Source organism: Musa acuminata, chromosome BXJ1-1 (assembly GCF_036884655.1).
Source record: "Musa acuminata AAA Group cultivar baxijiao chromosome BXJ1-1, Cavendish_Baxijiao_AAA, whole genome shotgun sequence".
In the NCBI taxonomy this organism is placed as follows: Eukaryota; Viridiplantae; Streptophyta; class Magnoliopsida; order Zingiberales; family Musaceae; genus Musa; species Musa acuminata.
In genome coordinates, this window is record NC_088327.1 from 8,567,532 (window position 1) to 8,709,680 (window position 142,149).

At 41.4% G+C, this 142,149-nt stretch overlaps 14 protein-coding genes across 30 annotated transcripts; 11 read left to right on the top strand and 3 right to left on the bottom strand.

Annotated features, from left to right (window-relative positions):
* The first annotated feature begins 2,368 nt into the window (after nt 1-2,368).
* LOC135652709 (uncharacterized) lies at nt 2,369-6,410 on the top strand. The gene is made up of 2 exons (XM_065173906.1): nt 2,369-4,000; nt 6,175-6,410. Exon 1 carries the CDS (start codon nt 2,694-2,696, stop codon nt 3,561-3,563), a length of 870 nt encoding a protein of 289 aa, XP_065029978.1. The 5' UTR covers nt 2,369-2,693; the 3' UTR covers nt 3,564-4,000; nt 6,175-6,410.
* A 5,303-nt stretch (nt 6,411-11,713) lies between these two features.
* Nucleotides 11,714-14,476, bottom strand: LOC135652753 (WUSCHEL-related homeobox 8-like). Its single transcript, XM_065173998.1, has 3 exons — nt 13,858-14,476; nt 12,057-12,572; nt 11,714-11,981 (listed from the first exon to the last, which is right to left on the bottom strand). Exons 1-3 carry the CDS (start codon nt 14,141-14,143, stop codon nt 11,899-11,901), a joined length of 885 nt encoding a protein of 294 aa, XP_065030070.1. The 5' UTR covers nt 14,144-14,476; the 3' UTR covers nt 11,714-11,898.
* A 2,198-nt stretch (nt 14,477-16,674) lies between these two features.
* On the bottom strand, nt 16,675-22,010 carry LOC135652804 (uncharacterized). The gene is made up of 6 exons (XM_065174076.1): nt 21,794-22,010; nt 20,725-20,808; nt 20,435-20,514; nt 18,025-19,731; nt 17,782-17,941; nt 16,675-17,615 (listed from the first exon to the last, which is right to left on the bottom strand). Exons 2-6 carry the CDS (start codon nt 20,801-20,803, stop codon nt 16,918-16,920), a joined length of 2,724 nt encoding a protein of 907 aa, XP_065030148.1. The 5' UTR covers nt 20,804-20,808; nt 21,794-22,010; the 3' UTR covers nt 16,675-16,917.
* Nucleotides 22,011-23,750: 1,740 nt separating this feature from the next.
* On the top strand, nt 23,751-28,173 carry LOC135653098 (uncharacterized). 2 transcript variants are annotated; one of them, XM_065174610.1, is made up of 2 exons: nt 23,751-23,891; nt 27,137-28,173. In XM_065174610.1, exons 1-2 carry the CDS (start codon nt 23,875-23,877, stop codon nt 27,999-28,001), a joined length of 882 nt encoding a protein of 293 aa, XP_065030682.1. In that variant the 5' UTR covers nt 23,751-23,874; the 3' UTR covers nt 28,002-28,173. The 2 variants fall into 2 exon arrangements, with proteins under 2 accessions (XP_065030682.1, XP_065030743.1); XM_065174671.1 differs by having other exon boundaries at nt 23,753-23,891; nt 27,223-28,173.
* Nucleotides 28,174-28,284: 111 nt separating this feature from the next.
* Nucleotides 28,285-32,982, top strand: LOC135652841 (pentatricopeptide repeat-containing protein At2g01860-like). Of its 9 annotated transcripts, none has more exons than XR_010502222.1 (3): nt 28,301-30,012; nt 32,566-32,623; nt 32,766-32,982. XR_010502222.1 is itself a non-coding variant. In XM_065174345.1 (2 exons), the coding sequence occupies exon 1, from the start codon at nt 28,446-28,448 to the stop codon at nt 30,009-30,011; it is 1,566 nt and encodes a 521-aa protein (XP_065030417.1). In that variant the 5' UTR covers nt 28,285-28,445; the 3' UTR covers nt 30,012; nt 32,566-32,761. The 9 variants fall into 9 exon arrangements, 4 of the variants coding, with proteins under 4 accessions (XP_065030417.1, XP_065030254.1, XP_065030361.1 ...); XR_010502276.1 differs by lacking the exon at nt 32,766-32,982 and having other exon boundaries at nt 28,301-29,765; nt 29,893-30,012; nt 32,566-32,761; XR_010502277.1 differs by lacking the exons at nt 32,566-32,623; nt 32,766-32,982 and adding an exon at nt 31,945-32,329 and having other exon boundaries at nt 28,301-29,765; nt 29,893-30,012.
* A 564-nt stretch (nt 32,983-33,546) lies between these two features.
* LOC135653054 (probable serine/threonine-protein kinase PIX13) lies at nt 33,547-37,075 on the top strand. Its single transcript, XM_065174521.1, has 6 exons — nt 33,547-33,835; nt 34,238-34,587; nt 35,596-35,731; nt 35,916-36,058; nt 36,147-36,270; nt 36,401-37,075. Exons 1-6 carry the CDS (start codon nt 33,775-33,777, stop codon nt 36,865-36,867), a joined length of 1,281 nt encoding a protein of 426 aa, XP_065030593.1. The 5' UTR covers nt 33,547-33,774; the 3' UTR covers nt 36,868-37,075.
* Nucleotides 37,076-38,029: 954 nt separating this feature from the next.
* LOC103982607 (protein LAZ1) lies at nt 38,030-45,528 on the bottom strand. 5 transcript variants are annotated; one of them, XM_065174896.1, is made up of 9 exons: nt 45,383-45,528; nt 44,686-44,924; nt 44,532-44,588; nt 44,128-44,236; nt 42,322-42,506; nt 42,152-42,240; nt 40,967-41,228; nt 39,943-40,194; nt 38,030-38,872 (listed from the first exon to the last, which is right to left on the bottom strand). In XM_065174896.1, the coding sequence occupies exons 2-9, from the start codon at nt 44,833-44,835 to the stop codon at nt 38,525-38,527; spliced, it is 1,452 nt and encodes a 483-aa protein (XP_065030968.1). In that variant the 5' UTR covers nt 44,836-44,924; nt 45,383-45,528; the 3' UTR covers nt 38,030-38,524. The 5 variants fall into 5 exon arrangements, with proteins under 5 accessions (XP_065030968.1, XP_009397880.2, XP_009397872.2 ...); XM_009399605.3 differs by having other exon boundaries at nt 44,686-45,037; XM_009399597.3 differs by lacking the exon at nt 45,383-45,528 and adding an exon at nt 45,160-45,376 and having other exon boundaries at nt 44,686-45,037.
* Nucleotides 45,529-53,047: 7,519 nt separating this feature from the next.
* On the top strand, nt 53,048-53,875 carry LOC135611742 (zinc finger protein ZAT2-like). Its single transcript, XM_065107644.1, has one exon. It carries the CDS (start codon nt 53,048-53,050, stop codon nt 53,873-53,875), a length of 828 nt encoding a protein of 275 aa, XP_064963716.1.
* A 3,319-nt stretch (nt 53,876-57,194) lies between these two features.
* On the top strand, nt 57,195-58,022 carry LOC135612191 (zinc finger protein ZAT2-like). The gene has a single exon (XM_065108332.1). The coding sequence runs from the start codon at nt 57,195-57,197 to the stop codon at nt 58,020-58,022; it is 828 nt and encodes a 275-aa protein (XP_064964404.1).
* Nucleotides 58,023-70,264: 12,242 nt separating this feature from the next.
* Nucleotides 70,265-71,065, top strand: LOC135612477 (zinc finger protein ZAT2-like). The gene has a single exon (XM_065109097.1). The coding sequence runs from the start codon at nt 70,265-70,267 to the stop codon at nt 71,063-71,065; it is 801 nt and encodes a 266-aa protein (XP_064965169.1).
* Nucleotides 71,066-75,488: 4,423 nt separating this feature from the next.
* LOC135584191 (probable rhamnogalacturonate lyase B) lies at nt 75,489-102,461 on the top strand. 3 transcript variants are annotated; one of them, XM_009399561.3, is made up of 14 exons: nt 75,489-75,622; nt 75,684-75,737; nt 99,631-99,750; nt 99,831-99,950; nt 100,053-100,194; nt 100,288-100,458; nt 100,585-100,740; nt 100,989-101,108; nt 101,200-101,277; nt 101,355-101,496; nt 101,578-101,734; nt 101,818-101,934; nt 102,019-102,145; nt 102,225-102,461. In XM_009399561.3, exons 1-14 carry the CDS (start codon nt 75,489-75,491, stop codon nt 102,459-102,461), a joined length of 1,875 nt encoding a protein of 624 aa, XP_009397836.2. The 3 variants fall into 3 exon arrangements, with proteins under 3 accessions (XP_009397836.2, XP_065050387.1, XP_065050392.1); XM_065194315.1 differs by having other exon boundaries at nt 75,489-75,604; XM_065194320.1 differs by lacking the exons at nt 75,489-75,622; nt 75,684-75,737 and adding an exon at nt 98,782-98,796.
* Nucleotides 102,462-106,566: 4,105 nt separating this feature from the next.
* On the top strand, nt 106,567-109,661 carry LOC135680448 (probable rhamnogalacturonate lyase B). 2 transcript variants are annotated; one of them, XM_065194334.1, is made up of 14 exons: nt 106,567-106,700; nt 106,780-106,833; nt 106,909-107,028; nt 107,109-107,228; nt 107,335-107,476; nt 107,570-107,740; nt 107,868-108,023; nt 108,181-108,300; nt 108,389-108,469; nt 108,547-108,688; nt 108,770-108,926; nt 109,022-109,138; nt 109,222-109,348; nt 109,425-109,661. In XM_065194334.1, exons 1-14 carry the CDS (start codon nt 106,567-106,569, stop codon nt 109,659-109,661), a joined length of 1,878 nt encoding a protein of 625 aa, XP_065050406.1. The 2 variants fall into 2 exon arrangements, with proteins under 2 accessions (XP_065050406.1, XP_065050416.1); XM_065194344.1 differs by having other exon boundaries at nt 106,780-106,808; nt 106,890-107,028.
* A 2,593-nt stretch (nt 109,662-112,254) lies between these two features.
* On the top strand, nt 112,255-121,375 carry LOC135612876 (uncharacterized). Its single transcript, XM_065109921.1, has 15 exons — nt 112,255-112,403; nt 112,485-112,538; nt 112,704-113,342; nt 118,632-118,751; nt 118,832-118,951; nt 119,078-119,219; nt 119,308-119,484; nt 119,569-119,724; nt 119,861-119,967; nt 120,060-120,150; nt 120,229-120,370; nt 120,452-120,608; nt 120,704-120,820; nt 120,900-121,026; nt 121,109-121,375. The coding sequence occupies exons 1-15, from the start codon at nt 112,255-112,257 to the stop codon at nt 121,373-121,375; spliced, it is 2,565 nt and encodes an 854-aa protein (XP_064965993.1).
* Nucleotides 121,376-131,904: 10,529 nt separating this feature from the next.
* LOC103989051 (probable rhamnogalacturonate lyase B) lies at nt 131,905-134,902 on the top strand. Its single transcript, XM_018825033.2, has 14 exons — nt 131,905-131,951; nt 132,033-132,086; nt 132,162-132,281; nt 132,362-132,481; nt 132,608-132,749; nt 132,838-133,008; nt 133,099-133,254; nt 133,391-133,497; nt 133,590-133,680; nt 133,758-133,899; nt 133,981-134,137; nt 134,230-134,346; nt 134,427-134,553; nt 134,639-134,902. Exons 1-14 carry the CDS (start codon nt 131,920-131,922, stop codon nt 134,900-134,902), a joined length of 1,800 nt encoding a protein of 599 aa, XP_018680578.2. The 5' UTR covers nt 131,905-131,919.
* Nucleotides 134,903-142,149: the final 7,247 nt, after the last annotated feature.

Genomic DNA, 142,149 nt, shown 5'->3' on the forward strand with positions numbered 1-142,149 from the left:
TATCCATCTATATGATGGAGATAGCTACTCTCATAGCTACTTGTGTGGGGATATTAGGGATATAATGTAGATGCTCATTGAAGAATAAGTTCACTAAATGATTCGCTTACGGAATGATGGTTGGTAATGATATCTTATCGTTAGATAGCAATTCGATAGTCTCAATTATATATCTGGTCCTTATACTTGAGACACCAAGAATGTCGTATATGAGTATTCCACTCTTTAATATCAGACTTATAGGTTTATAAATTTCAAACCTAACATAGTCGATCATCGGGAGTGATAGCCAAACTTACGAGGATAATTTGGTGTTAATAGAGAATTATCCACTCTCAATATCATGAGAAGAATATCTCATGCGCTCTCACTCAAGAACATCTATAAATAGGAGAGACCAAAATGTGGCATAGGTTAGTCTCCTCTTGGTCACCCCTCCTATTTTCCTCCCTCTTCTCTCTCCCTTAACGGACAACCCCTGTTTGGGGCGTGTGGATAACAAGAAGGGTCAACCCCTTCTTGATCACGGTGCAGCCTTGTGATGCGCGTGGAGACGATAATCATACTACGATTTGAGGAGTGTCATCATCTCATCTACCATGTGGATCATCGCTAGAGAGGAGGATAGTTGACCTCCTTCATCATCATGTGATGTGTGATTGCTTATATACCTACTAAATACGTATATATGTATATATATGTATATATATATATGTATATATTTACATGTGATGTAAATGTATATTAAATATGTATGTGTATGACATATCATATTTGGAGATCGAGTCAAAATCTCCTCTAACGATAATATTAAGTCGATAAGCGTGAAATAATTAGATTGATCCACATGACCTTCTATTGTTGTAGGGAGAAATTGATTCCCAACATACGATGAGTTGGTCAAGTTTCTCGAGGCTCACCCATATTACGATTCGAGATCTTGCCTATGATATAGAGATGTCACCGGTGACCTGAAGATATAGTATGCTTGGTCGAGTCCCTCAATGACATATCATTGAATCAGACTCATTTTGTAACGATGGTGATAACTTAATCGAACATCATGGTCAGTTGAGTCCCTCGAGGCCGTGATGGTTCGGAGGCCGAATAAGACGGGAATCACAAGGAATTGTGATCGACAAAAGTTGCCCACTTTTTCGGGCTTAGTGTGATTGGTCGAGTTCCTCGAAGTTACACTAAGACATTGATTGTATCTCAATCCTCACTAAAGATCTGTTAGGAGTCTTCGATTCATATACCGGAGGGAGTTGTGTGTATCGTAAGAAAATAGTAGAAATAGATTAAGATTGAAGTCCTTATCTTGGTTGTTTACCTTTATGTAAAATCTGTACTCCTGAGTTACAGAGGCAGTATGAAAAAGATGGATTTCAGATCCATTCTCCTGTGTCTCTATAAATTATTTGAAAAATAAGAAAGAACTCAGCAATATAAGATATCCAAGAGTCTCTTCAGCGCTAGGATGACTGAAGATATATCGACTCAGAACCATGTCTTTAAGATGATTGAGTGGACAGATAAAAAGCCTAATGGGTCTAAGAATGGTCCTAGATGATAACATGTATGTGGATCTTATATTTCAATCCATCCTAGATTCCTTTTCATAGTTTATTATGAATTTTAACATAAATAAGCTTGAGGTAACTCTGAGCTCCTCAATATATTAAAGGGAGGCTAAGAACACAATAAAAAAAAGATAAGTCAGTTCTCTATGCTGGTGAGACTAGAAAGAAAAGGAAGGCAGAGAAGTCCCGTAAGAATGACAAGGGTAAGGGCAAACCAGACAAAGCAAATGTTGCTAAGAAGGACCTGACAAAAGAAGAGACTCGACTAACCATGATGTTCTCCTCTTCGCTAATTTAACCATCGGAAGGGCCGCGTCGAGCAACCCCCAACATCGGCCTATCATGTAGGATTGCTGGTCGCTTAAAGACACCCGGATGACCCAATCCCTAATGAGGAGCTTTAAACCAGAAAGATCTCAATCTGCCTACCTAGGTATCCCGAACTGGGTCCTCACTAATAGAATGACATCCGACTAAGAAGCATATGTGGTCTCACCTCACCAAGTCTCCCATGTCAACCAGGAAGAGACACCTAGATGAGCTTGCATCTTCGGTAGTTGTAATATCCCTCGCTTTTAAAAATTATTAATAAAGATTTATTTATAAATCGGAGGACCTATATGTAAATATAGAAATTTCAAAGACTAAACTGTTAAGTTGTAAAAAGAAGTAAATAAAGAAAAACCGAAAATTTCGGTTTTATCCCACCGCCTCCCACGCACTCTCTGTTTCTTCGAGAAACAGAGAGGAGTGGTGGGGCATGAGGAGTGAAGAAAAGAAGAAGAAGAGGGAAAAGAAGAGAGTAGGAAGGAGGAAGAAGAGGGAGAAGAGAAGAAGAAGAAGAAGAGGAGGTGGCTGCAGCGAGGAGCTGTGGGGCGTGGGGAGAAGAAGAGAGGAAGAAGAGGGAGAAGAGAAGAAGAAGAAGAAGAAGAAGAAGAAGAAGAAGAGAGGAGGATAGCTGCGGCAAGGCTGCAGCGAGGAGGTGTGTGGCTTTGGGGAGGAAAAGGGAAGAGGAGAAGAAGAGAAGGAGAAGAAGAGGGAAAAGAGAGGCAGCTGCAGCAGCCAGGGCTGCAGCACCTCTGTTTCCCGCAGGTGGAAACAGAGGAGAGGATGTGTGGGGCGTTGAGGATGAAAAGGGAAGAAGAAGAAGAAGAAGATAGCTGCGGCAAGGCTGCAGCGAGGAGATGTGTGGCCTTGGGGAGGAAAAGGGAAGAGGGGAAGAGGAGAAGAAGAAGAAGAGGAAGAGAAAGAGGTGTGATACCTCTGTTTCCTGCAGAGGAAACAGAGGAGAGGGTGTGTGTGACGCCGGGGAAGAAGGGGCTGCAGCTGCGGCGATGGCAGCTGCAGCTGGAAGAGAAGAAGAAGAGGAAGATGAGCAGGGGAGGAGGGAGAGGTTGCGGCCGTGGCTGCGGCCGCGACTGCAGCAGTTGCAGCGGGGAGAGAAGAAGAAGAAAGGAAGGAGAAGGAAGAGGAGAAGGGAAAGAAGTAGCTGCGGCTGCGGTTGTGGCAGCTGCAGCTATGGCAGGGAAAGAGGAAGAGAAAAAGGAAAGGAAGAAGAAGAGAAAGGGAAGGAGAGGAAGAAGAGAGGAAGAGGAGAAGGGGCTGCGACTGCGGCGATGGCAGCTGCAGCTGTGGCAGGGAAAGAGAAAAAGGAAAGGAAGAAGAAGAGAAAGGGAAGGAGAGGAAGAAGAGAGGAAGAGGAGAAGGGGCTGCGGCTGCGGCGATGACAGCTGCAGCTGTGGCAGGGAAAGAGAAAAAGGAAAGGAAGAAGAAGAGAAAGGGAAGGAGAGGAAGAAGAGAGGAAGAGGAGAAGGGGCTGCGGCTGCGGTGATGGCAGCTGCAGCTGTGGCTGGGAAAGAAGAGGGAAAGGAAGAAGAAGAGAAAGGGAAGGAGAGGAAGAAGAGAGGAAGAGGAGAAGGGGTGGCAGCTGCGACAGTGGCAACTGCAGTTGGAAGAGAAGTAGGAGAGGAAATAGAGTAGCAGAGGAAGAAGAGGCTGCGGTTGTGGTGGCTACGGCCATGGCTGCGACTGCGACTGCGGCAGTTGCAGCTGGGAAAGAAAGGAAAGGAAAGGGGGAAAAAGGGGCTGCGGACGGGATTGCGGTCGCAGCGGCAGCGACTGCGTATGCAGCAGTTATGTCTGCGAGAGAAGGGAGGAAGGAAGGTAGTGCGGTGGAAGGGGCTGCGATTGTGGCAGCGGCAGCGGCGGCGGTTGTGGCAGCTGCGTTTGGGAAAGAAAAAGAAGGAATGAGAGTAAGAGAAAGCAGGTGACTGTGCCTCGATGTTCGACACGTGGTGTAGTTGCGAAGAAAGGAAGAAAACGGGAGCACAAAACGAAACAGAGAGAGGACACGGAGGAAAAGTAGAAGGATTTGGGCTAGCACCTTCTTTGGATCTTCGGATCGAAATCCTTGAAAGGCAAGTTCCCTGACCGTTTCTCCTATAATTGCTCTGATATTTCTTATTGCAAGTTCCCTGATCGTTTCTCCTATAATTGCTCTGATATTTCTTATTGCAAGTTCCCTGATCGTTTCTCCTATAATTGCTCTGATATTTCTTATTGCAAGTTCCCTGATCGTTCCTCCTATAATTGCTCTAATCTTTCCTATTGCAAGTATCCTGATCGTTCCTCACTGTCATTTTTATCTCTACATTTGCTTTGAATATGAGGAACTTTGAATTGTTCTAGCCTTGCATTTGATATATCTCTTGTTTAGACGTAACGATTCGAATCTGTGCAACTTCTGATATTATGACCTTTTGATACCGAGCTGCCTATAAGTCTTTGTTGGAAACTCTGATTTGTTCAAAATTGATTTCATTGGAAACTAGACTCGTAGACCTTTCTTTGATATATGGATTGAAAGATTTGGAATCCAAACACCTATCCAATTATCTGTTGAATCTGACATTATGAATTCTGCCAACAGAGATTTTGTTCTACGACACTTGCTTACTAAATTATTTGTAACTCTCTCTGTTAGACAGTTCAATTCATATGAAGCCTATCTTATCTGAAAGTATTATCCAATGATTATTTCTAAGTAAATTGGAGCACGATTGATAGTTTGAATCATTTGTTCAATGTGCCTTCTGTATTCTGCCAGAAATCGAGCTTTGGTCGATTTCTCATATTCTGGTTTCATTCCTTTGGAAATTGATATCCTTTAGCCTTCTTATTCAATTGAACTTTATATTACTGCTTTGAAATCTTGTATGCTCTTGTCCTTAAAATTATTTGCATTCTTGAAAACTGTTGTGTAACGTTTATGCTATATCGTATTGACTCATATAGGCACATGTATATCCTATTGTTCCGCATTTGCTTTCGATATGTGCCTATTCCAGTTTCATTCCTTTGGACATTGAATTCATCAAATCTTCTTATTGAATTGAGTTATATGTGATTGCTTGGATTCCATATGTGCCCTTGCTTTCAATTCCTTTCAAATCTGAATATACTTGTGAAAGATTATTGTTTACTTCGGATTGACTCGTAAAGGCACATGTACGCTTTGTTGTTCCGCGTGTGCTTCCGATATATGCTGCTTATTGTTAAAACTGCCCTTTTGTACTCTGGTGTGTGGGATTGTCTAGACCTTTGCCATAAATGGTAAAGGGTATGCGCTATTTGCCCGCTATGTGGGGTCCCGCTATAAGGGATATTCTGTTTGCGCTTGTTGCCCGCTACGTGGGTATGTGATTAGAGCCTGCGATGCTCTGCCGGCCCCCTTTGACTTCACCTAGACGTGGGTGGATGGAGCTCCCAGACGTGGGAGACTTTTGTCAGGTGGTCATTCAGAAATGGATGAATCACATTCTGACTGAGATCCCACTACACCCTCTATATGTTTGATATGACATCCAGAGTTTTGGTGAGTTTGTTTCTGTTCATACTCTGGATAAGATTGATATGATTGCAACGTCAAGGATGACGTTTGAGCTCTTGTACGATATGTGTACCGATATGCTCTGAAAGGCTTCATTCCCTAATGATTTTGTTTCGAAATGTTCCATATGCCGTTGATATGCTTCGAAACATTTTATATGCCATTGATAAGCTTTGATATGTTTCCTTTGTTTCTGATATGCTCCAATTACGCTGTGCTCCATTTGCTATGAACTGATATGTTCTTATATGTCCTATCTGCCATTGATATGCTCCGATTACTCTGTGATCCATTTGTTATGAACTGATATGTTCTTATATGTCCTATCTGCCATTGATATGCTCCGATTACTCTGTGATCCATTTGCTATGAACTGATATGTTCTGAATTGTCCTATCTGCCATTGATATGCTCCAAATTACTCTATGCTCCATTTGCTATGAGCTGATATATTCTGAAATGTCCTATCTGCCATTGATATGTTCCAATTACTCTATGCTCCTTTCGTTATGGATCAAATATGTTATGAATGACATGATACGAATGATTTGGTATCTATTGAGATGGTATCCTTGAGAATTCTGGTATTCTGCTTTGCATTACGATACCTTACTCGCTTCAAACTGTTCCTTTTGTTCTGAATATGCTTTGTCACTTGCTGAGCCGTTTTTGGCTCACTCCGTTGTTATATAAACCTTTCAGGTCAGCTTGTCACTCTTCGAGATGTTTGATTTGGGCTGAGGCAGTGGATAGCTATTCAGAATTATGGGCAAGTCTTGTTGGTTGTTATGCTATTGTTGTATAAGTATGTTTTGTATGTAATGAAATGTTGTCGATGAACCGAAATGGATATACTGTGTCAAAGTGTTAGGAGATCTCTCTTATTTGGAATTTCTGAATGTTAAGCCTAATTTATAATGATATGAACTTGTGGTGAATAGTTGGAGTTCTGATTGTATAAATTATTTAGCTTGTGGATTTATAAATGTTGTTCATGTTTGTCAAGTTGGCTTGGGTTGCCATAAATGTGAATTATCGAGTGATGTGATATATGATTATAAACTGCACAGGTTTTATGGATGTGAATATGAATAGAATGTTTTCAGTGTCCTCAAACGTTAGTTTGGATCCTGGATTGGTCTATGACGAAAATTTTAAAAATCATGGATATTTTGAGGGGCGTGACAGTAGTGAACTAACCATGCCAACTTAATAGTCAATGGTACTCATGACACCATCATTTTGGTGCTAGAAGGAGGGTCGAATATCGTAGGCACATCCTTCTGTTACTCCTCCCAATGAACGTTCAAGTGAAGAGATGTTATCTTTGGTCCCAAGCCCCCTTGGAAAAGAAGGCACGTACCCCATTTCAGTAGAACGATGCCTCCGCCTTAGCCCAAGCACTAGGGCCCTATTGGCACATACTCAATGATCCAGAGCTCTCTCTCCCCCAGGACCAGAGACAAGCCCCTTGATCATCCCATCAGAAGCATTCCTAAGCCTCACTCAACGAGTCTAGACTCTTACCAGCATGATGTAAACTATCACCCCACTTCTCTCTCAATTGACTCAGTCGATAACCCTAGTGCAACGGCTCACCCTTGGATTGCCAACTACATCTCTTCTTCCTAAAGTCCAACCGAGGAGTCCACACCTCTTCAAGGATCTCTTTAGACAAAAGGGACAAGTGGCCCCGTGCCACACCTTCCGATGGCGGAGTGTAGCATATCGCTAAGACGCGTTATACCCCTGCTAGAGTCTAGGGCCCAGTCTAATGACTCTTGCAAACTCTCGGTGAAAGCTCAACTTCGCCTCTGCCTCATCCTTGCGGCGCTAGGGAAAGCGCAGGGACCCAGGCTGTAATAGCTCTATGCCTCCATCTCATCGTTGGCAACGCCAATGATAGCCCAAGGAACCAAGCCTCAACAGCCTAGTGCCTCCACCTCATCCTCGGCAATGCCAATGACAACCCAATGGACCATGCCTTAGCAGCTTAGCGCCTCCGCCTCATCCTCGGCAGCGCTATGGACAACCCAAGAACTAAGCCTCAACAGCATAGCACCTCAGCCCCGTCCTCGACAATGCCAAGGATAGCCCAAGAACTAGGCTTCAGTAACTCAGGACCTCCGCCTCATCCTTGGCAGCACTAAAATAACCTAAGGAACCAAGCCTCAATAGTCTAGTGCCTTTGCCCCGTCCTTGGCAATGCCAAGGAAAATCGAAGAACCAGCCTCAACAGCCCAATGCCTTTGCCTCATCCTCGACAACATCAAGAACATACCAAGGAACCAGGCCTTAATAGCTCAGTGCCTCCGCCTCGTCCTTGGTAGCACTAAAGATAGCATAGGGAACTAGGGTTCAGCAGCCCTACACCTTTGCCACATCCTTGACAATGCCCATCGGGCCTCTTAGAGCCTCTGCTCAGCCTCCTTTGCTAGACCTCAGCAGCCTTGTGCCTTAGCCTCATCCTCGATAGCTTCCTTTGGGCCTCTGCAAGCTTCTACTTAGCTTCCTTTGCTCGTAGCTTTAGGAGCAACTCAACGGCCCAAACCTCAGTAGCGTTCCACCCTAGCGTCCATCGTTGGCAAAATGCTACAACAGAAGTCGTTAAGGCAGATCGGCAGATCTATTCCTCAGTCCATGGTGACTAAATTCAGACCCGCCATGGAAGTCGCGCCTCTAATCATCACACCAACAAAACCTAAAGAGGAACACAACCCCCTAAGTGCATCAAACATTCAGATAGAAGAAAGCTTCGCTTGTAAATAAGCACCGGAGGTAATACAAATACTAAGGGCAAGGTGACGCATCACATCTTGGAAGTGCCTTAGTAGTGACAAATGCCACCCATCGTAGCATCATCCACCGTCACTGGTTAGGTATTATAGTAGGTCCAATCTATTACTTCAACGTGATCAAACCCCTTGGCAGGTCCAATCTATCGCCTCAACGTGGTCAAACCCCTTGGTGGATCTAACATATCGCTTCAACATGGTCAAACCCCTTAGTGGGTCTAGTCTACCGCTTTAACATGGTCAAACCCCTTGGCCGATCCAATATAACGCTTCAACGTGATCAAACCTCTTGGTAGATCTAACATATTGCTTTAACGTGGTCAAACCCCTTAGCGGGTCTAACCTACCGCTTCAACGTGGTCAAACCCCTTGGCGGATTTAGTCTCGCACCTTAAATGTGGTTGAGTCGAACCTCTGGATGGGTCTGGCCCCCCGCTCCAACGCGGTTGAGTTTGACCTCGGATGGGCCCAATCCTCTGCCACAATGCGGCCAAGCCTAGCTTCCCGAGGGCTGCACTTAGGTTGAGCCTACGCGCTCCCTAGCCATGCACCTCGACATGAATACCCAAGGGATGCACCTAGGCCGAGCTTTCATGCTCCTTAGTCATGCACTCGGCGTGAAGCCCAAGGGTTGCACCTAGGCCGAGCCTATATGCTCCCTAGCTATACACTCAACGTGAAGCCCCGATGCCTGCACCTCGGATGAGTAAAAGTTAAAAAGGGCTCGCTCCTAAGCTATGCACCTCGGCATGAAGACCTGAGGGTTGCACCTATGTAGAGCTTACATGCTCCCTAGTCATGCGCTCGACATGAAGACTCGAGGGTTACACCTAGGTCGAGCTTATGTACTCCCTAACCGTGCACTCGGTTTGAAGACCCGAGGCCTGCACCTTGGATGAGTAAGAGTTAAAAATGACTCACTTTCGAGCCATGCACCTCGGCGTGAAGCCCCAAGGGTTGCACCTAGGTCGAGCTTACATGCTCCCTAGCCGTGCACTCAGTGTGAAGGCCTTGCACCTCGGTCGAGCCTACGTGCTCTCGAGCCGTGCACCTCGGCATGAAGACCCGAGAGTTGCACTTAGGTCGAGCTTACATGCTCCATAACCGTGCACTCAATATGAAGATCTAAGACCTCCACCTCGATTGAGCTTATGCACTTCCGAGCCATGCACCTTGGCATGAAGACCCGAGGGCTACACTTAGGCTGAGCTTACATGCTCTTTAGTCGTGCACTCGGTATAAAGACCTTAGGGTTACACCTAGGCCGAGTCTGTGTGCTCCCTAGTCATGCACTCGGTGTGAAGTCCCAAGGCCTACACCTTGGATGAGTAAAAGTTAAAAACGACTCGCTCCTAAGCCATGCACCTCGGCATGAAGCCTTGAGGGTTGCACCTCAACCGAGCCTACGTGCTCCCGAGCCATGCACCTTGGCATGAATATCCGAGGGTTGCACCTAGGTTGAGCCTATGCACTCCCTAGTCATGTACCTCGACATGAAGACCCAAGTGATGCACCTAGGCCGAGTCTATGTGCTCCCTAGCTAGGCACTCAACGTAAAGACCCAAGAGTTACACCTAGGCCGAGCTTACACACTCCCTAGTGGTGCACTCGACATGAAGACCTGAGGGTTGCACCTAGATCGAGCCTGCATGCTCCCTAGTCGTGCACTCGACTTGAAGACCCAAGGCATATATTTCGGAGGAGTAAAAGTTAAAAAGGACTCGCTCTTGAGCCATGCACCTCAATGTGAAACTTAGAGGGCTGCACCTTGTGCTAGTTATAGGTGCCCTACAAGCCAATTACATGAGTGATAGCACGTGTGACTTGACACATGGTCTTTTTGCTTATTATTATTATTTAGCATTTTATCACTTTATATTACTTGTTGCTTGAGTATATTGTGATGTCAATGGATCTGTGCAATGAGAATTGGATTGTGATGAGATCATGATAACAAGACTGATTCGTCTTTAAACACAAATCCTAAATAATCCCGATTATATGTTACTCGAGAGGGATAACGAGATAACTGGACAAACTTATGTACTATATACCCGTTCATATGATGGATGCAGTTGGTTTCATAACTATTCTTGTGGGGACACTAGGGATACAATATAGGTGCTCATTGGGGAATGGGTTCACTGATTGATCTACTTACGGAATGTTAAATAGTTGATGATGCCTTATTGTCAGATAGTGATTCTGTAGTCTCAGTGGTGTATATAATCCTTAGACTTAAGACACCAAGGATGTTATGTATGAGTACTACATTTTTTTATACTAGACTTATAGGTCTAGAGGTTTTAGATCTAGTATAGTTGGTTATCGGGAGTGGTAGCTAACCTTACGATGACTATTGAGTGTCGATAGAGGATCATCCACTCTCAGTGTCATGAGAGAAATATCTCATGCGTTCTTGCTTAGGCAAATCCCTGGTCAGTATCATTCAGATTGAAAGAGAAAGAGTTCTCTGGGAGAATCTTATTAGAGCGAGACTCGAGCAAAAACCGTATGGGTATGACAATATCATACCCGGTATATGATCTCTGAGATATTAGATGGATGAGGGACTATAAGTGTATGCTAATTGAGGACAGACATGTCTAATGGATTGGATTCCCCTGTATCGTTTGGGGAGTACGACGTAGTGGCCTAGTACGTCCGTGGTCGATAAGTCGAGTGAATTATTATAGAGATAATAATTCACTGAGCCAGAAGGAGTTCTGATACGTATGACTCACGACCAACTCGATATTGGGCCTAGAGGGTCACACACATATGATAGGCATTGCGATAAGTAGATGTTCGGATATGAGATATCTGTCGGAGCCCTTATCTTATTGGATATCCAATAAGCTCATGAATTATTGGATCATATGAACGAGATCTAATAAGAACTAATGAGATATTATTGGATAGAGATCCATTGATCTAAGAGATTTGGATAGTTAGATAAAGATCCAATACCTAATAGGACAAGATTCATTAGGGTTATATTGACAGGAGATCTCTATAAACAGAAGGGAATCAATGATTAATAGGCTAAATAATATTAAAGAAGTATATTCCATATCTTGTTTATGTCTTGAAAGAATAATCAATAAAATTGAATGAAAATTTTACTTAGGAGAAACGACTAGTACATATTCTTAATACAAGCGAAAAAGAATTTTGTAATAAAAAGTTCACTTTAGTCAAAGTGTCATGGAGGAAGTAACCCGGGAACAAGAACCATATATATATATATATATATATATATAAACCATACCTTGTTCTTCGGGTTCTAACTGTGAATGAAGGTTGAAATCTATCGAGTCAGGGAGCTCAATTGCATCTTAATTGCTGCATTGGAAGAAGTACAAGTTTCTGAGTCTGTCAATCTTGTAGTAATAATCCAAAGGAGACCGAGAAGCACTTAAACTGCACTGTAAGACGATCAAACATGACAAATGTTTGCTGTAAGAAGAAACCAGAGAACTGTATATCACAATCAAAGATGACCAAGACATGTCTATTAGAACCCAACTAAGACCCATCTCATGCGGAGAAGGCACTCTTGTGTTCTTAAAAATACAACTTAATAGTCATTCTCAAGTGAATGATTAGTTCAAGCTCATGCATTTAAATGTCAACCCATGATGTCATAGCTTTCTCCTGGATGGTAAGGGTTAAAACTCGGAATGTCAAACTTCTCCATCGAGTTGTCGAATCCTGAAATCATCGATCGAGTAAAAGAAATGTATGTCAATATTTCTACCAGAAGGAAAAAGGAGAATCGAGACGTACTTGGTGTCGATAGAACATATTCATTCAAGGACATCTGGCCAGAACCACTAGAAGACTTTGAACTCTCACTTGATCGGTGTATGCCTTGTGCTTGGCTTAGCTCCAGCTCGAACGAATGGAGTTGTGCATCGTACATGGGAAGATTATTAACACCGGCTGGCATGCCTTCATGATGGCTGTCGTCGGGCTTGGGTTTCTTTTCGTTCATGCATTCCTCATCTGCCTCTACTTCAGACTCCGTATTACTAGGAAATGAAGCCATCTGCTTTCGCTTTGATCGTGCTCTCCTATTCTGGAACCAGTTGTAGACATTAGATTCAGAGATCTGACCATGTTGTGATAGCTCAATGGTTATCTCCTTTATCTTCTGCTTGCTCGGAGTCCCATTGCCTTGATTAAACATACTCTCAAGAATTTGTAGCTGCATGGTTGTTGGAGTCCACCGCTGCCTAGCAGTGATTTTGTGACCACCAGACGCCATCAGGGGATCACCGTAGAGGCCTCCCAGCCTCATTCCTAAAGTGACCGATCAGTGTAGGGTAAGTAAACAAAAGAGAAATATATTCCATTGTTCTGCTCAATCCAAAACTACAACACATCAAGTATGGCTCCTCCTGTACTAGTAAAGAAACTTCATGTTGGAGTTTTAGCTATCAAATGCATGCAACTTTTGCAGGCAACAAGATAGGATATATATAAGTGAGATCTGTTTTCAGCATATAAGCAAGAAACTGAGATTTCGAGAATAAGGCGCATGAGTAGTTTCAGAAATGGATTACGTATCGCCGCGGATTATCTTTGTAAAGTTGTCTTCATAATCAAGTCGGAGTCAGTAAACGAGAAAAGTGCGCATTTACGATTTATTAGTTTCGTGATGTAAAAACAAACTCATGCCCGAGAATGCGTTTTGCGACAATTTTTAAGACAACATGAAATGTGGATGTGGTTGTAGGCAGAAGATCGAAACCCACTGCTTAATGTAGATATTGGAGTAAACAAATACTAATATCCTCCCCATTACTTCAGATGCAGGATTCTTCTTCTTCAAGGTTCTATTTCTGTATCTTGACTCAATACAACTATAATGTCCAGTGATTTATGACATCAATACAACTATTAAAAGTCCCTTCCTCTTCCTCAAGTCACTGTATCACAATCTAAAAGTACATGTCTTGTAGGTTGTTCCCCCTCAACAATCACAGGGTGTATTCTGCTGCTTCTCCGAGCGTCTAAATGTAGTACTAAACCTATTTTAGTGAGACAAACCGCAAGAAATCTTCCTTAATCAGACACGCAAAGTTTCTGCTTCCTACTCTAGCACTAGAACAAAACAATTATTCCTTTGAATAAGCCAAATTGCAATTGTGATAAGTTTCATACAATCCATACAGTTGCTTTATCCTTGTGATAAAAAGGAGTGCCTAACAAATGAGTGCCTGATCTAATGTGGCTATGCCGGACAACCACCATTAATTTGCATGCCATTACTGAATTGAGCAGTAACTTTATAGCAAACAGGGAAGAACAGATATTAATCTCAGCTTCATTAGATTTAGCATTTTCCCAAAAAGAAACAGGGCAAGGGGTTAATACTAGGAAGAACAGTTGGTCCAACCTACAAGTCAAATGTGTTAGAACACTTAGCATATGAAATTCAAGTGACGAAGGTAGATCATGACTTGCCAACAATAGTAGATCCCTCTTGTAACATTCATTCCTTAGCGACCATGACGATGAAGAAACAAGATATCTTTTTGGCATCAAGATCGGGAGGAGGAGGAAAAGAGGAAGAAACGCTGACCTGCGAGGGAGTCGTGGTGAGCAGTGATGGCCTTGTGCATCTCGACAAGTTGCTCACATATGGTGGCATAGACCGCGATCTGACGGCGGAGGACCTCCAGCTGCTCGTCCGTCATCACCTTCACGTAGAGGAGCCCTTCGCCCACCCCTTCCCCTTCCACGCCCGCTCCTCGTCCTCTCCCTTCCCCTACTTCATACTTCCTCTCACCACCACCACCACCACCACCGGAAGCCTTCTCACATCCCATTCTTCGCGTCTCCTCCGTCAAAATCCCGCCTTTCTGCATCCAATATCTCTTCCCGTCCGGCCTCTCCACCCCTTCGCTCTATACTCTCCGTCAAGATCCCACCTTTCTTGGTTCCGACGCTTAGCCCCACGTTGTTCGCTTGTGACTCCGCGAAAGAGGCAAGAAGCGGCGGCTTGGAGTAGCGGCAAAGACAGAGCACGAGCGAAACGAAGCAATTCCAAGGGGCCTCGGTCGAGCGCAGCCTCGCCAGGATTCGTGCCCGCTTTACTGAATCGCCGACGCCTCCCCTCCGCTAGCAGTACTCAGAGCTGCGGATACAGATGGGAAGAAGCGGAGAGAGAGAGAGAGAGGAGAGCGAGAGAGAGATGTGTGTGTGTGTGTGTGTGTGTGGAAACGACGTTAAAGGCAAAAGGAAAGAAAGGAAAGATGTGGTGCTGTGGGTGGCGACAACGCTGATATGTAATGATGTTGGACGGAGTGCTCTGCTCACACTTGCACAGAATTGTGGGGGCTCAAAAGACTTCAATTGTTGGGACTCCTTTGGCCTCGCTATATATATATATATATATATATATTCTTTTTCTTAGTAACCGATCCATAAATTGATATTTTTATTCTATATTACAGTATTTTCAGTAATATTAAAAAAAATATAATATTTATTATTATTATTAAACTAAATATTATTTTACAGTATTTATTTTTAAGATACCGTTATACTACTTTCCTAATATTATTGAAAATACTATAACATAATGTAAAATATTATAAATAAAATATTTTTATAAATATATATATATATATATATATAATATTATATTATAGTATTTTTATAGGTATTACTTAAAAACATTGTAGTACAGTGTAAAAATATTATAATTCAATTCATTTTTCCTAAATTCATCAAAAAATAGATGGCATACAAGATATAATGAATTAAATTTGATAAGTCGAATTTTCCTAAGACTATATTTCTCTATTATGTATCTAATATTATTCTTCCACATCGGGCATTTATCGAGGAGTCAGCACGTCTTCAACATTAGTCTTACGATAGAACCTCACATGTGAAGTCAACCATGTCGAGATAGAAGCAAGCAACTCCTAATTCAAGTCGAGAAAGGTTTGTGTCCTGATTAAACTTGATTTAAGAGCGATTCCTCTTTACAAAGTGAGCTACATCGATTAAAACTCGTCGTAATAGTCGGTAGATCTTATGTTGGAATCAGTAAATATATTATATATGGTTTAATATAATGAAGAGATTTATTATCATTTTTTCTGCGATATGAGTCACGATAGAAGAGTGGGATCGACAGCAACCTCCTTTCGCTGGAAGACGAGAGGCTGAGCACGCAAATACAATGGAATTGATGGAGATGGCAGCAAGAAGACATCGTCGAGGCAGGGAATGAGGAAGGTTGTTTGCTCGAGGAAGTCCGACATGCCATGTGCGGCGGCGCCGTCGCCACTTGCGGAAGTTGATAGACACATGGCATTAGTTTCATCTCAGATGGATAAGCTCTCCATTCTTCTTCTTCTTCTTCTTCTTCTTCTTCTGCAATCCTACTCCCAAGAATGGTTCTTGCGCTGTTCTGTCGAAGACCTGAAGCCTGTGAGCATCTTACCTTCTCAGCGTGTTGAAGCTAAGAGAGTGAGGATTCAAGAAACACTCTAATAATACCATGGGAAAAAACTGTGTTTGTTTAGATGATTTATGTGTTATTATCATAGAATGATCGTATAGAGTATACAGTGAAATTGACTCATTGATCCAATATTAACACATCCATCCCTTGAGACTATTCAATCTAATTTCTCCTCCCTTCCTTGATCATAGACTCCTCGATCGAAAGGTATGGGGGCATTGCCTATCGCTCCTCCGACGTATAAATAGGAAAGAGTTTAAAGATGAGAGTCAAGTTTAGAGAATTTAGAGATGAAAAATATATACATGTAAAGATGAGAGTCTAGTTTAGATGAATATATACTAGATATCAATCAAGAATATTCTCTTTTAGATATCATATTGACTATATAGATTTGCATACGCCACATCATCATCAATCTAATTAGGTGGTGCCACATCATCTCCTGGCTAAGTAGACCAAATCGATCGGGCACCATTTGTTGAATCCTAATTGTTTGCTTATGGTTTCATTTAGTACGAGGACTTTCGATTGGTTGTCAAGCCTTGTCACACTATTATGGTATATAAATGAATGCTACACTGATTGTATTAATTTAGATGTTCCTATTGATTGAATCAGAACAAGCAGAGTGGCAAAAGGTTCAACTCTTAGTTCAAGAGTTGTGTAGCATTAACATCTGATGGTAACATATATGAATATGAAATTGTGTCAAATTCAGAAGTACAATGTTCAGGATCAAATGGAGATGTAGCAAGCAATTCAATAATCCCTCAACATGGAAGGAAAAAGGTCATCTGATAGATGATAATACAATGAGATCTCAACATGAGAGCCTAAAATAATGAGATTCCAACATCTAATAGATCATTTGGGACTCAGACAATGGCAAAGCATGACTCACAAAAAGGCCAGTGCATATTTGAACAAATAACTCACATGTCAGAATGAAATTTATCAGCATGTTGGAAAAGAAAAGAACAAATAAACTCATATTCAGTAACACACTATTGCTATCAACATCTTGATCAGCCTCAACCATTCTAACTTTACATGAAGGTATCAACATTTTGACCCCTGAGGCAACACTACTTGTCATTTATATTGAGCCTTTCCTCTTGGCCAAACATCTTAATGCGTCAGTTAGGTAAAAGCACACTGACATTACTTGCAAAGGCACATATCATGCGCAATGTCGAAGATTATATCGCGTAGAACGACCCTCTCAATCTGTCTTGCTACAACATCAATGTCCTCGTACAATATGGTTGGCCAAGTTGTCATCTTCAGATCCTGAACCACCATGCTATTTAGAGTGTCAGACTCGTCCATAGGGGAGTTCAAGTATGACTGAATCTGATTCCACAAGTCATCCAACAAGCTTCTTCCTTGTGATGATGATGCAGCTGGACCCAAAATCCATCTCTTGAACATGGAGCAATTTATTTTAGGTCCCAAGACACTTTGCAAAGCCTCATTCACCAAGTCGAACAATAATTTGTGTCCTATAGCTGGGTCATCGTTATGGATGATAGTAGACTCGGTTTCCAGCTTCCCGTATTTGCTGCAAGCTTCCTCTACTTGTTCAAAAACCTGGAGTGAGATTGGCCGTGTCAATGCATCCAACTTCGTTGCTTGATCAGTGGATCTATCCTCATAAAATCCGGCAGTCACAAGGATATCTTGTAAATAAGCTGCATCCCCAGTTTCCTTCTCGATTGTCTCTTTCTTGTGAGGCTGCTCTTCAACTTCCATTTCAGATCCATCCTCACTTTCCTTCTCAGTTGTCTCTTGCTTGTGAGGCTGGTTTTCAACTGCCATTTCAGATCCAAAATACTCGACATGTTCTAACAAATGTGGTTCTGGCAAAGAGTGTATCATTATTAGTATGTGGCAAAGAGATGTACAACTAAAATACTCAAAATTCTTGAAGTTGCATTTGTGACCAAATGCAGACTCAGAATCAAATCTACGGCCATACAACAAGCATAAAGTAGATACTAAAAGTGTGAATGCTATCTGTTCTACCTGGAGCATTGGAACTTAGCTCTTCAGAGACACAAGGTGAAGTGTGATGGTCCATGACCTCAAGTGGTGATATTGGACTTGGGTTATCTTGCTTGCAAAACTCATCGGGAGTACTGCTCGACACCGATGCAGGACTTGGTGGCACCTCGGTAGAGTTCTCCTGAGGCACAATAGTACATGTCAAAACAAGGATACACTTGTCCTGCACTTGTACAAGTTTTAATGAATTTAATCGTTCCTTACCTGTGTGATGCCAGAATTGATGATAATAGAGGGTGCAGTTGGTATTTCCTTAGCTGAATTGAATCCACTTGCAGTTGGTTCCTTAATCAGCCGGGCTGTTTTCCCAAACAGCTTACCCTTAAGATTGAAGTTATGTTTCAGACTGGAAACTCTTCCTTTCAAGCTAAAACTATCCTTTCTTTGTTTTCCGAATTCTGAGAACCCATGTTGAGATGCTTCCTGCTTCCTGCAGATCTGAGTTCCAGTTATATGCTGGTCCTCTAAGAGGAGCTTCCCAAAAACTGTTCCAGACACAGGTGCAGAAAATGATCTGACAAGGTTCCACTGTGATACTGACTCTGCATCAAGTGCCACAATTTTCTCTTTCTGTCTTGGAATTGATTCAGTCACAGCTTTCTTGTCTTTCCAGAGGTTCATGTTTTTCCCTTTATTTGCAAAATCAGACATCAATTTTGGCATTGCCTTTTCTTTGTTTATGGTGGAAGCATCTGAACATTCATGGTTTATTCGAGACTTCCCCAGAACTATTTCATTCTTCAGGACATTCTTTGATTTCTCTGATACATACTTTCTTGTGTCTCTTCTAATGAACTCTGGTGAATCAGGTGAGTTGACTTGTAAGTCACTCCTAATTGATCTTGTTGACTCAGATCGGATGAGAGTTGATCCAATGTCCTTGGTCACACTTTCTCTTATGTGTTTTGCTATGTCACGAGCAATTTGTTTTGGATCAATTGTCCTTTCACCAAATGAAGTCCCTATGCTGGTTCCTCTACCTCTAGCATTGCTTCTGTTCTTCCCCTGGATTTCATTCTTGAGCCTTTCCTTCACTTCTTCAAGAAAGTCTTCCATAGCACATTCCTTACCTAAGTTATCGGTTGAGGCAGCTATTAACTCTTCATTGGCATCAATTCTATCAAAATTAGGTTTCAGAATCACTATCCGTGTCGGTGAACAAGATCGCTCCTGTTTCTTGTCAGTCCTAGTAACTGTCAAGAATTCAGAATCATTAGCCCTGGTACCAAGTTTCATAGCCATGTTGTTCTTTGAGATAATTTGGCACTGTCTGTTCAAATGTCCATGATCCTGCAGGCTGGATCCTTGTTGTGTATCTACATTTTGCTTAGCTGTTGAGACAACATCTTTGGCTTCTGTGGGCTTCTTTTCAGCCAAAATTTTCTTGGTATCTAGATACTTTGCCATTTTCTCTTTGTTAAGAATTTCTTGTGCAATGATTTGATGATCCTTCACATCTCCAAGAATGTGATTCTTCTGAGACCCTGGATGCTCCCGTAACTTTGAAGCTTGCCATGTCTCAAATTCCTTCTTGAACTTCTGCAGCAGCTCTTCTTGCGGATGTTTGCGTGGTTTTCTTGTCTTCTCGGCTTTGGGATCTCGTTGATTACCATTTAGAAGTGTGTTTTGCTTCGTTTGTCTAGAGGAAGTGGATCTGCGTGAAGTTTCAAGACCCAAACTACTCTCCATGATCTTATTTACTTCCATAGCTTTTCTCAATCTATCTGCTTCGAGTTCCTTGGCATGAATTTTCCTGCCTTCTTCTGATGGCATCGAGTCCATTCCCATCAAACGGGCAACAACACTTGGTGCAACCTTACTTTCAGTTGTTCGTTTGGAAATCTCTCCATCGATCAACTTCTTCATAGGGGTTCCATTGGGAGAATAATACATTTTGGAGGGATGTTTCACCTGAAAAGAATACTGAAACTGAAAAGTTTTTAGGCTAACCAGATTGAATTCATAAGATGCAGAAGTTTCCAAGTTCAGCTATGTAACTAAGATATTGTCTACCATACAGCAACCTAACAAGTAGAACACTCAAACAACTTGCCCAGAAAGAACCTATCAATGTCATTTTAGTGTGCTGCAAGAGGAGTGACTGAGAAATAGATTGCTGAACAGTGTAGTCCATCAATAACATCACATTATCGATCCAGAAATTTCTAAGAAATCAATAAAGAAACTTCACTACAGATAAATCCTTAATAGTTCGACTGATGTCAAAGGAAAGCACACTGAATTTTAACCTTAACATCATCAGGAAGACCCACAGAAAGATTTTTCTTAAATTCTGCCTAAAGTTCAGTAAAATTACCAACAATTGGCTTGCTTTATATTCTTCATATCATTCAATTAGAAAGAACAAGCATGCATAAGGAGGACAATGTTTATAATTTTTCGAGTCCAAGATTACTGTTGAATCTTCAGAGTTGGTAGGACACAGGAAAGTGACATTGGACTCTTCCAAGTCAAAAGAGTCATCTGTCACCTTAAATGTATCTCACCAGTGTTTAGAATTTTTGTGCCATATGATTGTTTAGAAAAATCAAAAGATGCCACAATCTAATAATTCTCACTCAATTTGATAGGATAAATAGAACTAAAAGCTTACCAGATTGTCTTCAGGGACATAGTAATACCCTATAGAAGTGTCAATAGATACATCCAAGCTATTCCGAGGAGCTTCAAAACCTTCCACATTTTCAACACAAGTAATTCACTTAGAAGAAAGAGCACCAACAAAGATAGTAATGTCAAAAATAGACTTTAAAAGGCAAGACCATTTTTGCTTCTTGTTTTTACTCTTATTCTATCTCTACTATCTTAGAATGAATTGCAATGCTTATCGACACTGAGATCTTAAATCAAACTAGCAGCAGCAATGCAGAGTGCAGTCCTTACCATCACCATGCTTCTTATGCGCCCACTTCTGAGATTTACCAGCTTTGCTAGAATCAAATATGTGTGATATTCCTCCCATGGGACCTGGCATGCTCCCAGATAGGTGATCTTTTAGTTTAATAAAGTTCTCATATACATACATAAATACATATATATATATATATATATATATATATATATATATATATATATATATATATATATATAATCAGAAATTGCCAGGCCACAGCAGAGTCAAAAACCAAGTTTCTTCCATGCTAATCATCTATGATTGTCAAATCAGTGCGGACTAAGGCCAAGAAGTAAACATTAGGAAAAAAATAACTTGACTGCAGAAAATATGAAAGAAATTAAGAAGAAATAAATTTTTCAGAATAGACTTGAATCCGGGAAAGCCATTCCTTCAGGTGATTTATGAACATGCATGATACCTTTGCAAAATTTCCTTTTTATACAACAGAGTAGGATGCAGATCATACAGAAGGAGATGGTCGTTTCGGAAAACAACCAAGATCCAAAATCCTTCTCACAGAGAAGAGAAAGAGAAAGGGGCAATTTTGTAGTGGTGCCATTAAATCCTATGAAAACAGCTGACAGCTGAGAGAAGTTCCTTCTTCTATTACATAAGGACAAAGACCAATTTGAGTCAGAGAGGAAGCTCCGATTCCATCGCTTAACTCGTCATACATGACGTTGATGGAGATCAAGAAAACATAGGATGAAAATCTCAATCAATTATATGCTAGAGAAAAATGGTTGTCTTTTCAGAAAAGAAATAATTAGCCTAAATAAGAATTTCAATCATACAATTGATGCTTCATTTAGCAGACACTCTTGAAACAAAAGTGCAAGCCAAACCCTTTCTTACATTTTTGAGCTGAAAAGATGCATGCTAGCACAATAAATCATGTACTGTATGACTCCAAAGAGAAGGAAGAACCGAATCAAACTCAAACCAAGCATGAAACTTGTGATGCTTAACAGAAATAAAAACAAAAATCTTCCTTGTTCGTCAGAGCACGAAGAAGAACTAAAAATCAAGTTGTTGCATTTCATGGAAAGGTCAAACCTTTAGGGCTGGAACGGCGACCGGGATCGCTTGGTGATCTCCGCACCGGCCTACGCGAGGGTCGAAGTGGAGAAGCACATCGGGAGCGGAGGAGAGACGACCTTCTACCAGTTGGAAACCGTGGAGAAGTGGTGGAAAGGTCGTGCTTTTTAGAACAGGGATGCACGAAAGTAAAAGCGCTGGAAAAGAGAACCGCAGTAGAAAGCCATTTCTTTTCCCCCTTCTCCTCCTCTTACTTAAATGGCTTCTTCGGAGCAACTCGACCATGGCCGTAAAATCCGTTTCCCCAAGTCATTTCTGCTGCGGACCATGTGCCGGCATTTCGTAGTTTCTCTCGCTTTTCTCGTTTCCCTTCAAGTCGTTTCACACCATGTTTATGTTGCTTTGATCCGTTTCGATCCAAACCATTCGTTTCGGTATATATATATATATATATATATATATATATATATATATATATATATATATATATATATATATATATATATATATATATATAGTGGTATAAATATGAGGGTACAGCTCACGCGGGAAGGGAGGTTAGTTGGTCGTTGCTTTTGCGCGCTCCATTTGGCGCCACTTTAACAGAACGGTTTCGTCATGAAAACTTCAATGCGCTTAAGGACGCGCGTTGCCGTCCCTCGCGGAGCAGACCATCTCGATAACCGAGTCCTTATCCATACTGTTCTTTGGTGTGCGATGGAAGGCTTGAAACCCCAATCCTTACTGCCTTAAATCTTAAATGGGCATGCCATGTGAAGGGGTCACTCAATCTTGATTAGGTTAAGAGAGACTGAGGTGCCGGCCACTTTGTGGGCCTAAAGGATGGCTTTACTTACGTGAAGCCATGATGATGGCATGTGTAATGTTCATGATGCTCCACGTTCTCTGGCATCGGCCTTTCTTTTCCTGTGATCGTAAATTACCAGGTGGAAATGGCATGATATAAGATTCCAATGATCAGCATGCATCGAGGCATCACCTGCGTACAGCGTAATCATCTTCGTTTTGATCTGCTTTAATCGACTACTTCTGATAGCGTCGCTGGGAACACTGCAAGTTTTTTCTTCCATTAGTTTTTGTTGGTGTAAACAACCCGGAGCCGTGGCTCGGTTCGGGTCCGGACGACGGGGATCTCCTCGGGGCGTCCCTCGAGCCCACGGGGTCAATCTTGTGCGATGGTCCGATCGGGACGGGGTCGTCGTCTCCTCCGGGCAGGGACTCCTCGTCCATGTGTCCGGCGGGGACCCTCGGCTTCGCACCTGCACAAAGGTCAGGTCAGGAAGCTCGACCCGACCCCTCCGACGATCAAGTTAGCAGATGTGAAGGGGGTTTCAGATGAAGAAGTGTTTTATGTGTCTTCCCTCCCTTCCGTTCAGAATGTGAGGGTATTTATAGGGAAACTTACTATTGTTTGATGTGCCCGCCTGCAGGAGGCAGGCTTGTAGCGTCTGACATGGGCATTGGCGTGACATGAAGAACCGAGCCTGAGTAGGCGTTAATGCGCCTCGGCCGGTGTTCCGGTTCGACTGACGTCAGCCGAGTCTTTATCATAATTACTATCCTCATCAGTTTTGTATCAGGATTTAATAATGCCAAGAAATACGATGTGATCAATGTAAACCCAGAAATCGCTTGATGCAAATCCTTGTCTTTAATAATCAGCAACGTGAACTTCGTCCACCCGCTGGGTCACCAAGGTCGGGTGAGCCTGGTACGCACACGTCAGACCCAAGATGACGGGGCCCACTCCAGCTAAAAACAAGGGCAAGTCGATTAAGATGTTCCGCGGACTTCTATTACCAACCGCACAACCACGTTGTTCTCGTCCAATCCACGGATTCGATTGCTTCATGCTGCACCTACCACGATACTGCTGCGGCGTAGCAGAACGCACCTTGCGATTTTGCATATAAATATTTCCAACAAGAGCTGGATTAGATAAACAGGACTTTTTTTTCTTTCCTCGAGGGTCGTCGTCTTCGCGCTTCTCTCCTCTTCGCGGCGATCTCGTGGAGCGAATTCGATCCTTGCTTCGTCTCGGCCAACGTCACCCGAATCGAATTCCAATCGGATCGATCATGTACGGGTCGAGAGGGTAAGATCGCCACAAACCCCAACCCTAGTTCTTCCCCCTTTTGACTTCCTTTCTTGAGGGCTAGATTACATCTCTAGTTGTTTTGTATCATCTACGTTTTTTTGTTCTTGTGTTGGTGGTGACGTGAAAAGTTGGTTGCTCGAGCCTGTTACTATTCTTGTGGTGGCCATCTAGGGTTACCGTTCTTCATCTAACGGGCGTGGGGCGCTTTTCGTTGCTTAAAGTCGCTGATCCGGCAGCTCATAGAGTTTTAGTTGGGATGTACAGATGCTTACGAACCACTCGCGTAAAAGAAATCAGTAGCCAACGGATCTTCTTTTGGAACTGGAGTCCTGGCTACCGACACTAGGAGAACGTTAATTCTTTTAGACACTGCTCTTTGGTCGGGGAGAGAGTTGTCTATTAGCTAACCTTCTCGAGTTTTCCATAGTCCTATGTGCAACGTATAAGAAATTCTGTGGTATTTGAACTGCTTTAAGGTTGAACTGCTTATGAAAGAATCTTCTCTACTCTTGCGGTTGTTATCTACTGATAGACTAGCTAAGCTCCAAAGGAATGCTTAGGTGGTGAATTATGTGGCATCTCCTATTGGGCTGAAACCACAATTTTTTGCATCTACTCATAACTCAATAGATGAATAAGGAAAGAAGGAATCTGCGCTAATGCCATTAATTTTTTGTGGGTATGTATGATGCTTTATTTTTCCACATTAGAGTTGATGGTGGATTGTGGTGGGACATATGGCTTGATGGTACTACATCTAGTTCCTTGGATGTAAACGTTTTTGGTCAAGTGTTAAATTACTGATCCTCTGAGGATGAGAAAGATTGAGGAGGAAGGTGTTGACTATCACTCGAGGAGAGTGATAAAGTCTCTATTTTCTTAATTTAAGTTCAAATACTCGGTTTATATTTTTGTTGAAAAAATTGGTTATAATTTTTTATATTATTTAATGGTGTTTTTTTTTTAAATTGAGATGCATGATGTACATTTTAGAATATACAATGTTTTTAAATTATGTTGAATTTTTATTCATGATTATTAAATTATAATTAATATATTTGATAAAAACAGTTATGTTTTTTTTATTAATAGGTTATTTTTAATATGGATTTAACTATTTTGAAGCATGTGAAATATTTTTAATGTTCATGTTTTATCAGATTAAATTTAATTTTTTATCACTGTTAATTTAATTGTTTTATGACACATTATGGAGTTTCATGCTTTTATATAATAAATTAGATTAATTATGTCATATTAAAAAAACAGGATTTCACCTTGTTGGGTCAGAGTTGACTCGAGTTGGGTCTGATGTGCATTGGAGTTGCTAGCCTGGACTTGACCTGATTGGGTCTGACCCAACTTAAGTTGGGTGCGGTCCAACCCAGACTTGAGCCCAAATCAAGCCAGGGTCGAGTTATACCAATGGGTCAAGTTGTGACAAATAATATCATGGTCGACTTAGTAGTGGATGTGGTGAGGGGATCGAGCAGCCATGGATGGGATGAGGCTAGAGGGCATGTCACAGACCACTAGGTAGGACCTCATATATATTGTGCTATGGCTTAATTTTGAGCTATGTTTGTCATTGATGAGGACACCATATTCTTAAGTGGGGGAAATTGGAATAAGTTGGTCTTGTTCCACATTGGAAGTAGGAGAAGATATGAACGAACTTATAAGGGCTATATGAGACTACTGCCATTAACTTGGGTTTAAGGGGTTTGGTCCATGTGGTTCCAGGCCTATCAAATTAAATGGGTCAATTATCCCATTGGGTTGGGTCGTGATTTTTACACACATGTTACATACTCTAAGAAAATGATTATAAGTTTCAGCCTGTAGTTACACCAAACATCATGAGAAAGATGAAACTAACTAAACTTCCTTCAATGTCATCATACACCAATTGTTAGTTGCAAAATGTTAGCTCCACTACATTATAATCCACTCTATTTATATTTGCCAAACTTTAAGAAAATTTTTACAATGCCTTCCTTCCAATGAAAGTCCATTTTGTTCGCTTGATATTACTCTTCCTTTTTCACTTTTATAATTTTCTGTTGTTTTCTACGACCACTGTACCTCTGTGCTGCTGCATTCCCTTTTCTCTTCTGCTACTATCTAATAGCTTGAGATTACTTTATGGGGCTGCACATACCCTTGTTTAGCTCCACTTCAGGTTATTATTTGTAGTACCATTGACTTTGTGTTAGTTTGTAGTATTTATATGAGATATGAATCTGAATGAGTTTATATTTGAGGGCCTTATGGAAACATCAATTAGGATAGGTGGATCCATGGATATATGCATAATTGGTGGATGATGGATACATTTAGTGTCTTTATGGAGAGAAAATGTAGGGACCGAGGAAATGATAGACGAAGAAAGACAGAGCAACAGGTCTAGGCAACTTTGGTAATGATTTGGAGGATGAAAGAATTTGGCTATATCTTAGGTTCCATATTTCTGGTTTTCGAAGACATAACAGTGTTGTTATGTGCAGTGCTGTAACTTTTCACTAATTTATATATCCTACTGTGGTGATTCCCTAGTCATTAACATTGTCTTGTATGTTTTGCCTTTGAAAAATTGGTGCATAGCCCTCTTGGAGTTACAAGATTGATGAATTGGAATCAAATTGTGGGTATTGAGACTTCGATTCTCATTCCTTGATCTTCTCTATGATGTAAATATTTTTTTCATGCAACTGGAGAGTGTTGAATGAATCCTGATTCGTATAAGTCAATTTTTTATTATACCTTCATGAGATATCCGAGGAAGACTTGAATTTTATATCCTAAATCGTCTCCTCAAGATCCATTTCTTACCAATGCACCAGCAGAGTCTATATTTCTGTTGTTTGTTTTGTGTTCATTTAACGTGCTTTCTGATTGTCAAGGTGATGATTATTTTCAGTCCTCGTTTTATCTAGGTTAAGAATTGATGTTTTGTGTAAAATCTATTCATGCTCGCAGACTTGTGCTGCATGATTGTTTTGCTTTGTTCTGGATTTTGAACACCCTCACCTTCTTTGCATGATAGTCGATTATTTATCTAAGATTTTACATATAGTTCATGCTACATTTAGGTTGTTGGATTATGCTGTTCTTTTCTTGGTTGGTTGTAAAATATATTTTTCAATAGAATTAATTGTTCAATGTGGGTTGGGTTTCTCTGTGACCTGGGAACTGAGTGTTGGGGGGTGTTATCTACTTCTTCTTGGGATTTACAATTGAAGGGCAATGATGGGAAGCGGGGGGGGTTCGGACGGGTACGAGGGCACAAAGAGGCAACGAATGATGGACTCCAATCCCTACTTCGCAGTGAGCAGCGGGAGTGCTTCAGATGGCTTCGGTGCCGGCTCGAAGAGACCAAGGACGATGGATCCAAATCCCTACTATGCCGGTATTGGTGCCAGCAGCTTCTACCAGCCATACAGCAGCAGCTACAATGGTGGAAGCAGCAGCATCTATAACTTTCCCGTGGTTCGCCTGAGAGGCCTGCCCTTCAACTGTGATGATCTCGATATATGCAAGTTCTTTGGCGGTCTGGACATTGTGGACTGTCTGTTGGTGAACAAGAATGGGCGCTTCTCAGGTGAGGCTTTTGTTGTTTTTCCATCACCCATGCAGGCCGAGTTTGCTCTCCAGAGGGACAGACAGAACATGGGCCGCCGGTACGTTGAAGTCTTCCGGTGCAAGAAGCTAGATTACTACAATGCTATTGCTGTCGAGGTCAATGATGGATCCTTTGAGAATGAATACCGCCATAGCTCACCTCCCTCTCATCCGAAGAGACCAGCCGAGGACAAAGACCAGATGGAGTGCACCGAGGTCCTGAAACTTCGGGGGCTCCCATACTCTGCAACCCAGGCAGATATCGTGGACTTCTTTGGGGAGTTTGATCTGAGTGAAGAGAAAGTGCACATTGTCTGCCGCCCCGACGGCAGGGCAACCGGGGAGGCATATGCTGAGTTCCCATCAGCAGAGATGGCCAAAAAGGCTATGCGCAAGGATAAGATGATGATCGGGTCAAGGTACGTGGAGCTGTTTCCTTCATCCCCTGAGGAGGCAAGGAGAGCCAAATCCAGATCCAGGCAATGATTTGTGTTTAATAGAGGGAAGGTGTAGGTTGCTTCTAGTGCTGCTGCCTCCTTTTTCTTTTAGTTCTTTGGTTCTGCTAGATATAAACTGATTGTTATTATTGAACCGTGACAAATGTTTGATGGTTTACGATACAATCATGTAGTGATTTTTGTTCTTGCATTAAGATCAAGACATAAGAGGATAAATTAGCCGCTACAAGTTTTCAGTTGAAGAACATACGCGTATACAATCGTTCTAAATCGACGGTGTTTTATTTAGGGGTTCGGTTGTTGTGCGTTAAGATTGGTCGCAGTTGGCTCGGCGCTTATGCGTTGCGAGGTGGTGTTATGCGCTGAAGTCTCCCCAAATACAAAGTGGTGTCGTCTTTTGGTGGCCGGTCGAGTACGTGTTGCCGACAGTTTTGTGTGATCGCCCCGATTGGGTGGGGTTTGTGCCCGATTGATGGTATCACTTGCGCACAAATTGCTCGGAGAAATCCCTCTCCGAGATCCCTCATTGGGTGAGATGGAATGCTTGGTTGCAGCTTCCTCCCGTGTTCGTTCGACAACGCTGGATATCCACGGGCATAAGCTCCGACCGAGCCATGGAATTATCCCTTTCCGTCTTCTTGCTCAGTTCCGTCCGAGCGCATCTCCTTCCCGGCGGAAGCTGCACGGGACCCCCCGCTACCCACGCCGCGCCAAGCTGCCGCCTGACCCAGGAACCTCCCGGTTGCCATCCGAGATGGTCGATGGCGGTGCTCGGCCACTCGACGACGTTCGGGATGGGAACGAGAAACACACGGCAGAATTGTCCGTGGACAATGCGGAGTGGAGCCCCGAAGAGCTTGAGGCAATCTCCGCCCTCTTCGAACGGCCGATGCTGCAGAAGGCCCCGAAGCCCGTGAAAGAGCGGCCGCTGCCGCTCCCCTCGCCTTACGAGATCCGTCCCTCGAGGGTTCCAACGCTAAAGCGTCACGTCCGGTCAGCCTCCCGCTCCGTGCTGGCGCCGCGGTCATCTTTCGCCGATCGGGTGCACAAGAATCCGGAAGCTCTCATCGGCATCGCTAGGGAGATCGCGGCTCTTCCCGCCGACAGCGACGCCTGCGAGGTGCTCGACCGGTGGACTAGGTTCCTTCGGAAGGGCTCTCTTTCGATGACGATTCGAGAACTGGGTCACATGGGCCTCCCCGAGCGAGCCCTGCAGACCCTGTGCTGGGCGCAGAAGCAGCCTTCGCTGTTCCCCGACGATCGAATCCTTGCTTCGACGGTCGAAGTCTTGGCCAGATGCGGCCAGCTGCGAATGGAGTCGGAGATGGGCAAATATCTCAACTCCGCCAGTCGCACCGTGATCGAAGCCATGGCCAGGGGTTTCCTGAGAGCGGGACGCCTGCACCGCGCGCGCAAGATCCTGCTATTCGCCAAGGACAACAAACGAACACTCGACCCGAGCATCTACGCGAAGCTGATCGCGGAGGCTGGCAAGACTCCGGATGGCTACAGGCTCGCGTCGGCAGTGCTGGACGAGCTCGGCGAGAGAGACGACTTTGATCTGGAGCCGCAGGACTGCACAGCCATAATGAAGGTCTGCATCAAGCTTGGGAGGTTCGAAGCCGTGGAGAATCTGTTCAGCTGGTACAAGCAGAGCGGAAGGAATCCCACTGTGGTGATGTACACGACGGTCATACACAGCAGATACTGTGAGAAGAAGCACCGGGAAGCTCTGGCTTTGGTGTGGGAGATGGAGAGCTCAGGCTGCCTCCTGGATCTCCCAGCTTACAGGGTAATGATCCGGCTACTGGTTGCTATGAATGATCTAGCGAGAGCCGCTCGGTACTTTTCAAAGTTGAAGGATGCTGGCTTCTCTCCCACCTGCGACATCTACCATGACATGATCAAGGTTTATGCAGCTTCAGGGAGGTTGGCTAAGTGCAGGCAGGTGCGTAAAGAAGCAGAGATGACTGGATTGAGGTTGGATGAGAGGACATTGTCTCTGCTTTCGGAGATGGAATCAGATGCTTCTGCATGAGGTTAGAGAATTTCTTGTTGGTTCCTCTCAGTCTTAAGTTGCTTTCATGTTCTCCTCAGATCACAAATTTGAAGATGTTCTCTTCTCAATGTGATTAGGCTAGCCATGTATACTCTAACTTAGCATCTCGTTTATATCATAATTATGATTATATAACTTTAACATTCTAGTACAAACCATGTTCTGCTCGTCAGAACACAGAAAAGAGTGCTAATTGAAGGTCATTCATCCCTCCAAATCCTATTATTTTAGCAAATGTTGCTAACCAGTGAGCTCTTCTGTTCATTTCTCTACAAACATGAGAAATTTATTTATCATTCGCGAAACTTCTCAAGAAAATTTTAAAAAATTCCTGATGCTATTAATAAGAAACTATGGAGGGTTTTCACTTTGTTTAAGATTTTAGAAGTATTTCAGCATAAAATTCAGTCATAAGGTTCTGCATGCCTTTGTGCAGAGCATATACGATCCTTTCTTTGACGATCATGATTTATACAAGGAACTTATCTTGAATATGTATTTGCATCATGCCAAAATGCATTTCCCATTGTTTGATCTTAGTACAAATTTGGATTCTCTATCTTTGCTTCACTTGTTGAATGCCCTGTCCAAGTTGAGTTTGCACCATCTATCCTTTGGCTTCTTCCATCAAAGTGAATTATGACATATCTTTTCCTAAATACTTTCAAATCCTTGCATTAATATGCTGTTCATAATGTAAGACACAGCTTTATACTCTGTGGAGGACGAACTTGTCCTACTTCCATTGAAAGCTTGATCATTTTTGACCTTTCATATCAACCATATGCTATAGCCAATGAGAGATTTCACGATCATACTACTAATTTTTGTTAATCATATTCCTCCTTGAGCCACTCCAAATTTGTACTGTTCGTAGAGATAATTTCTATCTTTACATCATATTATAGTATCAGGTGGAGGTGAATGCAAATTTCTTTCAGATGGCATGCAAAACTTAATCCAGATAGTCCACTACTGATCACTATGTATTATTCCACAAAAGCAAATGCTAGCATTCAGATCCCAGGTTGACCCCCCTTGATTACCTCCCTATTTAGTTCAAGGCACCTCATCTCCCCATCAGTGATTGTTGAATATGAATTTTTGACATCACACTTACTGGAAGGACCTTTAATCTCTCTCCTGGCACATCTGATGGACAGAATTACTTGCTTTCTAAGTTCTAAAAGATTATTGACTTTGCTTGTGTAACAATCGCCTTGGTGCATGAAGATCTATGTTCATTTTTTTTTTTAGGTGGTGGCTTCTGAGCTGTATTTGAACAGAGATTAGCTTGATTCAGTGAAAATCTGGTCGTTGGTATTCTGTAACTAAAAAATTAGATCATGTGTAATTAGGCATGATTCTTAGAGTTATTATTAGCTCCCTTTCTAGGTGATGATTGCAACAAGTGACATGCATGAGATGAAGCAATACTTTGAAGTATAGCTATTGCAAGAAACGTACACACTTATATAGCCTTTAAGACAAGACACCTTGATGTTAGCAGAATTTGATTCAAAGATGCAAGAAAAAGAACATCCAGCCATTCTGGTTGCTGTCAGTTAAATGATTTTGTAGCTATGCTCATCCCAAATAGCAAAAGAAAGATGATTGTGGAAGACATCAACTACATGACATACCAAAGCTACGGCAATTAATTGGTTTTTGACTTCGATGAAGTCATGTTCTACAAAGGTAGACTTGTTGCCATGTGAAGCATATGGATCCATGTATTACAACAGGCTTGAATGCTAATCTATGGAGTATCCATTAAGATGATATTGTCTTCATATTTAGATTCTCTAAAGATAGTTTATTTTTATGACTTATAGAAGGGGGTTTCGTGGTCCATTAAATCTACATGTCCTTCACATTGTTGACCTCATGGGACCATTAAATTGATGAACAGATTGAGACAGATCTACAGGCTGTGCATTTGCATCCTCTATTTTCAACGAAGAAAAAAATTCCATCAATGAAGACTCAATGTTGTGAAGCTGTGGATCCGTAAATTGAAGTCCCTTGTGGAAGATAGTCGAAGAGATCACTGCAGATAGTCAAACCTACACTTAACAGCTAGTATGTTGATATGTCTTGGGATCCTTAATCCTTTTGTCTTAGTTTGAGAGTTTGAAGGCTCACAATGATATCTTGTGCATCTATTATACTTTCATCTTTGTGATGATCCACTTCTTTAGGTGGTGTCTGATGTAAAACAGGAAAAAAAACAGAAATCAACATCTATTATTTTTCCCAATTTGCAAGCATGAAATTGCTTGGAAGAGATTGCTACAGGGATGATTTAAATTAGACACATGGATTATAAAGTATGATGTTATTAAGTTATGTAGCTCTTTTACATGGATCATTGTTATCACTCGCTCTTCTAGTCATTATATTTTGAAAGAACATCGATGCTTATTTTTTTGCAAAGGCAAAGGCACTAATTTCTTGATTAAGTCGATTGTATGGCATACATTTAGTCAAAGTTCGATATTGACTTCTTGTTTGTCCATATCTGTGATGACAGAATTGGAGACTAGATGGCAAAGGAACAGTGACAGAGACTACCAAAGGGAGCCCAATAGGTACCATCTACCTAACATTTTTAATTTAATTTGGCAACATCATATGCTTATTACGTATGTGTATATTGAAAATTAACTTTATTATGTGCCTATGAGTATGGTGTATCGAAATTTATTATGTATATATGCTTTCCATGAGCAGTCGTTTTGGTGAACTCATCGCAGAAAGGTAGTAAGAAATCATGAATGCGACATTAAGATGCTCTCTGACATTGACGACAATTTTTATAGGCTATTGTAAGCATGCGTTGTAAAACGCACTCTGAGCTTAATTTGGACTCATATGTTAGTCTAAATAGTCGATTCATAAGTGTATTGACAGTATTTAATGAGTCATAATTTGAACATGCTTATTTGTATATTGTTAATCCGCCACTGTCAGACCAACTCTTATAACCATAGTCTATGTTGCGACTAACTAAGAAATTAGAGTCTTAACTTTTTCCCTGCATACTAAGCAATTGGAGCCGATACCACATGAAGCAACATGTCTTATACTATTCCAAGTTGAAGGAAATGTACCCAATTATCCATGATATATATAGTAAATCACCTCCATCATCATAGTAGACATCCAAGTAAGTCCATGGAGGCCAGTTTGGATCAGTTTTAATACATTACATTGATTCAAATTTGACATTAACAACTATATTTTATTATTAATTTGATTTTTCCATATATATATATATACACATATATACACACACACACACACACATATATATATATATATATATATATATATATATATATATATAGACGTGTCAACTTTATGTTGACGTTCAATTTGATGCTAAATGGATGGCATGAGGACAGCAAACTTTGGTCATTAAAATCCATCATATGAATGCCAAGTACATTTGGCGTCAACCAAATGCGCCTCTCTTCTAAGCTGATGGCATTGGAAAAAGCTGAGGGGAATCCGTGGCTGTTTTGCACGCCATTGGTGGCTTAGACTTGTTGACTTTTGCGGCGACTGGTCAAACGAAGACTCCAAACTCCGGACAGCTGAGCAAATAAATCATCCGCCTTCGGCTTCCTTCTTCGCCTCTCTCTCTCTCTCCTCACATCGCCCCTCGATCCTTTGCAGCCAAGTCATTGGAGAGGAAGAAACATAGAGAGACGAAGGAAGGGGGAGGTGAACATAGGGCATGGGGAACTGCATCGGGTCTTCTTCTACAAGATCTCCGAGCCCTGCAGATACCAGTCCAGGTATTATAGCTCAAGATCAAACAGCAAAGATCCCTTCTTTATGTACTTGTATCATCAATCAAGATTGTACCTGTTCTTATCTCGCCAAGATTGCTTGAGGTTTCGATCTTTATGCGTGTTTCGGATAGGGTTTGTAGGCTGGTCTAATCCCATGTCATCAAAATCCCTTCTCGCTCTCTTCAATTTACTTGCTTTTGATGCAATTGCGATCGATCTTCATTGCCTCTTTCAAGGTCTTCTGCTACGGTTTGAACGATTCCGTGTTCATCGGTCCAAACCGGCGCTCGAGAATTTCTAGTCAAATCTTTTGATTTTGACCAAGCAGATCTCTTTTGATTCCGTCAAAATTTACCCGTCTGCTTCAATTCCCCCAATTTTGTTCTTCGTCCTGTGGAGTTGCAGTACGGTTGGCATCGAAGACGAGCAGCAGCACGGGGACGACCGGGAAGCTGTCAAGCCTCAGCAGCAGCACCTTTGGGCAGTCCACGGGCAGCGGCGTGAGCGTCGACGATGTGTTTCCCGAGGGCCGGATCCTGGAAGCGCCGAACCTTCGCATCTTTACCTTCGCGGAGCTGAGGAGCGCGACGAGGGGGTTCAAGCCGGAGACTGTTCTCGGAGAAGGTGGGTTCGGGCGGGTGTACAAGGGATGGGTGGAGGAGAAGACGCTGAACCCTGCTAAAAGCGGGCTGGGGATCGTGGTCGCCGTGAAGAAGCTGAACCCCGAAAGCATGCAAGGGTTGGAGGAATGGCAGGTGATCTCCCTGTGCTCAACTCTTTTGTGCCTTTCCCTTACGTTTTTTGTTCTCCCCTCTTTCTCTTTCGAGTAGCTGCTCGTTCTCCTCTTTCTAAAGCCATTTCCTTCTCAGGATTTTACATGATAATAGAGATAATAGACTTTAATTTGCTTTCTATGTTTTACCTGATCAATAGATCTCAAGAGTAAAAAAAACCAACCTTGCAATCCTCTCACTGTTACTGAATGTACAGCTCATCAGATTGTTTGTTATTGCTCTGAATCATATAGCTGACATATGAAAAGCACAAGTTTGAGATGCTAATGCTAGTGATTTATAATTAATGCTAAAGCTAACCGAGGGCTCAAAATATTTAAGTTAAAGTTAGGTTTGATATCGTTATCAAAGCCTAATTTGACTCAGATCAAATCTTAGTATGGTGCATGTGAGACTCCAGTAATAGTTTCACACAATGATATCCCGGATCCATCTCACATCAAACATCGATATCCCCTCCCTTTTTTTTCGGATCCATCTCAACATCAATAAGCCTATAGGTAGTTTTAGAGAAATATCTCACATTATACGACAGATTATTAGATGTCTTAATTTAACTACTAAAATATCATCTTTTATGCAAAATAAATAAGCTTTTAGATGTGGTATTTTCTCAATAATTCTTTTATGCTGATGAGATAATTGATCTATTAAGTTGAAACTAATAATAATATATTCGTTAGATCAAAGATTAAGTGTTAGCCTACTTTCCATGTGGAACTAAACTGAAATGTTACACTTTATAAGGGTTTGGGGTTGATGGGTATATTTAGATTTTCAAAACAAAATTAGTTTGGAAGATAAAAAATCGAAGTATATTTTAACCATGTAAATCTTATAATAATAATAATAATAATTCTCTACATTATACTTAATTTCTTTCCCCTGCAAAGAGAAAATGGAGGTCATTTGTTGTCATTCTGCTATGTGACCTAATTGGCGCGCACTCGTCGTTGGTTGTGGTTGCAGTCTGAAGTCAATTTCCTGGGGAGGCTGTCACATCCAAACCTAGTGAAGCTAATGGGATATTGCTGGGAGGATAAGGAGCTCCTCCTCGTCTACGAGTACATGTCAAAGGGCAGCTTGGAGAACCACCTCTTCAGAAGTGAGTCCTCCCTACTGATGCTGTCACCTGTGGCCACCTTTCTTGCACCAATCACTGCAATGAGAGATCAATGGCTGTATCGCCAATGACATGACACTAAAGTGCTCTGCTTTTTCTGTGCACTCACTCCTCTTCGAGGTGGTCTGCTCCCTTTTACTATTCGCTGGTTCTTGTGGCACCGCAGGGGGGGCAGCGTTCGAGCCACTGTCTTGGAGCATACGGCTGAAGATAGCCATCGGAGCAGCTCGAGGCCTCGCCTTCTTGCATTCTTCGGATAAGCAAGTCATCTACCGAGACTTCAAGGCCTCCAACATCCTCCTCGACGCCGTAAGCTTCTGTCATTACTTACACCTCCATGTCTCCCCCCTCGAGACGCGGTGAGCTAATCCTGCACTACTCTCTGTCTTGTTCCCAGAACTACATTGCCAAGCTCTCTGACTTCGGCCTGGCGAAGCACGGGCCGACCGGCGGCGACTCGCACGTCACCACCCGAGTCATGGGCACCTACGGCTATGCTGCTCCAGAGTATGTTGCGACAGGTATGTGTCGAGTTGTCCTCTGATCTACCCGTTGTGGATTGACGCGATCATGACTGTGCATTTCTACACATTATGGCCTGCAAAGTGTTTGTCGTCGGTCTTCGGTGAATTGATTTGTTGCGTTGAGCAGGACATCTGTACGTGAAGAGCGACGTGTATGGGTTCGGGGTTGTGCTGCTGGAGATGCTCTCCGGGCAGCGGGCGCTGGACGCCAACCGCCCGAGCGGGCAGCACAACCTGGTGGATTGGGCGAGGCCGATGTTGGCTGACAGGAGGAAGCTGGCGCGGCTGATGGACCCGCGGCTGGAGGGGCAGTACTCCTCAAAGGGGGCGCTCCAGGCGGCTCAGCTCACCCTGAGCTGCCTCGCTGGCGAACCCAAGAGCCGGCCGTCCATGAAAGTGGTGGTGGAGACGCTCGAGCGCATCGAAGCAATAAAGGGAAGGTCAAGGGAGGCGCGCGATGCCTCCTCGCAGCAGGCGGTGGCTCGCAGCCGCGGCCACACTCCGGTGCACGGTCGCTCGCCGCTGCACCCGTGGCACGAGAATGGCGGGCCGGGCATCGCTGTCGCCACTCACCAACCACACCGAGCAAGTTGATGATGATGATGATGATGATGATGATGCGTGGATGGCACTGCGCTTGTAAAGAGTGGTCACGTTTTTGTATGTTGTAATTTTGATTGTTTGGGGGGCGTTCATCATCAAATCAAAAAGTGTTGTGCTCTCTGACGCATTCATAGTAACGAATATGTGGGATTGTGGAACCAGCGCGCACCGAATTGGTGGTGTTCCTATTCCTTTTGGATGTCGATGGTTCAACATTTGCTTGTTTAGTCTTGGAAGGTCTCCACACTGTCTCACGTGTAACTATCAATATCTACAGCGATTGCTGGAAGTAGAATTTCAATTTTAATCTATTTTGGAAGTAAAGAGATAAGAAGCACCAGGATTCGATCAAATGATCTTACAATAATAATCTATAATCTGACTAAATGTTTACGCCATCATGCTAAACTTGTATTTTAGATAGATATAAAGTTGTATAAAATGAATGATATTTCAAACTTTCAACCCAAAATACATCGTCATTTTCGGTGATGAAAATTTTAAATTTATCAAATGAGATTTTAAACTCTCAATCCGAGATGAGTTTGTTAGGTAGACAACGTGTTCGGATACACTACCATACTAAACTTGTATATAAAGTTTCATAAAATGATTTGATGTTTCGCACTTTCAACGACACATCTAATTAATATATTCTTAAAATGATTAAGAATATATTAATTAACAACTGGCTTAAGAAAAAGGAAATATCTAATTTGTTGGGTTTTGTAGAAAGCTGATGTCTTAATGATATATAGCAGGAAGTTGGTATCTAACAAAATGCCAGATATAGCAGGGTGTCATGAAGATGATTCAAACCTAGGAAAGGAATCTAACAGGCACAGTGATTCCTTACGTAGATAGTGGAATTTTGGGATCTTTCGACAAACATAATCATCACTTCGAGTGTTAGTGGAAAGAGTATTATTTCCACTAAATTATCTATTGACTTTCCAAGTTCAGTTGTCATCTGGGCATAAAAAGTTCCAAATTGCTATGACTTTGTATAAATCATTGATACTGATGATTCCTGAGAAGCATGATTTAAAGGCCATGAAAGACGTGGCTAAAAGGCGAGAGAAGCCGTAAAGGCAAAAGGGGGATTTTGTACCTTTACGACTTTTAGGCCGAATGGAAATACTGCACACCAACCTACTATGACACCCAGATTTATATACACATGGAATCTTTTACATGAATATAACAATAACAATAATAATCATTCACATCAAATGATTTTTATAAATGACAACCAAACCAAAGATTTAGTTCGCTTGATCTTATTTAGAGGATGAAAATGCCCATGAAAAAGCTTCTTTTGTTGGGGTGGGGGGGGGGGGAAAAGAGATTTGTAATAGAAAAGCAGCTCTCAAATCTGGATGATTTGGCTATTGACGATACATGAAGATAACAAATTTGACGGACAGGTATTGTCAAATACCAATATTTCCTGCTTCATCATAAGTAGAATATATCCAAGAGTGCAGATGGGCTTTTTACCGCTGCAATGCAAACTGCCTGACTTCTTCCATACAAGGCCAAGAAAAATGCATAGGTTTGCCGCTGAAACCAACATTGTACATCTCTGCAAGCACATAATGATGTCGGTGGCCAAATACAGTAGTGCTTTACTGGTAAAAGGATGTCCTCAGTCCCGAGTGATCCACCTGTGTCCATGGATCTCATGCCGGCCATGACCATGATCACTAATCTCTCCCCCGCTTTCTGCACTTGTATATCCTGATTTCCAACGACGTCTTCTTCCTCTTTTAGAGCCACTGTCGCTAATACTTCCATCCAATAATGGGTCATCAATTCCATGAACTCGCCTAGTAGGAGAAGATGAGCCTATGCAACCATCATCTTTGGTTCTTAGCTTCTTATCATGCTTTCTTATGTTCTGAGATATCTTGTGAAGCTTCTGGTTGAATCGTGTCAAACCCTTCTCCATGGGCTCGACTGCGTGGGTGACCGTAAACTTCAAATCATTCACGATCTGCAAAAGACAACACAAGCTTCATTAAGAAGACCAATTTGTGGTGGGTACAATGTTTTCTGCATCAAAAGTAGGACACACTAATATAAGCAGTTAAATTCTCCATCTGTGCTTACACTTTCTAAATATGTATACCTCTTTTCTGGTTAATACTTGAACCATAGATTCAGGTAATTGTGATGCCAACCAAGTTAAAAGGCAACTTTACCTAAATCAAATTTGGTAGTAGCAGCATTAATACCATAATTATGATGCTGTCTTACCCGATCATATTGTTTCAACTCTAATCAAAGATAAGGATAGCCAAACTATCCTGAGGATTTTTTCTGCGATGAGGATTATTAAAATTTATCTGAAACATGTTTGGATTCACAACTAATCAGGATTCTCCTCACAGGCTAAAAAAGACTTGTCAATACACTTTGTAATCTGATTGATTAACCAATTGACAAGTTACAGTAGTAAATGATATAAAAACAAGAGTGTGTAACTTCAGCTCTGACTAAAGAAATCATGTGATTTAATGTATGGTGTATGTGATGGCACAGAAATTAGGATTATCAACAATGTTAAAACACAAAGAATCATGTCACTAAAGATGTTTGTGTTTTCCCTCCCAACATGATGGCAGTGGACTACTTCAAATCAACGATGTAAAAACATGGAAATGGGGGCTAAATTCACACAATTTCCTGCTTCATCAGGCGTGAAAAAGAAAGAGAAACTTGCACAAAAGGAATGGCATAATCAACATTTAAGTAACTACTTGGCAATAAAAAGGGGATATGTAATAAAAAAAATCAGTATTATGTTTCATCATAGAAAGCCCACATTTTACATCGTTATAATGAAAAGATATCAGACGTGTAACACCCATTACCACCAATTCTCAAGTATAGATGCAGACTACAAGAGGACAATCTACACACTGATGTGTTTGACATAGATTCTCTATTAGTAGATCATAGCACTTGGATAAAAGTTTTCTGAAATGAGTCCAATCTGGAATTGTAAACCTTGACAGGAAAAATGTTGGTGAGATGCAATAGTGAGAGAGAACTACAACGTACATATTCTCCTCCGCCAAGAACAACGTCACGAACGCTTTCTCTAATAGGTGTTACATTCTTGGCACCAACACCAGGTTGGGGAAGTCTAAGTTTTGTAGGTCGTTCACAGTCCTTGACCTCATCAGGGTCTAAAGGGCAGTCCAAAGATGCATAGTCCCCGAGAACTGATACACCTCCAGCAAAGAAGTCGCCCATTAGCTTGTATGGCTTGGCAGGGAAAACATAGAGATGCACAATGGAAGCAACACACATCTGTGCTGGAAGAACAAAAGCATCTGTTAGAGATTCAGTATTTGATTCAGGCTTCCAAAATATGGATAAAAAAGAGAAATATTTTACAAGTTGATTGTACTGAAATTTCACAGGACTTTGTCAGAAAAATAAAGTATGAGTGCAATCATAAAGGTATCTGATTCCTTGAAAGAACAAGACATCTTCAGAAAAGAAAACACAAAACATTCACATAGCAACTTCACGTTTTCATCAACAATCAACTTCTTTCCATTTCTTAAACGACTAATTCAAATAAAAAATAAAAGCACAACTATAAAAATTTTCTCTCTAACATACTCAAAAGGGCTAATTACAGATTACCCCTTGTAATTAGCTACCCTTAGCATCCCGATCCTTATACCTTCAAAAGTTACATTGAGATCTCTATACTTACGAAAGTGAAACATTCAAATCCCCATACAGAGTTAAAAAGATAATTTTACAGAGTTAAAAATCAAGAAAGAGAAAAATTTTGTTGGAGCAACGGGATTAAATGTTTCACTTTTGTAAGCATAAATATCTCAATATAACTTTTGAACCGAGATGTTAAAAGTAGCTAATTACAAGAGGCAATATATAATTAGCTTTACCCAAAATAGAAGGTGATTCAATGTCATCGACAATGCACATTATTATATAAGCCGAATGTAATTTCAAGGATATCCACAAAGATTATACTGTTAAAAAAATCTATAATAGCAAAGCCCATATGTTATATGCATATTTAAGTTCAAGGAAATGACCAAATTACCTCTATACAAATAATGAAGTCCTGCATACTTGATTTGAAATGTAAACTTTGAGCTATGGGGCTCTTGAACAAACCCCAACTATAAAGTAGTGCGATTGCCACATCTTGCCACCATGTTAGAAAGACAATTGATTTAAACATCAGGAATTTTGCGAGTGGTTTCATATGTGCTAATTCATCCTTTGTAGCTGCATAAAATTGGACTAAACAGTATAATGCCCATGATTGACTAAAATTGAGAACAACAGCCATGTAAGGGTACCTACATAATCAAGTAAAACCCAAAATTTGTCACGTTGCATCGAAAAAAATGAGACAAGTGGCATGTAACACACATGATGGATTTTGTGACAGTATAAAAACTGTTTTGATTGGTGAAGGCTATAAAAAAATTTCATATTGAGGATCAGACATTTTCTCATAGTCAAAAAAAGCAACATGAAAAATCTACTGTTATTGGTTAAAGGTGCCATCTCAGGATATACTCTTTTAAACACAAAAATGACAAGACAAAATAACTATTGTTCTACAGTGCTGCTAATATTAGCTTTATGAATCATTCCAGCAATACTGAGAGTCACAGGCATCCATCTCTAAACAAGTTTGCCATTTAGTAGTACCAATTTTATTAAAACAAAGGCCCTTTCTATCTCATTCCTGGCAGAGGTTGTTAGTTTGGAAGTTATCCAAGAAATTCTGATAAAAGAAGTTCAGGATGCCTGAAAGTTTGACATGAATGTAGTTTTCTATCCTCCTAGTTTTCTTAGTTTATATTTCACAAGACAATAAAATTGTCTGTTATGACTAAACACATATGCTGTGCATGCTCCTATATGCTTCACATCTGATACCTGCAATAGAAGGCATCGATTAAAATTTTAGAAGAAAACTCAAAGCAGTCTATGGACAGGAAACACAGTAATAGCTTATTGGGGGAAAATAGCACATAAGGAATATCGTATTTAAGTTATACAATGCTTAAACTCCAATCAACATTATTAATTAACAACTTTGGTGCATGTGAACTTTAAGTCTATGTCAACCAGATTATGAAGACTAAGCATTTTTAACACAGAGATGCCACTTGATTTTAAAAGAAACGTTACTTCAGTTTTCTCAAACACATAACAGTTAACACTGCACTTGTTTTAATTTTTCACAACATATCAACTCAGTTTCACTTACCCACAACTCCATTTAAACTGTCCATCACAGTATACTCCAAAAGCTTCAAGAAATACAGCTAAAATGGCAGTTGTAGTCTTTATTATCATCTGTACACGAAGGACAACATTAGATTCTATTAATTTGCCCATTATACAGAAAGATCTAACATTCTTCAGGTAAAAGCTCACGTATTGCACAATTCCAATCTTGATAATTTGGTAAAACCACTCTCCCAATTTCCATGGCTTCAAAATGTAATTCATTGGAAAAGGATGCTTTATTACTCCCTTCTCAAAAGCATCCTTTGATAGGGGTGTGTTGGAACTTGCAGCACCCTGTCTCTTCAAAAATTCAATTGTTCTCTCTTCCCCACCTACAGAAGGAGGAGTGCAATCAGAAATTGTACCTAACTCTATCAGGCAAATACAGTACATGCTCATATCAGAACAACTAAACGTCTCTCATCATGCTATTAGGATTAGGCAAGTCCTACATGTTTCCACTATTTCACATATGTAACAACGCTATAGCTACTTGAACTTGAGTGTTAATCTCCACATATAAGCACCCGCTTTGTACTTGCAAATAGTGGTAACCGACTAATATGGCCATCTTAATGCATAAAGCTGACCACAAAAAAATTTTGTCACCTGAATAACCATGTGACCAGTTGCCAATTGTTCTAGTCATCCACAAAACTGAATCTAGAGATGTACAAACTTATAATTCTTTATCATTTGTTATAAATGATGTTCTCAACATGTGACTCCATAACAAAATTTCTGCCAGTATAGAAAAACTATCCTAAGGCCAATCATATCCTGGTGTGCTAGTATCTCTTGGATAAAACTGAAAACAAGATTTGTACTCATCCAAAATTAGGGCAGCCTCAAAAACCTTGCATACGTTAGTTGAGGATGTCATGAAGATACATGACAGTACATAGACTGCATACAAGAACAGAAAGTATATCAAAGGTAACACACGGACTCGATCCATGCATATGACTAAAAGCCCCCTATTGTAAAGTATTAGGTGCAAAAGAATGCTGGATGATGGACTAACTGCTTCACAAGATAAAATGCACCACCATAGACTATGAAAAAACCAGAAAAATTATTGAAACATGGAAACAGAACTACATAGGTTAAAGCTTCAATTTTCAAATTCAATAATTGATTTTTTCTTGAGATCCATCATACATGTATCAACTGCAATATTATGACACACAAAAGATTCATACATGAAAGAACAACAAAAAAGAATTGAAACCTAATAATAATAGGAGGAATATGTCTACTAGAAGCCAGCTCAGTGCACAAAGCACATGCTAATGCATGATCTGGGGAGAGTCATTGTACATAGCCTCACCCTTGCAAGAAAAGAAAATTTTTCCATGAACCTGGACTCTTAGTAAAATTGCATAGGAGGAACCTTAAAGTGGTGCAAATGTTTGCACTAATATAGAAATCTAAAATAAATGGAACAGATATATGTTGAAATGACAAACACCACCCTACAACATTAGCAAGCATAATATTTTTTTTCAGACTATTTGTGAGCTAAACACCACTCTAACTTTTGAAAGGAAAAAACACCAAGAGAAAAAAAGATCAAAAGTTATATTACAAGTCATAAGTTGTCAACATGGTTTAAAGATCTCTTAGCAAAGTAATAATTCTTGTTCCATTCAAAGCATGAGTACAAAGTGATCAGCAATGTTGCAAAGTAATAGCACTATCACAAAGCATATTGTTGATGCCTTATTAAGAGAACAAATAAGAAACCATCAGGCAACATGGGAAAATGCTACCTTCTAGCCACATAAGCCCCAAAAAGTCATTGTGAACATAAGGAAACGGATACAATAGCTACCAAGAAAGAGAACAACCAAAACATAGATTGAAGAGAAGTCACCCATCAATAATCTTCCTCAGAAAATAAGAATTACAGTCAGATCATCTACTAGGGTTTCCTGTAGGTGAAAGGCATACCCAGGCAAGCCACAAGATATCTTCCAAAGCAATACATGGCAAAGGCCTCATAACAATCACGCAGAATCTCACAATCGACGCTGATGGATGGATTCACCAGTGACACATACTACATTAAGAACAACAAAAAAAATCAGCAGTGTTCCAAATACACACTATTGAAACATCACCATTACGAAAAGGCACTATGTAGAACTCAAAAGAAAACGCCATTTCTTTACTTTTGTGGTTTGTCTTGGTCTGAAATATTAAACCTTACTTCCTAATTGGTTGTATGTAAAGTTGAAAGATACAGATACAAGTCAAAAACTCATATCATTCAGGTAATCGCTAAAATTACCAAGTCAATGGCATAGAATAAGATCACCACATTACACCTATCTTCCAGTGATAAAAGAACTTACGGATTCAATGGCATAGCAAGGGACCATTAAGATCACACCAACAAGAAACTTCTGCTCCTGCAAGAAGGTAGTCCAAACAACAGTAAGATTACAAGTGAACAAGCACTCCAAGCACATTATTAATCAAACCAAGAAAGAGAAGAACTGGAACCACCTCCGGGTTATTGTATGCAGAAAGGTGTTGAAACAGAAGGAACATGGAAAGGAAGAGTGTGATAAGCATCGAGACACCACCAATGGCCGTGGCCCAAATGGGCAGGGAGTAAGATAAGAGACTCCAGTACAGCTGCTCAGTTATCTTCATCAGGAAGAACGACTTGAGCTCTCACCGATTCGGAGCATAATTCAAGCCAAAATTAGACCAGCAAACACATCTCTTATCCAATCAATGGGCTGCTAGCAAATCCAACGAGTGTTCTCATCAGATTAAAAGAAGACCAGATTTGGCGACAAAACCACTCATCAATTCCGACTTCAACCTTCAAGATCACAAGATCGACGCGACTCTGCAGCAAAGGGGTAAAACAAAGATGGGAAACAAAACATGCTAAAGTTTCCGACTACATAATCTAAACCCTAATCCAAGAGAAAGAGAACCAAAAGCAACGATTCTGGCGATGTTGCGAACCCGTGGAACCCTAGATTCGCGTGGCGAACAGCCTCGCGGAAACCAGCAGACGTCACATGGGAATCAAGAATCATAAAATAACAACAGAATCGCTTCGCCGAGCTCGAAATCGAACAGAAAGAAAGAAGGAAAGAGGAGATGGCTCAAAGCCGAGAAGGCGATTAGCGTCCGCCTATTTGAGCGATAGGGGGAGTTCGAGTTCGAGTTCGAAATCGTCACTTACGAGAGGAGCGAGAGCGAGAGAGAGAGAGAGAGGGCGGAGGCCAATTGACCGGTTGATGGGAGGCGAACGAACGTTGGACCGCCGAGACACAGCGTAAACGAGGCGGTGCGTCCCTCTGGTCGTGATGGATGGTGAGGACCGACCGGATGACAGTTTGTCTTTGGTGATATAATAATTATCTATAGTTAAAATAGAGTTGATAGCAGAGCCGAATTATAATCCGTACCCAAATACACATGTATATACATATGTATATTATATGTATATACAATGTATATACATGTATATACATATATGTATATTATATGTATTATATGTATATTATATGTATATACAATGTATATACATGTATATACATATATATGTATATTATATGTATTATATGTATATATAATATACATATGTATATACATGTGTCTTTGGGTACGGATTATAATTCGGCTCTGCTATCAACTCTATTTTAACTATAGATAATTATTATATCACCAAAGACAAATTGTCATCCGGTCGATCCTCACCATCCATCACGATCAGAGGGACGCATATATATATATATATATATTTGTATTTGGTTACGAATTATAATCCGTAACCAAATACATATATACATATATATATATATATATATATATATATATATATATTTGGTTACGGATTATAATTCCGCTCTGCTATCAACTCTGATTTAATGTATATGTATATGTATATATATAAAATAAACATACCATATCAATATGACATTTAAACAGTGCAGTCCCTCAATAAACTTTTTCTGCTCGTAACGAACGGACTAACTTCAAAGTGTAGAGCTAATTGTATCATAGTATTAAAAATAGCTTATCAAAGATTAGATAAGGTTTATCTAATCCAACACATTTAACTCACATCCGTATCATATCTGATGAAGCTAAAATCCATTATTAGAAATGGTTTGATATGAAAGCTGATAAACCAAGAAAAGAATAATAAATGGGTTCAAGAAATAAATGGCTGAGAGGGAACCAAGTTGCGGAGTGAGCCCATGGAGACAAATTTCTGCAACGCTTTCGTGCCTTTTGCTTCCGAATCGATCATTTTTTAAAACACTTTTCTTCCTCGGAAGCGTTTCTGCCTCCTTCCGCCGGTCCCTCTCTCTATAAATCTCAAGAGAGCGAGGAGCGCGAAGGAGAGAGAATAGGGGTCGGTCGACAGATCTGGAGAGGGAAGGATTCTTCCGGTGGAGTTTCTCGTTGCGCAATGGGGGTGAAGCCCACCCTCACCTTCCGCTGCAGCAGCGGCCGGCCCCTCTGTCGGTGCAGGCGGTGGCTACTCGATCTGAGAGCTTCCGCAGCCGCCAGGCCGGACGCCGCAGTGAGGAATTCCGTGTCGGTGAGGCAGTGATTGGTTATCGAGCTGCCTCTTGAGGCATTTTTTAGATACAATTATCATTGCTAATTTTATGATACTATTAGTTTACCGATCTCAATTAAAGTATTTAGTTACACCCAACTGCCTCAAGCAAATATATTGTTCATGTAAGTAATTAGATTGTTGATCTTAGTACTTTCTATCATATCACTTCTAGCCTACAGAATTTATCCATCTACATTGATTATTGAAATAATAAATACATTATCATTAGTGATGATAATGAAATCTTTATATGAATACTTAATTCATATATGAATACTTTTATGCTCAATGATATTTTATATTTACCTGTCTCTCAATTCTATAAACAAAATAATACTTCTATTAATTTTTTTTCTTAACTTAGATGGGAGCATTTCTAGTCGGAGACTAGAATAAAGATATTTACAGGTGATCGTCAACTTTATGATCAACTGTTTCGGTTGTTGCTTCAATCAATGTGTGACATCATCATCTTGGTCATCTGTTATCTTCTATTCAAAAATAATTATTTTTTTGTTACTCTTTTCTAACTTTCAAATTAAGTAAAATTATTACTCATTGTGATACTTGTCTTAGTAATAAATGTCATAGACTATCTTTTCGAGTATCTTCCATGTTCTAAACTACTTGAAATTATTTATTTTAAACTACTAGAATAAAGATATTTATAAGTGATCGTCAAACTTCACAAATAACCCAACTGTTCCAGTTGTTGCTTCAATCGATGTGTGAAATTATCGCCTTGGTCATATGTTATCTTCTATTCAACAACAACTAATTTTTTGTTACTCTCATCTAACTTTTAAATTAAGTAAAATTATTACTCACTGTGATGCTTGTCTTAGTAATAAAAGTTATATAGACTATCTTTCAGAGTATCTTCCATATTCTGTTTTAAACTACTTGAAATTATTTATACTAATGTTTGAAGCATTGTCCTAGTCACTTCTTTTAATAATTTCATATTTTATCTTTTTTTAGATTACTTTACTAAATATATTCTCTTAAACATAAATATAAAGTTACAATTGTTTTTACTCGTTTTAGAAAGGTGATCAAAAACTTCTTTTAGTCTACCAACTAAATAGTTTACTATAATAAAAAATGTGAATACCAAGCTCTAACAACTTACCTCTCATCATGTGATATATAATATCTCAAGATACCATTGCATACATCTTAACTAGTTAGCTCTATCCAATGAAGACATCAATACATAGTTGAAACTAGCCTCATCATCTTATACCAAGCCTCCATCACACTAACTTTTTGGTCAATAACCTTTTAAACTATGATCTACCTCATTAACTACATACTTATCCAGATCCTATAATACTAGTTATCATTTGAAATACTATTTTATAATAATCCAAATTTATAAAAAATTAAAATATTTGATTGTTTATGTTGTCCCTAACTATTTCCCTATGTTTCAGACAAGTTAACACCGAGATCTAAGCTTTGCATTGTTATTGAGTACTCTCTTAAACGTAATATTTTTCAATGCTATGATTATTAAACTCAAAAGGTCTTTGTATCATGTTATGTTATGTTATGTTATGTTATTTTTTGTTAACTTCATCTATCTTTTTCAAAATCTTGCTTCTTTAACAATACAAGCTACTACAATAATAATTCATCACTAGGTACAGGGAGTATATTCAAACCTCTTCAAGCACACCTCTCGCTATATCAACTAGCCGTTCTTCTCTAGATTTATATTTCCTTATTATTCTAGGTCAACTATACCTCAACCCCTTTATAACTTTTTCATCTATCTCTCCATCAACTACTCTATGATACTCGATAAAGTGACACTCTCGATACCACAAATGATGTTTTTATTTTCTTCTTGACCAAGTAATATCAAAGTGCATCAGCTTGATATGTTACTAACACTTCACCAATTCTCATACCTTTAATATAACCCAATAATACTACAAAGCCTAAACATCATATGAAAACATGCTCAAAAAATGGTATCTTCAAACTAATCAAATCTTTGATCTTCATGCTACCATAAGCTCTCTACTTGACCTACTGAACCTACAAGCATCACGCAAGCCCAAAAATCTCTACCGGTGCAATGCTAGGTGTGAGGATTATGAAGACCTACTTCATAATATCACATAGACCTTTATATCATCTCACATCATATAAAATGTCATCGGATATAAGTATAAGTAAATCATTCAAATTAAATGAAACCCAGATAGATCCAGATATAAAACATATCTAGTGGCAAATGATTTCATCAATTATCATGCATTGATTTTACATAAATATTCAATTCAGTTATTAAACCAACGATACCTTAACTTCAAGGTCATACCACGTGCATGCGCCAAGTTGACTCCAGGTGCCAGGTCGGTTGCCGCTGTTGGGGTGGTAGCAGAATATTCCCTATCATGACGGATCCCATTGTGTTCTGAAAGAGACCTCAACCTGGTTTGCAACTTGATGCACTACTTCAAATTCTGTTCCGTGTACACTGTAAGTTAGTTGAAATGGTAAGCAAAGGCCGAAAGGTTAGAGGAGGAAGAGAGTGATGAGCAGCTACACTCACATATCAAAAATGCCTGAATCTGGATCTGATCGATTCCAAACAACATCCCAATACCTGCATCACCAGTGGGTGATAAGATCGATATGTGTTTGAGGGTTCAAAACAGATTAATTGCAAGTATATATTAGCATACCCTCTACCGTCTTCTCTGTTCTTAACTTCCAGGAGATTACCAACTCCATGGTGTTTGACTCCCGTAATGGAACCTCGGGGCTTCGACAACGTGAGTTGGACGATGCCATTGTCCATCACAACCTGCAAATCCACTTCCGTCAATACACATCGCTCATCAGACTACTACTAGTATTACTGCATACCATTTAAAGAAAGAAAAAAGATAGATTACATGTTGCCCTTCGACGTGCACCATCACAGCGGCGGCCACGGCCGGATGCGGGTCACTGCCTGAACAAGCGAAACTGGTAAGGATATCACTGCATGCAGTGATGACGGATTAAGAAAGAGGGTATAAGGAAACAGCTGATGCAAGTATGGTGTATCTCTGTTAGCTTCTACTCACATGAAGATGATGCCATGCAAGGCCGTGCGAGCGAGAGGCATTTGTGAACTTGTATTGCCACGAGCTGCTGCTGCTATCTAAGTGAAGACTCCAACGGGCTTTGCATAGGTAGCAGCACCGAGTTGGTTGGGTTTGTTTCGGCTCTTGGTCGAAGCATTATGCGCGTCCTGCAAATATGAAGACGGAGGTGGGTGCTATATGAATCACGTAGCTTTCGTGTGACAATTCGGCGCACTTATCATATAATGCAACAGATGAATCAATTTTCTAACCAGTACGTTATAACATCCCAATTTTCTCTCTTTCGATTTTATCTTTTTCACCTTTTTTTTTATTTTTATATACCATACTACTGCCAATATTTTTTAGAAAAACTTTCTTTTATTATATTAGTGTCAACTTTGATCTTTCCCTCGATGATGTGGTGGAGTTGATTTGACCTAAGCCGTCTTTTTCTAACAATATGATACTTGAAAACTTTAACTTAAGGAAGAAGTCGGAATCCGATTGGTTGTAAATAAGTATCGTATTGATATCAATATATCAATTGCCTAACAATTCTTATGCTCTGGATGGATGCATCGGAAGATATATTAGGCAGGATATTTATGGCTTAGGCAGTATCATATATGAGTAAATTCTTTGATCAAATAAAATGCATCAAATGCTTTAATACTTTCGATCTGATTCGAGATATCATTCACGGTAAAAATGCTTTGTCTGATTATGGCATATCGAATGCTTTTAATTCTTATTTCTTTTAGTTCTTATTTCCTAACGTGTAGGTAGATGATTTGTCTAAGATGCATCGAGCATTTTGATGCTGTTGCGTTGGGGGATGTATACTATGATACATCGAGCATTTTGATGCTTTTGTGTTGGGGGATGTATACTATGATACATCGAGCATTTTGATGCTTTTGTGTTGGGGGGATGTATCTTAGGGAGATGCTTTGCTCAGTGAGAGTGCATCAAGCACCTTGATATTTATGTTCTAGGCAATTACACTACATGCAAGGGGATGTTTTGCTCACTCAAGGTGCATTAGACGCTTTAATATTTATGTCCTGGAGAACACATCATGCATCGATCAACATTTTTCTTTCCAAAGAGAGTGGGTTGGGCATTTTTTTTGTCTCACGAGAGTAGTTTTCTATTTTCCCATATAAGATTAGATTGAGCATTTTTTTTCCAACAAAAATGGGCCATACACCCATTGGAGTAGGTTAAAGAATTAAGCAAAGAAGGATGGGGGCCTATAACTTCATCAGCTTCATGTCGAACATTTTCATGCAGCCGCAAGTAATGGCTCGTATATGACTTTTGATGAACTAAAGTTCAAACTTTTTTTTTTGCTACCTATCCCAAAGGATGGATGATATGGAGGAAGATAGGAGTACCATTTCCGTCACCTATCGTCATCTACGTTAACTTCAAGTAAATCATCAACTCCATCGTATTTGACTCCCCTAGCGAAACCTCTAGGCTTCGACAACGTGAGTTGGACGATGCTATCGTCCGTCACAACCGACAAATCCACTTCCGACGTACTCAAGAAAGAAAACAAAAGAATAGATTGCACGTTGACCTTCGACGTGCACCGTCACACTGGCATGCAGGTCGCCTGAGGATGTGCTGCATCGTCGGCGCTTGTGCTTTACAAGAAGAAGATGCCAAGCACGGCACCGCGAGCAAGAGGCATTTGTGTGCTTTAGATTGCCACGAGCTGCTGCTATCTGAGTGAAGACTCTTCTTCCCTCGGGTTTTGCGTAGGAAGCAGCACCGAGTTGGTTGTGTTTGTTTTGTCTCTCGGTCTAAGTATTTAACAGCATTATGGGCGTCATACAAAGATGAAGATGGAGCTGCGTCATCAACCTCGTAGCTTTTGGGTGACAGTTGGGCACACTTACTGTATGCTGCGACGGACGATCAATATTATAACAGCCCAACTCTCTCTCTCTCTCTCTCTCTTTTCTTCCTTCTCTACTTAACTGCTGTAAATATCAATTTTGATCTAATTCATTTTTATGAATATTATTGCGTTTGAAGTTGGATAAGAATTATAAACGTTATATCATTTGCTCCTATTTATGCTTCGAGTTAAGGATTTCCCAATGTCTATGTGCAATGTTCATTTTGGAAACTCGATGGCACCAAATGTCTTTGTTTAAGATAGATGCATGAGGTATTAGGGAGTTGTTGTTTGCTCAGGGTATATAAGATACATTGATGCTTATATGCCACTAGATGCTACATGCTTTACCCAAGTAAATACATCAAATGTTTTGATCCTTATATCTTAAGCAAACATATTAAGCGTCGAGAGATACATTGCCCAATTAGGATATATCAAATAATGTAATGCTTATAACCTAAGCGGATGTATCTTATGCGAAGAAGATACACACCAAGTACTTTAATGCTTATCTCTTGGGTGAATGCGAAGATAGTTTGTCCAATTAGGATGCGTCGCTACTGCCTCAATTGGCTTGCCCTCCGATGACTCTGTTTCCTTTTTCTTTCTCGTCCCCGTCATCTTCTTGTCGGCTCTAGAATCATACTCTGTTGCTTCTTTGGCCCTCTCGGAACAGCCCTTTTGGTCCGTGTGGTTGGTGCGATGGCCGCCGAGCGCCTGCCTGGTGGGGAACTCCTTGTTGCACCAACTGTAGATGTACCTATTCTCCTGCGACGCCTCCTCCGCCGCAGTTGCCTCAATAGGCTTGGCCTCCTCCGACATCTCCATAGTTTCCTTTATCATTCTCTTCCTTGTTCTACACCCATCGGCTGTAGGACCGGACTCTCTTGCATCTTGCTGGTGGTGGTGCTGCAGCTGCAGCTGCATCAACTGGGTCGGCCTCACACGGTCCGATCCGGCTTCCTCCCTCCCTCGCTTCCTTCTTCTCTTCTTGCCGTCATTACGACCGTACTCTCTTGTATCTCTGGCCCTCTCGTAACAGCCCTTTTGGCTGGCGCGGTGGCCGCCAAGCGACTGCCAAGTACGGAACTCCCTCTTGCACATGTTGCAGATGAACCTTCTCTTTTGCCGTACCTCGACAGCATCATCAAAGTTTCCGTAAGAGACGTGACTGGTCAAACGGCACACAACCGCTAAGAGACGCGACCGTTCACCTCCTTTTGCTCACCCGAGTCGCCTTCATGCCGAGCGGAGTAACTGCAGTCGCAAACCATGAGTGCCGCGCATGCCCCCACTGCTCCCGTCCACCCCGGCAGCTTCGCGGCTGACGGTGGTAGCAACGGCGACGACAACGGCGACGATCCGTCCCGCGATAAGCCCCTCAAGCCTGCCCACACAGTCGACGCGGAGCCCATCTTCTCCGGGGACGATGACGAGGAGGAACAGGCGGCGGACGACGACGCCGGTGCCCCTAGTCCTGGGGGGCGGCCGAAGCAGGCCGAGCCGTCCGGGCTGCAGCAGTGCAATGTCTGCAACAAGGCCTTCGGTTCAGTGAAAGCCTTGCATGGGCACATGCGGAGCCACCCCTTGAGGAAGTGGCGTGGGATACTCCCGCCGTCCATGCGCCCGGGGGCGGAGCAGGAGGTGGCGGACTCCTTGCTCCTGTTGTCGGGGCAAGAGGAGGCGTCGCGGAAGAGGAGGTTCGTCTGCAGCGGGTGCAACCGGGAGTTCCCCACCCGGCAGGCGCTCGGTGGCCACCGCGCCAGCCACAAGAGCCAGAAGGGCTGTTACGAGAGGGCCAAAGAAGCACGAGAGTATGGTCCCAGAGCCGGCAGGAGGAGAGCCAGGAAGCGAGGGAGCAAGGAACCAGGGCCGTCGGAGGTCAAGCCGACTCCTACACTGGCGACGACTGTGGTGGGGGCATCGACATCGACAATGGCAGCGGAAGGGACTACAAGGACGAGGAGGAGAGGGCTGGACCTGAACCTACTTCCGGCATCCTCAGATGATACTACCGGAGGCAATGGCAACGGGAGTTCGACTTCCAGTGCGTTGGCCGGACAAAGCCACAGGGATTCTTCCCACAAAGACTCAAAGTAAGATCCTGTGGGGTGTTACCAATTCATTCATTACTTCTAATACTATTATTATTATTATTATTATTATTATTATTTGATTCCATTATATATTATTGGTCGAGTAGAATATTAGAATTTTTTTTTTGTTTTATGTGAGGTATTTCATTAGCTATTTCTTAAATCGTGTGGATGCAGACATTCTTTTATGGCCAATAAGTTGTGCAGGCGAATTGTATTTATATTTTTATTACATGATTATAGTGGATTTCTCATGAAACATAATATGTTATGTACTGAAATTGCTCTTAATTTTGTTTTCTGTTCATGTATAAAAGTTTTGTTGTGGCATACTGATGAGTTTTAATGGATTTGTATGCAAATGCACAAATCTCTACAGAATGTGCTACGATCAATATAATTGATTCTATTTATATATTTACGTATAAATAGTTTAGTAATCTCATGTAACCATTCCGAAGAAACGGATGAGAACTCGCATGCAAATCATCAAATGTTATGCTCAAGAATAGATCATATTTAAACATGAACACATCTTGTATATTTAGATATAAACATGTTATAAATGATATAAGAGAGAGATCAATAGAATTGTCAATTTCTCAAATGTCTTCCACATTGCATCTACACCTCTGTTGGTTATACTCACTTAGATATAGACAAACCCTGCATTGATGGTGAAGTATTTATTATATGGTCAGACCAACAGAGTTGTGGAGGAATGCTCCAAAGAAAAAGATATAGACAAACTAACAGTGATGGTGAAGTATTTTGTGGGAAGATCATATTTAAAGTTTTTCAAAATATATAAAACATAATTTTGAGGCTAAGCGAGAAAAAAAAAAATAAAAGTATACCAAAATCTTCTTAATTTCCATCAAACCACTCAAATTATCATACACAGCACTTTTATAAAATACTAAAACTTATATAGGATTACTAATCAAAATTTGTATGGATTTGAGCTAATTAAACTCAATTATAATGTTTTGAAACAAAACTATGATATTTTGGTTCAGTAATCAAGAATATTATAAGTCCATTCAAATCATCATAACTGGGTAATGTCTTATCCTTATTTATTATCATTCTCTCATAATCAATGAACACCCTCATATGTTTAAGCAATTTCCTCATACCACTACTAAAACACCCTCTACAGGAATCGATTGAACCAACATATGTTTCTCATGCCATCAAGGGATCATTTTGGCATAATGATAATGAATTTATTGCTCTGCTAAAAAAAAAAGAACTAGGGAGCTTGCTCGCAAGAACATAAGAAAGCATTATAAGAAGCTAAGAACCAAAGATGATGGTTGCATAGGCTCATCTTCTCCTACTAGGCGAGTTCATGGAATTGATGACCCATTATTGGATGGAAGTATTAGCGACAGTGGCTCTAAAAGAGGAAGAAGACGTCGTTGGAAATCAGGATATACAAGCGCAGAAAGCGGGGGAGAGATTAGTGATCATGGTCATGGCCGGCATGAGATCCATGGACACAGGTGGATCACTCGGGACTGAGGACATCCTTTTACCAGTAAAGCACTACTGGATTTGGCCACCGACATCATTATGTGCTTGCAGAGATGTACAATGTTGGTTTCAGCGGCAAACCTATGCATTTTTCTTGGCCTTGTATGGAAGAAGTCAGGCAGTTTGCATTGCAGCGGTAAAAAGCCCATCTGCACTCTTGGATATATTCTACTTATGATGAAGCAGGAAATATTGGTATTTGACAATACCTGTCCGTCAAATTTGTTATCTTCATGTATCGTCAATAGCCAAATCATCAAGATTTGAGAGCTGCTTTTCTATTACAAATCTCTTTTCCCCCCCCCCCACCCCAACAAAAGAAGCTTTTTCATGGGCATTTTCATCCTCTAAATAAGATCAAGCGAACTAAATCTTTGGTTTGGTTGTCATTAATAAAAATCATTTGATGTGAATGATTATTATTGTTATTGTTATATTCATGTAAAAGATTCCATGTGTATATAAATCTGGGTGTGCAGTATCTCCATTCGGCCTAAAAGTCGTAAAGGTACAAAATCTCCCTTTTGCCTTTACGGCTTCTCGGCTTTTAGCCACGTCTTTCTTGGCCTTTAAATCATGCTTCTTAGGAATCATCAGTATCAATGATTTATACAAGTCATAGCAATTTGGAACTTTTTATGCCCAGATGACAACTGAACTTGGAAAGTCAATAGATAATTTAGTGGAAATAATACTCTTTCCACTAACACTCGAAGTGATGATTATGCTTGTTGAAAGATCCCAAAATTCCACTATCTACGTAAGGAATCATCACTGTGCCTGTTAGATTCCTTTCCTAGGTTTGAATCATCTTCATGACACCCTGCTATATCTGGCATTTTGTTAGATACCAACTTCCTGCTATATATCATTAAGACATCAGCTTTCTACAAAACCCAACAAATTAGATATTTCCGTTTTTCTTAAGCCAGTTGTTAATTAATATATTCTTAATCGTTTTAAGAATATATTAATTAGATGTGTCGTTGAAAGTGCGAAACATCAAATCATTTTATGAAACTTTATATACAAGTTTAGTATAGTATGGTAGTGTATCCGAACACATTGCCTACCTAACTAACTCATCTCGGATTGAGAGTTTAAAATCTCATTTGATAAATTTAAAATTTTCATCACCGAAAATGATGATGTATTTTGGGTTGAAAGTTTGAAATATCATTCATTTTATACAACTTTATATCTATCTAAAAAACAAGTTTAGCATGATGGCGTGTTTATCTTAAAAGTAAAAGTGATGGCGTAAACATTTAGTCAGATTATAGATTATTGTTGGAAGATCATTTGATCGAATCCTGGTGCTTCTTATCTCTTTACTTCCAAAATAGATTAAAATTGAAATTCTACTTCCAGCAATCGCTGTAGATATTGATAGTCACACGTGAGACAGTGTGGAGACATTCCAAGACTAAACAAGCAAATGTTGAACCATCGGACATCCAACAGGAAAAGGAACACCACCAATTCGGTGCGCGCTGGTTCCACAATCCCACGTATTCGTTACTATGAATGCGTCAGAGAGCACAACACTTTTTGATTTGATGACGAACGCCCCCCGAACAATCAAAATTACAACATACAAAAACGTGACCACTCTTTACAAGCGCAGTGCCATCCACGCATCAACATCAACTTACTCGGTGTGGTTGGTGAGTGGCGACAGCGATGCCCGGCCCGCCATTCTCGTGACTGGTCAAACGGCACACAACCGCTTTTGCTCACCCGAGTCGCCTTCATGCCGAGCGGAGTAACTGCACTCGCAAACCATGAGTGCCGCGCATGCCCCCACTGCTCCCGTCCACCCCGGCAGCTTCGCGGCTGACGGTGGTAGCAACGGCGACGACAACGGCGACGATCCGTCCCGCGATAAGCCCCTCAAGCCTGCCCACACAGTCGACGCGGAGCCCATCTTCTCCGGGGACGATGACGAGGAGGAACAGGCGGCGGACGACGACGCCGGTGCCCCTAGTCCTGGGGGGCGGCCGAAGCAGGCCGAGCCGTCCGGGCTGCAGCAGTGCAATGTCTGCAACAAGGCCTTCGGTTCAGTGAAAGCCTTGCATGGGCACATGCGGAGCCACCCCTTGAGGAAGTGGCGTGGGATACTCCCGCCGTCCATGCGCCCGGGGGCGGAGCAGGAGGTGGCGGACTCCTTGCTCCTGTTGTCGGGGCAAGAGGAGGCGTCGCGGAAGAGGAGGTTCGTCTGCAGCGGGTGCAACCGGGAGTTCCCCACCCGGCAGGCCCTCGGTGGCCACCGCGCTAGCCACAAGAGCCAGAAGGGCTGTTACGAGAGGGCCAAAGAAGCACGAGAGTATGGTCCCAGAGCCGGCAGGAGGAGAGCCAGGAAGCGAGGGAGCAAGGAACCAGGGCCGTCGGAGGTCAAGCCGACTCCTACACTGGCGACGACTGTGGTGGGGGCATCGACATCGACAATGGCAGCGGAAGGGACTACAAGGACGAGGAGGAGAGGGCTGGACCTGAACCTACTTCCGGCATCCTCAGATGATACTACCGGAGGCAATGGCAACGGGAGTTCGACTTCCAGTGCGTTGGCCGGACAAAGCCACAGGGATTCTTCCCACAAAGACTCGAAGTAAGATCCTGTGGGGTGTTACCAATTCATTCATTACTTCTAATACTATTATTATTATTATTATTATTATTATTTGATTCCATTATATATTATTGGTCGAGTAGAATATTAGAATTTTTTTTTTGTTTTATGTGAGGTATTTCATTAGCTATTTCTTAAATCGTGTGAACGCAGTTTACGTCTAAACGTAGTTTGCGTCTAAGCGCAGTTTACGTCTAAACGCAGTTTGCGTCTAAGCGCAGTTTGCGTTTAAGCGCAATTTACGTCTAAACGCAGTTTTACGTCTAAACGTAGTTTGCGTCTAAATGCAGTTTTATGTCTGAACGTAGTTTACGTCTAAACGCAGTTTTACGTCTAAACGCAGTTTGCGTCTGAACGTAGTTTACGTCTAAACGCAGTTTTACGTCTAAACGCAGTTTGCGTCTAAACGCGAATTCTGAAGATACTGAACTTTGAGATGCGTTTTATAAATGCGCAGAAGGCAGTTTGCAGTTATAAATGTAGCCAAAACGTAAACGTAAACTGCAATGTAATGAACGTACGAAAACGCCGATTTACATCTAAACGCAAATTCGGAAAGATCTAAACTTAGAAACTCGTTCGTAAAAGCACAGAAGGCAGTTTGCAGTTATAAATGGAATCAAAACGTAAACGTAAACTGCAATGTAATGATTGTACGAAAACGCCGATTTACGTCTAAACGCAGATTCGGAAAGATCCGAACTTAGAAACTCGTTCGTAAAAGCGCAGAAGCCAGTAGTTATTTAGGAGGTTTGCAGTAATGATAAAATGCTCAAAGTAAATGCAAACCGAGATTTAGAGTGGTTCGGTCAGTCTTGACCTACTCCACTTTTGGCTTCCTCCTCCGACGAGGTCACCGACGTCAACTATTTCATATTTTCAATCAAAATTATTTTGTTTGTTTATCATAAAATATGCAATATTATTATTTTCGAAATTACTAGCATGATCATGTAATTTTCAAGAAAATTAATTCTAAACTAAAAAAGAAAATACATCATGAAAGCGTCAAGTAATTTCAAAATAAACCAAAAGCATTTTAATTACCTCAACGTCGTAGGCTGTTAAGGCGTAGTTTGCCGCCTCGCTTTTGTTGACTTTCTCGTTTTCGGAGGAGCTCGATTCATCCCAATTTTTGTTCTTTTTCTTGCGTTTAAAGCAAGTAGTTCCATTCTTTTTGCTTTTTAATTTTCGTTTCATTTGTAGTTTAAGTTCACTATCACTTGAGCTTATGCTCGAGTGGTCTTCAAATGTTCTATGTCCCAAATCCTTCCTGTTCTTTGGAAGGTTGTTTTGTTCATCATTGTCCTCATCACTTAAGTCATCGCTCAAGTGGCATTCATTTGTCCAGAGTTCCAAATCCTTCCTGTTCTTTGGAATGTGATTGTGTTCAACATGTTCATCATGTGCATTGTGCACCATTTCATATGTCATCAACGAATCAATTAGTTCTTCAAGTGGTAAGTTGTTTAGGTTTTTAGCTTCTTGTATTGCAGTTACTTTTGAATCCCACTTCTTAGAAAGAGAACGCAAAATCTTGTTTACGAGTTCAAAATCTGAAAAATATTTTCCAAGAGCTCTTAAACTATTGATGACATCCGTGAAACGGGTGTACATGTCGCCTATAGTCTCGCTTGGTTGCATTCGAAAAAGCTCAAAATCATGCAATAAAAAGTTAACTTTCAAGTATTTGACTCTACTAGTTCCCTCGTGCGTGATTTCAAGTGTTCGCCAAATGTCAAAAGTCGTTTCGCACGTAGAAATACGATTGAACTCATTTTTGTCCAAAGAGCAAAATAAGGCATTCATAGCCTTTGTGTTTAAAGAAAAATACTTCTTCTCCAAATCCGACCATTCGTTCATCGGTTTAGAGGGAAGTTGAAAACCGTTTTCAATGATATTCCATAAATCTAAATTCGTAGAAATCAAGAAAACTCTCATTCGAGTTTTCCAATAAGTGTAGTCCAATCCGTTAAACAATGGTGGACGAAAGATCGAAAAGCCCTCTTGAAAGCCATGAAGAGCCATTTCTCTCGGGTGTAAATCTGAAATGAGAAAAACCGGGCTCTGATACCAATTGTTAGGATCGAGAGCACTAAGGGGGGGGGGGGGGGGGGGGGGGGTGAATTAGTGCAGCAAAAATTTTTCAGCGATTAAAACCGAAAGCTGTGTTCGTTCGATAAAAACGATCTCGATGTAAAAGCTGATTCTAAGATTACTTAAGATTAAGCGCAGTTTATGTCTGAACGGAGTTTACGTCTAAACGCAGTTTGCGTCTAAGCGCAGTTTACATCTAAACACATTTTACGTCTAAACGCAATTTGCGTCTAAGCGCAGTTTGCGTCTAAGCGCAGTTTACGTCTAAACGCAGTTTTACGTCTAAACAGTTTCCGTCTAAATGCAGTTTTACTTCTGAACGTAGTTTACGTCTAAATGCAGTTTTACGTCTAAACGCAGTTTGCGTTTGAACGTAGTTTACGTCTAAACGCAGTTTTACGTCTAAACGCAGTTTACGTCTAAACGCAGATTCTGAAGATACTGAACTTTGAGATGCATTTTATAAATGCGCAGAAGGCAGTTTGCAGTTATAAATGTAGCCAAAACGTAAACGTAAACTGCAATGTAATGAACGTACGAAAATGCCGATTTACGTCTAAACGCAAATTCGGAAAGATCTAAACTTAGAAACTCGTTCGTAAAAGCACAGAAGGCAGTTTGCAGTTATAAATGGAATCAAAACGTAAACGTAAACTGCAATGTAATGATTGTACGAAAACGCCGATTTACGTCTAAACGCAGATTCGGACAGATCCGAACTTAGAAACTCGTTCGTAAAAGCGCAGAAGGCAGTAGCTATTTAGGAGGTTTGCAGTAATGATAAAATGCTCAAAGTAAATGCAAACCGAGATTTAGAGTGGTTTGGTGAGTCTTGACCTACTCCACTTTTGGCTTCCTCCTCCGACGAGGTCACCGATGTCAACTAGAGGCCTTCCTTCAATAGGCGAAGGCCAACTGCCCTTTTACAGCTTCACTCCTTTTGACGGGATCAGGAGACAACCCTTACAGAACCTTTCTCTCCTCTCTTTACAACTTAAAACTTGAAGAACAGAAGGAGGAGAACTTTTAGGCTTTACAACAATTTTGAGCTCTTTGGAATCACAGAAAAGATCAAGATTTCGGTATGGGTCTATATGCTTTCTGTGCTGAATGGGTGGGGTATTTATAGGCCCCAACCCAATTCAAATTTGAAGCTCAAAACCATCAAATCCCGGAATTCCGGGATCAGGCGGTTGCACCTCCTGACTGGAGCGGTGGCACCGCCTGGCAGGGCTCGAAGACTGAGCCCAAGCGGTTGCACCTCTCTATCAGGGGCGGTTGCACCGCCCGAGTCTGGCTCGGAGACTGAGCCTCAGGCGGTGCCACCTCCTGACTGAGGCGGTTGCACCGCTTGCCAGAGCTCGAAGACCGAGCTCAAGCGGTGCTACCTCTCTGTCAGGGGAGGTTGCACCGCCCAGTCTCGCTCGGAGACTGAGCCCAGGCGGTGCCACCTCCTGGCTGGGGCGGTTGCACCGCCCAGTCTCGCTGGGAGACTTAGCCCAGGCGGTGCTACCTCCTGGCTTGGGCGGTTGCACCTCCTGGTGCAATCAGGGTCCGAATGGGCAGCTCCATTCGGCCCAATTTTGGTTTTTCAGGGGCCCAATTGCCCCAAGATTAAGCCTTAGACAATTTCTGCAGCTTTGTTTCGGCGCGTCAATCGCTTCTTCCGGCGAGTTTCCGGCGAACTTCCGTCGATCATCCGATGAACCCTCGGTGATCCTCCTGCGGACTTCCGGCAAACTCCTAGACTTGTGATGATCCACTTGGCGAGTTCCGACGAGCTTCGCTTGACAAGCTTCTGGACTTCTCGGATCTGTTCCCGCAGAACCTCCGACGACTGTCCGAACTTCCGTCGAACTCTCGAACTCCCAACGTGATCATTGACTTGACTCCGGCGTAACTCTTGCTGCTTGTCTAACTTTCATCGTAGTTAATCCTGCACACTTAAAACAAAACTTCGATCGAGACAATTAATCCTAAGCAATTAACCAAGTTGTCCGGCATGTCATTGGTCCCTCGACGCTTCGTCCGATTCGTCGGCGCATCATCCTCTCCTGTAGCCTATTGCCCAATCGGCCAGTTGACTCCGCAACTCCGATATCCTTGGCACAATACCCGCTCTTCTTAGCCCGATGCCCGAGTCCACGGCCCGAAGCCTTCTGTCGATACGTCGACCGATCCACCGGCCCGACGTCCAATCTTCTGACATGTTCCTTCGGCACAACATGATTTTCCTGCTTTAATTGTCTCATCCTGATCGAAGCATCCTGCGTCACTCAAAACGCAGATTAAATCATAAACATATATCAAGTAGTTTCATCATCAAAATACGAGATTCAACAATACTCACTTAGATATAGACAAACCCTACATTGATGGTGAAGTATTTATTATATGGTCAGACCAACAGAGTTGTGGAGGAATGCTCCAAAGAAAAAGATATAGACAAACTACAGTGATGGTGAAGTATTTTGTGGGAAGATCATATTTAAAGTTTTTCAAAATATATAAAACATAATTTTGAGGCTAAGCGAGAATTACTAATATAGGATTACTAATCAAAATTTGTATGGATTTGAGCTAATTAAACTCAATTATAATGTTTTGAAACAAAACTATGATATTTTGGTTCCGTAATCAAGAATATTATAAGTCCATTCAAATCATCATAACTGGGTAATGTCTTATCCTTATTTATTATCATTCTCTCATAATCAATGAACACCCTCATATGTTTAAGCAATTTCCTCATACCACTACTAAAACACCCTCTACAGGAATCGATTGAACCAACATATGTTTCTCATGCCATCAAGGGATCATTTTGGCATAATGATAATGAATTTATTGCTCTGCTAAAAAAAAAAGAACTAGGGAGCTTGCTCGCAAGAATGTTTTCAGATGCAAATAGATAGATTGTGTTTAGTAGCTAAAAGATTTCATTAACGATCTGATTTAGATCATGAAGTAATTAAGCCAACAACAATTTCACCTATTCTAAGTATAGTCTTATATCATAAGTGGATGCTAACAATGGCTTCATGCATGACTCACTAACATAAGCCATTTTATGTAGCAACAACTTGTCTTTAAATTATCTTTATGCCTTTATCAACTTAAAAGAGATTCCAACAAGCTGCTTGGCCCAATGAGTTAAAATGTTTGTACTTTTTATGGTTGTGTGCTCTGGGATGACATTATTATTTCATTAAAACCAATCTTATGTTACTATATATGTTTCTCATATACGTTGATTATCTTATTATTATCGTTAATTATGAGACCATAAACAAGTTTATTGATACTCTTACCAAGAGGTTTTCCATTAAAAGTTTAGGGGATTTTCACTACTTTCTCAAACTTTTTTCTCGGACTTAGAGACACTAATACAAGTACATTAATGATCTACTTAGTAAAATACTTATGACACCAATGTAAGTACATCATCTTAGTCGTATTGGTGGTTTAAGATATTTATCTCTTACTTGTCTTGATATGTTATTTATTATAAATTGATTTAAAAATTATGTGATCTTATTTAATTAAATAAGATATATTAAAATTTTGATTGAATTCTAATTAAGATTATCTATTAATAGAAAGAAAATCTATTTATAATATAATTCTTTTAAAGACGACAGAGGAATTATTATAAATTACTATTTTAAACCTTTTGCACTCGTTTATATTTAGACATGATCTTCTAGGGATTATATATAAATAGAGATTATAAATTTATTCTCTGCTCCATCATTAATTGTGGTCGTATGAAATGTAGTAAATAAAAAGAAGATAAGTCTAGTTTTTACATATCGTTAGTGCTTTCTATGCAGTTTAACATATATATAAATATAATGTTAATCTATCGTTATTTGATTTTAATTTTGACATTAAAGTTTTTCATATAACAATAATATAATAATAATTTTATATTTATAATTAGTATTAGAACCATATTTTAATATCAAATATACAGATAATAAAAGTATTAGATCTATTTGCTTACTTGAGTCGCTCTACGCACTTGCTGAGGATAAAGGTCTCTTCACCCACACAGGTGGTACTGCAGATGGAAGCATGCGATCCTGCTTGTCATGGATAATGGTTGTTGTGAGCAGTAGGCGAAGGAGATGCAACGGTTACGGTAGGTAGAGTTGTGGAGGGCAGCAATCTTCCTTGATCGCTGGCTCTACCATGGGTCATGGTTACTACACACAACGATGGCAGAAGGCTTTGCCGGTGGCAACGCTGCATGCAACAACTACTGTTGAAGGGAAACGGTGGTGTTGCATGCAGCGGTTGCCTTAGGTGGTGTCATTATCACGTGCGACGGTGCTGCGATGTGTCGTGGTCGCTTAGCGTCCTGGGAGGGAGTCAGACGGAAAGGGGCAGCCTCACAGGTGGGCTGCGGTGGAAGTACTTGGCCATAGGTGGTGCTGAGTATGGTGGCAGTAGTGTTAGGGGGTCGCCTATCACAAGTGGTAATTGTGATTTGCGATTCGACGTCTGTTGTGCACGATGCAATGTCCACAGAGATGTAGCTCAGCGCAGGCGAGTCCGATTAGGTGGTCGATCGGCTATGCGGTAGTGGACAACGACGTGCGAGGATGCTGCCTGCGGCGGCGATCGTGCGACGATGTTGCTCATGCGACGGCATCTCCGTGATGGATGAAGGGCTCGTCGGGCTGAACGACAACGTTTCTGGGCAGCTACAGGAAATGGGTCATCGGGTTAGTGAAGGATCAACCTTTGGACGCGGTTGACGCTTCGACGACGGAAGTAGGTCGCAGAGGAAGGGAAGGGAGTTCGACGTAATTTTGATCTAATTGGTCAAAGTCAAAATTTGACCTTTCCCTTTAGGATTTTGACTAAGCCCCGACTTTGACCTAATTTGATAAAAAAAAATAAATTTTGATCAAATTTGACCAAATTGTGATTTTGACTTTGGTCAATTTATGCTTTTGATCGGACTTGGATTTTGCTAGCAATTTGATTGGACCATGATTTTGATCTAATTTTTGTCTTAGGTCAATTAGATGTTGACAATTCTAAATCAATTTTGATTTGTCTAATTGGCTGGTGTTAGGCCCAAATTGGTTAAATCTAATTTGGGTGGTCTAATTCTAGGCTTGCCTAATTAAATAGGATTGATGGACCTAATTTAGATGGTCCAATTATGGACTTACTCAATTAAATAGGATTGATTTGATCAATTTAGGATCTTTTACCGAATAAAAATATTATAAATTATAGATTTATTTTATAATTTTCTAATATGGCATATTAGTGAAATTTTTATTGTTTGCGATAATCAAAGTCTAATTATTGTTTTTAGATATTTATATAGTTATTCATAAGCATATGTATAAAAGTTTTGAAATAATATTTGCTTTCACATAAAGTCAAGAATTTTATTTAATGTGTTGATTAATGATGCTGTTTAATGATTATTATGATTATTCTTATTAATTTTTTTATATAATTAGATTAAAAAATTAGTGAATATTATTTGTAACTTATATCTCTAAGTTTTATCTAACTTGTAATTACCACAGTGGCCTAGGATGATAGACTTATATGATGTAAATTATAATAAATATTTTTATTATTTATAGAATATTTAAAATATAATTTATATTTTTATATTAGTCTTATAGTTATTAAAATAACCTAGACTAATAAATTTATAAAATTATATTAAAATTAATCTTAAATAGTATTAAAAAATAATATTCATAATAACATATATAATTAGAAAATTTGAATAATCCCAAAGAAGAATATATTTTTAAATAATTATGTGATAAGGTAATATAATATTATTTTGGATATTCATGTCATTCAGAGTTATATACCAAAAGATAACAATACTATTCTACAAAGATGATATCAATCAGCCATAATTATAATTTTTTTAAATAATAAATATGTTAATATTTCATTGAAAGATGAAATAGAGATGATATCAATAATTTAATATTTATTAAAAAATTAAAATATCAATATTCTTTTATTTTTTGTTTATTATAGTGGTACTTCCATTATCATGTATCTAGTGTCCTTTTAATCTTTAGATCAAATTATTTTTGAATGACTTGAGCATATGCAATTCACATTTAGTATATTAGATATTGATCAAATTAATTGAAAGGCTCATAAAATTAACTACTGAAAGTTTAGTAGAATAAATAATTAAAATAAATAATTAGAAAAGATAAAAATATTAATTTAATAATAAATTATTAATAATATTAAGACTTCATTATAGAATACAACTAGCGTAATAAAATATTTAAAGACTGATTTAAATTTGCTAACAAGTCATTGATTTATATCTTAATAAAAGAATTGACTATAGCTAGTATTATGATATTTAAGAAATTTTATAATATATCCTCATTATTGGCTAACAAAACTGTAAAGTTTAAAATATTAGATATTATGAGTTCATATGTAATTTATTTTTAATTATCTTTCTTCTTAGTTTGACTCATTTAAAGTTCATAACAACACAAATAAAAAATACATAAAACATAAATGAGATAATTAGTATATGTGTTTAAAAAAAAAGATTAAAATAGGAAAAACTTAAACTATTTTGGGTATTACTCATAATACCCAAATATTATATAGACTCGTAATAATATTATATAAACTATTTTGGGTAATAATAAAGGAAAATTAAACCATAGATGACTTGAGTTTACAAATATTATATAGACTCGTAAAAAGAAAATCTTTACTCGTAAAATACTACTTCTTTGGTAAGAAAGGTGATATGAAAAATAATTATAAAGTTTGGTTTGAAAGGAAAAAGTATAAGGTTAACCCTTGTATGTTTCAAATTAAATATTACGAAGTCCCTTTCAAATATTTAGTATATTGATTTTGATGCTTCAACTTATATTACCAATAATATGTAGAGATTCATTTTAACATAAAATATAAAAAAAATATTATTACATAGAATCATTTTAAAGCGAAAACGATAGTGATAGGTATCTATCGCTTATGCTTAAAAACGATTCATTTGATTATATCTTTATGATATATGCTATGTTCTTACAATTTTAGAAATTTGGTTTCATTATCTAAAATTGTTAAGATATTATTATTTTTTACTAGTCGTAAACTAGTATATTTTTTTATTATTACAAGTTAGTTTTTAAATTCTTGATGATTGTTTATATAAAATTAATATAAATCTTGAGTTTACAATGATGAAATATTAAAATAAATTATAATTTCATGAACTCCTTAAGATTATATATGCTTACATTTACGGGTTACTTCATGTTTCTGGTTTTAATAGAGAGAGATGTTTTTTTACCTTTATAGATAACATATTGAGATCTAATTATGTATATCTAATTTATGTAAGATCTTATGTTGTTATACTTTTAGGTATATATAAATTAGGTCAAGAGATAATTAGATTAAAATATTAAAATTATTAAATTTTATAAAGGTGATAATTTTTATTATAGATATGATAAGTAAGCTCATAATCCTAACTCTTTTATTAGATTTATAGAAAAATAGGATGTTTGTGTTTAGCATGCCCTTAGCAAGTGTGCTAAAAGTTGAAACCATACTATTATGAATATAAATAGAAGTATGATGTGTTATTTTTATATCCTTGAATCAATATGGGATGAAAATCTAAAGATAAGTCTAAAAAATCTTAAGATTTAATCTTGATATTAAGGAGATATAGGTTGATACTCTTATATCATTTTATATTTAAAAAATATTTCTCAATTCACTAAATAATTTAATAAAGATGAAAAACAAAATAATATTAGTGTATTCTCATATAATGTTAATGTTATTGTTGATAATCTTGTAAAACAAACACAATTCATAATTTTGAAAATATCTAAAGGAAAAAAGATATATTATTTCTAGTGGTATATCTATAAGAATTAAATTATAATATAGGAACCAAGTGGGATCCCTTATCGTTTTCATATTCTAAAAAGTGATACGATACAATGAAAGAAGAGTTAAATCGATGAACCTGGTATCGGGAACTCGATGAATTATCCAATAATTATAAAAAAAATTAGTTACATATGATTCTTTAATATTAAACATGACTTAAAAGAGCAATATCGGACGATACAACTAGACTTATGCCCAAATATTTTTTTCTAAAAAATAAAAAAAATCAATCAAGGTTATGCCCAAAGATTGTTACGTAAAGATTGCCCAAAAATTATGCCCAAAGATTGTTCAACAAATGTTAAAATTAAAAGTTTCAATCGTTTTCAAAATGACTTTAAAAAATCAAATAAAAGATAAATTCCTTATCCATAGTTGGAAGTCCATTATATACTCAAGCTTACACTAGACTAGATATCAATTTTATAGTTAAGATATTGGATAGATATTAAAGCTATTTAACAATAAAATATTAGAAAGTTACAAAGAAAAAAATCTATAAAAGATTATATGCTCAAATATAAGATATTAGATCAGCTTGAAATGATAATATTTTCACATATCGATTTTGTAAATTATCTTGAACTCAAAAATAATTATTGTTAATTAAAAACTTAAGTTCCACGGTAGTGATTGTCGATCCATTTATTGAGGCTTTATAACCTTATGTATTAAAAAAAAATATTTTTATGACAAGATTTATGAGCAACCAATAAAATAAATTATGATATATGCTTGAGTGAATATTATTATTGATATTAAATTTATTTATTTATGTTATCCTATTTAAGATTATGTTGACAAGATAAATTACATGAATTATTTTGGACTCCATTAAGAAAGAATAATAGTGTTATGATACATAAAAGAGAATAATATAATATTAATGATATACAACCGTTGTAACTTGTATTAATAGTTGGACTTAATGGTATTATTACATTTATTTGACTAATTGGTCTATTTTATAAAATTTGTGTGCACATGTAAAATATTTTTCAAAATTTTAGAATTCGATTAGGTAAATTTTTTAAATAAAATTATATTTGATTATGATTTTTAAACTTTTATTTTATATCTTATTAATTAAGGGCGAATGAGATAATATTAGATTATGTGATCCTGTTTAATTGGATAAGATATATTAAAATTCAGATTAGATTTTTATTAGGATTATCAACCAATAGAGAGAATATCATAGTAGGATTGCTCGGATGACTTTGATAAGAGCAACTTTTCTAAATTACTATCCTAAATCTCTCAATAGAGAATTTTATAGGAATTATATATATAAATAGAGAGTATAGATCTTTTCTCTTTTTCTACTTTATTATAGTTTATATAGATCGATGGTGCTGGTGCTTCCCACGGACTACAATGTATTATCATATTCGGAAAAGAATATGTAGTTTGATCATGATATCTAAAGGTATTTAAGTCTAATATATTATTATTTAATTTCGATTCTAATATGAATAGTATAATGATAATTTTATAACTGGCTTAATTTATGCATCGACCTATAAATAATCGTTAGATTGCTGCTAAATGTTTGGTACCTTAAACACAAAAAAGTGTTATTAGCTTTTCCTTTGCAAATCAATGCCTTCCACACCGATTGGGATAGAAACTAAGATGATCCTCAAGACACTGCAAATCAATTTCCCATATAATCTAACTTGAAAATTTGTTTCTTCGTGTTCACGTAAGCAAAAATCAGTTGCACACTTCTTTATTGAAGCCGAAATTACGTACTTTCATCGACAACCGCTAAGTTACTATGGCTGTTGAACTTGGTATATCTTCTTATAGTTTAGTAATATATTATGGTAATATGGGAGCTACATATTTATCTCAGTGTAGCTTGTTTTTTCACCAACAATTAACTTGAGGACATCTTGACTGTGTCATATTGTATCATTAGTCAATAGTCTCCTTGAATCAAGATAGGTATCTTCAAAGATATGGGAGAACGATTTTGTGAGGGCATAATGATCTATAAGGTATTCTCTACAAATTAAGATATGTTACCAATTATACCGGACCGAGTTTTTCTTCTAATATGAATATGTCATTAGTTTATATTTAGTAAATATTATGATTTTATATAAAAGCCGTAAACTATATATTTATACCGACTAAAAGATCGACAGAATTCACAATTCTTCGCTTCCGATACTTACTATGTCTTCCACAATTCCGTCGTCCTCGCACTCGGAGGCGGAGCTGAAGGCGGCAGAAGCTCTGCTGAAGTTGTCGAGGCAGGACGAGGTGCCGCGGCAGAGAAGGTTCATCTGCAACATGTGCAAGAGGGAGTTCGGTACTCGGCAGTCGCTTGGCGGCCACCGCGCCAGCCACAGGGGCCAAAAGGGCTGCTACGAGAGGGCCAGAGAAAGAAGAGAGAACCGTCGTCAAGACGGGACGAAGAGAAAAAGAAAGAGAGGGAGGGAGGCAGCCGGACCACCGTCTGAGGCCGATCCAGTTGATGCAGCAGCACCACCACCACCAGCAATTCATCGAGAGGAAGCAAGAAAGCATGGTCCTGCAGCAGATGGGAGTAGAACAAGGAAGAGAATGAGAAAGGAAACTATGGAGATGTCGGACGCGGCCAAGCCTATTGAGACAGCTGCGGCGGCGGAGGCGTCGCAGGAGAGAAGGTACATCTGCAGTTGGTGCAACAAGCAGTTCTCCAGCTGGCAGGCGCTCGGCGGCCACCGCACCAACCACAAGGGCCAAAAGGGCTGTTCCGAGAAGGCCAAAGAAGCAACAGAGGAGATAACGAGGAAGAGAAAGAAAAAGGAAACGGAGTCGTCGGAGGGCAAGCCAATCGAGGCAGTAGCGGCAGCAACTCCTGCGACGTCGTCGCCTACGGTCGGGTCATCGGTGTCAACATCGACAATAACAGCAGAAGGGACTGAGGAGATGACGAGGGGGAAGAAGAGGAGACGGCTCGACCTGAACCTATCGCCGCCGGCGTCAGATTGATTTTAGCTAATGCAATAGCAGTGGGATCCAGTGACATGGCTGGACAAAGCCACAAGGATTCTTCCGACAAAGATTCCAATTGAGATCGTGTGGATTTTGACTTCCGATCCCGTGTTTGTTAGAACTGTCGTGTTTCCTTCTCTTGAATCACATTGAGCCGACGAATTATTTATGTTTCTTTATTACATGATTACAACATAATTTTCATGAAATATAAGATTTTATGTGCAGAAATTCCTGTTCATGTATTAAAGTTTGAATTCGAATGCCAATGCACAAATTTCTACAAAACATGTGTATGTATTTAGTACGTGAATTTTGTCACGTATTTGTATGTGTATGTAAGCACGTACAAAGATGCAGGATTTCTGTTGTTTTGGTTGTAATTATTATTGCAGGGTTTTCAAGCTAAGAAATATTTAAAAAATAAAAAAAATCATTATATTGAACGAGCATTCCCATATGGATTCGAAACTATGATATATCACTTGTACAATAAAATATTAACTTATTCGAATGTCTCAATGCAAACATAAGCTAAACAAACAGTATAATTAGAGTGTAAACAATGTCTTAGCTATCAATGACAAGAATACACGCCACCCCTGGAAACATCCGAGGGTTTCCAGGCACCATGGACAATTCCATGGTTGCTCAGCCCACCATAATGGCTCTCTTGCCTTGTATGAATTCTAAAAGTCAAACCCCTAATTTTCTAATTCTATAGAGAACCTTGCCTTTCATAATGCCCATATAAAACTCCTACCTTTTTCTAATGGCCAAAAGACCTCCCATCAAATGGTTTCTTTCCTATCGGAACTTAGTCAGTCAAACTACCCCAGTACAATATCAAAGAAGTCAAACCATTTTAGTTCACCGGATCCGTCATAATGTTTTTGGATGTGATCAAAGTGTTTTAATTTAGTAGTCAACAACACTAACAGAGAGTCAGACGATCCGATTAGACAAACCATATATCTCACTATATATAAATATATAAGCATCAATGTATCCTACTCGTTGTGGTCCTTTATGCCATAATCGAATTCGGCATGATTTGATTCAATCTCAATCATGCTAGGGCATTCACGTAGGCGTTCTAAGGCAGAGATAAGGGTGAGGTCGAAGCGATGAGTCTCTTGGTTCAGCCTGAGGGGGAGCTGGGATTGCCTTCCGTATTGGGTTTCTGCACAATAGGTTGATATTGGGAAGGAGATTCTCAACTCGACCCTCCAAAACTTAAATTAATTTTTTTTGTAGTAGCATTGAGTGTTTTAGATCCACCACCCTTAGTGTTGATAAGTGGGTCAAGATTTATACCTCTCCTTGAGGGTTGATCGTACGTAAGTTGTTAATGACCGTCGATACTCCAAGCGACTGATTTGTCTACCCCGGACGACACAAGTTGACTATTCTAGTTCTGCACCATGCAAGGCTACTTTGTATGATCTTGGGGATGACTGTGCATCATTCTTGAGTCCACTATGTTGCTTCGAGTCGTATCGCGCGTTTGCACCATGTCGACTCTAAGATACCACGTTGGTTCCGAGGTGGCTGCTGACTGTTGTTGTGGGTGATACCTAAATATTCTCTATCATTGGATAAACTAAATGTAATGCACCCACCTAGGAGATAAGCATCGTAGTAATTGATGTGTCATAATCAAGAGGAACTTCTTCTTTGTACACGATAGCCCAAGTTATAAGCATTAAAGCATATAATGCACTACAATTAGACAATGTATCTCTTGATACTCGATATGTTACCTTAAGCAATAATAATCAAAGCATTTGATATGCCTAATTGGGTAAACCATCTTCTTACGTAGCACTACTCGATACATAAGCATCAAGGTATAGATGCGCCGTAAGCAAACAACACATCTACGATACCAGATGCATCAATCTTAAACAAAAGCATTCGAAGAATGATGCAGACAACTACTATCAAGCTTCTGAAGTAGACATTGCATTCCGACATTAAGAGATTCTTATCACGAAGCCTAAAACAAGAGGAAAATAATATGACAATTAACTACAATTACTTAGGTTCATAGTTCTTGCCTAATTTCAAACACAATAATATTCATAAAAATGGGTTCCATCAAAATTTGATATTAACGACAGCTGGATTTAATAAAAGAAATTTTCAAAAGATATACACAGCAGTATAGTAAGATATACACAGGGAGAGAGAGAGAGAGTTGGGCTGTTATAATATTGATCGTCGATCGCAGTACACAATACGTGTGCCCAACTGTCACCCGAAAGCTGCGAGGTTGATGACGCAGCTCCATCTTCATCTTCGTATGACGCCCATAATACTGTTAAATACTTAGACCGAGAGACAAAACAAACACAACCAACTCGGTGCTGCTTCCTATGCAAAACCCGAGGGAAGAAGAGTCTTCACTCAGATAGCAGCAGCTCGTGGCAATCTAAGCACACAAATGCCTCTTGCTCGCGGTGCCGTGCTTGGCATCTTCTTCTGGTAAAGCACAAGCGCAGACGATGCAGCACATCCTCAGGCGACCTGCATGCCACTGTGACGGTGCACGTCGAAGGTCAACGTGCAATCTATTCTTTTGTTTTCTTTCTTGAGTACGTCGGAAGTGGATTTGTAGGTTGTGACGGACGATGGCATCGTCCAACTCACGTTGTCGAAGCCTAGAGGTTTCGTTAGGGGAGTCAAATACGATGCAGTTGATGATTTACTTGAAGTTAACGTAGATGACGATAGGTGACGGAAATGGTACTCCTATCTTCCCCCATATCATCCATCCATTGGGATAGGTAGCAAAAAAAAAAGTTTGAACTTTAGTTCATCAAAAGTCATATACGAGCCATTACTTACGGCTGCATGAAAATGTTCGACATGAAGCTGATGAAGTTATAGGCCCCCATCCTTGTTTGCTTTATTCTTTAACCTACTCCAATGGGTGTATGGCCCATTTTTGTTGGAAAAAAAATGCTCAATCTAATCTTATATGGGAAAATAGAAAGCTACTCTCGTGAGACAAAAAAATGCCCAACCCACTCTCTTTGGAAAGAAAAATGTTGATCGATGCATGATGTGTTCTCCAGGACATAAATATTAAAGCGTCTAATGCACCTTGAGTGAGCAAAACATCCCCTTGCATGTAGTGTAATTGCCTAGAACATAAATATCAAGGTGCTTGATGCACTCTCACTGAGCAAAGCATCTCCCTAAGATACATCCCCCCAACACAAAAGCATCAAAATGCTCGATGTATCATGGTATACATCCCCCAACACAAAAGCATCAAAATGCTCGATGTATCATAGTTAGTATACATCCCCCAACGCAACAGAATCAAAATGCTCGATGCATCTTAGACAAATCATCTACCTACACGTTAGGAAATAAGAACTAAAAGAAATAAGAATTAAAAGCATTCGATATGCCATAATCAGACAAAGCATTTTTACTGTGAATGATATCTCGAATCAGATCGAAAGTATTAAAGCATTTGATGCAGTTTATTTGATCAAAGAATTTACTCATATATGATAATGCCTAAGCCATAAATATCCTGCCTAATATATCTTCCGATGCATCCATCCAGAGCATAAGAATTGTTAGGCAATTGATATATTGATATCAATACGATACTTATTTACAACCAATCGGATTCCGACTTCTTCCTTAAGTTAAAGTTTTCAAGTATCATATTGTTAGAAAAAGACGGCTTAGGTCAAATCAACTCCACCACATCATCGAGGGAAAGATCAAAGTTGACACTAATATAATAAAAGAAAGTTTTTCTAAAAAATATTGGAAGTAGTATGGTATATAAAAATAAAAAAAGGTGAAAAATATAAAATCGAAAGAGAGAAAATTGGGATGTTATAACATACTGGTTAGAAATTTGATTCATCTGTTGCATTATATGATAAGTGCGCCGAATTGTCACACGAAAGCTACGTGATTCATATAGCACCCACCTCCGTCTTCATCTTTGCAGGACGCACATAATGCTTAGACCGAGAGCCGAAACAAACCCAACCAACTCGGTGCTGCTACCTATGCAAAGCCCGTTGGAGTCTTCACTTAGATAGCAGCAGCAGCTCGTGGCAATACAAGTTCACAAATGCCTCTCGCTCGCACGGCCTTGCATGGCATCATCTTCATGTGAGTAGAAGCTAACAGAGATACACCATACTTGCATCAGCTGTTTCCTTATACCCTCTTTCTTAATCCGTCATCACTGCATGCAGTGATATCCTTACCAGTTTCGCTTGTTCAGGCAGTGACCCGCATCCGGCCGTGGCCGCCGCTGTGATGGTGCACGTCGAAGGGCAACATGTAATCTATCTTTTTTCTTTCTTTAAATGGTATGCAGTAATACTAGTAGTAGTCTGATGAGCGATGTGTATTGACGGAAGTGGATTTGCAGGTTGTGATGGACAATGGCATCGTCCAACTCACGTTGTCGAAGCCCCGAGGTTCCATTACGGGAGTCAAACACCATGGAGTTGGTAATCTCCTGGAAGTTAAGAACAGAGAAGACGGTAGAGGGTATGCTAATATATACTTGCAATTAATCTGTTTTGAACCCTCAAACACATATCGATCTTATCACCCACTGGTGATGCAGGTATTGGGATGTTGTTTGGAATCGATCAGATCCAGATTCAGGCATTTTTGATATGTGAGTGTAGCTGCTCATCACTCTCTTCCTCCTCTAACCTTTCGGCCTTTGCTTACCATTTCAACTAACTTACAGAGTACACGGAACAGAATTTGAAGTAGTGCATCAAGTTGCAAACCAGGTTGAGGTCTCTTTCAGAACACAATGGGATCCCTCATGATAGGGAATATTCTGCCACCACCCCAACAGCGGCAACCGACCTGGCACCTTGGAGTCAACTTGGCGCATGCACGTGGTATGACCTTGAAGTGATGCAGCGGGCTCGGCAGCGACGTGCGGTCATAACCGTGCCACCCGAGATTGTGCAAGACTGTGCAGCACGCGGAACCATATGGGTCGATCCACGTCATCCGGAGCATACAGATCGGTCACCCGGAGCATCGATGCTATTAACAACCCGCGTATAGCCGGCCCCCTGCGACAAGTATAAATATCGACCCCTTGGCCGGCATTAGAGGATTGAACCTCGGATACTCAAAATACCCTTGATAAAAAAACTAACTTAAACCTCGGAGGGGTGGAGTCGAGAATCCTCCTCCTAACATCGGCTTGTTGTGTAGGGAGGCAACGCAAATAGGCAATCAAAGCCCCACCTTGGATCACTCAGAATATGTCAACATTCGACCTGATCTCATCCTCTCATCCTCTACTCAGACACCCACGTGGACGCCCTCGCACGATCATGACCGGACTAAATCGTACCAACTTCCAAGATATGGCGTAACGGACTATAATATTTTTGGTGCTAAAAGGATGGCCCTATGTCGTAATAGTATCCACCACCGAGCAACCCCAACGAACGCTTTGGCAAGGAGGCGCCTGCCACCCTCTCCACCTTTGGCCTTAAATGGTAGCTACCCACTCTCTCACATATGGACGAAAACACCTCGGCTCAAACCCCGGGGCACTATTGGTGTTTGTTCAATGATCCCGGGCTCTTGTATGCCGAGGTTGGTGCGGGTCAACTAGTCATCTCCACTGAGGCATTCCTCAACTCACCCACCAGGTGCAAGTGTTGGCAGGGATGATGCAGACTATTGCACCCCTCATGCTCCAGCTAGCTCAACTGACGACTCCTCCCCTATAGCCGTCACCGATGATCCAACATACACTGATCCCTGTTAGGACCGAAATCGACACTAAAAGGAGGGGAGGGAGGGTGTGAATTAGTGCTTACGAAAAATTACGTAAATTCAAAAATATCGTTCGATAAAGTTTGTATCAGAAAGATGAGTTTAACTTGAAAGCATGTTTGTAATGCTAGTCATAGGTGCCCAGCAAGCCAATCACGTGAGTGATGGCACGTGTGACTTGATACAGAATCTTTTTGCTTATTATATTTTGGCGTATATCACTTTATAACTATTGCATAAATGCATATATATTGTGATGTCCTTGGATTTGTGCAATGGGAATCGGATCGTGATGAGATCACGATAATGAGATCGATTCACCTTTAAATGCATATCCTAAATAATCCCGGTCATAGGTTACTCGAGAGGGACATCGTGATAACCGGATAGACTGGTGTGCTGTATACCCGTCCATATGATGGATGCAGCTGGTCTCATAGCTGCTCGTGTAGGGACACTAGGGATACAGTACAGGTGCTCATTGGAGAATGAGTTCACTGATTGATCCGCTTACGGAATGCTGGATGGTTGATGATGCCTTATTGTCAGACAGCGATTCCATAGTCCTAGTGGTGTATCTGGTCCTTAGACTTGAGACACCAAGGATGTCCTGTATGAGTGCTCCACTCTTTGATACCAGACTTATAGGTTTGACTGTTCTCAGATCTAGTACAGCTGGTCATTGGGAGTGGTAGTCGACCTTACGAGGGCTATTGAGTGTCGACAGAGGATCATCCACTCTCGGCGTCATGAGAGGAATATCCTATGTGTTCTTGCTCAGACAAATCCCTGGCCAGGGTCATTCGGGTTGAGAGAGAAAGAGTTCTCCGGGAGAATCCGATTAGAGCGAGACTCGAGTAGAAACCGTATGGGTCTGACAGCACCATGCTCGATATACGGTCTCTGGGATATTAGATGGATGAGGGACTATAGGTACATGGTAACTGAGGACAGACAGGTCCAATGGATTGGATTCCCCTGTATCGTCTGGGGACTACGGCGTAGTGGCCTAGTACTTCCGTAGTCGATGAGTCGAGTGAATTATTACAGAGATAATAATTCACTAAGTTAGAAGGAGTTCTGACAGGTATGACTCACGGCCAGCTCGATATTGGGCCTAGAGGGTCACACACATATGGTAGGCATTGCGATGAGTAGAGGTTCGGATATGAGATATCCGACGGAGCCCTTGTCTTATTGGATGCAGATCCAATACCCACTAGGGAAAGGACCCATTAGGGTTTTGACACGGGATCTCTATAAATAGGAGGGATTCACAGCCTCATAGGCTAGAGTCTTTGCTTGCCCTTCCTATTCTCCTCTCCCTCTCCACCTCAGAGTAGGCCTGGAGTTTTGAGGAGCGTCGTCGCAACCCTGCTGTGTGGATCACCGCTAGAGAGGAGGACGCTTGACCTCCTTCACCCTCTCCTAAGGATCTGCAAGGAAACAGGGATATACGATCTCCCTAGGTAACACAATCTCTATACGCAGTTTTGTGTTTTTGCGGATTTTTTGCGCACCAATCTTCGCACGACGACGAACATCTTTTTGGGAATCGGGGATTTTTGTTTTCTTGTTCTTCCGCTGCGCATATGATGTCGCCCCTCAATGATTTCCCAACAGTGGTATCAGAGCCAGGTTGTTCGTGCGAATGATTGGTTTTGAACTGCGTGTATTGTGTTTAGGAAGAAAATTGACGTCAAAATCGTTGACGCAAAAGCGAGGAAGGGCAGCAACAGTTGCTACCCTCGATCTGCATGCCTGCAGCCACCTGCAGCGGCAGCCGCAGTCGCAGCCAGGCAGCACAGCGCCGGCGCATGCGCAAGCGCTGTGCCTGCAGCAGCCGGCCGGCGGCCTGCTTGCAGCAGGCTTGCGGCCGGCGGGGCTGGCAGCGCGGGCTGAGGCACCGCAGGGCAGAGCCGCGGGCAGAGGCGCCGCGGGGCAGCAGCGCGGGCTGAGGCACCGCAGGGCAGCGGCGCATGTGGCCGCTGCTCCCACGGGCAAAAACCCCGCAGGGGCGGCCGCCAGCGAGGCAGCACCGCCTGCGGGCGCTGCCTCGCCGGCAGAACTGCCCGCGGAGGCGGCGACGCCCGCAGGCGAGGGCAGCGCCCCGCCCCTCACCGCACAGGCCGCCGCCGGCAGGGTGGCGGCGGCGGCAGCAGCGAAAAGGGGAAAGGGCATTAGGGTTATCTGGGAAAAAGACAGTTTTGCCCCTCGGAATTTGAGAAATTCCAGTTTCTGTCTTTTGTCCAAATTACGAAAATACCCTTAGGAATTGAGAAATTCCCTATATGTCCCTGATTTCAGAAAAATATTAATTAATTAAAAGGTTTAGTTGATTATTATTTTTTATTATTATCTAGTAGTCCTACATGATGATGATTATTTATACATGTGATGTATGATGTGTGGACGGATGATCATGGACCGTGTGATGTGTGTACTTGTGATTATTATTATTGAGGTCTGCGAACCTCCATTATATTTCTCGTTTATTGTCGGGCCTGCGTGCCTATGATTAAGTTGTAATCACATGAGGAGGCGCAGCGGGAGCGTGGATGCGACAGCAGGACCCACGAGACGAACGATCCTGATGCATGGAGATGCATCAAGATGTCGACGAAACCGACGAGGACGAGATGGACGATCACAGGGCATGGAGATGCACCGTTGCACACATAGATCTTGATGTGAGTGATTAGGCCTACTGGCTCGGGCCTAATCATATTAGGTTGTGGTCCATGATCATCTGATGTGATTGATTATACACATACTAGATATGTATATATATTTGCATGCGATTTAGATATATATTAAATATGTATATGTGTGACATGTCATATTAGGAGACCAAATTATAGAAACATCTCTCGATAATATTAAGTCGGTAAACGTGAGGCAATTAGATTGACCCACGTGGCCTTCCATCGTTATGAGTAGGAACCGAATCCCGGTGTAGGTTGAGTTGGTCGAGTCCCTCGAGACTCACCTATATCGCGATTCGCTATCTTGCTTACGACATAGAGATGTCACCGGTGACCTGAGGACATGGTATGCTTGGTCGAGTCCCTCGAGGGTATATCATCAAATCAGACTCATCTTGTAACGAAGGTGTTGACTTAACCGAGCATCATGGTTGGTCGAGTCCCTCGAGGCCATGGTGATTCGGAGGCCGAACAGGACGGGAATCACAAGGAGTTGTGATCGGTAAGAGTTGCCTACCTTTTAGGCTTAGTGTGATTGGTCGAGTCCCTCGAGGTTACACTAAGACGCTGATTGGATCCTGATCCCCACTAGAAGTCTGCCGGAGACTTCCGTTTCACGTGCTGAGGGTGTCGCGTGACTCGTTAGTAAAATAGTGGGAGCATATTAAGATAGAAGTCCATATCTTGATAGTTTATTTCTTGCAAAATCTGCATGTTATTCATTTTGCTACATCTTTATTTTCAGAAAATGTCGCTTTCAAATCCCTTACGTGGCATACTTGATGTCAACCGCCTCACTGGTCCAAATTATACGGATTGGCTCCGTAACTTGAGAATTGTTCTCACAGCGGAGAAAATCGTGTACGTCCTTGATACAGTGATGCCTACGCCCGAAGAAGGGGCAAGCGAGGATGAGATCGCTCGCTACGTGAAGTACATTGATGACTCCACTCTTGCTCAGTGCTATATGTTGAGCTCTATGACTCCAGAGTTACAAAGACAACATGAAAAGATGGATGCCAGATCCATTCTCCTACATGTCCGTAAATTGTTTGAGGAACAGGGAAGGACTCAACGATATGAGATATCCAAGAGCCTTTTCCGCGCTAGGATGACTGAGGGGACACCGGTTCAGAACCATGTCCTAAAGATGATTGAGTGGATAGAGAAACTCACAGGTCTAGGAATGGTCCTAGAGGATAACTTGTGTGTGGACATTGTGCTTCAGTCCCTACCAGATTCCTTTTCACAGTTCATAATGAATTTTAATATGAACAAGCTTGAGGTGACTCTCCCAGAGCTCCTCAATATGTTGAGGGAGGCAGAGAGTACTATTAAGAAAGAGAAGCCAGTTCTCTACACTGGTGAGACCAGAAAGAAAAGGAAAGCAGAAAGGTCCCTTAAGAAGGGAAAGGGCAAGGGCAAACAAGGTAAAGCAAAGGTTGCTAAGAAAGACCCAACAAAGGACAAAGGCCAGTGCTTCCACTGTGGTAAAGATGGGCACTGGAAGAGAAACTGCAAAGAGTACCTTGCAGAAAGGGCGAAACAAAAGCTTGATGAAGCTTCAGGTACATTCATGATCAGTCTCCATTTGTCAGACTCTTATGATAACACATGGGTATTAGATACCGGTAGTGCTTATCATATATGCAATTCGTTGCAGGTTCTGGCAAGGCCTAGGAGACTAGAGAGAGGCGAGATGGACCTAAAGATGGGTAATGGAGCAAAAGTTGCTGTATTAGCTGTTGGCGAGGTCGCTCTACATCTGCCTAGTGGAGCTTTTATTGCATTAGATGCATGTTATTTTGTTCCTTCTATTATCAAAAACATTATTTCCATTTCATGTTTAACAGTTAGTGGATATAAATTTGTTTTTGAGAACAATGGTTGTTCGATATTATTAGATGATAAGATCATCACGAAAGGAACAGTGCATAATGGTTTATTTATGTTAGACACCACTCCACATATCATGAATGTAAATGTGTCTAAGAGGAAACGAGATGAGGTGAACAATGCATACCTGTGGCATTGTAGGCTAGGTCACATCCATGGAAGAAGGATTCAAAAGTTGCTAAATGATGGATATTTAGATCCATTCGACTATGTGTCATATGCAACTTGTGAGCCTTGCATTCGTGGAAAACTGACCAACTCTCCATTTAGTGGAACTGGAGAGAGAGCCACTGAGTTGTTGGAACTCATACATAGTGATGTATGTGGACCCATGTCAACTCATGCCATTGGAGGTTACTCCTACTTCATTACATTTACTGATGATTTCTCAAGGTATGGATATGTGTACTTAATGAAGTACAAGTCCGAGGCCTTTGAGAAATTCAGAGAGTATAAGAATGAGGTGGAGAACCAGACTGGAAAGAGTATCAAAACTCTTCGATCAGATCGAGGAGGTGAGTACTTAAGTACAGAGTTTACTCACTTCCTCAAGGACCATGGGATATTATCCCAATGGACACCTCCTTATACACCTCAGCTCAATGGTGTCTCTGAAAGGAGAAATCGTACATTATTAGATATGGTACGGTCCATGATGAGTTTCGCTGACCTACCCATCTCATTCTGGGGATATGCCCTAGAAACCGCAGCTTACCTTCTGAACAGAGTTCCAACTAAGTCGGTAGTGTCTACACCATATGAGATATGGAAAGGGAAGAAGCCTGATCTTAAGGTTGTTAAGATTTGGGGCTGTTCTGCCCATGTTAAAAGACACAACCCCGATAAGTTAGAATCAAGGACAGAGCGATGCAAATTTGTGGGATACCCCAAGGAAACTTGTGGGTATTATTTCTATCATCTCGAGGACCAAAAGGTCTTTGTAGCTAAGAGAGCAGTGTTCCTTGAGAAGGAACACATTCTTGGCGGAGACAGTGGGAGAATGATAGAGTTGAGCGAAGTTAGGGAACCAAGCTCAAGCACCACTCTACAGCCCGAGTCTGTTCAGGTACCTAATACACAAGTATCAACTTTACGCAGGTCTGATAGAGTATCCCATCCTCCTGAGAGATATGTGGGACATATTAGAGCAGAGGATGTAGAGGATATTGATCCTCAGACCTACGAGGAGGCTATTATGAGTATAGACTCCGGGAAGTGGAAAGAAGCCATGAATTCTGAGATGGATTCTATGTACTCCAATAAGGTTTGGAACCTAGTTGATGCACCCGAAGGTATTGTACCCATCGGTTGCAAGTGGATCTTTAAGAAAAAGATCGGAGTAGATGGAAAGGTAGAGACCTATAAAGCAAGGCTAGTGGCTAAGGGGTATCGTCAAAGGCAAGGTGTTGACTACGACGAAACTTTCTCACCCGTAGCAATGCTAAAATCCATCAGAATTCTATTGGCTATTGCAGCACACTATGATTATGAGATCTGGCAGATGGATGTGAAAACCGCATTCCTCAACGGGAACCTGGAGGAGGAGGTGTATATGATGCAACCTGAGGGATTCGTGTCCAAGAACTGCCCAGATAAGGTGTGTAGGTTGCTTAGATCCATTTATGGACTAAAGCAAGCTTCCCGAAGTTGGAACATAAGATTTGATGAGGCAATCAGATCTTATGACTTCGTTAAGAACGAAGATGAGCCTTGTGTATACAGAAAGGTAAGAGGGAGCGCTATTAGCTTTTTGGTGTTATATGTGGATGACATCCTCATCATTGGGAATGACATAGGAATGCTATCCACAGTAAAGGCTTGGTTATCTAGACACTTCTCCATGAAGGACTTAGGAGAAGCATCTTATATCTTGGGGATTAGAATCTATAGAGATAGATCCAAAAGGATGCTTGGCTTGTCCCAGTCCAAGTACATAGAAACTATTGTCAAAAGGTTTGGCATGGAAAATTCCAAGAGAGGTCTCATACCGATGAGACATGGGATATCGCTTTCTACGAGTATGTCCCCAAAGACTCTAGAAGAAAGGGCGAACATGTTGGGAAATCATTGAGGGGCGACATCATATGCGCAGCGGAAGAACAAGAAAACAAAAATCCCCGATTCCCAAAAAGATGTTCGTCGTCGTGCGAAGATTGGTGCGCAAAAAATCCGCAAAAACACAAAACTGCGTATAGAGATTGTGTTACCTAGGGAGATCGTATATCCCTGTTTCCTTGCAGATCCTTAGGAGAGGGTGAAGGAGGTCAAGCGTCCTCCTCTCTAGCGGTGATCCACACAGCAGGGTTGCGACGACGCTCCTCAAAACTCCAGGCCTACTCTGAGGTGGAGAGGGAGAGGAGAATAGGAAGGGCAAGCAAAGACTCTAGCCTATGAGGCTGTGAATCCCTCCTATTTATAGAGATCCCGTGTCAAAACCCTAATGGGTCCTTTCCCTAGTGGGTATTGGATCTGCATCCAATAAGACAAGGGCTCCGTCGGATATCTCATATCCGAACCTCTACTCATCGCAATGCCTACCATATGTGTGTGACCCTCTAGGCCCAATATCGAGCTGGCCGTGAGTCATACCTGTCAGAACTCCTTCTAACTTAGTGAATTATTATCTCTGTAATAATTCACTCGACTCATCGACTACGGAAGTACTAGGCCACTACGCCGTAGTCCCCAGACGATACAGGGGAATCCAATCCATTGGACCTGTCTATCCTCAGTTACCATGTACCTATAGTCCCTCATCCATCTAATATCCCAGAGACCGTATATCGAGCATGGTGCTGTCAGACCCATACGGTTTCTACTCGAGTCTCGCTCTAATCGGATTCTCCCGGAGAACTCTTTCTCTCTCAACCCGAATGACCCTGGCCAGGGATTTGTCTGAGCAAGAACACATAGGATATTCCTCTCATGACGCCGAGAGTGGATGATCCTCTGTCGACACTCAATAGCCCTCGTAAGGTCGACTACCACTCCCAATGACCAGTTGTACTAGATCTGAGAACAGTCAAACCTATAAGTCTGGTATCAAAGAGTGGAGCACTCATACAGGACATCCTTGGTGTTTCAAGTCTAAGGACCAGATACACCACTAGGACTATGGAATCGCTGTCTGACAATAAGGCATCATCAACCATCCAGCATTCCGTAAGTGGATCAATCAGTGAACTCATTCTCCAATGAGCACCTGTACTGTATCCCTAGTGTCCCTACACGAGCAGCTATGAGACCAGCTGCATCCATCATATGGACGGGTATACAGCACACCAGTCTATCCGGTTATCACGATGTCCCTCTCGAGTAACCTATGACCGGGATTATTTAGGATATGTATTTAAAGGTGAATCGATCTCATTATCGTGATCTCATCACGATCCGATTCCCATTGCACAAATCCAAGGACATCACAATATATATGCATTTATGCAATAGTTATAAAGTGATATACGCCAAAATATAATAAGCAAAAAGATTCTGTATCAAGTCACACGTGCCATCACTCACGTGATTGGCTTGCTGGGCACCTATGACTAGCAATCTCCCACTTGACCTAAAGCCAATCACCTATGTGTCTGATCCCCATCAGACTCCTGTGACGCTCATAGACAATTTGAGACAACGGCTTTGTCAGTGGATCTGCAATGTTATCTTCGGATGGAACTCTTTCCACTATTACATCTCCTCGGGTTACGATCTCTCTTATAAGCTGGAACCTCCTCAGAACACTTCTGATGAGACCCGGGTTCCCTTATTTGAGTAATCACCCCATAGTTGTCGCAATATAAGCAAGTCGACTTGTCGCTATCTGTATCGACTCCCAAATCTGTGATGAACTTCTTCACCCAGACTCCCTCCTTTGCTGCATCCGATGCAGCAATGTACTCCGCCTCTGTGGTCGAGTCAGCAGTGGTATCTTGCTTGGAACTCTTCCAGCACACTGCTCCTCTATTCAAGGTGTACACATACCCTGAATTCGACTTGCTATCATCGACATCAGATTGAAAACTTGAGTCAGTGAAGCCTTCAACCTTAAGGCTATTACCTCCATATACTAGTAAAAGATCCTTAGTCCTTCTCAAGTACTTAAGGATACTCAAGTACTTAAGGATACACTTTACTGCTTTCCAGTGCTCCAAGCCTGGATCCGCCTGATACCTGCTCGTGACACTCAGAGCATGCGCTATATCAGGCCTAGTACATAGCATGGCATACATGATAGACCCTATTGCTGAGGCATAAGGTATCATATCCATGTTCGCCCTTTCTTCTAGAGTCTTTGGGGACATACTCGTAGAAAGCGATATCCCATGTCTCATCGGTATGAGACCTCTCTTGGAATTTTCCATGCCAAACCTTTTGACAATAGTTTCTATGTACTTGGACTGGGACAAGCCAAGCATCCTTTTGGATCTATCTCTATAGATTCTAATCCCCAAGATATAAGATGCTTCTCCTAAGTCCTTCATGGAGAAGTGTCTAGATAACCAAGCCTTTACTGTGGATAGCATTCCTATGTCATTCCCAATGATGAGGATGTCATCCACATATAACACCAAAAAGCTAATAGCGCTCCCTCTTACCTTTCTGTATACACAAGGCTCATCTTCGTTCTTAACGAAGTCATAAGATCTGATTGCCTCATCAAATCTTATGTTCCAACTTCGGGAAGCTTGCTTTAGTCCATAAATGGATCTAAGCAACCTACACACCTTATCTGGGCAGTTCTTGGACACGAATCCCTCAGGTTGCATCATATACACCTCCTCCTCCAGGTTCCCGTTGAGGAATGCGGTTTTCACATCCATCTGCCAGATCTCATAATCATAGTGTGCTGCAATAGCCAATAGAATTCTGATGGATTTTAGCATTGCTACGGGTGAGAAAGTTTCGTCGTAGTCAACACCTTGCCTTTGACGATACCCCTTAGCCACTAGCCTTGCTTTATAGGTCTCTACCTTTCCATCTACTCCGATCTTTTTCTTAAAGATCCACTTGCAACCGATGGGTACAATACCTTCGGGTGCATCAACTAGGTTCCAAACCTTATTGGAGTACATAGAATCCATCTCAGAATTCATGGCTTCTTTCCACTTCCCGGAGTCTATACTCATAATAGCCTCCTCGTAGGTCTGAGGATCAATATCCTCTACATCCTCTGCTCTAATATGTCCCACATATCTCTCAGGAGGATGGGATACTCTATCAGACCTGCGTAAAGTTGATACTTGTGTATTAGGTACCTGAACAGACTCGGGCTGTAGAGTGGTGCTTGAGCTTGGTTCCCTAACTTCGCTCAACTCTATCATTCTCCCACTGTCTCCGCCAAGAATGTGTTCCTTCTCAAGGAACACTGCTCTCTTAGCTACAAAGACCTTTTGGTCCTCGAGATGATAGAAATAATACCCACAAGTTTCCTTGGGGTATCCCACAAATTTGCATCGCTCTGTCCTTGATTCTAACTTATCGGGGTTGTGTCTTTTAACATGGGCAGAACAGCCCCAAATCTTAACAACCTTAAGATCAGGCTTCTTCCCTTTCCATATCTCATATGGTGTAGACACTACCGACTTAGTTGGAACTCTGTTCAGAAGGTAAGCTGCGGTTTCTAGGGCATATCCCCAGAATGAGATGGGTAGGTCAGCGAAACTCATCATGGACCGTACCATATCTAATAATGTACGATTTCTCCTTTCAGAGACACCATTGAGCTGAGGTGTATAAGGAGGTGTCCATTGGGATAATATCCCATGGTCCTTGAGGAAGTGAGTAAACTCTGTACTTAAGTACTCACCTCCTCGATCTGATCGAAGAGTTTTGATACTCTTTCCAGTCTGGTTCTCCACCTCATTCTTATACTCTCTGAATTTCTCAAAGGCCTCGGACTTGTACTTCATTAAGTACACATATCCATACCTTGAGAAATCATCAGTAAATGTAATGAAGTAGGAGTAACCTCCAATGGCATGAGTTGACATGGGTCCACATACATCACTATGTATGAGTTCCAACAACTCAGTGGCTCTCTCTCCAGTTCCACTAAATGGAGAGTTGGTCAGTTTTCCACGAATGCAAGGCTCACAAGTTGCATATGACACATAGTCGAATGGATCTAAATATCCATCATTTAGCAACTTTTGAATCCTTCTTCCATGGATGTGACCTAGCCTACAATGCCACAGGTATGCATTGTTCACCTCATCTCGTTTCCTCTTAGACACATTTACATTCATGATATGTGGAGTGGTGTCTAACATAAATAAACCATTATGCACTGTTCCTTTCGTGATGATCTTATCATCTAATAATATCGAACAACCATTGTTCTCAAAAACAAATTTATATCCACTAACTGTTAAACATGAAATGGAAATAATGTTTTTGATAATAGAAGGAACAAAATAACATGCATCTAATGCAATAAAAGCTCCACTAGGCAGATGTAGAGCGACCTCGCCAACAGCTAATACAGCAACTTTTGCTCCATTACCCATCTTTAGGTCCATCTCGCCTCTCTCTAGTCTCCTAGGCCTTGCCAGAACCTGCAACGAATTGCATATATGATAAGCACTACCGGTATCTAATACCCATGTGTTATCATAAGAGTCTGACAAATGGAGACTGATCATGAATGTACCTGAAGCTTCATCAAGCTTTTGTTTCGCCCTTTCTGCAAGGTACTCTTTGCAGTTTCTCTTCCAGTGCCCATCTTTACCACAGTGGAAGCACTGGCCTTTGTCCTTTGTTGGGTCTTTCTTAGCAACCTTTGCTTTACCTTGTTTGCCCTTGCCCTTTCCCTTCTTAAGGGACCTTTCTGCTTTCCTTTTCTTTCTGGTCTCACCAGTGTAGAGAACTGGCTTCTCTTTCTTAATAGTACTCTCTGCCTCCCTCAACATATTGAGGAGCTCTGGGAGAGTCACCTCAAGCTTGTTCATATTAAAATTCATTATGAACTGTGAAAAGGAATCTGGTAGGGACTGAAGCACAATGTCCACACACAAGTTATCCTCTAGGACCATTCCTAGACCTGTGAGTTTCTCTATCCACTCAATCATCTTTAGGACATGGTTCTGAACCGGTGTCCCCTCAGTCATCCTAGCGCGGAAAAGGCTCTTGGATATCTCATATCGTTGAGTCCTTCCCTGTTCCTCAAACAATTTACGGACATGTAGGAGAATGGATCTGGCATCCATCTTTTCATGTTGTCTTTGTAACTCTGGAGTCATAGAGCTCAACATATAGCACTGAGCAAGAGTGGAGTCATCAATGTACTTCACGTAGCGAGCGATCTCATCCTCGCTTGCCCCTTCTTCGGGCGTAGGCATCACTGTATCAAGGACGTACACGATTTTCTCCGCTGTGAGAACAATTCTCAAGTTACGGAGCCAATCCGTATAATTTGGACCAGTGAGGCGGTTGACATCAAGTATGCCACGTAAGGGATTTGAAAGCGACATTTTCTGAAAATAAAGATGTAGCAAAATGAATAACATGCAGATTTTGCAAGAAATAAACTATCAAGATATGGACTTCTATCTTAATATGCTCCCACTATTTTACTAACGAGTCACGCGACACCCTCAGCACGTGAAACGGAAGTCTCCGGCAGACTTCTAGTGGGGATCAGGATCCAATCAGCGTCTTAGTGTAACCTCGAGGGACTCGACCAATCACACTAAGCCTAAAAGGTAGGCAACTCTTACCGATCACAACTCCTTGTGATTCCCGTCCTGTTCGGCCTCCGAATCACCATGGCCTCGAGGGACTCGACCAACCATGATGCTCGGTTAAGTCAACACCTTCGTTACAAGATGAGTCTGATTTGATGATATACCCTCGAGGGACTCGACCAAGCATACCATGTCCTCAGGTCACCGGTGACATCTCTATGTCGTAAGCAAGATAGCGAATCGCGATATAGGTGAGTCTCGAGGGACTCGACCAACTCAACCTACACCGGGATTCGGTTCCTACTCATAACGATGGAAGGCCACGTGGGTCAATCTAATTGCCTCACGTTTACCGACTTAATATTATCGAGAGATGTTTCTATAATTTGGTCTCCTAATATGACATGTCACACATATACATATTTAATATATATCTAAATCGCATGCAAATATATATACATATCTAGTATGTGTATAATCAATCACATCAGATGATCATGGACCACAACCTAATATGATTAGGCCCGAGCCAGTAGGCCTAATCACTCACATCAAGATCTATGTGTGCAACGGTGCATCTCCATGCCCTGTGATCGTCCATCTCGTCCTCGTCGGTTTCGTCGACATCTTGATGCATCTCCATGCATCAGGATCGTTCGTCTCGTGGGTCCTGCTGTCGCATCCACGCTCCCGCTGCGCCTCCTCATGTGATTACAACTTAATCATAGGCACGCAGGCCCGACAATAAACGAGAAATATAATGGAGGTTCGCAGACCTCAATAATAATAATCACAAGTACACACATCACACGGTCCATGATCATCCGTCCACACATCATACATCACATGTATAAATAATCATCATCATGTAGGACTACTAGATAATAATAAAAAATAATAATCAACTAAACCTTTTAATTAATTAATATTTTTCTGAAATCAGGGACATATAGGGAATTTCTCAATTCCTAAGGGTATTTTCGTAATTTGGACAAAAGACAGAAACTGGAATTTCTCAAATTCCGAGGGGCAAAACTGTCTTTTTCCCAGAAAACCCTAATGCCCTTTCCCCTTTTCGCTGCTGCCGCCGCCGCCACCCTGCCGGCGGCGGCCTGTGCGGTGAGGGGCGGGGCGCTGCCCTCGCCTGCGGGCGTCGCCGCCTCCGCGGGCAGTTCTGCCGGCGAGGCAGCGCCCGCAGGCGGTGCTGCCTCGCTGGCGGCCGCCCCTGCGGGGTTTTTGCCCGTGGGAGCAGCGGCCACATGCGCCGCTGCCCTGCGGTGCCTCAGCCCGCGCTGCTGCCCCGCGGCGCCTCTGCCCGCGGCTCTGCCCTGCGGTGCCTCAGCCCGCGCTGCCAGCCCCGCCGGCCGCAAGCCTGCTGCAAGCAGGCCGCCGGCCGGCTGCTGCAGGCACAGCGCTTGCGCATGCGCCGGCGCTGTGCTGCCTGGCTGCGACTGCGGCTGCCGCTGCAGGTGGCTGCAGGCATGCAGATCGAGGGTAGCAACTGTTGCTGCCCTTCCTCGCTTTTGCGTCAACGATTTTGACGTCAATTTTCTTCCTAAACACAATACACGCAGTTCAAAACCAATCATTCGCACGAACAACCTGGCTCTGATACCACTGTTGGGAAATCATTGAGGGGCGACATCATATGCGCAGCGGAAGAACAAGAAAACAAAAATCCCCGATTCCCAAAAAGATGTTCGTCGTCGTGCGAAGATTGGTGCGCAAAAAATCCGCAAAAACACAAAACTGCGTATAGAGATTGTGTTACCTAGGGAGATCGTATATCCCTGTTTCCTTGCAGATCCTTAGGAGAGGGTGAAGGAGGTCAAGCGTCCTCCTCTCTAGCGGTGATCCACACAGCAGGGTTGCGACGACGCTCCTCAAAACTCCAGGCCTACTCTGAGGTGGAGAGGGAGAGGAGAATAGGAAGGGCAAGCAAAGACTCTAGCCTATGAGGCTGTGAATCCCTCCTATTTATAGAGATCCCGTGTCAAAACCCTAATGGGTCCTTTCCCTAGTGGGTATTGGATCTGCATCCAATAAGACAAGGGCTCCGTCGGATATCTCATATCCGAACCTCTACTCATCGCAATGCCTACCATATGTGTGTGACCCTCTAGGCCCAATATCGAGCTGGCCGTGAGTCATACCTGTCAGAACTCCTTCTAACTTAGTGAATTATTATCTCTGTAATAATTCACTCGACTCATCGACTACGGAAGTACTAGGCCACTACGCCGTAGTCCCTAGACGATACAGGGGAATCCAATCCATTGGACCTGTCTGTCCTCAGTTACCATGTACCTATAGTCCCTCATCCATCTAATATCCCAGAGACCGTATATCGAGCATGGTGCTGTCAGACCCATACGGTTTCTACTCGAGTCTCGCTCTAATCGGATTCTCCCGGAGAACTCTTTCTCTCTCAACCCGAATGACCCTGGCCAGGGATTTGTCTGAGCAAAAACACATAGGATATTCCTCTCATGACGCCGAGAGTGGATGATCCTCTGTCGACACTCAATAGCCCTCGTAAGGTCGACTACCACTCCCAATGACCAGCTGTACTAGATCTGAGAACAGTCAAACCTATAAGTCTGGTATCAAAGAGTGGAGCACTCATACAGGACATCCTTGGTGTCTCAAGTCTAAGGACCAGATACACCACTAGGACTATGGAATCGCTGTCTGACAATAAGGCATCATCAACCATCCAGCATTCCGTAAGCGGATCAATCAGTGAACTCATTCTCCAATGAGCACCTGTACTGTATCCCTAGTGTCCCTACACGAGCAGCTATGAGACCAGCTGCATCCATCATATGGACGGGTATACAGCACACCAGTCTATCCGGTTATCACGATGTCCCTCTCGAGTAACCTATGACCGGGATTATTTAGGATATGTATTTAAAGGTGAATCGATCTCATTATCGTGATCTCATCACGATCCGATTCCCATTGCACAAATCCAAGGACATCACAATATATATGCATTTATGCAATAGTTATAAAGTGATATACGCCAAAATATAATAAGCAAAAAGATTCTGTATCAAGTCACACGTGCCATCACTCACGTGATTGGCTTGCTGGGCACCTATGACTAGCAGAACATGGATATGATACCTTATGCCTCAGCAATAGGGTCTATCATGTATGCCATGCTATGTACTAGGCCTGATATAGCGCATGCTCTGAGTGTCACGAGCAGGTATCAGGCGGATCTAGGCTTGGAGCACTGGAAAGCAGTAAAGTGTATCCTTAAGTACTTGAGAAGGACTAAGGATCTTTTACTAGTATATGGAGGTAATAGCCTTAAGGTTGAAGGCTACACTGACTCAAGTTTTCAGTCTGATGTCGATGATAGCAAGTCGAATTCAGGGTATGTGTACACCTTGAATGGAGGAGCAGTGTGCTGGAAGAGTTCCAAGCAAGATACCACTGCTGACTCGACCACAGAGGCGGAGTACATTGCTGCATCAGATGCAGCAAAGGAGGGAGTCTGGTTGAAAAAGTTCATCACAGATTTGGGAGTCGTGCCGGATAGTGAGGAGCCGATCTCCCTATATTGCGACAACAACGGGGCAATTGCTCAAGCGAATGAACCTAGGTCTCATCAGAAATCTAAGCATGTTCTGAGGAGGTTCCACCTTATCAGAGAGATCGTGACCCGAGGAGATGTAGCAGTGGAAAAAGTTCCATCCGAAGATAACATTGCAGATCCACTGACAAAGCCGTTGTCTCAGATTGTCTTTGAGCGTCACAGGGGTCTGATGGGGATCAGACACATAGGTGATTGGCTTTAGGTCAAGTGGGAGATTGCTAGTCATAGGTGCCCAGCAAGCCAATCACGTGAGTGATGGCACGTGTGACTTGATACAGAATCTTTTTGCTTATTATATTTTGGCGTATATCACTTTATAACTATTGCATAAATGCATATATATTGTGATGTCCTTGGATTTGTGCAATGGGAATCGGATCGTGATGAGATCACGATAATGAGATCGATTCACCTTTAAATACATATCCTAAATAATCCCGGTCATAGGTTACTCGAGAGGGACATCGTGATAACCGGATAGACTGGTGTGCTGTATACCCGTCCATATGATGGATGCAGCTGGTCTCATAGCTGCTCGTGTAGGGACACTAGGGATACAGTACAGGTGCTCATTGGAGAATGAGTTCACTGATTGATCCGCTTACGGAATGCTGGATGGTTGATGATGCCTTATTGTCAGACAGCGATTCCATAGTCCTAGTGGTGTATCTGGTCCTTAGACTTGAGACACCAAGGATGTCCTGTATGAGTGCTCCACTCTTTGATACCAGACTTATAGGTTTGACTGTTCTCAGATCTAGTACAGCTGGTCATTGGGAGTGGTAGTCGACCTTACGAGGGCTATTGAGTGTCGACAGAGGATCATCCACTCTCGGCGTCATGAGAGGAATATCCTATGTGTTTTTGCTCAGACAAATCCCTGGCCAGGGTCATTCGGGTTGAGAGAGAAAGAGTTCTCCGGGAGAATCCGATTAGAGCGAGACTCGAGTAGAAACCGTATGGGTCTGACAGCACCATGCTCGATATACGGTCTCTGGGATATTAGATGGATGAGGGACTATAGGTACATGGTAACTGAGGACAGACAGGTCCAATGGATTGGATTCCCCTGTATCGTCTAGGGACTACGGCGTAGTGGCCTAGTACTTCCGTAGTCGATGAGTCGAGTGAATTATTACAGAGATAATAATTCACTAAGTTAGAAGGAGTTCTGACAGGTATGACTCACGGCCAGCTCGATATTGGGCCTAGAGGGTCACACACATATGGTAGGCATTGCGATGAGTAGAGGTTCGGATATGAGATATCCGACGGAGCCCTTGTCTTATTGGATGCAGATCCAATACCCACTAGGGAAAGGACCCATTAGGGTTTTGACACGGGATCTCTATAAATAGGAGGGATTCACAGCCTCATAGGCTAGAGTCTTTGCTTGCCCTTCCTATTCTCCTCTCCCTCTCCACCTCAGAGTAGGCCTGGAGTTTTGAGGAGCGTCGTCGCAACCCTGCTGTGTGGATCACCGCTAGAGAGGAGGACGCTTGACCTCCTTCACCCTCTCCTAAGGATCTGCAAGGAAACAGGGATATACGATCTCCCTAGGTAACACAATCTCTATACGCAGTTTTGTGTTTTTGCGGATTTTTTGCGCACCAATCTTCGCACGACGACGAACATCTTTTTGGGAATCGGGGATTTTTGTTTTCTTGTTCTTCCGCTGCGCATATGATGTCGCCCCTCAATGATTTCCCAACATGTAAGTGTAGTAAAAGTAGTAAGCAAGTATATTAGTTTACAATATGAGAATAAAAAGCAGAATATAAATGCAAATTGAATACACCAAATTTATAGTGGTTCGATCGTCATAACCTATGTCCACTCTTGATTCCTCTTCACTCGAGGCCATCGATTTTCACTACCGATCTTCTTTCTAATGTACGAAGATCAACTATCCTTACACTCTTTCTCCTTTTCATAAGTTCTGGAAAGAACTTTTACACATCTCTTTTATAATTGTTCCCTCACTCCTTTAGGACTATCATTAAGCTCTTGGAGGAGGGACTCTATACTTAAAAGAGTTTACAACCTTGGAATCGTAGAGTTTTTGCTCTATTTTCTGTCTTCCAAATAGGAATTTGTGGGGTATTTATAGACCTCAAATTGCTTCAAAACTTAGAGCCAAAATTCAAATCATTGGGTTTTTGAGGTACTAGCGGTACCACCACTAGTACTGAGCGGTTCCACCGCTAGTACTGAGCGGCATCACCGCTTGTCTATTTGAAACTGGGATGTACCACCGCTCAGTCTGGCAGTACCACTACCTGACATATTAATATTGGGCAGTACCATCACCTGATACAGTATTGAAAAATGTGTTTGGGCGATACCACTGCCTAGTCTAGGCGATACCATCGCTAGACCCTGCTACAAGACACTGAATGGGCCAAAAAACAAGACCAATCCAGTCCTGATTTAAGCCTAATTAGCTCCTAATTGAGTTGGCATTGTTTCACCCCATTACTGAATCAATTAGACCTAAACTAACTCGATCTAGATAAATTATTACAAAGCATTAATCACATATTTGACATAGCATATTGCCCAAATGACATGTTGTCTTCCCGCAACACCTGATCTCATTGGCGTAATGTCCGATCTTCTCGGCCCGATGCCCGAACTCATGGCACGAAGCCTTCTACCGACATGTCGACCGATCCTTCGGCTCAATGTCCAATCTTCTAGCATATTTCACTTTAGCTCAACATTAATTCTTCCTTCTTTAATCAAATTATCTCTCCATGACCGAAGCTAGTCTTGCGTTACTCAAAATGCATATTAGATCATAAACTCATCAATTGATTTTATCATCAAAATTCAAGATTCAACAATCCCTACACCTCACGATGCCACCCTGATCAACCAGCCACCTTTGGCCCTAGATGCCCATCCCCCTACTAGGATTTTCAAAAAAATTTCTTTTCTAAAATGCCCCTAAAACTAACTTTTATTAAGTTGTTAGAAGGGATAAAGTTATCTTTTTTATATTTTAAATTATAAAATAATCAAAATACCCATGGAAATATTCGTTATATGATTTTTTGGGAGGGGCAAATTGGTCATTTGCCCCTCCAATCGCTAGGTCAACTGTTTGAGCCCCAATGGTTGGTCAAGCCTGATGTTGACCAATCCATTTTTATTTTTATTTTAAACCACAGAACTAAAGGTTCAAACTGGAATGATCGATTCGATTTTCTAAACCTACGAACTTGAACTAAACCATATTGGACCCATTCGAGTTCGCTTTGGAACCAATGAATCATTGGATCATTTCGGTTCTGATTTGAATCGAACTAAGATATAATTATCAAAGCACTTGATGCACTCAAACTAAGCAAAGCATCTCCTCATGCATGATATGTCCCATAAAACATATGTCGCAATAGACTCGATCCACTATAATTAAGCAAAACATATTATATGTGATGCATCGTTTTAGGACATAAGCATCAAAGCAACATATGTGCTATAGTCATGTAAAACATCTCTCTCGTGCATGATATATCTATATAGAATATAAGAATCAAAGCATCTGATGCTCTCCTATAGAGCAAATATCTTTGCATATGGTACATCCACCCAAGACAAGCATCAGGTCATGCAATGCATCTTAAATTGAAAAAGCATTTTCTATATCCTATGCATTCATCTTAGATGAAGGCATTGAGAGCATGCTATATCCATTTTTAATGTAGACAACAACTACTAAGTTTCTAGCTTACATGTTGTGCTCCAACATAAACAAATCCCAACCCAAAATTACAATAGGGAGAAAATGATCATGTATGATAATTATATTAGATTATATGATCATATTTAATTAGATAAGATATATTATAGATTAATTAGATTCTGATTATGGTTATTGATCAATAAAATATAACTCATCAATTGTGATGTAAAGTGCTTGCTACACTATAATGAAAGCTACAAGGAGCCCTAGGTCCACAATGCCAATGTCAATCTAGAGCCACAACTACTTAAAGAGGATAATGATTAAGTTAGACATCAACATGAACCTGAGGCACACTTGACCAATGAGATGAGTCTTATCTTACATAAACCTTTACAAAAGATAAACAAGTATATTGATGATATGGGACATAAGATCTGACTCGAGAAAGAACTCAATAAAGTCAATCTTTATAACTAGTTTTCTTTCACCCAGTCGATACAAAAGAAATATATTTCCTCCAACTCTCATCTTCACATTCTAAAAACTTTTGACAAAAACACCAATCATGTAGAGCATGCGGCATTTAGGGCTTAAATGACTTTATACATATGTCGAGCTTTTCTCACCACCTTATAAGAAAATGATAGGGAGTGACCTATATTCCTCGGGCTATGAGAGTCCTACTAGCCAATCTATCAAGGCAAGGCAAGAACAAGTCCCAAGCTAACTATGTCAAAATGTTCAACAACTAGGCTTGTAAAGTGGTCGACCCTCATCCTTTTATACTCTTTCATACCTTCATCAATGATATAACCTCAAAATGTTTCACCCAGTCTCATTCGACTAAAAATGTTTAATCCACTCTCGGCAAGTGAAAAATCTTTGATCTTGTCGGCTTAAAAATATGTGGCCTACTTATTCGATAAAAAATTCTTAACCCCCTCTTAAAGATGAAAAATATTAGACTACTCTTGTCGACCTCTTCGATCAAACAACCTAAGGTTGTGTGAAGAAATTAGTGCACACTAACAAGCGTAGAATCACCGTACTCATGATACGTTCCCTGGAACATAAACATCAAAACAATTAATGCATCATAATCCAACAAAATATATCACATAAATACCAAAACAATTAATGCATCATAATCTAGCAAAATATATCTTCGTGCATGACGTATTCAGCAAGTATCAAATGTAGTCAAAGCATCTCTCTATGGCTGATGCATCTCCCAGCAGAGAAGCATCAAAATGCCAAATGTGTCCTCACCATACAAATCATCATCTCGTACATGATGCATCTGCTTAAGAAATAAACACCAAACATCAAATGTACATTAATCAAGCAAAAATATCTCTTGCAGGCACCATACATCCAGCCTTGAGATAAGCATGAATACATTCCATGTATCCTAAAGAGGAAAATAATCTTCTCCTTCGTGATGCATTCACATTAGCTATAAGCATCAAAATGCCTAAAATATCTTAATTAGACAAACATCTTATGGGGTACAATGCGTCTACTCACAATATAAACATTAAGATATGTAGTGTGCCCTAATCCAACAAGGCATTCCATAAACCAGGGGCGTTCATCTTAGATCAAGGCCACTATCCATTTTTTTTTAGTTTAAGTAATAATTTTTAGATTGATAAATCCTTATTCTAAAATAATAATCGGGTTCAAAATTCTTTCTTAATGTCTAATATTAAAAAAAATAAGTTAGGACATATTAACTATAGTCGATTATAAATTAGCATTAATTTAATTAATAAAAAAAAGTTGGATAAAATATTCGCATCAGTTTAGTAAACAAAGATAAAAATATTGAGAGAGGAAAATAAGAAAGAGATAAAATTGGGATGCTACGTGGTTCATCACGCATCTCATCAAATTGAGTGTAGCTGTTCATCGTTATAACATTGATCGACCGTTGCGGCATATCATAAGTGCATCTCCTTCTTCATCTTTTCAAGTCGCTCATAATACTTCAACCAAAACCCAAACCATCGGTGCTGCGACCTATCCGAAGCTCGAGGGGGCTCTTCACTCACATAACAGCAAATCGTGGCCATATAGGCTCCTGAATGGCTCTCGCTCGCATGGCCTTGCATGGCATCATCTTCGTGTAAGTAGAAGCTAGCAGAGATACACCACACTTGCATCAACTGTTTCTTATACCCTCTCTCTGAATCCGTCACCTCTGAATGCAGTGTTATAAATTGTTTAAATTCAAAAAAAAGATTTTTTTTCAAAAAAATTATTTGAAAAGATTGTTTCTTTGTAGTTATTTTGATAGTTATTTTTCAAAGGTTGTCTTTTATGAAAATATCTATAAATAAGTATTTGAGAGTAAATCATGAATAATATCTCTTTTAGATTCTTCTTTTTCCTTGATAACTCTATAAGTGATTGTGATTGAATTAGACATTTTCTAATTCCTCTTTAAAGATTTTTTATTGTTTACTCAATATAGATCTTCTAAAGGTTTGTCATATCCATTAAAATTATTTGCATCAAACTCATAGCAATCTTGTTGAGAAGAAAGTACAAATATCGTTTTTAGAAAAGTGTTTATACACATTTCAATCCTAAATATATTTTTAATAGTGTTTTTAATCTTGTGTTTGTTATTTGTTTCCATAGTGTTTTCATCCTCTTCTTTGTTGTATTTTCCAACATGCAATGCAATCCTTACTAGCTTCGCTTGCTCAAACTACCTGCGCCCGATAGCCGGCGCTGACAGTGTGACGATGCACGTCGAACTCGAATATGTAAGCTATACTTTTTATTTCATCTATGGTTCGGAGTAGTTTGAGCGATGTGTCTGACAGAAATGGATTTGCAGGTTGTGTTGGACAATGGCATCATCCGACTCACGTTGTCGAAGCCCGGAGGTTCCATTACGGGAGTCAAATACCATGGAATTGATAATGTAATGGAAGTTAAGGAAGAAGACGGTGGAGGGTAAGCTAATATATAGCTGCAATTAATCTTTTTTGATCACTCAAATGCATATCGATCTTATCATCCATTGGTGATGCAGGTATTGGGATGTTGTTTGGCATCCATCAGATCGACATTCTGGCATATTTGATATGTGACTGTTAGCTGCTCATCTCTCTTTTCCTCCCCTAACCTTTTAGCTTCTGCTTACCATTTCAACTGGGTTACAGAATACTCGGAACAGAATTTGACGTAGTGCAGCAAGATGCAAACCAGGTTGAGGTCTCTTTCAGAACACAATGGAATCCCTCCCACGGAGGCAAGCTTGTGCCTTTAAACGTCGACAAAAGGTTGCACCGCAGATTCTGTGCTTGTCGAGAAGCAAACACTAGTAGGGTAGCTAATTGAGATTGAGCTTATAATTCTGTAGGTTTGTGATGTTGCGAGGCAGCTCAGGCTTCTACACCTACGCCATATATGAACACCTTCAAGGCTGGCCCGACTTCAATCTAGCAGAGACCAGGGTGGCTTTCAAGCTTAGAAAGGATAGGTACATGATCTCCACCTTCCCTCGTGCAATTTTCTACCTTGACCATGTAACGTTGCTATGTGGATCCTAGGCTGGTTCTTCATCGGCACTTGTGTGAAACAGGTTTCACTACATGGCCATTGCAGACAACAGACAAAGAATCATGCCCATGCCAGAAGATCGCCAGCCCGGAAGGTCACAGAAGTTGGATTACTCAGAAGCAGTCAGACTGACAAACCCAATTAATGCAGCCTTGAGAGGGGAGGTAAGAAAGGAGTCTCCTTTTGAATTATCTTATCATGCAGTTAATAGCAATGATCATGCACGCAGCATCTGAATCTACCGAATGATTGCATAGGTGGATGATAAATACCAGTATTCCATTGAGAACAAGGACAGTATGGTGCATGGATGGATTTCTTCTGATCCTTCCGTAGGGTTTTGGGTGATCACCCCAAGTATTGAGTTTAAGTCAGGAGGGCCTGTGAAGCAGGATCTGACATCTCATGTTGGTCCTACCTCCCTCGCTGTGAGTACCATGCTTGTGCCTCCGATATCTTTCACCTTGCAGACTTATTTGCATCAAAATGTTTGAGAAAGATGCACTGACATTGGTTCACTTGTTTGGTACAAATTCTTTGTCCCCAAATTTCAGACCTTTGTGAGTTCTCATTACGCCGGGGACGACATTTTGCCTAGAGTCAGAAATGGAGAATACTGGAAGAAGGTGTTTGGCCCTGTGTTCATTTACCTTAATTCTGCATCGACGAAATCGGATCCGAAGCTTCTCTGGGAGGACGCCAAGAAGCAGGTAGGCCGTCTTGCTTCTTTTCCCATCGAAAACTATAATTACTGTATGTGATAGTGATTTCCTTGGAGCATAAAGTGTTCTCTAACATTCTTGCCCAACAAACTATATGAGGCATTTCTAGAATAATCAAATCTTAATGTACACGATTTCTTCCTTCACACAGAGTTCTTTCCATATTTGAATTCCTTGTCACTCAAAGAATGGATACGAAGCACAAGAATCTACATTGAGCTTTCTTCTTGATTCAGGCGCGGGTTGAAGAGGGAAGCTGGCCGTACAAGTTTCCTGCTTCAAAGGACTTCCAAAAGAGGGAGCAAAGAGGCTCTGTTTCCGGCAGACTATTTGTTGTAGACGAGTATGTAGCATTTGTCTAATTTCTTAGGCATATCCTGTGTCTCGTGATGTAGAACGATATCTGTTCTGATGAGGATACATTATTCTGTCAGGACCGCCAATAAGCATTACGTAAATGGGAATGCTGCTTTTGTTGGTTTGGCTTCACCAGGAGAAGCAGGATCTTGGCAGAGAGAAAGCAAGGTTCCTACCTACTGATCCTGTTCAAGAAAGTTCTTATCATAATTCGAGCTAAACATAATCACCATGATGTGTTGCAGGGATACCAGTTCTGGGTAAGAGCAGATGCTAAGGGAATGTTCTTCATCAAGAACGTCAGAACTGGAGTGTACAACCTTTATGCATGGGTTCCTGGTTTTATTGGGGACTACAAATCTAGCGTAAACATAACCGTAACCTCCGGTTAGTATGATATGTTTGTTGTGCTATTCTTCTTCTTCTACTCTGTCAATTTCATGAATCTGATGATATTAATCTGAGCAGGAAATCACATCAATCTGGGTAACCTTGAATATAGGCCACCAAGAGATGGGCCAACCTTGTGGGAGATTGGCATTCCTGATCGATCCGCTGCGGAGTTCTTCGTCCCAGATCCTTATCCTTGCTACATCAACAGACTCTATGTGAATCATCCTGATAGGTAGAACGGATGTGAGGGTTCTCGATTTCAGTGCAGCACTTCATTCACCTAAATCCCCTGGCTGTTCTTCTTCTTCATCACAGGTTTAGGCAGTACGGGTTATGGGAGAGATACACAGATCTGTATCCTGATCATGATCTGATGTATACAGTTGGCATCAGCAACTACAAGAAAGACTGGTTCTACGCACACGTTACCAGGTTCGTTTACTTCCTCTGATCTCCGTTCTCCGAAGACATGTTGAGCTCACTTGCTTGACTTCTTCTACCTCCACTCTACTGCAGGAAGCATGGGCAGGCTTCCTATCAGGCAACTACATGGCAGATAAAGTTTCGACTCAATAATGTGCGGCGGAGTGGAACTTACAAGCTTCGACTGGCACTTGCATCTGCCGTATTTTCTGAGATACAAGTATGTCTAAATCCTCGCTTCCTCCACCTCTTCCTCCTTGCTCTTGGTGATGACATGAGTGTTCCTGTTGGATTTGAAGGTTCGATTCAACAACCCAATAGTGCAGCAACCTGCTCACTTCACGACAGAGCTAATTGGGAGAGACAACTCGATCGCCCGACACGGAATCCATGGGTTGTACTGGTTGTTCAGCATCGATGTGGATAGCAGTTGGCTTCTTGAAGGCGACAACATCATCTTCTTAACTCAGACGCGGTCTGAAAGCCCTTTTGAAGGAGTCATGTACGACTACATTCGATTGGAAGCTCCCGCATGACACAGTCTCAAGTACAGTTCATGCTGCTGAATGAAGATTATGTCATGTTCTTTGAGATATTATTTCTGTCAAACCAAATAATTGGATCGATATCATATTGAGTATCATTAATATTTCGAGACGTAAATTAACAAGATATGTTCTGATCTGTTATTTTGGTGTGTACCCATTTAATTCTGTATCACAATTAAGTATTGGAAGATGGCCAAGCTAATTATTATTGGAGGCCTCTCAAGTGATGGCCGCCACCCTCTGCAGTACCGACGCCGAAAACAATCATATCAACGACAGCCCTACAGCACACTTCCGTCAATGGTTCTTCCCGCGTTATATCGCTCGCACACAGTAGAAGTGCACGGACGGATAGATTCACATATCGAACATAATATATCATAGATTAATTTAAAAATAATATAAATTTAATATTAAAATAATAATTTAAAAGATGAATAGATCTAATCCCATAAAAAGATCTAAATTTTTTTATAATCTAAGTTATTTTGATTTTGATTGTTCGATATCAATTATAAGAAAAAAAATATAATAATATTGTTATGCAGAATAAATATAATATGGAACTAAAACTAAATAACTATAAATCAAAAATTAGATATATATACCTTTTGATATCATTCGGAATACCTTTATCTGATTTGATAATACATTCCGTAGTTCCATCTAAGAAGCAACAGTACATGTTTGTAAAATAAACTACTCATGATTAGGAGAACACCTCTAATCAAAACTATCTTCTAAGAAATTTTATCATAAATTTTCTCTCTAAATTCGATAATATAATTTATCCAATGTATATAATCTATCGCTTTAAAAATCACAAATGCCTCTCGTTGGCATCACCTTGCATGGTATCATCTTCATGAGTAGAAGCTAACGGAGATATACCATGCTTGCATCAACTGTTACCTTATATCCTCTCGCTTAGTTCGTCATCATTGCATGCAATACAATCCTCACACGCTTTGCTTGCTCAGGTAGCGACCTGCATTCGACCGTGGCCACTGCTGTGACGGTGCACGTCGAAGGTCAACACGAAATCAATCCTTTTGTTTTCTCGAGTACGATAGAAGTGGATTTGTAGGTTGATGAATAATGGCATCGTCCAACTCACGTTGTCGAGGCCTAAAGGTTTTATTACAGGAGTCAAATAGGTAGAGTTGATGGTTTACTTACTATTTTCTACTCAATCATTCTCGTTATGCTCAAATATTAAGTCGATTCTGATATCAATTGTTACAACTTGAGCCTTATAAGCTAACTGGATTATCTTCATAAAATAAATTATATAGGCATTTTAACTACATTAGGAAGGTTTAACAGTATTGTGGTATATAGAAGAAAATATGATATTGATGATATATAACTGACTTGCATTAATATTCAGACTTAATATAGTATTATATTTATTTGAATTATTATCTTATTTTATAAAAGTTGCATGCATGTGTAACATATTATTCTTAAAGTTTCATAATATAATTAAATAAAATTATTTTTAAAATTATTTATTTTAATTTTATTTTTTTATATCTTATTAATTAATGGGCCAAGTGGGAGAATGTAAGATTATGTGACATATCTAATTAGGTAAAATATATTATGAATATAATTAAATTATGATTACGATTATCAATCGAGAGAAAGGAAGTCTAATTAAGGTAAGATTCCATATAAGATGATCTTGATAGGAGGGAATCTCCTAATTACTTATTCTAAGTCATCTGCTCTCGCCTATAAATAGATAAGATCTCCTATGAACTAAACACGCAACACAATATGTTGATACATGGATACCTAGATAAGATGAGATGAGATACATGATATTATTGAGAGATTATATATCTTCTTTTATCTCCCCTTAGTCACATGAATGAATGAGATATTACAAATCTTTTCTTATCTCTCCTGATTCATTAAATTCGTTGCTCATAGTGGTCCTGTAAAAGATAAGAAAAGAGGAGAAGCCGAGTCTAATTTTTTTGTAGATCAATATTGCTATAGCTTTCGGATATACGACGATGTGCTCACAAATCAAATAAAAGCTTTCTAAATAGCATCTAAAGTTTACATATCATAAATTTGATATATTTTTATTTGATTTTATAAATTTGATATATAATTTTTTTATATAACAGAGGCATAAAAATAGTTTTTATACTTATATCGTTTCCTATGACACACACACACACACACACACACACACACACACACACACACACACACACACACACACACACACACACACACACACACACACACACACACACACACACACACACACACACACACACACACATATATCATCAAGATGGACAAGTATCTTGATGATATATGATACAAGATTCGACTTAAAGAACTTAATAAAGTCAATCTTTAAAACTAGTTTTCTTTCACCCAACTAATACAGAAGAAATATGTTTCCCTCAACTCTCATCGTTGCATTCTAAAAACTTTTGACGGAAGCACTAATCACATAGATCATGTGACATTTAGGGCTTAAGTGACTTTATACACTATACATTACTTATGATGCCCACATATGTTGGGCTTTTCCCACCACCTTATAACAAAATGACTTTATATTCCTCGTGCTTTCATGTGATCCTTTGGACTGTTGCCAAAGGAGTTTGAGCTCCATTTTATTAATAATATATTTTCAAATTGTGCTACAATAGCCTTACTAGCCATCAATCAAGGCATGAACAAGTATCGAGCTAACTATGCCAAATTGTTTGTAGAGTGGCTGACCCTTATCCTTTCCTACTCTTGCATGCCTTCATCAATGACATAAACTAAACATGTTTCTTCCATTCTCATTCGGCCAAAAATGTTTAATCCACTCTCGGCAAGCAAAAAAAGTCTAATCTTGTCGGCCTAAAAATACTTGGCCTACTTATCGGATCAAGGATTCTTAACCCACTCTTGAAAGATGAAATATATTAGGCCACTCTTGTCGAACAAAATATACTTTAACTTACATTGTTAAAGGAAAAAGAATGTCTGACCTCCTCGATCAAATCAATTAAACAACCTAAGTTTTGTGTAAAGAAATTAGTGCACCCTAACCAAGCATAGAATCTCTCTACTCATGATACGTTCCCTATAACATAAATATCAAAGCAGTTAACGCATCATAATCGAGCAAAATAATCATCTCGTACGTGATGCATCTGCTTAAGAAATAAGCATCAAACATCAAATGTATAATAATCAAGCAAAATATCTCATATATCTGACCTTGAGATAAGCAGGAAAGCATTCAAAAATAATCTCTGCCTACATGTTGCATTCACATTAGCAATAATTGTTTAACAATAATTGTTTATTTATTTAAGCAATAATTTTTGAATTTATGAAAGGGATATTACCCTCCGTTATACAAAAATCCTTATTCCAAAATAATAATCGGGTTTAAATTTCTTTCTTAATGTCAAGTACGATATTATTAAAAAAAATAAATTAGGATATATTAACTATAGTTGATTATAAATTAGAATTAATTTAATAAAAAAATTGATAAAATATTCGCAGCAGTTTAGTAAACAATGATAAAAATAACAAGAGAGGAAATTAAGAAAGAGAAAAAAAATTGGGATGCTAATTGGTTCATTCCGCATCTCAAAAAATTGAGTGTAGCTGTTCATCGTTATAACATTGCGGCATACCACTACGTGCTTCATCACGCATCTCCTTCTTCATCTTTTCAAGCCGCCCATAATACTTCAACCAAAACACAAACCAACGGTGCTGCTACCTATCCCAAGCTCGAGGGGGATCTTCACTCACATAGCAGCAACTCGTGGCCATCTAAGGCTCCTAAATGGCTCTCGCTCGCACGGCCTTGCATAGCATCATCTTCGTGTAAGTAGAAGCTAGCAGTGATACACCACACTTGCATCAACTGTTTCTTATACCCTCTCTCTGAATCCGTCACCACTGCATGCAGTGCAATCCTTACCAGCTTCGCTTGCTCAGACGACCTGCGTCCAGCCGCCGGTGTGACGGTGCACGTCGAACTCGAATATGTAACCTATCCTTTTTGTTTCGTCAGTGGTTCGGAGTAGTTTGAGCGATGTGTCCGACAGAAATGGATTTGCAGGTTGTGTTGGACAATGGCATCGTCCAACTCACGTTGTCGAAGCCCGGTGGTTCCATTACGGGAGTCAAATACCATGGACTTGATAATGTAATGGAAGTTAAGAACAGGGAAGGCGGTAGAGGGTATGCTAATATATAGCTCAAATTAATCTTTTTTTATCCCTAAAATGCATATCGATCTTATCATCCACTGGTGATGCAGGTATTGGGATCTTGTTTGGAATCCATCAGATCGAGATCCAGGCATATTTCAGATGTGAGTGTAGCTGCTCATCTCTCTCTTCCTCCCCTAACCTTTTAGCTTCTGCTTACCATTTCAATTGGGTTACAGAATACTCGGAACAGAATTTAACGTAGTGCAGCAAGATGCAAACCAGGTTGAGGTCTCTTTCAGAACACAATGGGATACCTCCCACGGAGGCAAGCTTGTGCCTTTGAACATCGACAAAAGGTTGCACCGCAGATTCTGTGCTTGTCAAGAAGCAAAAACTAGAAGGGTAGCTAATTGAGATTGAGCTTATAATTCTGTAGGTTTGTGATGTTGCGAGGCAGCTCAGGCTTCTACACCTACGCCATATATGAACACCTTCAAGGCTGGCCCGACTTCAATCTAGGAGAGACCAGGGTGGCTTTCAAGCTTAGGAAGGATATGTACATGATCCCCACTTTTCCTCGTGCAATTTTCTACTTTGACCATGTAATGTTCGCTATGTAGATCCTAAGCTTGTTCTTCATCAACACTTCTTCTGTGAAACAGGTTTCACTACATGGCCATTGCAGACAACAGACAAAGAATCATGCCCATGCCAGAAGATCGCGCGGCCGGAAGGTCACAGAGGTTGGGTTACGCAGAAGCAGTCAGACTCACTAACCCAATTAATGCAGACTTGAGAGGGGAGGTAAAAAAGGAGTCTCCTTTCGAATTATCTTATCATGCAGTTAATAGCAATGATCAAGCACGCAGCATGTGAATCTACCGAATGATTGCATAGGTGGATGATAAATACCAGTATTCCAGTGAGAACAAGGACAGTATGGGGCATGGATGGATTTCTTCTGATCCTTCCGTAGGGTTTTGGGTGATCACCCCAAGTAATGAGTTTAACTCAGGAGGGCCTGTGAAGCAGGATCTGACATCTCATGCTGGTCCTACCTCCCTCGCTGTGAGTACCATGCTTGTGCCTCCGATATCTTTCACCTTGCAGACTTATTTGCATCAAAATGTTAGAGAAAAGAAGCACCGATTTTGGTTCACTTGTTTGGTACAAATTCTTTGTCCCCAAATTTCAGATCTTTGTGAGTTCTCATTACACCGGGGACGACATTGTGCCTAGAGTCAGAAACGGAGAATACTGGAAGAAGGTGTTTGGCCCTGTGTTCATTTACCTTAATTCTGCATCGACGAAATCGGATCCCAAGCTTCTCTGGGAGGACGCCAAGAAGCAGGTAGGCCGTCTTGCTTCTTTTCCCATCGAAAACTATTATTACTGTATGTGATAGTGATTTCCTTGGAGCATAAAGTGTTCTCTAACATTCTTCTCCCACTCAAAGACTGGATACGGAGCACAAGAATCTACACTGAGCTTTCTTGTTCTTGATTTAGGCGCGGGTTGAAGAGGGAAGCTGGCCGTACAAATTTCCTGCTTCAAAGGACTTCCAAAAGAGCGAGCAAAGAGGCTCTGTTTCCGGTAGACTACTCGTTGTAGACGAGTACGTAACACTTGTCTGATTTCTCAGTTATATTCTGTGTCTCATGATGTAGAACGATATCTGTTCTGATGAGGATACATTACTCTGTCAGGCCCGCCAAGAACGATTCCGTAAATGGGAATGCTGCTTTTGTTGGTTTGGCTTCACCAGGAGAAGCAGGATCTTGGCAGAGAGATAGCAAGGTTCCTACCTATTGATCATGTTCAAGCAAGTTCTTGTCATAATTCGAGCTAAACATACTCACCATGATGTGTTGCAGGGATACCAATTCTGGGAAAGAGCAGACGTTGAAGGCAACTTCTACATCAAGAACGTCAGAACTGGAGTGTACAACCTTTATGCATGGGTTCCTGGTTTTATTGGGGACTACAAATCTAGTGTAAACATAACCGTAACCTCCGGTTAGTATGATATGTTTGTTGTGCGATTCTTGTTCTTCTACACTCTCAATTTCTCGAATCTGATGATGCTAATCTGAGCAGGAAATCACATAGATCTGGGTAACCTTGTATATAGGCCACCAAGAGATGGGCCAACCTTGTGGGAGATCGGCATTCCCGATCGCTCCGCCGCGGAGTTCTTCGTCCCAGATCCTGATCCTAAATATATCAACAGACTCTATGTGAATCATCCTGATAGGTAGAACAGATCTAAGGGTTCTTGATTTCACTGCATTTGAGGTTGCAGCACTTCATTCACCTAAATCCCCTGGTTGTTGTTGTTCTTCATCACAGGTTTAGACAGTACGGGTTGTGGGCGAGATACGCAGATCTGTATCCTGATCAAGATCTGATGTATACAGTCGGCGTCAGCGACTACAAGAAAGACTGGTTCTACGCACACGTTACCAGGTTCGTTTACTTCCTCTGATCTCTGTTCTCCGAAGACATGTTGAGCTGACTTGCTTGACTTCTTCTGCCGCCACCCTATCTAGGAAGCATGGGCAGGCTTCCTATCAGGCAACTACATGGCAGATAAAGTTTCCACTCAATAATGTACACCGGAATGGAACTTACAAGCTTCGACTGGCACTTGCATCTGCCGCATTATCTGAGATACAAGTATGTCTGAATCCTCGCTTCCTCCTCCTCTTCCTCCTCCTCGTTGTTGGTGATGACATTCATGTTGGATTTGAAGGTTCGATTCAACAACCCAATAGTGCAGCAGCCTGCTCACTTCACGACCGGGCTAATTGGGAGAGACAACTCGATCGCCCGACACGGAATCCATGGGTTGTACTGGTTGTTCAGCATCGATGTGGATAGCAGTTGGCTTCTTGAAGGCGACAACATCATCTTCTTAACCCAGACGCGGTCTGAAAGCCCTTTTCAAGGAGTCATGTACGACTACATCCGATTGGAAGCTCCCGCATGACAGTCTCAAGCACAGTCCATGTTGCTGAATGAAGATTTTGTCATGTTCATTCAGACATTATTTCTGTCAAACCAAATAATTGGATCGATATCATATTGAGTATCATGAATATTTCGTGACGTAAATTAAGAAAGATATGTTCTGATCTTTTTTTTTTTTGTCGTGTACAAATTTAATTCTGTATCGCAATTACTATTGGAAGATGTCCAAACTAAATATTATTGGAGGCGTCTCGAGTGATGTCGTAGCTATTTGTCGGGATGTGCCGCCACATCGTCCACAATAATCTGTCATCTGGCCAAAATCAGGCTGCGTAGTGGTTCTTCCCATATCATGAATTAAATGAAAAATAATATTAATTTAAAATTAAAATAATAATTCAAACAAATCTAATCACATAAATAGGGCTAAAATTCTTTTATGATCTAAGTTATTTTGATTTTTGATACCAATTATAAGAAAAAAAAACTATGATAATACTATTATGCGGAATAAGTTTAATCAAATAATTATAGATCGAAGATTATTAGATGTGCATACCTATTAATATCATTTTGAATAACTTTATCCGATCCAATAATACACTCCGTAGTTTGATTTAAGAGATGAATTAGACTATCCTTCTTCTCTCTTATTATTTTCCATAGACCATTATTAGTAATAAAATAATGACTAAAGAGAAACAGAATAGATCGATAATCTGTAATATTATATCTAGATAATTAAATAAGAGCAAAAAATCTATGATAAATGATTAGAAGAGTCTCTTTAAATTAAGTTATCTTCTAAAAAAATTTATCATAGACTAATTATATTTAGAATCCAATCAGATCTATAATATATTTTATCCAATTAAATAAAATTATATAATCCTTTTTTTTAGTACGACAATAATGGATTTGTAGGTTGTGACGAATAATGACATCATCCAACTCACGTTGTCGAAGCCTAGAGGTTTCATTAGGGGAGTCATATACAATGGAGTTAATGATTTACATGAAGTTACATAGATGACGATCGATGTCGGAAATGGCACTCCTATTTTCCTCCATATCATCCTTTGGGACAGGTAGCAAAGAAAAAAAGTTTGAACTTTAGTTCATCAAAAGTCATAAACAAGCCATTAGTTATGGCTGCATGAAAATGTTCAACATGAAGTATACTTAATTCATACCTTCATCAATGACATAAAGTCATCTCCATTTCTCTCGTTAGAATGCCAAAAGACCACCAAGAACTTCTTTAACCTATTCCAATGGGTGTTTGACTCATTTTTGTTGGATAAAAAAAAAAAGAAGCTCAATCCAACCTTATATGATAAAAAATAGAAAACTATTCGCCTTAGACAAGGCGACAATGAATCTCTAACCCACTCTCTTTGGAAAGAAAAATATCGACCCATACATAATGTGTTCATCAGGACATAAATATCAAAACATCTAATGAGCAAATCATCCCCTATCATGCAGAGTGATTGTCTATAACATAAAAATCAAGGTGTTTGATGCATTCTGATGAAGCAAAGCATCTCTCTATAACACATCCCTCGACACAAAAGCATCAAAATGCTCGATGCATCCTCGTTAGACAAATCATCATCCGACACATGGCATGCGTACCTAGGAAATAAGAATTAAAAATATTTGATGTGTTATAATCAAACAAAAAATCTTCATTATGCAAGATATCTCTAATTAGAATGAAAGAATTAAAGCATTCGATTTAATTTACTCAATCAAAGAATTTACTCATATATGATGATATATCTATCTAAGCCATAAATATCATAGCCTAATATATCCTAATCAAATAAAACATCTTCGATGCATCCACCCAGAACGTAAGAATCGAGATGCTTGATTCATTCTAATCCTCCTTCCTTCGGTTGCATTCATCTTAGATAGAGTCGTCCAGAGTATCCTATCCATTTTTTAGCAGTCAATAGATGTCGAGTTTTTGAGACTGGCATTTTACTTTGAAATGGATAAATTTGTTTCTCCAAGCACTATGTAAGGCAATTGATATATATACAATAATTATTTGCAACCAATCGGATTCTGACTCCTTCCTGAAGTTTTCAAGTACCATAGTTTTTCTAAAAAATATTGGCAGTAGTATATATAGTACATAAAAATAAACAGGTGAAAAAGACGAAAAAAAAAGAAAGAGATAAAATTGGGATGTCATAACATACACCCAATTGTCGCATGAAAGCTACGTGATTCATATAGCACCCACCTCCGTCTTCATCTTTGCACGGACGCCCATGATACTTTGGCCGCGAACCAAAACAAACCTAACCAACTCGTGGCATACAGAATACAGATAGCAGCAGCCCGTGGCAATATTGCTAAGCTCACAAACGCCTCTCGCTCGCACGGCCTGGCATGGCATCATCTTCATGTGAGTAGAAGCTAACAGAGATACACCATACTTGCACCAGCTGTTTCCTGATACCCTCTCTGATTCCGTCGCCACTGCATGCAGTGCAATCCTTACCAACTTCACTTGCCGCCGATGTGACGGTGCACGTGGAACGCCAACATGTAAGCTATCCATTTTGTATCGTCAATGGTTCGGAGTAGTTTGAGCGATGTGTCTGACAGAAGTGGAATTGGAGGTTTTATTGGACAATGGCATCGTCCAACTCACGTTGTCGAAGCCCGGAGGTTCCATTACGGGAGTCAGATACCATGGACTTGATAATGTAGCGGAAATTAAGGAAAAAGAAGACGGTAGAGGGTATGCTAATATATAGCTGCAATTAATCTTTTTTGATCCCTCAAATGTATATCGATCTTATCATCCACTGGTGATGCGCAGGTATTGGGATCTTGTTTGGAATCCATCAGATCGAGATTCTGGTATATTTCAGAAGTGAGTGTAGCTGCTCATCTCTCTCTTCCTCCCGACGGCGGTCCTGTTCACCCCCGTCGACTGCGCTTGGCCATTCGCGCAATGGGGACTGGACATACTCGGGCCTCTCCTGCCCGCCTCCGGCCAGCGGAAGTACATCATCGTGGGAGTGGACTACTTTACCAGATGGGTCGAAGCCGAGCCCCTAGCGACCATTACGGAGTCGCAAGTGGAAAGGTTCGTGTGGAGAAACCTCATAACTCGGTTCGGCCTGCCCCAGTCCATCGTTACCGACAATGGACCTCAGTTCGCCGGCAGGAGATTCCAAGAGTTTTGCGCCAAGCACAGAATTCAGTTGAGATTCAGCTCGGTGGCTTACCCCCAGGCGAATGGGCTAGCTGAAGTAACCAACCGGTCCATCATCGACGGCCTCAAGAGAAGGGTATCTGCTACCCGATCGGCTTGGATCGACGAGCTCCCGAGCGTCCTGTGGGCGCTTCGCACTACCCCCAAGACCCCGACCGGGGAATCTCCCTATAGCCTCACGTTCGGGACCGAGGCCGTGTTACCATCCGAAGTAGCCGTCCCGACTCCGCGGACGACGGACTACAGCGAAGAAGCCTCGGGCGAAGGGCTCCGATCCAACCTGGACCTGCTCGAGGAGAGACGGGCCGACGCACATCAGAAAGCTCTTTCTTACAAAAGAGCCGTAGCGAGGGTCTACAACCGAAGCGTACGACCCCGATCGATAAAGCTAGAGGACCTGGTCCTGCGCAAAATCGAGGTCAGCCACCCAACCCAAGTAAGGGGGAAACTGGCCCCGAAGTGGGAGGGACCCTATCGGGTCATCGGAGTATCCCGACCGGGGACATTCCGACTCGCGACAATGGAGGGCGACCCCGTCCCTCGGACTTGGAACATACAGAACCTTAGGAAATATTTCGTCTGAAGATATAGACACTACGCAAACACGGAAATCAGAAGAAAAGATCATCTTATTAAAAAGGAGGATACAGAAGCCAAAAACTCGTACAAAGACCCCTCACCCCCTCGACCTCGACCCCGACATACAAAAACGACCCTCACTACTCTCCTGGAGTCTTCGGGCGGTCGTCGAATGGCACGTCCTCCGGCATGTCCACCTTCAGGTCCACGGGATGAGAGGCGAACGGGTCCTTTTCCACCTCGGAACCGGGAGGAGATGAGCAGAAGCGACCCAGGGCAATTCTGTATCCATACTCGTAGGATACTCGTCCCATCCGGGTCAGCCCGAGCTCGAAGTTCTCGGACTTCTTGTAGGCTTCAATCGCCTCCTTGTCCTTCGACGGACGGAGGCGAACCTCCTCGGCCAGCGCATCGGAGGCAGCGCGGGCTTCGGCCTCGGCCTTCTCCGCCCTCTTGGTGAGACCGAGCGCCTCCGACTTTAACAGGCGGAGCTCGGCCCGATCCAAATGGAGGAACTCCTGGAGCTCCTTGACTGTATCGCCCGACCGCTCGAGCTCTGCCCTTAGGCGTGCCACCTCCTCCTCGGAATCGGTCGCACGTTTTTCCGCGGCCGCTACCGCCTCGGGGCCCGACCCGGCCCGAACCTCCTCTAGCTGGCGGCACAACTCGGAGTTGCGCTCGCTGAAGTCCCAGATTACCTGGCCAGCGTCGCGCACTCGGTCCATTAGCGCCGTCGAATAGTGGAGGCCCTGCCACAGGAAAATAAGGGTCAGCGCGCAGTCACGGGGATACCCGGGGTTAGCAAAACGCTTACCAGTGTTAGAAACCTCCCCGCCTTGTTAAGCATGGCCTCCGAAGGCAGGGTGTATAGGTCCCGAGCCAGGTCGGGGTGGAGCACGCCTCGAAGAAAAGCAGCCGAGGGATCTCCCCCGGCCCATACTTTGTCCCCTCGGGACAGCCCCTTCCATCGGGCGACCAGCGGGTCGGAAGCCTCCCCCGGCGGAAGCTCGCCCATCACCACTGACCATAGGGGCTCGTCGGCCCCCACGCATAGCCCGCACAGATCATCCACCGTGGGCAGGCTCGACCTCTTCCCGGCCGCCCCCTGGCTAGGCCCTTCAACTCGGGAAGGCCCCTCGTCCCGAGTGGTCCGCTTGGCGCCCGCGATTGTTGAAGGAGTGGCCCCCGCCTTGGCTTTCCCGGGACCCGTCGTCCTTGCCTTCTTTGACGGACGTCCCTTTGGGACCTCTAGTGGGGCACCCGCCGAGCCGGGCAACGGGTCAGCTGAGGAACGCGGAGGGGAAGCAGCAGACTAGCGCGGGGAAGAAGCCGACAAGGAGCGACCACCGCGGAGGGACAGGAGCTTCATTCCTACGAAGGAGACAAGCAAACCATCACAAACTGCGGTAACAAACAAGACATAGAGAACACCCTCTATAAACATACCCCCGAAAGCCGGGCTAAGACCCGCCTCGGCTAGCCACTCCTCGGTCATAGCTCGGATGGCCTGAGAACCGGGAAGGATCGCCCGAAGCCTCTTCAAGTCCCGACGCTCCTCGTCGTTCAAGTCTGGGACTGTGTTATCTATTACTCTCACCGCCCACCGAACTCCGAAGCCCCAATCCCTCGTCCAGCTAACGTAAAAAAACTGCCCCTTCCACCCTTTGTTATTTGAAGGGGCTCCCCCGACACGAAAGCCAGCCTGGGCCGACACGAAATAGCCCCCCGGCCCCTTGAGAAGGCGGAAACAAGAGAGAAAGAGGTTGCGTGTAGGGGTAATGTTGGCATAGTAACATTCCCCTAAGAACGCTACCAGGTACCGCCATGAGTTAGGCGCCACCTGGGAAGGCGAAATCCGCCATAGGGAAAGGCAGGAGACGATGATGGGGTGAAGGGGAAGGTGCAACCCAGCCTCTAGGGCATCTTGGGTCAGCGCGAAACCTCGAGGCACCGGGTCGTACGACCGCTGCCCCGGGTCAGGTGCAACTAGAGCAAACTCCTCCGGGACGTGATAACGCTCCCGGAGCTTTTCCAGCAACGACCCGCTCACCACTGAGTCGAGGTCGTGCGGCCACATTAGAGCCTCAAGGGCTCGCGCCGCCTCCTCATCTGGGGAGGGCGGAGGCGTGCACTCCCGGGCTCTATCGAGGGACGGAGGTGAAGAGACAGGCGAGAGGGACATCCTTACCGGCTTTGGGACGAACTAGAAGGACGACGAAAGAGCGACTGGAGAGTGGCGGCGTAGGGAAGGAGGGGGTGTGACGACAGAAAGGGCGGTGAGGTCCAAGACTCAGCAACAAGAATCGTGAAACGGGCCGAGTGCGCCGATTATATAGGAAAAATCCCGCCAGGAGAGACGTCCCTTCGTCTCCCCATAGCGGCCAACAGCTCATCCGCACACTCACTCGCATCAGGAAAGGCCAACGAACACCCCATCATAAATGCGGACCCAAGGACGCTGCAGGGAACGACGTGGAACGACGATCTTTTCGCATGTTTCCGAGACCACCTCCTCGGTGCGGCCAGCCCGTCCGAGACGTGTTCCTCGGCCTCATATCCCCGAGACCACCTCCTCGGCGCGGCCGGCCCGCCCGAGACGTGCTCCTCGGCCGTATGTTCCCGAGATCACCTACTCGGCGCGGCCAGCCCGTCTGAGACGTGCTCCTCGGCCGCGTGTTTCCGAGACCACCTCCTCGGCGCGGCCAGCCCGTCCGAGACGTGCTCCTCGGCCTCATATCCCCGAGACCACCTCCTCGGCGCGGCCGGCCCGCCCGAGACGTGCTCCTCGGCCGTATGTTCCCGAGATCACCTCCTCGGCGCGGCCAGCCCGTCCGAGACGTGCTCCTCGGCCGCATGTTTCCGAGACCACCTCCTCGGCGCGGCCAGCCCGTCCGAGACGTGCTCCTCGGCCTCATATCCCCGAGACCACCTCCTCGGCGCGGCTAGCCCGTTCGAGACGTGCTCCTCGGCCTCATATCCCCGAGACCACCTCCTCGGCGCGGCCGGCCCGCCCGAGACGTGCTCCTCGGTCGTATGTTCCCGAGATCACCTCCTCGGCGCGGCCAGCCCGTCCGAGACGTGCTCCTCGGCCGCATGTTTCCGAGACCACCTCCTCGGCGCGGCCAGCCCGTCCGAGACGTGCTCCTCGGCCTCATATCCCCGAGACCACCTCCTCGGCGCGGCCAGCCCGTCCGAGACGTGCTCCTCGGCCTCATATCCCCGAGACCACCTCCTCGGCGCGGCCGGCCCGCCCGAGACGTGCTCCTCGGCCGTATGTTCCCGAGATCACCTCCTCGGCGCGGCCAGCCCGTCCGAGACGTGCTCCTCAGCCTCATATCCCCGAGACCACCTCCTCGGCGCGGCCAGCCCGTCCGAGACGTGCTCCTCGGCCTCATATCCCCGAGACCACCTCCTCGGTGCGGTCGGCCCGCCCGAGACGTGCTCCTCGGCCGTATGTTCCCGAGATCACCTCCTCGGCGCGGCCAGCCCGTCCGAGACGTGCTCCTCGGTCGCATGTTTCCGAGACCACCTCCTCGGCGCGGCCAGCCCGTCCGAGACGTGCTCCTCGGCCTCATATCCCCGAGACCACCTCCTCGGCGCGGCCGGCCCGCCCGAGACGTGCTCCTCGGCCGTATGTTCCCGAGATCACCTCCTCGGCGCGGCCAGCCCGTCCGAGACGTGCTCCTCGGCTGCATGTTTCCGAGACCACCTCCTCGGCGCGGCCAGCCCGCCCGAGACGTGCTCCTCGGCCGCATATTTTCCGAGATCACCTCCTCGGCGCGGCCAGCCCGTCCGAGACGTGCTCCTCGGCCGCATGTTTCCGAGACCACCTCCTCGGCGCGGCCAGCCCGTCCGAGACGTGCTCCTCGGCCTCATATCCCCGAGACCACCTCCTCGGCGCGGCCGGCCCGCCCGAGACGTGCTCCTCGGCCGCATGTTTCTGAGATCACCTCCTCGGCGCGGCCAGCCCGTCCGAGACGTGCTCCTCGGCCGCATGTTTCCGAGACCACCTCCTCGGCGCGGCCAGCCCGCCCGAGACGTGCTCCTCGGCCGCATATTTTCCGAGATCACATCCTCGGCGCGGCCAGCCCGTCCGAGACGTGCTCCTCGGCCTCATGTCCCCGAGACCACCTCCTCGGCGCGGCCAGCCCGCCCGAGACGTGCCCCCTGGCCCCATGCCGACCAAAGCACCTACGCGGCGCGGCCTACTTGCCCCGAACATGTGTCTCAATCGTGAACCACGAAGAGAACCGCCGCTTACCGATCAAAGCCACGCCTCGAATCCCCACCGTCCGATGCCGAGCCATGGCTTCCTTTGGGGGGGGATATGATATGGCAAAAAATGGTAAACCCCACTCCCAGCAACGCCCCCCGCACGTGGACAGGCGCGGCGCCCCAGAGAGAGCAATGAGGGCAACGGTCTGCGTCCGGACGTCAGCCTCACTGAGCCCACAGCCCCTCAGTCAACCCAGCACAGTAGGACGAGACAGAAGTAGGTAGCGGTTGAAGCTCGCCCATACCCTGCGATTCCCCGATCCCATACGCAACGTCCTCGGCGATGTCGGACGCCATCAGAGGTACGGCCCCGACCAACGGGATGGCGCGCCCGATAATGCCGAGTTCCCCTATAAACGTCCTCCAGCCAGAGGGAAGAGGTCAGACTTTACTCCCCGAACAACCGCCCCCTCATCTCTCTAACTTGATCGTCGGAGGGGTCGGGCCGAGCCGACCCGACCTTTGTGCAGGTATCAAGCCGAGGTCTCCCGCCCGGGGCGCGCAGGCGAGGAGTCCCCGCTCGGAGGAAGTCGCTGCACCACCCCGAGTCCGAGGCCGCACCCGCCCATCTCGGTGGAGACAAGCATCGCCCCAGGGAGATCCGCGCCATTCGGACCCCCGAACGAGCCGAGACGACCCCTCGGGTCACGGCTAAGAAAAAAAAGGTGTTTACCCTAACAGAGGGTATGCTAATATATAGCTGCAATTAATCTTTTTTGATCCCTCAAATGTATATCGATCTTATCATCGACTGGTGATGCGCAGGTATTGGGATCTTGTTTGGAATCCATCAGATCGAGATTCTGGTATATTTCAGAAGTGAGTGTAGCTGCTCATCTCTCTCTTCCTCCCCTAACCTTTTAGCTTCTGCTTACCATTTCAATTGGGTTACAGAATACTCGGAACAGAATTTGACGTAGTGCAGCAAGATGCAAACCATGTTGAGGTCTCTTTCAGAACAAAATGGGATCCCTCCCACCGAGGCAAGTTCGTGCCTTTAAACATCGACAAAAGGTTGCAACGCAAATTCTGCGCTTGTCAAGAAGCAAATACTTGTCGGCTAAATAATTGAGATTGTGCTTATAATTCTGTAGGTTTGTAATGTTGCGAGGCAGCTCAGGCTTCTACACCTACGCCATATATGAACACCTTCAAGGCTGGCCCGACTTCAATCTTGGAGAGACCAGGGTGGTTTTCAAACTTAGAAAGGACAAGTACATGATCTCCACCTTTCTTCATGCAATTTTCTTCTTGACCATTTAATGTTCAAGATGTAGATCTTAAGCTTGTTCTTTTCTTGTGTTACTAGCTTCTTCATTAACACTTCTTCTCCGAAACAGGTTTCACTACATGGCCATTGCAGACAACGGGCAAAGAATCATGCCAATGCCTGATGATCGCAGGGACGGAAGGTCACACAAGTTAGGATACCCTGAAGCAGTCCGACTCATTGATCCAACCAATGTAGCCTTGAGAGGGGAGGTAAACAGAGGTCTACATTTGAATGCTTCCATTTACGCAGTTCATAGAGTGATCATGCAGCATCTGAATCTGCCAAATAATTGCATAGGTGGATGACAAATACCAGTATTCCAGTGAGAACAAGGACAGTTTGGTGCATGGATGGATTTCTTCTGATCCTTCCGTAGGGTTTTGGGTGATCACCCCAAGTAATGAGTTTAAGTCAGGAGGACCTGTGAGGCAGGATCTGACATCTCATGTTGGTCCTACCGCCCTTTCTGTAAGTGCCTCAATCACCTGCAAGATCTTCCATCTTCCTCCCAAGCCAGATTCATTTGTTTGATACGAATCCTTTCTTCCCAAATTTTAGATGTTCGTGAGCTCTCATTACTCCGGGGTGGACACTGTGCCTAAATTCAGGAACGGAGAATACTGGAAGAAGGTGTTTGGCCCTGTGTTCATATATCTTAATTCTGCTCCGGACAAATCGGATCCAAAGCTTCTCTGGGAAGACGCCCAGAAGCAGGTAGGCCATCTTGCTTCTTTTCCCATCGAAAACTATATTCTATGTGGTAGTCATTCCGTACTTGAATTCCTTCTACTTGTCAGCCCTGAGACACATGCACGAGACTCTACACTGAGCTTTCTTGTTCTTGATTCAGATGCAGGTTGAAGTGGAGAAGTGGCCGTACGACTTTCCTGCTTCAGAGGACTTCCACAAGAGCGAGCAGAGAGGCTCTGTTTCTGGTAGACTACTTGTTCTAGACAAGTATGTAGCACTTTTCTGTTTCCTCGAGCATTTTACTGTGCCTCATAATGTGGAGTGATCTCTGTTCTGATGAGGATATATTATTGTGTCAGGCACATCAGTAAGGAATACATAAATGGGAATGCTGCTTTTGTTGGTTTGGCTTCACCAGGAGAAGCCGGATCTTGGCAGAGAGAAAGCAAGGTTCCGGACCTATTGATCATGCTCAAGCAAGTTCCTGTCATGATCCGAGCTAAAAATGATCACCATCATGTGTTGCAGGGATACCAGTTCTGGGTGAAAGCAGACGTTAACGGCAACTTCTTCATCAAGAACGTCAGAACTGGAGTGTACAACCTTTATGCATGGGTTCCTGGTTTTATTGGGGACTACAAATCTAGTCTAAACATAACCGTAACGTCAGGTTAGTATGATATGTTTGTTGTGCTATTCTTGTTCTTCTGCTCTGTCAATTTCATGAATCTGATGATATTAATCTGAGCAGGAAACCACATCAATCTGGGTAGCCTTGTGTATAATCCACCAAGAGATGGGCCAACCTTGTGGGAGATCGGCATTCCCGATCGCTCCGCCGCGGAGTTCTTCGTCCCAGATCCTGACCCTAAACACACCAACAGACTCTATGTGGATCATTCTGATAGGTTGCACAAATCTGAGGGTTCTTTGATTTCACTGCATTTGAGGTTGCAGCACTTCATTCACCAAAATTCCTTGGTGTTCTTCTTCTTCATCTCAGGTTCAGGCAGTATGGGTTGTGGGAGAGATACGCAGATCTGTATCCTGATGGAGATCTGATCTATACAATTGGTGTCAGTGACTACAGGAAAGACTGGTTCTACGCACAAGTTACCAGGTTCGTTTGCTTCCTCTGATCTCTCATCTGTGAAGATACGTTGAATTCATTTTTTTGAGTTCTTCTACGTTTCTTGCAGGAAGGATGGGCAGGGTTCCCATCAGGCAACTACATGGCAGATAAGGTTTCGACTCGATAGTGTGCATCCGAATGGACCGTACAAGCTTCGAGTGGCGCTTGCAGCTGCCCACCTATCCGAGCTACAAGTATGTCTGAATCCTCTCTTCCTCCTCCTCCTCCTCCTCCTTCTTGTTGGTGATGACATGAGTGTTCTTGTTGGATTTGAAGGTTCGATTCAACAACCCAAGAGTGCAGCCTGCACACTTCACGACAAGGCTAATTGGGAGAGACAACTCGATCGCCAGACAAGGAATCCATGGGTTGTACTGGTTGTTCAGCATCGATGTGGAGAGCAGTTGGCTTCTTGAAGGCGACAACATCATCTTCTTAACCCAGACGCGGTGCCAAAGCCCTTTTCAAGGAGTCATGTACGACTACATCCGAATGGAAGCTCCCGCAGACAGTGTTGCAAGCACAGATGATGTTGTTGAATGAAGATTGTGTTTTGTTCATTGAAATATTGATTCTATCAAACCATATACTTAGATCGATATCACCGACTAGAATGAATATTTGGAGAAATTGGAGATGTAAATGAAGAATTATTTTCTTCTCAGACATGGAAACGTAGGGAAGAGGCTATGCAAGTGAATACCACGTGTTCAGTTCTGATTGCTTGTCAATTAAGTCGTATCACTTTTATATTAATATTAATAACATAAATACTTTTATGTTATCACCATTCCAGGCATCTTTCCCTCCCTTAATTGGTTGGTATCATTTTCGATTGATGATCCAAACCCACTCGACTAGCTGTGATCAGGTTAATAGCAAGCCCAACTAGCTCAAGGATCGTTTCGCCCGATCCGTACCTTGTTAGTTAGCCTTGACCTTAATCTTAATTTTGAAATGGACGATCTTGATTCCGAAATCAATAATTTTATTTTTTGATATTTCAAAATCAGAAACTGAAACCAACCACCCATGACCTGTTGCATCACGTATTTTGATGATAAAATCAATTGATAAGTGTTTATTGCAAACTGAATTTCTCCTTCACTACGTTTCCGTACAATTTCAAGTTAACATCTTTACGAAACCGGTTTTATCAAAATGAAACGTTTTTGAAAACGTGATTTTACTGCTGCACTAATTCACCCTCCTCTTAGTGCCGATCCCGTTCCTAACAGGACCAATCTTGGAACTAGAACCATTGGTTCTAGTTCTAGTTCGAATCGTTAATTTTTTATTTTTATTAAAAATTAAAATATAAAAAAAATCATAATTTTATTTATAAAATTATGAAGAATAGATGTATAACTATAATAAGTATAATGACATTAAAAAAATATTGATATAAAAAAGAGTAAAATTATAAAATTTTTAATCGCTTCGTGTTGGATGTTCTCATCATCCCTTCGGTTGATATGTTGAATAGGTAATTGTTTTAATTAGTTTTTTCATAGATGATATCTTGGTTTCGTTTCATAGCTTTGGTCATGCTATCATCGACGTCGAACTTAGTAATATTTACCTTACAATCATTGCTAACATTAGAAAGGTTATTGTATTTCATGCTTACCATTCAAAAATGAGAAATTCTATAACTGTAGTGTTTTCATAAAACTCAAAATAAGTTGTTAGATAAATATTAAGTTCGGAGTGATAATCTCCTTAATAATAATTTCTCTCTCATACATATTTTATTACTCTTGCTAATTTAATCCGTATATGTAAAGTTTTGGAGATAATTTATTGTCTATTGTAATAGCCTATATAATTTAATGATCAGTTTTTTATTTCTCTCATTTTATCACCAATATCAACTACATTATTAAACTTTCATAATAAATACTAAAATGATCACTTAAACCATCTATTTAGTATGAGGATTAAAAACACAAACTTTTAGATAAATTGATGAAATTTCAAGAAAATAATTTGTCTATCCTGATTTCATTCTCATGATAGTCATATTTAAATCATATTTATGTTGATATTATTCTAAATTACTACCAATATTAATAAAAATAATTAAAAATATATGAGAAGTAGGATATAAGTACCAGATAAAGTATTTGTAGCATTATTAAAAAAAATTAAAAATTAAAAATTCTTTCATAAGCATTTTAATGTTGTGGATATAAACTAGCTTATCTACATTATTTGCAATAAAAGTATATTATAATTCTTTATACTCAAAAGATATTTTGAAGTAACTAATAGATAGAATTCAACATCCTTAGGAAATCTTTTGGGTCTTTTGTCATTTAATTTATAAAATTTAACCCACTCTTTCCTTATGGATGATCCCATACGAATTGATATAACACATTTTGGTATCGTCCACGTGGACTCGGGCAAGCAGACACGACGATGCAGATGTCGAACTTCAAGTCCGATGTGGCGTGTAGCACACACGTGGTGGGTAACTACTCGTCGCCCCCTCCGTACGAATGACATCATCATGGTATAGTCATCCCGGAAAGCTCGGGGCGGCACCGCATGGTGTCAATTTGTGCAAGTTGGTCAACGCTCGTACAAAAGCTTAAGTCGGTCACCCAAGAAGCATACCGCAGTTAATTGACCCTGTACGGCCAACTCATCCTCGCAGGTATAAAAGTTAACCCTCCTTGATCAGAAAGGAAGGACACTCAACTCCCCTTAACTCTGTAACACTAACTTGAATTTCGAAGGGGTCAAGTCAGAAAATCCCCCTCTCGACCTCGACCTTTATATAGGAACCGGCAATGAAGTAGTAGCAACCCGCTGAGGGAGAACCACGCTCGAGAGATGATGCTTGGACCTAACCCAACTCGATGTCGACGTGACTTGAGCATCCGCATGGGCAACCTTGCGCAACTGGCACTAGACCGAGCCGTGCTAACACCTCGGCCACGGCGTAAAGGTTCACCAACATTTTGGCACTAGAAGGAGGGTCCTGATATCATATGATCATCCCCAGCCAAGCAATCTAGGTGAACGCCTTGGAGAGGAGCCACTCCTAACGCGCTTAACCTTCGGATTTAGAGGACAACTCCCAGCTCCTCCGAGCCTAGAAGAAAATGCCCCCATTGCAACCCCGAGCCGCTATTGGTGGCTGTTCATTGACCCTAGGTTGTCATCCCACGGGGCCACCATGGGACAACTTCCTGTCTCTGTCAAGGAGTTCCTTAGCCTCATGCATCAAGTTCAAGCCCAGGCAAGAATGATGCATACCATCATCTCCCTTGTTCCTCAACTTGCCTGACAGTCAATGTTACCTCAATAGTCGCAACGAGATCCATCGGCTCCTGTCCTTGCGCCATCGACGGCCCCTTAGTAGCCCATCGCAACAGATGTTACCCCATCACCCGAAGAGCTATCGAGGAATCCAAGGCTGCCACCCGAGGACAATGCTCCAAACCTTCGACGATCCTACCCGAGCACCCTTGAGCCTGACATGCTATCATCCAATTCGATGACACTTTTCGGGCTTAGCTACGCTCGGTCAATCGACATCTTGATGGGGTTGAATAGGAGTTTAACAAATCCAAGGAAGAGGACGGTGATGCTCCCCTAGTAGGATCCCCATTTGTGGAGGAGATTCGGGACAAGCTGACCTCGCAAAACTTCTGCCTCCCTGTACTCGAGCCTTATGACGGTAGCTTCGACCCAGCGGAGCATGTCACTGCATTTCGGGCCTAGATGGCCATATACGACACTTCGGATGCCTTGATGTGCCCGAGTTGTGCACCTCGGCCAAACAATGCTTGAGTTGTGCACCTCAGCCAAACAATGCCTCATTGGTGCACCTTGGTCAAACAGTGCCCGAGTTGTGCACCTCGGCCAAATAGTGCCCGAGTGGTGCACCTCGGTCAAACAATGGCCGAGTTGGGCACCATGACCAAATAGTGCTCGAGTTGTGCCCCTTGGCCAAATAGTACCTGAGTCGTGCACCTCAACCAAATAATGTCCGAGTCACATCTCGGCTAGTCCAACTCTCAAGACACGCCTCGCGGCCAATCCAACGTCTAAGTTGCATCTCGACCATTCCGATGCCCAAACCATGCCTCACGGCCAATCCAATGTTCGAGTCATATCTCGGCCAGTCCAATGCCCGAGCCACGCCTCACGGCCAATCCAATGTCTGAGTTACATCTCGGCCAATCCAATGCCCAAGCCATGCCTCGCGACTAATCCAACGTCCGAGTCATATCTCAGCCATTCTGATGCTTGAGCCACGCCTCGCGGCCAATCCAATGTCCGAGTCATATCTCGGCCAGTCCAATGCCCGAGCCACGCCTCATGACCAATCCAACGTCCGAGTCGCATCTCGACCAGTCCAATGTCCGAGTCACATCCCGGCCAATGCAATGCCCGAGCCACACCTCGCGGCCAGTCTAACGTCCGAGTCGCATCTCGGCCAATCCAATGTCTGAGTCACATCTTAGCCAATGCAATGCCCGAGCCATGCCTCACGGACAGTCTAACATCCGAGTCGCATCTCAACCAATCCAATGTCCGAGTCACATCTCGACCACTCCAATGCTCAAGACATGCCTCACGGCCAATCCAACGTCTGAGTCGCATCTCGGCCATTCCGATGCCCGAGCCACGCCTCATTGTCAATCCAATGTCCGAGTCACATCTCGGCCCTCGCGGCCAATCCAACGTTCGAGTCACATATCGGCCACGCCTCGCTGCCAGTCCATTGTCCAAGTTGCATCTCAACTGGTCTAATGCCCGAGCCATGCCTCGTGGCCAATCTAATGTCCGAGTTGCATCTCGGCCATTTTGATGCCCGAGCCACGCCTCGGGGCCAGTCCAATGTCCTAGTCACATCTCGCCTAGTCCTACGCTCAAGTAGTGTTGCTCGGCTAACCAAGTCCTCGAGTTATGCTACTCGACTAGTCTAGCTCCTGAATCGAAGCTCATGATCAATCAACAACTGAACCAACAATCCCAGTACGACAGCCAACCCAGCCAGCGAAAGGCACCAAGCCATGCCCCAAGCCCCTCCACAAGGAACTCGGGGCACGCTTTTTTGGGGGGGGGGGGGGGGGGGGCGGGGGGGGCGGGGGGTGGAGAGAATGATATGACACATTTTGGTATCACCTACGTGGACCCAGGCAAGCAGACACAACAATGTAGATGTGGAACTTCAAGTCTCATATGGCGCATAGCACACAAGTGGCGGGCAACCGCTCGTCGCCCCTTTCGTACAAACGACATCATCACAGTATAGTCATCCTAGAAAGCTCAGGGCGGCGTCGTGCGACGCCGATCCGTGCAAGTCGGTCGTCGCTCGCACAAAAGGTTAAGCCGACCACCCGAGAAGTCGGTCGCAGTTAATTGACTCTATACGACCAACTCATCCTTGCAAGTATAAAAGTTAACCCTCCTTGATCAGGAGAGAAGGACACTCAACTCCCCTTAACTCCGCAACAATGACTTGAACTTCGGAGGGATCAAGTCAGGAAATCCCTCTCCTGACCTCGACCTTTGTACAGGAACCGGCAACGAAGCAACAGCAACCCATCGAGGTAGAACCGCGCTCGGGAGACGACGCTTGGACCTAACCCGACCCGACGTCGATGTGACCCGAGCATCCGCGTGGGCAACCTTATGCAATTGGGATTGGACCGAGTTATGCTGACACCTCGGCCATGGCGTAAAGGTTCACCAACAAGAATGAAATTACTTCTTTAATTGGAAAAAAAAAGTTTTAAGAGATCATACACATTCTTGTACACATAAATAAAAAAATATCATCAAAAGTCGATTGACACACTTTTTTTGTAATTTAGGAATAGATGCGGTATTTGTGGCTGCATAGTCTAAACCAATTAAAAAATTTAAAACTAAATAATACTCTTCTAAAATAGTTTTTGTTATTCTATAAATATTAATATATCATTCATCAAAAACTCTAAAGATAATAACTTATTTTTGCATGGTAATGACATGTGATATCAATATAGGACTGCATTTATTGGTGATCGCTCTAAATATCAAGACAAATAAAAATATAATCATCAAAAGCTCAAAAAAAATTCTATAAATCTTTTTTTAAGATTATATAAAGTGCGGTTAGGTGTACATGTTGGATAATGGGATTCAAATCTCTTAAAAACAATCAATAAAACAGACCTGTTTTTACCAAAATTAAAAGACAAATATTCAATAAAAAATAATCTATCTAATGTGTCATGAGTTTTTACAACAAATTAATGAAAAATGATATTAGTGGGGTATTTAAAAATTTGTGTTTGGCTTTTTTTCATACTAGTTTATGTTGGGTGTTTCTTCTTTGTGATAAGTTACATATCATTCTCTTTACATATGACATAGGAGTCATTGGTATTTCAAGCCTTGTTGAAATGCAACTTAAAGATGTTTGACTTTACTTTGGCTACCGTATCGAATTCTTCTAGCTCCGGCTCAACGTTAATATGTTGGCTTTCTTGAGTTGCCACGATCGAGCTTTTGAAAGGGCTCCTCGGTGAAGTAGTGGCTTTAGGGAGAGAGCTTAAAAGAGTGATTAGAGAGCGTATGAGAGCCTAACAGCATATTATGAATGCTTAGTCAAATGTGCCATGAGAGGTTTGAAGGGTTATTTCAAGGATTATGTGATTTTTCATTTCTAAAATTCCCCTAAAACTAGATGTTATTAAGCTATTGGAAGGGATAAATTTATCTTTTTATATTTTTGATTATGAAATAATCAAAATACCCTTAAAAATATTTGTTATATGATTATTGGGAGGGATAAATTGGTCATTTGCCCCTTAGTTGTCGGGTCAACTATTTTACTGTTTGGCCAACCATTTGAACCTCAACGGTCGATCAAGCCTTTTTATAATATTTTTAAATCATAAAACTGAAGGTTCTAATTGGAATCGTCGATTTCGATTTCCCAAACCCACGAACTGGAATTGACTCATTAGAGATAATTCTAATTCGGTTTAGAACCAACGAATCGTTGAGCCAATTCGGTTCTAATTTGAACCAAGCTATGGTCAAACTATCACCAACAATGCTCTGAGTAGCTCAAAACTAGGGTAGGGTGCTTTTGACACTTGACGATCTTAAAAATGTGCCTTTTTGCACTCATAAGGCTTAAAATATTATCTGTGAACAAATGTGTTGTGGCTAGTGAGTCAACACGACCTGGTCCATGGGTCAATGTTGAAAGTTCTTTGTCGACTGAGCTGGACGTCGAGGTAGGTCGGGCCCTAGCGACGGGATGTTGATCAACATTTCTTGGTCTGAGCGTGGTGGTACGCGGGTCGAACAACGTCTTGGTACGAATTCTGATCTGAGGTGTGACATCAACTATGACGTGTCTTGAGCCCAAAATATGCTTTATCATCCTCTAATTGCTTTTTACCACTAGAATACCTCTTACTTTTACATATTAATAATATGAATATATAAAAGGCTTCCTTGTTGGGCCAAAAACATCTTACTTACTCTTCTTGTTAGGCCAAAAATTTTTTCATTCTTACCAAGAAAAAAAAAAAAAGTCTAAACCACCAACATCAGCTTAATAATTCATAGCCTGCTCTCATCAAACCAAAAATGTTCTACCAATTTTCGTTAGGTCAAAAAGACCCAACACACTTGTAACACCAAAAAATGGTCAACCACTCTCATCTGACAAAAAATTTGCTAACCCACTCTTTATCTTAAGAAAATACATAACAGATTTAGTCAAATCAATCAAACCACTAAAGGGACCAATGTGTCTAATGTTTCCTAATCGGGTAAAGTATTTTACATATGTTTCAATGGTATAAATATTAAACCATCTAATACATCATAATCAGACAAAGCATCTCACTGTATGTATATGATGTATTCTCCATTACATAAATACCAAAGCACCTAATGTGTTCTAATTCATTAAGGAAGCATCTCACTTCACATACTATATCTGTTTAGGATATAATCATCAAAGCACTTGATACACTCTAACTAAGCAAAGCATCTTCTATGTATCTCATAAAACTTGAAGTATCAAAAGATTTGATACACTATAATCGAACAAAACATCTTATATGTGATGCATCCTCCTCCTCCTCCTAGGACATAAGTATCAAGACGACAGCTATAGTTATGCAAAACATCTCTCTCATGCATAACATATCTACGTAGGATATAAGCATCAATGCTCTCCAACTAAGTAAATATCTTCTTACACAAGATACATCCATCCAAGACAAAAGTATCAGAACATGCAATGCACCTTAACTTAGCAAAACATCCCCTGTGTCTCATGCATTCATCTTGGACGAAGGCATCGAGAGATAGCACACTATACTCATTTTTAATATAGATAACAATTATTGAGTTTCTAGCAAATACCTTATCCTTCAGTAGAGACAAACCTCTACCCCAAATTGCAATAGGGAGAAAATAATATTCAATTATCTATAACTAACTTAAACTCAACACATATGATTGCTAAATCAGCGTGATATTTAAATAGAATATTCCCTCGTTAAAGCACTTAATCTTTCATGATTGATGATGAATGTAGAATAAATGCTATAAACCATGGTTTCTTTAATTACTTTCTTATCACAAATACTCAGAACTCACCCTTTTGTTTTTTGTTAGAATTAAACTTATTAAGGCACCATCTTGCCTGTAATCAAATTATCTCACAAGTTAGCTCTCTGTTTGAAAGTAGGTCAGACCAACTTCTTGAGACCCTCCTTGGACTTACCAAGTGCAAGCTCTATTTGAGATTATGCAAACAATCATCCACCGTCTCCTATAATTAACTAGTAGCAACATAAAACCTAATGACTCATCAATCATGATATAAAGTTCTAGCTGCACCATATCGGAACTATTGTTGAACACTATGGAGAGCCCTAGGTCAGCAATGCCAATGACAATCGAGAGAGTTGCAAGGACAATGATCTAGTGTGGTATCAACATGAACTTGAGGCACACTCAACCCATGAGATGAATTCTTACATAAACTTCTACCAAAGATAAGTATCTTGATGATATGAGAAACAAGATATGACTCGAGAAAGAACTCAACAAAATTGATCTCCGGAACTAGTAATCTTTCACCCAACTGATACAGAAGAAATATATTTCCCCCAACTCTCATCTTCACGTTCTAATAACTTTTGATGGAAGCACCTATCACGTACAGCATGTGACATTTAGGACTTAAATGACTTTATACACTACTTATGATGCCCACATATGTTTGGCTTTTCCCACCACCTTATAAAAAATGATAGGGAGTGATACACCCATATTCCTCGTGCTTCCATGTATTGCAAAGTGGCCGACCCTCATCCTTCCATACGCTTTCATGCCTTCATCAATGACATAACCTAAAATGTTTCACCCATTCTCATTTGGCAAAAAAATGTTTAATCCATTCTCGCAAGCAAAAAATCTCTGATCTTGTTGGCCTAAAAATGCATGGCCTACTTGTCGGATCAAAGATTTCTAACCCACCCTTATATGATGAAAAATATTAGACCACCATTGTCGAACAAAATATGCTTAACTCACATTATTAGAGGAAAGAAAGAAAGAATGTTTGACCTCCTCGATCAAATCAATCAAACAACCTAGATGTGTGAAGAAATTAGCGCACCCTAACTAAGCATAGAATTTCCCTATTCATGATACATTCCCTATAACATAAATATCAAAGCACTTAATGCATCGTAATCGAGCAAAATATCTCTTCGTGCATAACATGTTCAATAAGCATCAAACGGCTCAATGCACTCAAAGCATCTCCCTATACCCAATGCATCTCCTAGCACATAGGCATCAAAATGCCATATGTCCTAACCATACAAATCATCATAAGCATCGAAATGCCGTATGTGTTCTAACCATACAAATCATCATCTCATACACGTACACGATGCATCTACTTAAAAAATAAGCACCAAACTTCAAATGTATAATACTCGAACAAAATATCTCTCTCCCACGCACCATATATCTAACCTTGAGATAAGCATGAAGGTATTCAATGCATCTAAATAAGAAAATAATCTCCTCATACACGATGCATTCACCTAAGCGATAAGTATAGAGTGCCTGAAATGTCTTGATTAGGCAAACATCTGTTGGCGTATGATGTGTCCACCTATAACATAAACATTAAAATGTCCAGTATATATAATAATTTTTTAGTATTTTTTTTTTTAAGCAATAATTTTTGAGTTTCTGAAAGGAATAATATCCCCCAAAATAGATAAATCCTTATTCCGAGGTGCAATGGGACACAATTATTGAAAAATATATACATAATAATCAGGTTTAAACTTCTTTCTTAACGTCAAGCACAATAATATTAAAAAGATTAAGTTAAAAAAAAATATTCGCAGCAGTTTGGTAAACAATAATAAAAAGATCGAGACAGGAAAATGAGAAAGAGATAAATTTGGGATGCTACGTGGTTCGTCACGCTTCTCATCAAATTGAGTTTAGCTGCTCATCGTTATAAGATATATCGCCCATTTCGTAATGTCAATAGTGCGCCCAACGGGGATTCATCACGCATCTCTTTTCAAACCGCCCATAATACTTAAACCAAAACCCAAACCATCGGTGCTGCTACCTATCCAAAGCCCGAGGGGCGTCTTCACTCACGTAGCAGCCACTCGTGGCCATCTAAGCTCCAAAATGGCTGTCGCTCGCACGGCCTTGCATGGCATCATCTTCCTGTAAGTAGAAAGCTAGCAGATATACACCACACTTGCATCGACTGTTTCTTATACCCTCTCTCTTAATCCGTCACCGCTGCATGCAGTGCAACCTTTACCATCTTCGCTTGCTTAAACGTGCTGCGTCCGACCGCGGGCGCCGCTGGTGTGACGGTGCATGTCGAAGGCGAATATGTAAGCTATCCTTTTTTGTTTCGTCAATGGTTTGGAGTAGTTTGAGCGATGTGTCCGACAGAAGTGGATTTGCAGGTTGTGTTGGACAATGGCATCGTCCAAGTCACGTTGTCGAAGCCCCAAGGTTCCATTACGGGAGTCAAATACCATGGAGTTGATAATGTAATGGAAGTTATCGACAAAGAAGACAGTAGAGGGTATGCTAACATATATCTGCAATTAATCTTTTTCGATCCCTCAAATGCATATCGATCTTATCATCCACTGGTGATGGGCAGGTATTGGGATCTTGTTTGGAATCCATCAGATCGAGATTCTGGCATATATCAGAAGTGAGTGCAGCTGCTCATCTCTCTTTTCCTCCCCTAACCTTTTAGCTTCTGCTTACCATTTCAACTGGCTTACAGAGTATACGGAACCGAATTTGAAGTATTGAAGGGAGATGCAAACCATGTTGAGGTCTCTTTCACAACACAATGGGATCCCTCCAACCGAGGCAAGCTTGTGCCTTTAAACATCGACAAAAGGTTGCACCGCAGATTCTGCGCTTGACGAGAAGCAAATACTTGTAGGCTAGCTAATTGAGATTGAGCTTATAATTCTGTAGGTTCGTAATGTTGCAAGGCAGCTCAGGCTTCTACACCTACGCCATATATGAACACCTTCAAGGCTTGCCTGACGTCAATCTAGGAGAGACCAGGGTGGTTTTCAAGCTTAGAAAGGACAAGTACATGATCTCCACCTTTCTTCATGCAATTTTCTTCTTGACCATTTCATGTTCATGATGTAGATCGTAAGCTTGTTCTTTTCTTGTGTTACTAGCTTCCTCAGAAACACTTATTCTCCGAAACAGGTTTCACTACATGGCCATTGCAGACAACAGGCAAAGAATCATGCCAATGCCTGATGATCGCGGGGAAGGAAGGTCAGAAAAGTTAGGATACCCTGAAGCAGTCCGACTCACTGATCCAATCAATGCAACCTTGAGAGGGGAGGTAAACAGAGGTCTACATTTGAATGCTTCCATTTACGCAGTTCATAGAGTGATCATGCAGCATCTGAATCTGCCAAATAATTGCATAGGTGGATGACAAATACCAGTATTCCTGTGATAACAAGGACAGTATGGTGCATGGATGGATTTCTTCTGATCCTTCCGTAGGGTTTTGGGTGATCACCCCAAGTAATGAGTTTAAGTCAGGAGGGCCTGTGAAGCAAGATCTGACATCTCATGTTGGTCCTACCGCCCTTTCTGTAAGTGCCTCAATCACCTGCAAGATCTTTAATCTTCCTCCCAAGCCACGTTCATTTGTTTGATACGAATCCTTTCTTCCCAAATTTTAGATGTTCGTGAGCTCTCATTACTCCGGGGTGGACACTGTGCCTAAATTCAGGAACGGAGAATACTGGAAGAAGGTGTTTGGTCCTGTGTTCATATATCTTAATTCTGCTCCGGACAAATCGGATCCAAAGCTTCTCTGGGAAGACGCCAAGAAGCAGGTAAGCTTTCTTGCTTCTTTTCCCATCGAAAACTATATTCTATGTGGTAGTCTTTCCATGCTTGAATTCCTTCTACTTGTCAACCCTGAGACACATGCACGAGACTCTACACTGAACTTTCTTGTTCTTGATTCAGATGCAGGTTGAAGTGGGGAAGTGGCCGTACGAGTTTCCTGCTTCAGAGGACTTCCACAAGAGCGAGAAGAGAGGCTCTGTTTCTGGTAGACTACGTGTTGTAGACAAGTATGTAGCACTTTTCTGTTTCCTCGAGCATTTTACTGTGCCTCATAATGTGGAGTGATCTCAGTTCCAATGAGGATATATTATTCTGTCAGGTACATCAATAAGGAATACATAAATGGGAATTCTGCTTTTGTTGGTTTGGCTTCACCAGGAGAAGCAGGATCTTGGCAGAGAGAATGCAAGGTTCCTACCTATGGATCATGCTCAAGCAAGTTCCTGTCATGATCCGAGCTAAAATTGATCACCATCATGTGTTGCAGGGATATCAGTTCTGGGTGAGAGCAGACGTTGACGGCAACTTCGTCATCAAGAACGTAAGAACTGGAGTGTACAACCTTTACGCATGGGTTCCTGGTTTCATTGGGGACTACAAATCTAGTGTAAACATAACCGTGACGTCAGGTTAGTATGATATGTTTGTTGTGATATTCTTGTACTTCTACACTGTCAATTTCATGAATCTGATGATATTAATCCGAGCAGGAAATCACATCAATCTGGGTAACCTTGTGTATAATCCTCCAAGAGATGGGCCAACCTTGTGGGAGATCGGCATTCCCGATCGCTCCGCCGCGGAGTTCTTCGTCCCAGATCCTGATCCTAAATATACCAACAGACTCTATGTGCATCATCCTGATAGGTTGCACAAATCTGAGGGTTCTTGGATTTCACTGCATTTGAGGTTGCAGCACTTCATTCCCCTAAATCCCTTGGTGTTCTTCTTCATCACAGGTTCAGGCAGTATGGGTTGTGGGAGAGATACGCAGATCTGTATCCTGTTGGGGATCTGAACTATACAATTGGTGTCAGTGACTACAGGAAAGACTGGTTCTACGCACAAGTTACCAGGTTCGTCTACTTCCTCTGATCTCTCATCTGTGAAGATACGTTGAATTCATTTTTTTTTAGTTCTTCTACGTTTCTTGCAGGAAGGATGGGCGGGGTTCCTATCAGGCAACTACATGGCAGATAAGGTTTCGACTCGATAGTGTGCGTCGGAATGGACCTTACAAGCTTCGAGTGGCGCTTGCGGCTTCCCATCTATCTGAGCTACAAGTATGTCTGAATCCTCTCTTCCTCCTCCTCCTCCTCCTCCTTCTTCTTGTTGGTGATGACATGAGTGTTCTCGTTGGATTTGAAGGTTCGATTCAACAACCCAAGAGTGCAGCCTGCACACTTCACGACAGGGCTAATTGGGAGAGACAACTCGATCGCCCGACACGGAATCCATGGGTTGTACTGGTTGTTCAGCATCGATGTGGAGAGCAGTTGGCTTCTTGAAGGCGACAACATCATCTTCTTAACCCAGACGCGAGGCCAAAGCCCTTTTAATGGAGTCATGTACGATTACATCCGAATGGAAGCTCCCGCAGGCACTGTCGCAAGCACGGATGATGTTGCTTAATTTAGATTATGTCATGATCATTGAAATTTTGATTCTATCAAACCATATTCTTAGATCGATGTCATCGAGTTGCACGAATAATTTGAGAAATTGAAGATGAAAATTAATAGAGTTATGTTCTTCTCAGACATTGAAACGTAGGGAAGAGACTATGATTGGTTGTCGATTATAGTCGTATCACTTTTATATTAATATTAATAACATAAATACTTTTATGTTATCACCAATCCAAGCCTCTTTCCCTTAAATGGTTGGTATTCTTTTCGATAGATATCCAAACCCACTCGACTAGTTGTGATCAGGCGAATGGCAGGCCCGATTAGTTCAACGAAGGTTTCACCCAATCCGTACCTTGCCAACTAGCCCAGGCATTAGTTTGATGAAATTTCAAGAAAATAATTAGTCTATTTTGATTTCATTGTCATGGTACTCATATTTAAATCATAATCATATTGATATTATTCTAAATTAAGAGCAATATTAATAAAAATAATTAAAAATATATGAGAAGTAGGATAATAAGCACCCGATAAATATGAAATTTTATTGTCTGCCCTTGCCCTTCCTCGGGACTTTTCTGTCTTTCTTTTCTTTCTGGTCTCACTAGTATAGAGAACTGACTTCTCTTTCTTGATAGTACTCTTTGCCTCCCTCAACGTATTCAGGAGCTAAGGGAGAGTCACCTTAAGCTTATTCATATTAAAATTAATTTTGAACTGTGAAAAAAAATCTGGTACGAACTCAAGCATAAGATCCATACACAGGTTATCCTCTAGGATCATTGTGAGTTTCTCTATCCACTTAATCATCTTTAGGTCATGATTTTGAACATGTATCCCCTTAGTCATCCTAGTGCGAAAGAGGCTCTTGGATATCTCATATCGCTGAGTTCTTCCCTATTTCTCAAACAGTTTACGGACATGTAAGAGAATGGATCTGACATCCATCTTTTTATGCTGTCAACTCGGGAGTCATGGAGCCCAACATGTAACACCAAGCAAGAGTGGAGTCATCTATGTACTTCACGTAGCGAGCGATCTTGTCATTGCTTGCCTCTTCCTCGGGCGTAGGCATCACAGTATAAAAAACGTACGCGATTTTCTCCTTCGTGAGAATAATTCTTAAGTTATGGAGTCAATCCATATAATTTGAACCAATAAGGCAATTGACATCAAGTATGCCACGTAAGGATTTGAAAGCGATATTTTCTGAAAATAAAGATGCAAAAGAAATAAATAATATGTAAATTTTATAAAAATAAATAAAAAAGATATGGACTTCTATTTTAATCTACTCATACTATTTTACTAGCAAGTCACACGACACCCTCAGCATGTGAAACGGAAGTCTCCGGCAGACTTCTAGTGGGGATCGGGATCTAATCAGCATCTTAATGTAACTTCGAGGGACTCGAACAATCACACTAAGCCCGAAAGGTAGGCAACTCTTGCCGATCACAACTCCTTATGATTTCCATCCTATTCGGCCTCCAAACTAACATGGTCTTGAGGGACTCGACCAATTATGATGTCCGGTTAAGTCAACACAATCATTACAAGATGAGTCTGATTTGATGATATACCCACGAGGGACTCGACCAAGTATAATATATCCTCATGTCACTGGTGACATCTTTATGTCATAGGCAAAATAGTAAATCGTGATATAGGTGAGCCTCGAGGGACTTGACTAACTCAACCTACATCGAGAATCGATCCCTACCCATAACAATGGAAGACCACGTGGGTCAATCTAATTACCTCACGTTTACTGACTTAATATTATCGAGAGAGGAGATTTGATTTGGTCTCCTAATATGACATGTCACGCACATACATATTTAATATATATCTACATCACAGACAAATATATATACATATCTAGTAGGTATATAAGCAATCACATATCATATGAGCAATCACATCATATGATCATGGACCATGGCCTAATGTGATCAGGCCCGAACCAATGGGCCTAATCACTCATATCAAGATCTATGTGTGCAACAATGCATCTTCATGCCCTGTGATCATCCATCTCATCCTCATCGGTTCTGTCGGCATCTCGACACATCTCTATATATCACGATCGTCCGTCTTGTGGGTCTCGCTATCGCTTCTACGATCCTACTATACCGCCTTATGTGATTACAACTTAATCATAGATACACAGACAAAAAATAATATAAAGTGATAAAATATCAAATAATAATAATAAGCAAAAAGGTTGCGTGTCAAGTCACATATGCTATCACTCATGTGATTGGCTTACAACTAGCTTTTAAGAGATTCTTCCTTTTTAAAATATCCCTAAAATTGGCTTTTATTAATCTGTTGGAAGGGATAAGTTTATATTTTTATATTTTAATTATGAAATGATCAAAATACTCTTAGAAATATTCGTTATATCACTATTGAGAGTGGTAAACTGGTCATTTGTCCCTCGAGGCAATTGTTTTACTATTTGGCAAGCCGATTGAACCCAATCAAGTCTTGTAAGGCTTGAAATATGATCTCCCCTAGCTGTTTTTTACCATTAGAACACCCCCTACTTTTGTGTTAATATTAATAACGTGAATATGTAAAAGGCCTCCTTGTCTAACTAAAATTATTTTTTCATTCTTATTGGGCAAAAGATGTCTAAACCACCCACATCGTTTTAATAATGCATCACCCACTCTCATCGAAACAAAAATGTTCTACCCAACATACTTGTAACAACAAAAAAAATGGTTGACCACTCTCATTTGACCAAAAAAAAAGGACTGGCCCATTCTAATTAAGTAAAGCATTTTTATCGAGCATGATGTGTTTTCCATGATACAAATATTAAAGCGTATAATATACCCTAACAAAGCATCTCATTGTATAAGATGTGTTCTAATTGATTGAGAAAGCATCTCACTACGCACAATACATCCATCTAGGATATAATCATCAAAGCACTTGATGAACTAAGCAAAATATCTCCTCATGCATGATATATCTCATAAAATATAAGTATTAAAAGACTTGATACACTACAATCAAGCAAAACATTTTATATGTGATGCATCATCCGAGGATATAAGTATCAAAACAACATATGTGCTATAGTCATGCAAAACATCTCTCTGGTGCATGACATATCAACATAGGATGTAAGCATCAAAGCATCTGATGCTCTCCAACCAAGTTAATATCTTTTTTGCATATGATGCATCCACCCAAGACAAAAGCATCAGGACATGCAATGCACCTTAACTTAGCAAAACATCCCTCCTATGCATTCATCTTGGATGAAGGTGTCGAGAGCACGCTATATCCATTTTTAATGTAGACAACAATTATTGAGTTCCTAGTATATACGTTGTGCTCCAGTATAGACAAACCCCTACCCCAATTGCAATAGGAAGAAAATGGTATACAATTATCTACAACTAATTGAAACTCAGCACACGTGCATGCTAAATCAGCACGATATTTAAAGGGAATGTTCTCTCGTTAAAGCATGTAATCTTTCATGATTGATGATATTGTAGAATAAATGCTATAAAAGAGGGTTTCTTTAGTTACTTTCTTATCACAAATTCTCATAACTCCCTAAACTCTTGAAATTTTCTCGGGCCTTTTTTGCTGGAATTAAAATTATTAAGTTATCATGAAGAAGTTCATTGTATCAAGAGGTAAAATACTAAAGACTTATAGAAGAATAAACCAAAATTGATTATTGGTTCTTGAAAGAGTTTCTTAGAAAAGATAGATTCATATTAAATGGAATAAATGTAATGTATCTATGAGGACTATATAGACTCCTATGTTGGGTCATAAAACATAGTATTTTTGAGTGAAACATAGGATATTTTGTTTGTCCTACTCTTTCTTTATGTGATAGCTTTTTTTTTTCTCCCTACATAGTTCAACTTTTAGTATCAAGGCTCAAGTTAGGCTATGGTCTCTTCCTCAAGCACCATCCAACTTCGAATACTTAGATTGACAAAAAAATTTATGATATATTGTGCATCTAAATGAAGGTCCTTCTAGGCTCCCAAGATATATAGGAGTTTATAAAAGATGGATTTGTTGAACCAAGTTCAATAGAAGGAGCAATATATGTAGAAGTATGAAAACAAATCAAAAATAAAAGGAAGAAGGAGAAAAAAGCTTTGCTCGCAATTTATAAAGGGCTTGATGATATAATATTCAAAATCATTACTCTAGCAAATACTTCAAAAGAGGCTTGGGAAATGCTTAAAAAAATATTTAGTTGTGTGAACAAGGTAAAAAAACTTCGTCTACAAGTTTTATGAGCTAAGTTTGAAAAATTACAACAAGGTACTTTTGAATCTATTTTTAATAAATTTTTTAAAATTACTTTTATTATTCATCAAATGAGATAAAATGATGAACAAATAAGTGATCAAAGAGTAATAAAAAATATTAAGATATCTAGATCCAAAGTTTAATTTTATTATTATAATAATTAAATAGTTTAAAGATTTAGAAATATCTTTAGAACAACTAATAGGTACTCTTCAAATTTATAAATAAAGGCATATAAAAAAAGAAGAAAAATCTATAGAGCAAGTAGTCCAAACCAAGCTTAAAAACAAAAGTGAATTAAAATATTAAAGAGGAAGCGATCATAGATAAAAAGGAAGAAGTGATAGAAATTAGTCCAATCAAGAATTTCAAAACAATGAAAGTGATAAAAAAATTTTAGCCAGATATGATTAAAGATATGGTCGAGGCTATGGATATAATAGAAATTTTAAAAGATCTGAAATGTTTTGTTATGTTTTCAAAAGATATAGATACTACTCCTTTGAATGTTATTATAATCATAATAATCAATGTGAAAAGATAAATATTATTTAAAAATATAAGAATAATCTAGGAGCTATATGATATGACTCAAAGGATCGATACTAATAATGATAAGTTTTCTTTATTTTGTCTCTTTGCATGATATAATCCATTAATCTTTGAAGAAGCTCATAGAGAAGAAAAATGACGATAAACTATAAATGAAAAATTTTATATTATTAATAAAAATAAATATATGGGAGCTTACTATACTTCTAGAAAACCACCAAACGATTAGTGTTAAGTGAATCTTCAAAACAAGTCATCTCACGAGTTCATACTTCTTATTCAACGTCAAATGCAACAATATAGTAAAAAAGTCGATCAGATCAACTTATTGAGACCCTTCTTGGACTTACTCACCAAGTGCAAGCTTTGTGTTTGAGATTATGTAAACCATCATCCACCCTCTCCTATAATTAACTAGTAGCAACACAAGACCTAATGGCTCATCAATCATGACGTAAAGTTCTTGCTGCACCATAGTCAGAACTATTGTTGAACGCAACAGAGAGCCCTAGGTCAACAATGCCAATGACAATCCAGAGTCACAACTACTGCCTAAAGACGATAATGATCTAGTTTGGCATTAGCATGAACCCGAGGTACACTCGACCTATGAGATAAGTCTTATCTTATATAAATCTCTATAAGAGATGGATAAGTATCTTGATGATATGAGACACAAGATCTGACGAGAAAGAACTCAATAAAATCAATCTCCACAATCAATTTTTTTCACCCAACCGATACAAAAGAAATATATTTCCATCAACTCTCATCTTCACATTCTAAAATCCTTCGATGGAGAACATGTGGCATTTAGGATTTAAATGATTGTATACACTACTTATGATGCCCACATATGTTGGGCTTTTCCCAACACCTTATAAGAAAATGATAAGGAGTGATATTCCCATATTCCTCATGCTTCCATGTTATTCTTTGCGAAAGGAGTGAGTTCCACTTTATTAAGAATATATTTCCAAATAGCCCATCTATAAGGCAATAACAAGTCATAAGCTAACTACGTCAAAATATTCAACATTGAGGCTTGTAAAGTGGCCGACCCTCATCCTTTTATACTCATTCATAACTTCATCAATGACATAACCTATACATATTTCACCAATTCTCACTGGGCCAAAAATGTTCAACCCACTCTCATCAAGCAAAAAATGTTTGTTCGTGTCAGCCTAAAAATGCATGGCTCACTCGTCGGATCAAAGATTCTTAACCCACTGTTATAAGATGAAAAATATTAGACCATTCTTATCGAACAAAAAATGCCTAATCCAAACTATTAAAGAAAAAAAGAATGCCTGACCTACTCGATCAAATCAATCAAACAACTGCTAAGAAATTAATGCACTAAGCACATCTCCCTACTCATGATATGTTCGCTATAACATAAATATCAGAGTGCTTAAAGCACCACAATTAACTAAAGCATCCCTCCATGCAGGATCGTGTTCAATAAGCATCAAACTGGTCAATGCACTCAAAGCTTCCCCTATGCCCATCAAAATGCCAAATGTGTCCTAACCACACAAATGAACATCCCATACACAATAATCAAGAAAATATCTCCCACATGCACCATGTATCTGGCCTTGAGATAAGCATTAAAGCATTCAACACATTCTAAATAAATAATAATAATCTTCTCCAAGACGATGCATTTCCCTAAGCTATAAACATCAGAGCACCTGAAGCGTCTTAATTAAGCAAAATATCTTTTGGTGTATAATATATCCACCTATAGCATAAACATTACGATATTTGATGCACCCTAATCAGACAAGGCATTCTCTATGCCAAGAGCATGCATGTTTGACAAAGGTCACTATCGATTTTTTTTTTGTTTAAGCAATAATTTTTTAGTTTCTAAAAGAGATATTATGCTCTAAAATAGATAAATCCTTACTCCGAAGTACAATGGGACACAATTGATATGATAATTATCTATTATAATTAGGTTCTTACTTCTTTCTTAATGTCAAGCACGATAATATAAAAAAAAAAGTAAGTTAGGACACATTAACTATAGTTGATTATCAAAATTAAAATTAAGTTCATCGCCCGTTGCGGCATATCATAAGTGCGCCGCGCCCACTACGTGGTTCATCACGCATCTCCTTCTTCATCTTTCCACATAGCAGCAACTCGTGGGCATCTAAGCTCCTAAATCGCTCTCGCTCGCACGGCCTTGCGTGGCATCATCTTCGTATAAGTAGAAGCTAGCAGAGATCCACCAAACTTGCATCGACTGTTTCTTATACCCTCTGTCTTAATCCGTCATCACTGCACGAAGGACAGTCTTTACCAGCTTCACTGGTTCAGACGACCTGCGTCCGGCCGCTGGCGTGACGGTGCACGTCGAACGCGAATATTTAAGATATC

Bases quoted from the DNA above. Each gene is read 5' to 3' on its own strand.
- LOC135652709 (XM_065173906.1), top strand. From the start codon at position 2,694: ATGTGTGGGGCGTTGAGGATGAAAAGGGAAGAAGAAGAAGAAGAAGAT.
- LOC135652753 (XM_065173998.1), bottom strand. From the start codon at position 14,143: ATGCAGAAAGGCGGGATTTTGACGGAGGAGACGCGAAGAATGGGATGT. The intron at 12,573-13,857 runs GTCAGCGTTTCT...CGGTCACTTTAG, and splicing joins TCACCACGACTCCCTCGCAG to GAATGAGGCTGGGAGGCCTC. The intron at 11,982-12,056 runs GTACGTCTCGAT...CGATGATTTCAG, and splicing joins ATATGTTCTATCGACACCAA to GATTCGACAACTCGATGGAG.
- LOC135652804 (XM_065174076.1), bottom strand. From the start codon at position 20,803: ATGGGAGGAATATCACACATATTTGATTCTAGCAAAGCTGGTAAATCT. The intron at 19,732-20,434 runs GTAAGCTTTTAG...TATTCTTTTCAG, and splicing joins ATGTCCCTGAAGACAATCTG to GTGAAACATCCCTCCAAAAT. The intron at 17,616-17,781 runs GTAGAACAGATA...ACTCTTTGCCAG, and splicing joins GCTAAGTTCCAATGCTCCAG to AACCACATTTGTTAGAACAT.
- LOC135652841 (XM_065174345.1), top strand. From the start codon at position 28,446: ATGGTATCACTTGCGCACAAATTGCTCGGAGAAATCCCTCTCCGAGAT.
- LOC135653054 (XM_065174521.1), top strand. From the start codon at position 33,775: ATGGGGAACTGCATCGGGTCTTCTTCTACAAGATCTCCGAGCCCTGCA. The intron at 35,732-35,915 runs GTGAGTCCTCCC...GTGGCACCGCAG, and splicing joins GGAGAACCACCTCTTCAGAA to GGGGGGCAGCGTTCGAGCCA. The intron at 36,059-36,146 runs GTAAGCTTCTGT...TCTTGTTCCCAG, and splicing joins CCAACATCCTCCTCGACGCC to AACTACATTGCCAAGCTCTC.
- LOC103982607 (XM_065174896.1), bottom strand. From the start codon at position 44,835: ATGAAGATAACTGAGCAGCTGTACTGGAGTCTCTTATCTTACTCCCTG. The intron at 44,589-44,685 runs GTGGTTCCAGTT...ACCTTCTTGCAG, and splicing joins CTGCATACAATAACCCGGAG to GAGCAGAAGTTTCTTGTTGG. The intron at 41,229-42,151 runs GTAAGTGAAACT...TTGATTATGTAG, and splicing joins CAGTTTAAATGGAGTTGTGG to GTACCCTTACATGGCTGTTG.
- LOC135611742 (XM_065107644.1), top strand. From the start codon at position 53,048: ATGAGTGCCGCGCATGCCCCCACTGCTCCCGTCCACCCCGGCAGCTTC.
- LOC135612191 (XM_065108332.1), top strand. From the start codon at position 57,195: ATGAGTGCCGCGCATGCCCCCACTGCTCCCGTCCACCCCGGCAGCTTC.
- LOC135612477 (XM_065109097.1), top strand. From the start codon at position 70,265: ATGTCTTCCACAATTCCGTCGTCCTCGCACTCGGAGGCGGAGCTGAAG.
- LOC135584191 (XM_009399561.3), top strand. From the start codon at position 75,489: ATGGACAATGGCATCGTCCAACTCACGTTGTCGAAGCCCCGAGGTTCC. The intron at 99,951-100,052 runs GTACATGATCTC...TGTGTGAAACAG, and splicing joins TTCAAGCTTAGAAAGGATAG to GTTTCACTACATGGCCATTG. The intron at 100,741-100,988 runs GTAGGCCGTCTT...TTCTTGATTCAG, and splicing joins GGGAGGACGCCAAGAAGCAG to GCGCGGGTTGAAGAGGGAAG.
- LOC135680448 (XM_065194334.1), top strand. From the start codon at position 106,567: ATGGATTTGCAGGTTGTGTTGGACAATGGCATCGTCCAACTCACGTTG. The intron at 107,029-107,108 runs GTTGCACCGCAG...ATAATTCTGTAG, and splicing joins CCTTTGAACATCGACAAAAG to GTTTGTGATGTTGCGAGGCA. The intron at 107,229-107,334 runs GTACATGATCCC...TCTGTGAAACAG, and splicing joins TTCAAGCTTAGGAAGGATAT to GTTTCACTACATGGCCATTG.
- LOC135612876 (XM_065109921.1), top strand. From the start codon at position 112,255: ATGTGTCTGACAGAAGTGGAATTGGAGGTTTTATTGGACAATGGCATC. The intron at 113,343-118,631 runs GTGGGAGGGACC...ATTGGGTTACAG, and splicing joins AGGGGGAAACTGGCCCCGAA to AATACTCGGAACAGAATTTG. The intron at 118,752-118,831 runs GTTGCAACGCAA...ATAATTCTGTAG, and splicing joins CCTTTAAACATCGACAAAAG to GTTTGTAATGTTGCGAGGCA.
- LOC103989051 (XM_018825033.2), top strand. From the start codon at position 131,920: ATGGAAGTTATCGACAAAGAAGACAGTAGAGG. The intron at 133,498-133,589 runs GTATGTAGCACT...TTATTCTGTCAG, and splicing joins AGACTACGTGTTGTAGACAA to GTACATCAATAAGGAATACA. The intron at 133,900-133,980 runs GTTAGTATGATA...TAATCCGAGCAG, and splicing joins AAACATAACCGTGACGTCAG to GAAATCACATCAATCTGGGT.